This window comes from Stegastes partitus, unplaced genomic scaffold (genome assembly GCF_000690725.1).
Source record: "Stegastes partitus isolate 25-593 unplaced genomic scaffold, Stegastes_partitus-1.0.2 Scaffold523, whole genome shotgun sequence".
Taxonomy (NCBI): domain Eukaryota; kingdom Metazoa; phylum Chordata; class Actinopteri; family Pomacentridae; genus Stegastes; species Stegastes partitus.
This window is the reverse complement of record NW_007578254.1, coordinates 296,480-403,347: the sequence shown is the minus strand read 5'-3', so window position 1 is coordinate 403,347 and position 106,868 is coordinate 296,480. Positions and strand designations below refer to the sequence as shown.

The 106,868-nt window shown below is 40.6% G+C and overlaps 3 protein-coding genes across 5 annotated transcripts in view; 2 read left to right on the top strand and 1 right to left on the bottom strand.

Annotated features, from left to right (window-relative positions):
• Positions 1–6,188: 6,188 nt before the first annotated feature.
• On the bottom strand, positions 6,189–63,958 carry pdgfc (platelet derived growth factor c). Its single transcript, XM_008287830.1, has 7 exons — positions 63,820–63,958; positions 26,549–26,638; positions 24,123–24,315; positions 18,847–19,027; positions 8,586–8,793; positions 8,166–8,386; positions 6,189–7,373 (listed from the first exon to the last, which is right to left on the bottom strand). Exons 1-7 carry the CDS (start codon positions 63,956–63,958, stop codon positions 7,260–7,262), a joined length of 1,146 nt encoding a protein of 381 aa, XP_008286052.1. The 3' UTR covers positions 6,189–7,259.
• A 3,489-nt stretch (positions 63,959–67,447) lies between these two features.
• Positions 67,448–94,108, top strand: glrbb (glycine receptor, beta b). The gene is made up of 9 exons (XM_008287827.1): positions 67,448–67,569; positions 70,768–70,874; positions 75,525–75,592; positions 80,733–80,959; positions 82,262–82,344; positions 82,867–83,007; positions 86,887–87,039; positions 90,588–90,880; positions 93,812–94,108. Exons 1-9 carry the CDS (start codon positions 67,448–67,450, stop codon positions 94,106–94,108), a joined length of 1,491 nt encoding a protein of 496 aa, XP_008286049.1.
• A 9,697-nt stretch (positions 94,109–103,805) lies between these two features.
• The window catches only part of gria2b (glutamate receptor, ionotropic, AMPA 2b), a 49,789-nt gene continuing 46,726 nt past the window's right edge, over positions 103,806–106,868 (top strand). For all 3 annotated transcript variants that reach the window (XM_008287824.1, XM_008287826.1, XM_008287825.1), the window contains exons 1-2: positions 103,806–103,890; positions 104,029–104,169. In XM_008287824.1, coding sequence (XP_008286046.1) covers positions 103,806–103,890; positions 104,029–104,169 — 226 coding nt within the window. The remainder of the gene's footprint in view (positions 103,891–104,028; positions 104,170–106,868) is intronic.

The following is a 106,868-nucleotide window of genomic DNA, read 5'->3' as shown; positions in this document are numbered from 1 at the left end:
AATAGGGTCTTCGCACCCTTTTGGGTGCTCGGACCCTAATTATATGCTGTACACCAAATGTGAATAATCAGTAAGCATCTGAAGAAACTAAACATTGTCTGTGTTTAAAGTAAAGACTCTCCCTGACACTGTTGTGTGTATATGTATGAGGGAGAGTCTGAATGGATATCTGTTATTGTCAGAGGATCGTGAGGACCCACGTCCCCTGGGAGCCACATGAAGCTCCAACTGAATGATTACCCAAAGACTCCTGGGAGGTTACGTGACCTTTACCTTATAGGGCAACATGGTGTACACATCTGTCACCTTGTGTGACCACCACATATCGCTCACTTGCCAACTTAATGTGCATACTTGTTCTAATGTCAAAATGTCGTTTTTCTTGCAGCATGTGATGTTATGAACATGTGAAAACTGTACATCTCATGCATGTCATTGTTACAGATTCTGTTTCTGCAACATTGATTATTAGACATTATTCATATCATCTTAAGTTGAAGGAGCACAGTCCTGTCACTGATCACGTCCTCAGCGTGTAACCTGCGCTGGATGATTTTTCTCCGTCTTGATGAATTCTGTGTGACTGTTCTGGCTTTCGGGTCTGAGCATCTTTTGTTGTAGTCTTTCATTCCCTGGAAATCTATCTAATAGTTTTATTTTTGCTCTTCAGAATGTTAAAATAGCACACTGCAGACTAAAAAAAGAAAAGCCATGCCTTCCCATAAGTTTGAATTCATCATTAGAGACCCACAGAGCGTACCTCCAGGGTTAGCAAAACACGCTGCCAATTAACTGGATGACACAGGGATCGGTGACTTTTGACCTTGCTTTCTATTAAGGATGCAGTTCCCTTGTGGCCATCAGCAGCGTTGGCATGTTTGTGCATAATAGCGTCAGCTGTGAGCGGCTTGTCAGAGCACATCAGGGCCAGACTATCTGAACATCTACAACACTGCCACCATGTCTTGTGTGTGTACCGTGGGAGATATGCAATGACATGAATGTAGCTGGCCCAGAGGTGCTCAGGGATGAAGTGAGGCACTCAGTCAGTAGGCATTTGCTAAGCAATTTAAAAGAGACATGATACCATTGAGGAAGAAGAAGTGACAGCTTGGCTCAGTCAGATACAATTTACATATGATGACTATGGTTTAGTATTTAAAAATGGAGCCTTCTTGCAGTATATCCATGTACTGCACTACACTTAGCCAGCGGTTTCTCAGTCAGGTAAAATTGTTGTATATACTGTACGCGTAGCTTTTTGATTTATGGCAGGATGTTTAATGTATAGTGTATTATAGAGTTCAGGGTAAATGTAAAAACCTTTCATCTTGGTGTGGTAAGGTGGAGTGGTTAAATGTTGGACGTAATGAGGAGATGAAAGCTGAAATAGGAGACATCTGTCAAATGATTCAACCTACAGTATATTTAACATAGGGCTCTCTTGTGTTGTGCTGCTTCGTAAATGATTTCCTGACCCATGATTAATACTACATTCCCAGGAACAACAGCCAGTTCTCTGGAAACCGCCACTGCAGCACCCTATAATTATCAAAACATAACATGCACCCGTCAATTTGGCCTTTCCATCCATATACCGTGAACCAATTAGGGATGCTGGAGATGTCATCTGGACGGGGGCTGCCATATTTTCCCCATCAGTCAGTGCTCAAAGATCCAGCCCAGTTATAAACGGCCTCAAGCTGAGATCGATTCCCAGGCTGCATGTTGAAATTTATAGGCAGTTGCCAGTTACAAGAGAAGGATGGTTAGTAATGCGATGGGCCTGCAAGTGCTCCAGTGACTCCTTCTTGTAGACACAGCTAGAAGGAAAACAGCATAGGATTGTAATACTTCCATTTTTGGAATCTTTTTTTTTCTTTATGCAGCCTTTTGATGAAGTTTCAGACTGAATACATTACAAGGTTTTGCTTGTAGTGATACTTATTTCAAATACACTGTCATTGTTAATCTTTTCAAGAGCTATCTGTCATGCTTGGGAATAGACAAGCTTTTGTGTCTCTTTAATTTTGCTCCTAAAATAACTTGCTGACATCATTTGCATTCACGCACAGCGAACTGCGCTTGCAGCAAGGTGTGACCCATGCTTTTATTGGGGGGCGTGAAAACAGCACTTTCAAGCCACTCCAGGGAAGCCATGAAGAGCGGATACAAAAATATAAAAACGTCACCATGTCCTTTTATTGTCTGGCGAATTGGAATCAAAGTTTGTGACAGTGTAATCTAGGAACAGTTTGCGGCGATGGGAAACGACAGAGATAAGTGTAAAGTACAAGACCGCTGTTGTTGCTGCCATCGGCTAAAGTGTTGCTGGTTGCGATTTGAGACGATGTGAGACCGTTTTTGTTTTTTTAGGCTCTTGGGATGAGACAGCAGTGACAGATGGAGTTTATTCAGCAGATTCTGCACAGCAAGCAGAAAGAACCTGAAACCAACCTGTGCTTACATCTATTTGGCATTTTTCTATCTTAAACCGCTGAAGACAGATCAGTGCTTCCTGAGTCTTGCCATCAAAGTGAGATTGGCAGACAATTAGTGAGATTTCGGTCGCTGTTCGACATATGTCAAAGAAAGCTTTGTTTATCTGTTTGTGGTTTTTATGCAAAGGTATACTAATCTGTTGCATGTTGAATTAGCAGATACAGTATATAAAGAGTGCTACCAATTTTTTACTCTCATTATTTGCTACGAAGTGCATAAATGTATTCCCCCAAAAAGCCAACCAATTGCTTTAAATTAGCGAACTAAACAAACAAATTGGTAAGCAGTGATTACAAATTTTCCTTTCACCCTGTGTTATAACTAAACAGACTGAAAGGAGGGAGAAACTCTGACTACTGTGTCTTCTAACAAACCTCTTGAAGAACAGCTAATCCACTACCAATGCATATACACTGTAAATAATGATGAGGTGCAAGAATGTTCTATGCATCCACAATCCCTACCAATGATCATGCCTCTAAAAACTGATCTCTGCGTATTAAAAGGACCTTGAAATAACTCTACGCTGTCAATTCCTCTAGAACGTGCACATCTATGAAAACACACTGCAGCTGGAGCACACCAGCTCACCTATAACCCTGTTCAAACTGTGTGAAGCTACTCTACACAGTGGAAACTTGTAATATTTGGGTAATTCAGCTAAACATGTCAGAAACACAAACCAGTTATTAAAAAGACCAAAAAAAGACCCACCCGTCTAACTGACAGGATTTGTTCTTTGGGTTTGGAATGTACGAAACCGTGGAAGTCCAAATCAGTTTTTGAAGCTGTCATGTGTTTTACAACAACACGGTACAGTTGTCTCTTTGTGCGACACTAATTTATACTCTTTTTGAGCCATTCTGTCTTGATTCATTACGACCCCGAGTCTGCTGCACTTTCCATTGACAGAAGAATCTCAAGGATAAGTCTTACGTCTGTGGAGCTCGGCACAGAGGAATACATTCATCATCATCTTACAATTATTTGCTCGGGGATGTAGGTGGCTTAATATTTTCACCTATTCACAGAGAAAAGTTCAATCCTGCAATTCATTTAAAGTTAGTTCTGTGATTTCATCTGAAATGTTTGTTGGCAATGACGCTAGTGCGGCTGTGTTTTAATGTTCATTCATCAGCAGAAGGGGTAGAAAGCGAGCGTCATTGTGCCTCAGCCTTCGGTCAGAGAAAGTCCAAAAAGCCTCTGTGCAGTTCTTTGTTATTTGGTATCTGTGGCATGGGTTTAGCTCATGGGTACATTTCTGAACTTTTCTGCCCCTTATTCTACCTCGAGGGCTCTTACATCCTCAGAACAGCTGCTGTTTACTGTTAACCACAATAGAGGCTGGTGGGAAAAGGGGGATTGAGCCTCAGCAGCAGCAGCTCTAAAGCTTTGGGACAGCCTTCCTCTTTAAATAAAACGTTCCTCCTCAAATTGGTAGTTTCAAGAACCATCTCAAGATGTAGTGGTTTTCAATGGCACAATATTTCATATTTACTTTTTACACATTGATCCTACAAGTTGCTATCCTGTTCTGTCTGTTTTAATATTCTAACTGATTTTGTTTTTAATTTTTTTATTTTAACCCTGTCTTGAATTTTTGCACATAACTTTGTTGCTGTACAGCACTCAGGTTGTTTTTAACACGCTGCATAAATAAATTTGATTTGATTTGATTTGATTTGGTGCTATGAACCACTGATGTAATGTCTGCACTGCTATATGTGCACAGTGGCAGTGCAACACTTAGTAGTGCTATTATTTTTTTACACAAGCTCTAACAGTTTATTACTTTCAAAACATCTTAATTGGATGCAGGTTCAGATTTTTGGTTCCCTTCAGAGACAAAATGAATTAAAATGTAGTTACTTGAATTAAGTCCCGACACCTAAATTGCACCATGATGCTGCGGTCTAGTCTGACTCAGGCTGCTTGGGTTTCACTGAGCAGAAGGGCCTGTGGGTGAAGGGTGAAAGCGTCAAGTGCTGGATTGTCGCTGTGCACATTCGCACACGCTTGCACATACACAAACACATTAAAAGCCAGACCAACTGCCCATGCTGTGTCACATCTTGTGCCAGTGCAGTGAGGTTTTCCTCTGCAAAGAAACACTGCACTGACCAAGGAAGGCTGTCTGTTTAATATTATAAAAACCACTCTGGGAGCCGGCGGGTTTATGCAGTAGCATCTGGCGTCACCGCAGATGCCTGCCAGGGTGCACATTAGATCAGAATAATTGGCCAGGACAGCAGTGTGAGATGGACAAATGAGAACCTCCTCCTGGGTGACCTGATGGCCAAGAGGAGAGAATGAACAGCATTGCTCAGCGGCTGATAAGGAGCTTGTGGAATAAAGAAAAGAAAGATAAGTTTAAGAGAGACGTGCTAGCCCTTCGTTTTTTCAGGTAGTGCTTGTAATATTAGGTTGAAAAGTAGCACCCACATACACAACCCCAATTACACGGCGGCTAACATTGCGAGCGATGTTCTCTAAATCATTTGCTCTCATTCTTTATCTTTCTCACTCACACATGTAATTAAACTCACTGGCTTAGTCATTCATGCACAAAGCCAGCAGACACTTCGACGAGCCAAGTTGTAACTTCTTCACTATCGCACTGAACATGAAAACCCCCTGCAGCAAACTAAGGCTTTTCTGATTTTGTAATTTAGGCTTCCAGTTCCACTTACTGATTAATGAACTCAAGGTTTAAATGCCTTTGTTCATATGCCATTGCACAAAACCTTGGAGATGTGGTTAGATAATAGGTGTTAGGATAATGGCTAGGACAAATGTTTGCCCTGGCGTTCCACCAGTGGCACACATGGGCAAAACTAGTGGATTGTGAGTAGAATACTAAGTATGGAATCCCATCTGGTGATTCATTTTCACTCTAACATGTTTTTTTAGTGGATTGCTACCACTGGAATTAATATTCACACATTTGAGTCTCTTTGCAGATGATACCTTGTTGTATATGACCGTTGCACATGTCCCAAAACATGACTCTGTAGATACTAACTATCCATCCATCCATTATCTACACACTGCTTAATCCTCACTAGGGTCGCAGGCAAGCTGGAGCCTATCCCAGCTAGATATATAAATAACTAAAATAAAGGATGTACTAAACACCAATGATAATATGTTTTTACCTTTTGTCTTTGTTGTTTTCAGAGCAAGGTAACAAATTTTCTTTGCAACTTCACGTTTTACATGCGTTAGTTTATCTTTATCCGCTGAAGATTGATTGTAACTTGTATTCAAAGAAATTCTATACAGTGCAAAGTAACATTCAATTAAAATCTAAACTTAAATTGTCGTAATAAATAAAGGCGACATATCACTTTCAGATGACTTCCCCCCATTATTCACTTAATTACTACTTATGAGTTCAAGACTAATTATGTGATTCTGTTGTGCTGAGAGGTATGTGGTTTATTGGGCAGTTAGGTTCTTGAATCAAATCATTCCTGCTATGCTTTTCAACCTGTCAGAATTTTGCGTGTTGAATATGCTATACTTTTACATTTTATACATAGAAGCTCTCACCTGACTTTACTCAGCGTTTATCAGATGTTACACGATGGGATTGCTTTGATTCGTGACTCTGCTTTGGGAATGTATTTGCTATTGTTGGTAATGCTTTAGGCATCTTCTCCCTTCCCAGTTGCAAGCCAAGCACATTCAGTTAGAAATGGAAAATTTTTATTTTTGATGTTCAGTACTATGAAATACACAAACAGTTGTTGCAAAAGTAAAGATAAATAACTTTGGCATACAGAAAATGAAAAACATCCATGACAAAAAATTGCAATGTAAAAATGACTAACAATGAAAATGCAGGCTAATACTACTGTACAGCAACAAATGTAGCAAACAAAAGGCATCTTGGACCTAAATTCCCTTTCATTAAACAAATAAATATTTAATATGAACAATCTCAAATGTTGCAAAAATAAAAAATAAAAAATTGCTCGTAGCTAAGCATTCCTGAAGCAAACAAATTTGATATTGCTGAGATGGATCAGATGAAGACTTGTAGCAAACAACGCTGATTCTACATGTGCAACTCTTATCTTCTCCTTGAGAATCTTTGGTAGAAAAGGCACAATAGCACAGAAAGGAAAGATAAATGAAATATTTACACATAATGCAGTCTCATTAGTGATGCATTTCAGCTATATTGTGGCTGCATTTTGCCTCAGATTAAATTTGTGGTAAAACAAGACAGGAGCAAAAGAAGACTGCTCTTAAAAAGCACCTTTCTCTGCCTTGATGGTAATAATAGAGGAGCCGAGGGAGTAAGGCAGCTGGAGCCAGCTCACTTATAGACATAAAAAAGTATTTGAACAAAGAAGCTCCCATTTTCCATGACACTATCAGCCCACACCGACTGAACTGTAAAAAAGACCCCAGGAAGAAGAGACAAAAATGCCTCAATGTTCTTATCTTCGAGGAGCTGAAGAAAATAGTCTTCAGAGCACATAGGTAATAGTCCAGATCTGCTCCAGTGAATTTTTGTCCCTCTAAAATGCACGCAGGGCGCTCTATTGGTATTCCACAGCAGTCAAATCCATTCAGAAGATTTATTAGATTCCAGTCTGTTCTGCTTCATCCAATTAGTGAAAGGACAACAGGATAAAGGGAGAATCTTGTTAGCTCCCAGTGGAAGTGGATGAGATACAGAACAGTGGTAGAGGTTCATTTTTAGAGTCCTGTTTGCTTCCATTGGCAGCTATTACACATGTCTGAGGTCAGTCCCAGTCATCTTTACACACACAGGCACACTCTTCGTGATGCTCCAAGGGCACATCAGTCATGGACTTCTGCAGGCCTCTTCCACCACTCCGATGTTTCAGCAGTAGAACCTGTCGAAAGGGATTTGTGCTCAAGTTTACAGCTCAAAAACTTCAGTGAAAGCACGGTTAGTGAGTGGGCCGTTCAGGAAAAAAAAAAAAGATCTGATGGTTTAATTTTTGAAGACGCTAATTAGTTTTTTACCAAGTTTTAAAATTGCCTTCATGACTGATTGCACAGAAACATAATTTATCTGCCTCACTTTTATAATCACAGTGACTTGATCTCGTTGGACGCCTATGTTTCTCATTCTCTCGGTTTCCAAACTACACGAATGACAGGCATTACATTACATCAGAAACTAAGTACGACTACAAAATAAGGCTACCGTTGTGTTCTGTAATCTAATGTCACTATTGCTTTCCATAGAGCCTTCCTGCTGCAGTACATGTAGGGTAAAATGTCATATATGACCTGATTGTGGCACTGCACAATGACTCATGCATCACTGAGCTAAAGCACAGCGCACGGGGAAATGTCACGGCAATCCAACCAATCACATCATGCTATAACTTGTGCGTAATTGGAAACGTTCCTAAAAGGAAGGCATGGGAATCAAGAGGTACCTACAGCCATGTATGAGTTGGTTTTATGGTTGGACGTCTGGCAAAAGAGTTTCAGAATCCAGTGTGGACGTAAAAGTCATTTTGGCTAAAGCCACAAGTTTATCTCAGACTTGAACTTTGTTATATTCCCTTATAAAATAAAATTAATGGATTACACATAGTTAAATGTCTTGGATGTTTATTTTTTAGTTCAGATGACAAATTATCCAGCATGTGAATTCCCTGGTTGATATTTACCTCATGGTATTTCTTTGTGACCCTGGCAGGAACGCACTGGCAGTCGTAGCAGCGGTGAGAGCAGCAGGCGCAGTTTCCACCACAGCGCTTCACCAGGAGGCAACTGGGCCAGAAAATGGCATCTGTCCTTTTCAGCTCCTCACGCAAGGATACAGAGAAGTTGCGCGGAGTGCAGCTGTACAGTCGAACTTCTTCCCTCAGCAGATTGAGATCGGTTCCTCCTTAATGACACAGAAGATTGGAGTCAGTTCAGGCTGCAGTGTTTGCATTTCTCACAGCATAATTATCACCCGTAAGCAGTTGGAGTTAATATTCAGTCACTTGTTTACGACGATAAATGACTGTGCAGTACCTGACTTACATGTACATCATCATTTTGCGTTTCATTTAACTGTAACGTACAAGTTAAACGTGTCCTACCTTTGGCCTTCTTATTGTGGATGAAGGACTTCCCCAGCACGTGCCATGTGGGCTTGTACAGCTCCTCCATGTCCAGCTGCCATCGTTCTGGCTCCAGGTACTTCATGACCTCCTCCACGGTGCTCAGCCCTGCCACGGCCTCTGACAGCTCCTCAATACCCTGCAGGGATGGAGGCAGAACTGCAGGGACTTCAGGCTCCGATTCCCTCTGCAAGGAAAACCAACAAATGAGACGGAACAGAGGGGTCATTTATACAGCGAATGTAAGCTACAGCAGAAAAAAAAAAAAAAAGCATTTACATGAGGAGTCCTGCTTTCATAGATTTCAGCTCTTGATGGACTAAAAAAAAAAAAGTCCAGCTTTATAAAGTGTCTATGCACCATGTAAATCTCCTGTTAGAGACACAAATCTCTCTACAGCATAAAGGTTGCCATAGAGACTGTAAGGTAGTGTCCACTAGCTCACGATACTTACAACCCACTCACTTTCTGTGACATTTAAGGACTCGCAAGTTGACTCTAGATTATATAAAACAGGGGAATTACACAGGAGGAACAGCTCTGTCAGCAGTGACGACATCATTTCTACAATGTTCAGGTCTAAAACGAGGGGTGCTATCCTGTAGTGGTACATTTGATGTCACGGTAAAATATTACGTTTAAATTGGGTTAAGGCTCATTAAATGCAACAGTGGTTTGGGTTTGAGTTAAACAGAAACCATGACGGCCCAGGGCATGCTAGGGCCCAATTTAAGTTCTGTCTCTAAGATTATGTGTGGCTGAACAGTGACTGGAGTCTCTGAGGATCACAGACACAATTTTACATACAGGCAGTCTCACAGTGGACCTATTACTGTCAAAGCCTTTGCTTAAATTTCAAAGCTGATAGGAATTTAGAAAAAAAAAACTACTCCCTGGAAGCTGCATTAATATTTTAATTGAATATTTCAATGGGCAGAAGAGTTGTGTCCGCTGTGGGCAACACACAAAAATTTTGGATATGTCTTTGTCTCAATGAAAGTTCCTGTCAGTGAATTAGAAGTAATTATTAAAATTATGATTGTAATTAATTTTGTTGTAGAGATAATTCTGCAAACGATTTGGGATAGAAGAAAAGGGGAAACAAACAAATAAACAAAAACAGACAACACTAAATAATGAAGATTATATCTAAGCCAACAGAAAACACTGCAGCGTTTTCTACAGGCTGTAAAAGTATAGGTCATATTTTATATTTTATATATCTATCATACAAGTGATAACATGACATGACAGTTTTTATTTCTTTTTTATTTTTAGATTTGCTAAATATATTATAACTGAAAATTCTGCAGTGTTCTGATTAGCAGGGATTCTATAGATTTAACAAAAATTGGTAATTTCTACATGAGTCCTCAGACTTGTTTTTTACATACAGACTCCACATTCAAGCTCTGGTGGAGAAAAAACAAAAACTGGTTTCATCATAACTCCAGCTCCATGTCTACGATAATGAATATATTCAACATGACTCTACACTCTGAAATTGAGAGGAAAATGTGAATCAGCGACACACATTTTGTAATTTGTCTAAAGTGATCACATCTCTGTCACCTCCGTTGCCCACTTTGTATCCCAGACATTCGTCCCTGTAGCTTTGTCTGGCGATCGTATTATTTGTTTTAAGCTCTCGACTCTGCGGGCTATACAGCGAGCAGTCACAGAGAAGATTGATACCTGGGGTGTTGGTCTTCCCACGAGAGAAGAGGCTAATCTGTTAAACCTTTCAGTCTTGTGACGCTGCGTTTGTCCGACATGTCAGCTCGCTGGTCTCTCTAATCTTATGTGACTGACAGGTAGAAGGCAACATTGTGACACTTACAAAGAAAAAAGAAAAAGAAAAAAAAGCTTGTGGAGCATTGAAAACATCGGCTGCTGGCAGCTGAGTCTTTAAGCTTTTGGAGAGGCAGAAATGTTTGAAAAGAAGAAGAAAAAAAAAGATTCTGGGAATCTGTATCTTTCCTTTGATGACTTATAGGAGAGAATTAGAAAGGAATTCAGTGGCGGTTCGAGGAATGAAAATTTTCCTTGAGTCAGAGGCCATGGCTCTAGCACTGCAAGGATTTGTGGGTTGTTTCATATTTATTACCTTTTGTTTATGCTTAAAATCTATTTAAAGTAGTGGAACACCACACTCATGAAGTGGCAACTGTAGTGTTTTCCACAAGAATAAAGATATCACTGAGTATTTCCCTGGAGATACCATGAAAGTACTCGATGTACTCTATATCGAGTAACACAGTGACTACAGTGTACTTCATCTGACTGCCAGCAGAGGCACTAGACAACAAGGTGGGTCTCGTCCTTTCAGGTGGGCTAAATACAAAGGTAAGGCAAATACACTAAAACATATCCGCAAGTGTATTGACATGTTCACGCTGAAGAAAAGGTATAACGCAGGAAACATGAAGAAGATTTACTGTCTGCAAAAGTGCATGTAATATTGTCATAATCCAAGTCCCTTTGGCACAAGCTTTAAAATAAGATGCCAGTGGTTTGACATGGCTGCACCACAGGCTGCAAAAATGCAGCTGATGCACAGCTGTGTTCATGCCACAGATCTGAGTCACACTAACGAGGTTGCATTTATAACCGCTGAGCATATCTTCGGTCTATTAGACACCGACTGAGATAAACAGACACAAATGTGAGAGGAATATTTATGGGAAAAAGGACTGGACATATAGCCGCGTAAGTAAGAGTGAAACAGCCGCTTCGCTGAACAGAGCTGTACTTCCAGACAACAGAGGAACGCTGTGATTCTTATTAGTTGAGCCTTGGCAGTGGCTAGCAGCGTGGACTGGAAGCCATTAACAGCTTGTGAATGTCGATGGTGCAACACTCCCCCAATTAGCAGCGCTCTGCAAGCTCAGCTTCAGATAGAGAAGCCAAGCAATTCTTCAGAGACACATCAGGATGGTGTGAATAAAGCTATAAGTAGCAGATGAGAGCTTCCATTTAAGAAATTCAGGAACAAAGTACTTAAATGGACCACCGGGCATGAATTCAGAGCAGTGTCTGCGTGTCAAGTGTGACACATAAAGATTTGACGCACGAACAAACAAAATGGACCAAGGTCAACGAAACATTAACGACAAAAGAGCTCCAAAAAAAAGTAAATCCCCGAAAATGACTGGTTGTAGCAGTAGATTATGTATGATTGGTTGTGATTTATTGATGGTGCAACAGTTTCAAACAGCGTGTCTGAAAAAGTAGCCACAAGTTACTCACATGGTCTTTATCGGTTGCCGTTTTTTGCGTTAATAAGACAGTTTAAAAAGCACATCAGCAGAGTGAGTGAAAGGGCTTGGAGCAGATTCAGACGCACGATGCTGCTTTGACTTAACATGTTGGGACAGCAGATGTACGGAGACTCGCCGAGCCACCGGGTCAGTTCATGTACGGGAACATTTTACGCTCTTTGTTTCAGACAGTACAGAAACACAAAAGGCAACAAGCACGGGTGAAACTGCTTGTTTACTTGTGCTAAAAGCTGATCCTGACAAGACAACATGACTTTTAAAAATATGTCTTGGATCAAATTGCCCCCCTGCATAAATAAAAACCACAATGGAATTGCAGTGCTGTAAACGAGGGATGGAGGGTATCTTTGTGCCGTTCCAAATGTGGCTTTTTGTCCGTAAGTGCGCAACAGCACCACATGAAATTTAAAATGTATTTTTATGTCTGACTGTGATCTCCTTCTATGGGGTTATTTTTACATGGTCAGCATAGTACAAGACTCTGATGTATGTCTGTATGGGGGGACCAAAGCTTAGACGGCAGAGTGGATATAGGTTAAAAATTGCAGAGTGTGCAATTCTCTTCCACTCCAGAGCAACAAAATGCAACACTACCTGACTTAAGTGGGAATGTAGGGGGCAGTAATGTAAGTAAGGGCAGTGAAAAAAATGACCCTGTATGCATTTTGAACCTATTATGCTCTTGGTAAAAGGAGTCTCTTGTTATTTTGCTATTTACGAAAATGTTTGTTGTGGAAAAAAAAAAAAAAAAAGAAAATAGCTGAGCTGCATCCTAAGGCAAGTACAGTCATTGTAGAGTCTTCTGTCCTCAAACCAATCATCTCAAATATGTGCAATTCTAAATATTATCATAGAAGCTGATAGTGTGCAGAGAGCATTGTAGAATGACAGGGTAGCAGCGCATTGCTGTGGTAAAATGAATGTATGTTTTGAAAAGTGCACTTGCTTTTTTTTTAAAAGGTCTAATGTGTTTTTATTCCGACAAAATTTAAAGTGCAAACGCTCGTAATGTGCCTCTTATCACCACCAAACTCTCTGAACCCCCTGCCCCTCAAGAGTAAGAGCTTGTTTTCAAGCTGTGATTTTCTCGTTTCCAACTCTCTTTGTTCTTATAAAGCCCGACCACATGATCTTATTTCTGGTAACTGAAATGACAGGTTCAGCTAACTATGTTGAGATGACAATTCTGAAATAGCATCTTGGGAGAGCTCTGGAAAACAATATCTTCTCTTTCACATAGAACTGCAAAACCACTTCCTTGCACAAGAGGACTTTGAGTAAGCAACAAGGTTTTCTGTGCGTGAATAAAGTGTTTTTTTCTTTCGCTGTGCGCCACACACTGCAATTGAGGTCGGTGTAAAAACAGACCCCAGTTTCATCATGGCAACGGTAAGACTCCTGCGTGGCTTTGCCGGTCATTACCATCTACTTAACTAGGATTTTCATTACTTTAGCTGTCACATCAGCGTCTATTCAAGTCTTTCTATCCACAGTCAAATTGTAGTTTCTATGCGTTTAGTGCAGTTTCAATCCAGACAAACATGGAGTGAGTTACATCCCGAGTGTGTGAAACTCTCTTCAATCCATTAAAATGAAAGAATGATCTATCACGCCAAGGTGGCAGCGCAGTTTAATTCTGGAGTGAGACGTCACTGAGTCAATGATGTATGTTTTGTTTGCTCCTTAAACCCACAACGGCCACCACTCAACACCCCTCGTGCTCCATTCAACAGGCTCCTTCTCTTCTGTGTTTTAACAGCTCAGTTGCCTCAGCCCTTTCGCTTTTTTCTAAAATCTCTTCCTGTGAATTACAGACTGGGTCTTATTTTTTTTTTTTCTTCCCCCTTCCTTTCCATGGAAGTGGTGGGGAGGAATTATTGCTTGTTTAAATATAAACTAAAGTGCTGGCCCCTGCATGGCATGAGGTTCCAGTAGCTGCTGGTTGACCACAGAGGAAACAGAGTGCTGCTGTTCTAGCATGCTCCTCCTCTGTCAGAGGAAGGTTCAAAGGGAAGACAGCCTGAACATGCAGAGGCCAAAGCTTCCTTTTTCCCCCCCCTCATGGTTTCCGCACCTTCTAGAGTTGGAATATGAAAGAAAAACTCGGTCTCTTGTTTCATCAAACAGTTTGTGGCGAGGCATTCGAACACCACAGAAGAATAGCTTCATTCTGCTATTGAGGGATGGATGAAATTTAAGCTTGTAATTCCCAAATATCCACCGTTTTCATGTGGCGTTCGCACTTGAAACTAAACCATTCTACAAAATGTCACATCTTATAAAGTTATAGCATGCGGCATAAAGTTCTATAATGCGGTGGCCCTGTCAAGATCGTGTATCTCCGAAGCTTCAATTTTTCATGAGGTAAGAAAGACAGCTTTGTTCTCAGCTCGGTGAGAATGCATTTTAGCAGCGAATTGGGCTTTTTAATGGTTTATTTAAGAAGAAGGCACGTTTCTCTCGACCGCAGAGGGAACATTTAATCCTTCAGTTTTTCCAAATCCCCCGGTGATGTTTTTCATCTGGTCAATTCTAACCTTAACCCCCTCATCAAATTTCAGATATACATAAATGTTCAACAAGGCCGGGCGTCAAACCTCAGGATTTTTTCAGTGATAACTGAGACAACTGTCAAATACCGAAAGCTGACACTGACTGTTAGACATAGTTGTGGCTTCTTTACGTATTCTTTGATCACATTATTTTCAGAATTAGATCAACAAACATGCACATTTCAGAAAAATTGAATTAAGAAAGTAATAGTTAAAGACAACATTGAACTCTGCCTTCTTTTGCTGAAGCTAGTCTTCATAAATGTTAGTCGTTTATATATTTCATATTGTCATTTTGTTTCTAGTCTACCTTTATCACTGTCATTATAAAATCAAGGCAAAATCCTCCTCTGTTGCTTTTCTCGACACTTCTGCCTTCATTTTTCAGGTTCAACATGCTATTAGAGTGTTTTTTAATGCTCATTTCAGCTAAGGATAGAGGGTGTTGTATATTATACAACTTATACAGCCCTTTGGGCACATTTGTGATTATGGGCTGAACTTGGCTATAAAAAATAATGAAACAAGACCCAACCCTTCTGGCTCTCCTGCTCAAAAAAAAAAGAGTAAAATCAGGTATTAGACGACAGCTCCTACCACTATGAGGATTTTGGAATTAATTAATTCTCTGCAATAGTGTCTTTTCAATTATTTCATCTGTGTTAGATAAGCGATGACCTCCCCGAAGGCCCAAACATCACAACCTGATGTAGTGTATTGATGAAAATTTCAGTAGTTACAACATTTGCAGGCGCTATCATAGGAAGTACATGTAACGAGTGACTTTACACTTCAGCTTATCTGTGTTTTAAGAGACACGGCTTTGATTCTCAGCATGACACTCAGTAAGTTTTCAGAGTGTCAGTGAATTCTTTGTGAGTTCGTGCACCTATCAGCGACGTTGTTTCGGGTTTTAAAGATGATGAAAGATTGCAATAATAACGTGATGAAGAATAAAAGAATGAAAAAGCTTTTGAAGCACAAAAAGAAAAGTTACAGAGTGAATACAAAGCACCATCAGTAACCTCAGTTTCTTATTTGGGCTGCAGGCCATCAGGGATTAATAAGAAGGAGAGCTGTTTACTTAAAGCAAGTGAACAGAGCTGAAACACGACAGGTTAAAACATGGCAGTTGTCTCTTTAGTTTATCTCTGGGCTTTTGTCAGGGATGAAGCGGGGACGGAGGGATTCTGTGTGCATGTGTGTGGGCTGGAGATCGGCAAAGAAAAAAGGCGAGAAAGCGAAAGAGAATGAGGAATGGGAGGCGGATGAATAAAGACAAAGATGGCTGGATGTACAGAGGCACAGAAGTCTGTTCAAACATATTTTTTTCTCACATATTTGAATTTCACAGGAGTTACAGTATGCAAGCATGTTTTTGAAGCAGAGCTGCTCTGGAAGCACAATATAATTTCACTGGTTCAGTCAAAAGTCTTTAGAAAAGCTGTACTTTTTCTGGTAGGGGGATGTCCAGCTCGCTGGTCGCAGTCAACGTTACGCATTACTAACAAGCCACTACTGAAAAATCATGACAGGAAATTGGTCACAAAAATGGCAACAAGCATTGATTGGAATGACAAGTTATTGTAAATTTACTCAAAGTATTTCCAGACAGAAGAGATGCATAGAACATGAGTGTATGCAATTGGCAAGTTTGGAAATATTTTCCGTGGTTTCATATCTTTGTGACAGCAGCCTCCAGTGGATGTAGCAGCTGAGAGGTGTTGCATAGCCAGACCATTGTCTTGTGCTGAAACAGTGTAGAATGGTCTGCCTGCACCTCATCGTCATCCTGCTGTTGGAGGAAAAACGTGCTGCCATGTTTGTATTTCCATGACACAGTTGTCTTTGATGAGGATAGCAACATAATGCACCGGCAGTGTTTACTTTGAACAGTGACGGGTTGACGGGAAAGTACGGTGGCCCAGAAGTGTGACAACAAAACAAAAGCCACAACACAACACAATAAGCCACAACACAACCAAATTAACCACAACACTACAAAATAAGCCACAACACAACCAAATTAACCACAACACTACAAAATTAGCCGCAACACAACACAGTTAGCCGCAACACTACAAAATAAGCTGCAACACAACACAACGGCTGCAACGGAAGTTGTTTGCAACAGAAGTGTCCGCATTAACAAGTCAAACAAGCAATGACTCTATATTTGTAAATCAAAGTTCAGAACCGCTTGAATAGCGCATACCGAGATTAATGGACACTATTTGCCATCAGTATTTTACTTACTTTCGAGTTGTTTCCAACGATCTCCGGCTTCTGCCCACTTCGTGTGGTTGCGCACGTCACAGTATAACTTCCAGGTTAAAAAAAAACAACTTCCGTTGCAGCCGTTGTGTTGTGTTGCGGCTTATTATGTTGTGTTGTGGCTAATTTTGTAGTGTTGTGGTTAATTTGGTTGTGTTGTGGCTTATTGTGTTGTGGCTTTTGTTTTGTTGTGACACTTCTGGGCCACCGTAGGAAAGCACTAAAATGAATAATTCATCTAAAAAACAACAAAACAACAACCAAAAATAAAACTAGCAGGGCTGCTTTGTTGATTCAAACCTTTTAGCTGCTTGTGAGCTGTTGTTCTCGTAGTGAAGAAGATTATTAAAAAGGCAACACTTGTGAATGTGGTGGGGATTGGAAAGGGAGGAGAAAGTGGTGTGAAATGTACAGGCAACATCAAGCTTCCACCTGCAATCTACACTCAGTGAGTCAAACTACAGAGCTACAGAGAGGAGCTCGGGCTGGATGGATAGGTTGATAAAACACTGGATTTTAACACACATGCCAAATGGTTGTTTCCCATTTCAAACCAGTTGTAACTATTTATTTTACCCTTGATGGCCCCGTAACCTAAACCAAATGTTTATTGTAAGTTTGACATTAAAGTTCTTCTTTCCTGCTGTTTCCCCTAAATCAACCCAAGTTATTTTTTAACTCGCTGACTTTCGATTGCTCACATGTGTTTGCTTGCTTCATTCTTTCTCTATTGGTTCCTCTTTATACCTCTTTCCCCCCCTCTCACTTATTTTTGGCCAGTCAGTTAGATGACGTTTAACCATCGGTATCTCTGACTTTATTGTTTTCAGTGACTCCTCGTTTTCTTAAATCTCTACCACATTACCGGAGAGTGCAATGTTAGCCTGACCCGCTGAGTCACAACGGCCACATTAAAGGGAAATACATCAGGTCAGAATGAACCGGGCTAAACTTTTAACTCTAACCACTGGTACCTTTTTCACAGTATGCTGTCACACGTGATCAGTCAAGACATAAACCTGGCTACAGCTGTTGACTGACTCCTAGATCTGGAGTTTCAGCTTATGCATCCACCCTAAATTATACTGGATAAATGTCTGCCAAAAGTTTAAAAAGTGAATGGAAACAAAGATTAGGTAATGACGGAACTAGTGATTATAGTCTCTGTTGCAAACAAAGACGAGCGAAACAAGGAAGAACAGAAACAAAGAGTGACTGTGTTTTTGCCAGAAGTATATTTCAGGAGTAAGTACAGAGTAAAAGAACGTGTACTTTTGTGAAGTGGGATATTGTTAAAACACATAAAAAAGATACCACTTTTGATGTGTGTATGATGTAATAATGAGAACAGAGAAGCAGACGAGGCAGCGCAGAAAGCACTTCATCCCTACTTTCATTTCGGGGGGCTTGAGTGAATCTCCCCACGGGTCAGAGGACCACTTTGTGAATGTGAAGCCACTTATTTTGTCCATTTCAGTCTCATGCAACACCATCAGTGACATTGCAACACCTCATCTGTCAGACTCATCTGGCTGGATCTATAGATACAGTAAAGGTTCAGAGGCCATATACTTTTATATAGAACAGTAATATAGAACATATAAGTTTGATTATTTAAAATTGAAGCATTGCAACAACACAATTGGTTGCGTACTGTTTCACATATTGGAACTATATCGGGGTCCATTGCAGACAATTCTCATGTTATCTCTTGCAGAACAAACTCAGGTTGTGTAACTATACTTTAGTTTGGCAACTTAATTGTACTCTCTGCTGTCATTGCTGATATTGTGAACATTTTGTTTTTGTCTGTGCAGAAGCGTACGTGCCGCTTCGGCTTGTGTGCATCTTCATAACTAAAATAAATGACAGTACAGGTGCCAGATGTTCCAAAGCGCTTAAACATAATTTCTCCCCAACCATGCTTAAAACCTTGGGTACACATAAGCAGAAATGGATGATTGCAAATTAAGGCACCATGTTATGCAACAAGCAAATTATTCTAATTGTGCTTACATGGGGAGACATTGCCTACTGCCATGTGAATTCCCTGGTTGGAGATAGAAGCAGAGAAGCGCTTTGAGCTCAGTGTTCAGCTTCTCACAATGCACATTTTTCAACTCATGTACGTACCACAGGCAGAAGGGAGTAGCGGATGCAGAATCCCGGCTCAGAGGGGAAATACTCATCAGAGATGAAGCGGATGCTGATCTGGCTGCCTTTGGAAATGTGACTAGCTGGTACCGACTGTGACCCACACCAGCGACCCAGGAGAGTCTTCTCAGTTGGATCCTCTATTTCCACAAAGTCATACCTGGTAAAGAGAGAAAGAAAAAAAAGGCAGGAAAAGACTCCATTAGTCATTTGTCAATGGGGCCACTCCAGACCACAGGGTTTAGCTGTGACTGGCAATGTCTGAGCTCTGATATGTTAAATGTGAACTTAAAAACATGATGTTGGTTCATTTTAATGCATTTTTGCTTGTTATCTGTCTGTCATCACCATTAACGCTTGCACCATGCATGGTGCTCTCTCATTGGCACAAGCCATGCCCTTCTGAAGGTGAGATTGTTAATATCAATAAAGCCTCCGAGCGCAATAAAGCCTTGACCTCATTAAAGAAAGAAATAATAAATAAATATCTTGAACAGCAGGTTACAGTTTCTCAGCTGTGAGAGATGAGATGTGTCTCTGTTATTTACTGCCTGTATTAAATGAATAAAAATAAACTGGAAATTGCCAGTGGTTGACAGCGCAGCATAAGGAGCTGTTCTTGCCATCTAACAATTAATGGCCACTGATGCAGCCTTTTGGCAATACTATTACACCGGTGGTACTTGTCGCTATTGAAATATAGTTTTTAATTAAACTTTGGGCACATTAGATTGTATGTTGACTGTGCAAGAGAGCCGAACCTCTTGACTTAGACTCCCAAACATATTTGCAGAGGTAAGGTTGAAAACTCTCCTTGTAAATCGTTATAATTACGCCACTATGGCTGTATGCCACATAGAGGTCTATGTGAACAGAAAGTATGAATACACATCCATCCATTTTCTATACATCCTCTGTAGGGTCGCAGGGGGTCTGGAGCTTATCTCATCTGACTCAAGGCGAAGGCAGGGTTCACCAGTCTGTCACAGGGCCACATGGAGAGATAGACAACACAGTCACACTCACACCTACAGACAACTTAGAATCTCCAATTAACCTCAGCATGAAGCCGGAGCACCTGGTGAAAACCCACACTGCACAGGGAGAACATGCAAACTCCACACAGAAAGATCTCAGCACAAGATTTGAACTTAGGACCTTCTAGCTATGAGGTGACAGTGCTAACCACCACTCCACCGTATGAATGTAAGTATGAATATTCATCCATCCGTTATCTATGCACCGGTTAATCCTCACTGGGGTCAAGGGGGGCTGGAGTCTATCCCAGCTGACTTCGGGTGAAGGCAGGGGACAGGTCACCAGTCTATCACAGGGCTACACTTAGAGACAGACAACCAAGCACACTCACATTCACACCTATTATAATTAAAAATGATCAATTAACTTCAACATGTTTTTGAACTGTGGGGGAGGAAGCTGGAGAACCCGGAGAGAAACAGGGAGAACATGCAAACTCCACGCAAAAAGATCCCATATGAATATATTTATAGCAATATTTTGCAAAGTAGTTATGCAATTATATACATTGTGTTATTTGTTTAGCCCTTTATGAGTAAAGAGAATTCAATTTCAATTTTTTCTTTCATTGAGCAAAGAAATTATCCATGTGATGGGATTTTAACAGTTTACACCATAAAGTGTTTCATATTTTGGCTGTAAACATAAAAACTAATTGAAACTGCAGGAGCAACTGATGGTTTCAAAAATGTTACACATTTTAAAAATAATACTATGAAAATTATAATATAATATACAACGTATTAAGAGCAGTAAACAAACTCAACACAAATTATCGTGTAAATTTCAGTTTCAGTTTAGTTAAAAAATATAACTAAAAAAAAAAAAGACCAGAAGCCTCTCAACTGGCTATCCTGCCAATCCAAAATACCAGTAAACACTATGAAGTGCAGAAGCATATGGCTGTGTTCCAGGCTCCTTTGGTGTGCCAATGCTAACATTGACCAACCTCAGCACTTAAGACATGCAGTTCAGGAGTTCAGCCTTTATTATTTATACCTGTGTGCAACCAGTGGCTGCAGTGCATTCAATAAAGCCTTGTTTCACCGACTCTTCGCAGTCTGGGATTAATCACTTTGCCATTTGCGTCAACAGGCATGCTAACCTCTCATTCAGTGCTGCCAATTCGGATATTTGGATTTCAAGGACATTGTTTACATTTTGCACAGGCTTGACAGATTCAGTTCAAGCTGGTTTCAATAAAACAACATGGAGGGACATGAGCGACGCTAAAAATGGATTTTCTGTGATGTTAAATAAACTGAAGGGGTGGGGGGGTGTCAATAAATTTATTGACTCTGTTACTTTTGATTCGGAAATGCATACAGGAAGCTTGTTATCTGCACAAATAAACTTATTGGGAAAGGTAAAACCGAAACTGTCCTTTTGGAAAACCATATAGTCACAGCTTAAATATGCAAATGTTTGTCAGCTGCGTGAACTGTAAAGCATTTATTTAAACTGGAACCTTGAAATGGTTTTGGAAAAGGATAAATTATCAGTTTGGCTTCTTTCTGCCTGATCTCGATGGAGGTCAGTGAAGAGAGGAGCTCTAGTCTCTAAAAGTCATCCCTCAGACAGTTCCACAGCTTTGACAGATGGCTCATCAATAATGCAGGATGCCCTGATCATTACACATCGCCATGTGTTCAGAATCACCATGTTGAACAGCGGTTTCTCAGATTTACAAATGCACTGACATACATACCAAACTGTATGAACAGGCACAGTGAACAGGACGAGAACAACAAAGGAATCCTGTGTACGTTACAACACTACCAGAGAGGGGCACCTTTCAGCACACTGCGAGGAAATTGTGTTTTAATATTCACAAAGCTTTCTCCTACATAGTTTTCTCCTTGTACATTATTAATAGATACAATATCTGCCACGGAGCTGATGCAGATTAGCAACACAAACACTGTTTTTTTTTTTCTCCAGTCCTCTCCTTTCAGACTGAAGACAGAGAGCATAAATGCCTTTCTGAGAACAGTCCTGTCTGGGAGCCGTCAAGCACGACTCTGCTGCCATGCCAACCAGCAGCAAGACCAATCCCTCTCCAATATGCCTCTCCTCTAGTGGATTTGGTAAGAATGCTTTTCATCGTGCCACAGACAAACAGAATAGCAGATGAGCATCTCAACTATACAGCCTCCTTCTCATCTCAGCAAAGACTTCTCGCTTCGGGCTTACTACCAGAGCTGAACACGTCTCTCTCCACCGTTGTTGCATCCCCAGCCGTTGCCGCGAATCGCCGGACAGGACATTACAGTCGGGTTTATTTGCATCACATTGTGCAGTGACACAAGGATAAGAGCGATGTATCAATAGCATTGTGTATGAACAGTTTTTTTTGCTGTAACACCAGCAGAATAAAGGTCTAAGGGGAAATTTTGTGAATAAATTTTTAAACACACATGAAAGATAAAGTGGCAGACTAGGCCAGAGGCTTATGCATGCGAGTGAGTGTGTGTGTGTGTGTGGGACAGAAAGAGAGGGTACGTGTTAGAGAGGGAGAAAAAAGCAGAGAGGGTAAGAGAAAAGACAAGTAGATAGGCTTGTGAATATATGTCTCTGCTTGCGATTGCGTGCTGCATTCATCTGTCTGCCAACCCTGCCAAGAGTGTGTATCTTGGGATCTGATCAAAACCTGTTGGGCTTTGGTCAGGGGTTTGGGAAGGATTGGGAGGGGGGCGGGTGAAGAAAAAAAAATGCTCTAGCTGAAGCAATAGATGTGGTGATGACTCGTATGACCCTGGAAAAGGATGTTGTTATTGTCTTTTGCCCCTTTCTTTGAGGTCGCTGACGAGTGCAGTCTTGTGAAGGCAGGACGGCACAAAAGTTGTCAATCTGCACCCTGCCCCACTGTGCAACTTTCCCTCGCAGGGTTTTGACAGCAAACGCTAACCTCATTCGTCAACATGCTCCCGGCCCACCACAGGTGTGCTGGGGGGCTTAAATTACCTCTGCTCGCTTTTTTTTCTTCTTCCAGTTTTTCAGTCGACAGTGAATGAATCCAGGATGGCACATTACAACACTTTAGGCAACTGAATTAGCTCCAATCTATCTTTATCAAGACGCTGGGCCAAAATCAGAGCCAGGATCACAAACACCTCGTTGATCAATGAAATGGGATTTCCAGGAACTGTCACTGGTGCAGAGAAACATTCATTTATAGCCGCATATTAGTTTCATTTCCCAACATGTTCTGTTACAATCTCATAAGATGAAAGGTAATCGGGTGACATCATATCAAACGTCTACACAACTCTGTAGAAAAGTGCAGTTGTCATTCACCCTGTCATCCATTAGGGGGCTCTCCAGGAATGACTTGTGAGGTTACCCTCCCCCAGCTTTCCTCCACCTTTCCCTGATTGGGCTCCAATATGTTAACCACTCAGCTGTGATATATTGACAGCTAGGTACTGAGCATAATGCATGGAGGATAAATCGATTGTTGAGGTTCGAGATTCCCGTTTAAATTGAATGGCAAACTCTGGCACTAATTGAAAGTGGGCTCCTCTATAAAAGAGAGGATGTACTGTATGCAGATGTGTGTGTTTGTGTTTATGTGTTGCCATTCGGAGGGTGCGGAGCGTGTCTTTCGAACTGTTCCATAAGCAGCTAAAAATATCGACCAAGTCTAGTAAAATATGTTGGCCTGGATCACGTCATCATGGTGTCTTGGGTGAAACAAATCACTCTGCTGCGAGGTTTTCAATATTCACGAGCTGCCACAGCAGACCAAAGGCAATTTCACAAATGGCCACACTCTGACTTTAAATCTTTAAAGATGGACGACAAAGCAGACAGGACACGTCTTCACCTCAGACCAACATGTTTCTGGCATGCCAACTGGGGAACCCCTCATCTGATGCGAGCTGGTCAAGCAAGCAGAGGAAGATCCTTATGAAAGACTGTCCACGCTGCTGCCTCTAACTGCTGCAGAAGGTTATCCTTTTCATGAAGTGTTAATAGACGATGTAAAACAACTTTTCCTCATGTTCAGAGGTCAAATTCATAAACAGTAGCACTAAGGATGTTTTAGGAGGTTGGCATGTTTGTCAAATCAGCGTTAATTTTGCCCAATTCACAGACAAATAAAACTATACTGACAGATCTACGTCACATTTGCACACTTCTCTTGCAAAAACCACCACAAAGCACTGATCCTTTACAATGGAAAATATGTATATATTCCATGAGCACAGTCTTACTTGCATATCCCATCTTCTGGGTCCTCCAAACCAAATCTCTCATCAAAGGTGAGCTGGATCCTCATGTTGCTGGTTGCCACTAGTCTCCAGACTAACATGGTATTCCTGGGATAAGTGTGTGGGAAGTCTGGACTGTGGACCATTCCTTCTCCAGACACTGATATGACTTTCTCCTGATGGGAATCTTGCACTCCTAAAACAGAAAACAGAATGTTTAGTGTCGCCTGTTATGTATAGATTGCAACCAAATCAGTTCCATAACACAGATAAACACACATGTATCATTAAACTGGCAAGGGCTTGGTTTGGACAAGACATTCAGGATATGGTTTGAAACATAAACATGTCTAGCATTTTGAAAAGGGGAATTAACAGAATGAAATATTGACCAGGTGTCTAATATGAAAGGTGAGACTTACAAAAAAAAAAAAAAAAAACTTAGATTGACACTCCCTTATTATATTATTTACTCTTTATTCACCAGACAGCTTTGTTAGATGAAACCGCAAACCCTGGCTCCGACTCAAACATATTACCTTGTTCACCGATTGCATCATAGAAATCACAGGTAATAGACAAACACAGTCGCATGAAAGGAAACCTGAACCTGCAGCTGAACTGAAATGACAGAATGTAAAAGGCTGGAATGGGACAGTCTGTCAGCAACAATTCAAACAGGTTAAAAATAAGTAGATGCACATTAAAATGAGCCTCCCAGAAGAAACTTAACAAGACCAAAGTTTGTGATCTGCAACCATGAGCCTGATTATGGTGATATTGTTTGTATTTGCACTTGGTTTTGTGTTTAACTACATGTTGTTGTCCCGGTTCCATGAGTCAAAAACAGTAGCTGAGTGCAGAGTACTTTAAAGGGAGCACGGTCTGGTGGTTTTCACCAAGCTCCTCTCATAAACCCATTAATGCCCACTGGGAGCAGAGGCTGCAGGGTTTTAATCACATTGACAAAGCTTGTCACCGAGTCCCCCAGGGCTCCATCAGACCCCCGTCACCTTCAGATGAAAAAGTGCCAGGATGCCTCCACCTGAGCCTCACAATCGTTGCAATGACAACACCCTGAAGCCACGCTGATTGTAAGTCCCATTTTTAAATCATAGGGTCAGAGTAACAGATCAAGGTAAGTACACAAGGATGGAGAATTTAAACAATTTTTCAGCTTTAACCAGCAAAATCATTTGCAGCCGACTGAGGACACTTGTAGAATCAATTAATACATTTCAGAATAACTTGAAATGCCTTAGTATAATTATCATGAACATTTGTCTTGTTCATCATCGTTGGGACACAGCCTAAAATATTAGATAATTACAGCATAAGACAAGCAGGAACAAACAGCTAGTCTTGATTTAAAGTGGACAAAGTATGCCTTAAAGCAACTTATTTCGAGGTATGGTTATGGCTATTCATCAAGTGTCAGGTAGATATAAAAGTCAAATTATCAAAGGCTTCTACTTATGATGAAACTGTGCCAATTTGTGATCATTCTGTTGCAGCATGTTTGCATGCGAAGCGAGTGTTTGAAGCAGCTTTCGAGCGGGCGGAATGCACTTTTGGTGAAGCTCTATTAGCTGTTTTCCCCCTGACCTCCAGTCTTTGAGCTAAGCTTGGCTTAACCTGCCACGAAGCTATGCATTGAATGTAGAGCTGAAATCGATACGGTTCTTCTCGCATGACTCTCGGTATGACGGCAAATAAGGACATTTCACAAAATGTCAAAATCTTGCGGCTGTAATTGCGGCTGCAGCTTATCTTCCAGGTTGTCACATAAAAAAATAAAGCTGTGCTCCGGAGCGGTGGAAAGTGAAATGAGTTGAAATGCAATACAGAGGCCGAGAAAACCCTGCACAGATTTTTTTATATGATTACTCTTTAAAATTCTACATCAGCACTCATCAACACTAAAGTAGAGCTTGTCTCACATAACACAAAACGCCGGCAGAACAATATACTAATTTCCACACTGGCACAATATTAGTATCAACATGCTGTGTTGAATTTTTTGATGGGTTTCTTTGTCAGAGACTATTTTGATACATTCATTAGATCCTCAGTCTGTCCTCAATTTGTTTAAGTAGTATTTATTTTTTGCGCCACTGATGAACATTCAGTATTCATAAAGCAATCCAATACATCTCGCCGTCAGACGACCCAGCAGGGGTTTAATGTGCTCAGGAGAAGGAGCGTGCGGCTGGAGGTTTGTTAGTGCATTAAACGGATGAGTAAACATTTCCCCGGTGCAGTATGGGCAAATTTATGCTAGAAACACATTTTGAGCTTGATTACTCTTTATTTTGCCATAAATTTGATTTAAGGATGTGATTCATACCCAGTGGCCTGATTCATTCTGAGGTTATTGCTCGCAATAGAAACAAAAACACAGGCAGGTTAATTTTGTACCATGTGCTCACCCTGTGTAATGTCAAATAACAGCTCCACAGCAACTTGGAGTTTTCTCAGGATGGTTCCAAGCACAACAAATCTGTCTGAAGGAGTGGTCGCTGAAAATAAGTGGGGGAAAGCAACTTCAGCTGGGTTTCTTTTTAACTGGCAGTTCCACTTGTGATGATTTGAAGTCAGAAACAATCTGAAGAGAACTGACAGTTTACACCCCTTTTGCTTTTCTTGTCGAGCTTTCCGCATGACACATACGTGATTTATAACGATAACATTCGCAAATTTCCACTCAAAGTTCTGCTGAAACAACATGTCCTTGCTTTCAGAGGTCAAAAGTGGGCTGAAATGTCAACTGTTGCTGGCAGACTCCATCAGCTCATTTGCAAGCTAATTTAGCTAAAAATTGCAATGTTGTGCCGTAAAACTGAGGCCGAAGCTGCACGTCACAGGGCATCAGTGTCATTTGTTGATAATCCACGTAGAAGATATGGAAATAAGGTAACCGCATTGTTCTTGTGTTGCAAGTCCTGATTTCTGTCTCATTCCAACATAACCTTGTTTGGCGGCCGAGCTTTTTGACAAGCAATACAGATAAATACAGGGGAAAAGGCTTCTGGCAAGAGAACTAGCTTTTGTGTTTGGCAAACAAAGTCATGACGCATGCAGAATATAGTTCACTCTACAGAGTTATGCCCACAACTACAACACATGGAGAAATCCAAAGCCCAACAGGCCTGCTGCACCTCGTTACATGACTGGATAATCACTGCTCAGCTCAAAGGTTTAACAAAAGGTCATCTGTTACACAAATGCACATCATTTTTCAAATAAGTCAAATGTTATCAATTTTATACTTTTCAGAATTCATTCATCATTTTTATAACAGATCATCTATCAACACTAAACCTTGCTATGACATGAGTGGGACCTCTTTTTAGATTTTCTTTTACATTTTGTGGTTTTTTGTTTTTGCTAGTTAATTATCCAAGCTGTCCAATCCAAAACTTGATGTCATTCAGAATTTGTACCCTGGCAATCCCGCTGATGCTGTCTATCAAATTACAGTGAGGAGAAAAATAAATACATCTTAAAAACAATGACACGTAGGACAAAAAAAACCCCAAAAATGCACACACACAAAAAACAAGCAAACAAAAAAAACCCGATTACTTCACATCTTCACATTGCAGATATTGCTTTGATGTTTTCATTTGGGCTTGGTGGTGAGCCAGGTGGGAACAGACTGAATGACGATGTGCCAGATACCAAAGAAAAACAAAGCCCAGGCATGACTTCTTCAATGAACAGGCTCTTTCATAACCGTGCGAAGAGTTTGGCCTCAAGTACAAACTGTCTCACCAAATGAGGGCCACGTTCTTTGGGCAAATCAAATTCTTTGCAAAATCATGCATGCATTCCTTAAAGGCAGAAATAGATATTTTATGAAGCGCTGGATTAAGACGAAGCTGCATTTGGTGCTTTGGAACATTTTCGCGAGGTTAATAATAGCATTATACTATTCAGATAAATCTAAATAAATTTTTTTTTGTTCTGCAGTCAGTGTATCTTTGACGTCTTTATTGAAAAAAAAAAAAAAAAAACCGGCTTATTGCTCTTTTAAGCTGTGGTAGTGGCAACACACTAGGCTTGATTGACTGTTTTTATATCCATTTGCTGGCTCAGGAGGAAACAAGCTGATAGCTTTTCTCCTATTAAAGCTTGCCCCTCCATCACAATGACATGTTTTTAATTACATCCCCATTACTGTGGGCTCTAACATACAGGCTCATAAAGTACACCATGAATAATGTGGGAAAAAAAATGTGATTCTTTAATATATGATTCCAGGTGCATGTGTTATAGCACACACAGCATCACTAGAAGTGATCAAATATGTGCTTGTATCATTACAAATACAGCTATAATAAGATAATTACTTGGGAAAATCTATTAAATGTTGACTGGAATGTCTCTTTATTAAGACCGTAATTAAGGGGCAAAGGGAAATAAAAATCAGTTGCTGAAGAGAAAAGCGAAAAAAGAAGAAAAGAAAAAAAAAGGCCTTGTCATGAAAGCATTAGGTCCTGATGAAAAGATATTCCAGAGATCTTCATGGATGAAATCATACTTAATCCCAAAAGTCTGCTAATATCCTGCTTAATCCTTACACACTCATCACAAGTAATTGCAGTAGGTGGGGGGAACAATGTGTTTGCATTCCTCTCTGGTTCAGTTCTTTGTGCATGAAGCTCAAGAATGAACTATCCGAGTGTCTTCGTTGCGGATCTTTTGTTCGCTTGCATCAAAGCAGAAAGTCCGTAAGAGTGAGCTCCTTCAGAGTGCATCAGCTGAAACCAACATCTGATGAAAGTAGAATCCACAAGGTCACCAAAAAAAAAAAAGCCTCTTTCTTTTTTTTATGTAAACAATACTGTCTTTTCATGCTTCTTTCCTTTCAACCTTCCCATTGATACCCTCCCTCTCTGATTTATCCTCGGTGTACTGTAAAACGCACAGACACGCTACCAGTCGGGCCGGGTTCTGGGTGTAACGTTGACTCGAAAATGACCTCACTCTCAGGGTTAACCAATGTCATCTAATGATCAGAAACGCGGTCCCCTAGAGTGAATTACCTCAAACATGACTTTTCCTTGACCCACTTTTTTCCTCTGTGAGGAAAGTAGAGCCGACTATTAAGGGAGGAAGTGACTCTGAATAAATAGGAGCCTATACAGTGCAGCCATTGTGCTTTGTTCACACGTTAGTGGGTGAACCATTCATGCTGTTAAACATTAACCTTTCCCCTGCCAAAACAAAGCTGGAATGTGAATGCAGAGAACCGTGGACATGTGCACACTGTTGCATTCGTGCGCAGAAGCATTAAACCGCTGCTGCTGCTGCTACTACTTGTAGTAATGACGATAATAGCAAAAAATATTCATCTTAAAATATAAAGACAGCCTGACAATCATGCTGTACAGCTGATATAATACTCACACAGCTAAAAAGCCTGTGTGCACACATATACACCCAAACAGACAGACATACTTGCATGCATACCCAGATGCTTTATTAAATAGCTTTGAGCAAAGATTAACTAATGATAATAGCCCCTTTGTCCACACTGCTGCATGTTTCTTAGAAACAAGCAGAAGGAGGAATGAAAACCATTTATTCAGGCTTCATTTAGGCTCACTGAACTCATCTTTCTTCACATAATATAATTACAGTATCTTATTAAATTGATCCCTAGCTTTGGAGTTTATCTGGTTCATACTGCACGCAGCATATTAGCAGACCTCAGAACTGAAAAGGCAATAAATATTTCTGAATGCCTCCAATATGAGGTCATTCAAGGGTCTTTAAAAGGGGAACAGTCACTATTTAATCTTTTAATTGGTGATTGAGTGACAGAATAAAATTCCCCAAACAGTTTAAATTGGTATGGAGGATTGTATTGCAGAAAGTCGGCGACATTATTATTATTTTTGCGCATTACGTTTTAAAGATTGGTCAAGTATTACAGCGTGTTCTCCCTGCAGCCACATGCATCAAGGATAACCACTCATGACAGCTATTTCCGGTCCGGTAATCGACAGCCGGGTCACTGTGACACTAAATCCAAATTGTTTTTAATTCCGGCCCTGTTACCTGCTGATCAAAATGAATGAGAGCCCCTGAGCGACGGAGTTGAAGCAGCTTTGCTCAGGTGATGAAACTGTACCCAACAAAGAATTCCCTTCTTTCAGTGCATGTGTTTCGGCCTCCATGCAATCACTCCGGCATCTGTTGCTTATTAAGACGGTGCAGTGGTTACTACAGGTGCAGTAAATTCCCGACCCTGCTTTCAGGATATTTATTGCTTTGGGGTTTACAGTCAGTTTGGCAAAGAGGTGGCTGAAACACGCCATGGGAATCTTTTATACCATTAAAAAATAATTTGGCTGCGTGGGACCCTGCTGTAGCTGTACAATCTGCCAGCCGTATGCGCCTGTGTGTTGGGCTCAGAAGGAAGTGGAACAGGTCCGACACCCAAAATCCTGGCAGCCATTGAGATGGATAAAGGAAGGGGAGATAACAGGTGATACAAAAGCTAAATATGTATCAACAAATTCCTTTGGTTTCTTTCCAGTCATGGGACAATCCAAGTGTTTACTATGATGTACTGTATCACAGTCATGTACTGTGTCTGATAATGTGAGCTTGGTTACTGTGCATTATGTTTATCCACCACAGTGACAGCTCGTATTGATAACATCCCTGTTATAGTTGTACTGGGAGAAAGACCCAGGTGCACATGTTGACTGACAGCTTAAGTGAAACAAGTGAAGCTGCATAATTTCCACTCATGTCTGGTCCACAGATTAGAGACTGTCCCACAGCAGAAACTTCACAGCTAATATCGATCACTGTGTCGACCAACAGCTGCTAAAGAGTCCTTGAGAGAGACAACAGAGGACATTTTTGTCCACAAATTGAAAAAAAAAGAAGCTAATAATGATAAATGTACAAGTCATGATTTGCTGGCTTGATTAAAAGCCTCATTATGTCATCAGCTGACGTGACTGTTTCAGTGCATCCATGGTTAGCAAATAATTCCATCCATCATTTATATTTGGCTTCTTTTTTTTTTCTCTGGGTATTTTTAAGCCAGTAAATCTGTTTTTTTATTTTATTATTATTTGTTCATTTTTTTAAAAATAACATCCTTGTGTTTGATGTTATGCCAAACATTTCATGATATCTACAGTAACACAGCTTTCAGACATGCAGGTTGCAGTTGAGCCCCCAAACTCTAGAGGGCTCACAAATACTGACTGTGCTGTCACTCACAAGAGCAACAAAACCACAACTGCTCTGCATCCAAAAATGCAGCCAGAGTAGAAATACTACCCAATCAATAAATATGTCTTATGCTTGGAAATAAAAATCACAGTTCCAACCCTTGAATACGAGGATTTTCAGCAGTCAAGAAAAAAAAAAAAACAGGTTTGTATGACGAGAGTCTGTTATATAAGATATGAGATCAACAACAAAAACAATATCTTACATTCTGGTCTTGGAGGACTTAAGGGAATGGCAGTAAACTTACTGAGACTTGTGTAGATCCATCAAGTGAAACAGTAGCCAGGCTCTCATAAATGCTGTTTCCTCTTCATGTTTTTACACCGACAGAGAGGGGGAAAGAATCGCAAAACATCACACTAATCGTCTGGTTGTTTAACAGAGTTCAGTTCCACTCCGCCTCACTTTTCAAACCTCTTAAACGTCAAGTTCTGTCATCAAGAGCTGGACAATTATGACCCGTGAAAGCATTTTAAGTGAGGGGGGGGGTCAGAGGTCAGAAGAAAAGTAATCAGTCCCTGCACTGAAAGGACTGAACCCGTTGGTTTTTTTTTTTGCTGTGCAATAATATAATAATGTGTTACTTTATTGATCGCGTGCAATGAAAAGCTCCACTTTCATGACGCGCTACCTACAGGGGAGGCCGGAGCAGCAGCCCTGGAGGGGGGCCGCGGGGTTAATGACCTCCTCAGAAACACTTTGGCAGGGCAGATGATTTCCAACCGGGGCGCTGCACAGAGAGCTCATCTGACCGAATGGTGGTCCCCGTCCTCCCCCCTCTTAGCACAAGGTCAACCTGACCAAGTGGAGGGGAAGGACATCTGTTGACACCTGCTGCAGAGGCAAAGCAAAACATCTGCAGATCATATCAGATAGCCCAACCTGATACCACCAGCTTGCATGTGTGTGGGTGGGTATAAGTGTGTACACGAGTGTGTATGTATGTCATACTCTACAGCTGTCCCACACAAAGTCCAATTATATGGGATTAAATTAGATTTCCCCAGCCTAAACAGACAATAACAAGCAATTACGCAAAAGGATGTTCACCTTGTGTGATTCATGCAGCGTTATATAACAGTTTAGTCCATCAGCACATGCCTTGTGTCATTTTTGATAAACGATACAAGGCATGTGTTCATCTACACTATTTGTGTAGCAGTTGCTAAAAGAAGTACACTATAAAATATGGTGCTAACTTTATAGTGTTAGTGTGAAACTGGGACACAGCTCTACGTCTTTCGGGAGCACAGAACACATTAACTTTGTATTTACGGGTGCAAATTAAACTATCGCAGATCACAGTAGCGAGATAACAATTAGAATACAAAGCAGCATCCAGTTGATTCTTCCATAAAAATAACCTGTGCCATATAACAGTAAAGCAATAATAGTAAGGAGCCCTCGGGCCTGTGAAGGATTTAACTTCCATAATGGCTATGAAACACATCCTGAAAGCAACGCGCAAGGTGTTATCTGAGAAATGATTACGAATTGTGATAAGGTTTACGAAAGCCACAGCTGCAGGCTGTTAATGATAGTGAATGCTGAGTGGTGTGCCAGCGCATACGATGCTTGCACACTACTGGCAGACACACCAAAGCTAAACTGGAGTCTTTCAGCCCCTCAAGGCTTTGGGCCCATCCAGCACAGCGACTGAAACTCGTCACCTTCTGCCACAGCCTCTTCTCAGATTACAATGGTTTCTCGCCGCTCAATGATTTCTCAGAGCCTCTAATTAGTGCCCACACTTGTGTTTGGCATCCAGAAAAAGTGAGATTGAGTGTCACTCTTTTCACTACGGGCATCTATTTGCGTTGACCTCCTGGCATTCTGAGTCTGAGCCTCTCAGCCTGGATTAAGACACAATATCAGCACCAAAGTCAGCCATAAAGAGAAGAATAAATTAACCAAACCTCTCTTGGTATTCCTCTTGTTTACGAAAATACACAATTTAGTTTAAAATGATATAAAATGATACTTTTATAGATACCTGTTTGTTTTTTTAATCTGTTATTTAATTTATAAGGGCAGATTACTGGTGGATTGAGCATGGACTCATTTGGAATTGAAATAAAAAATAAGAAAAATTAGCAAAGGTGGTGCAATTACTGCCACAGATTAGAGAAAAGTGTTACACCAACAACAACAACAACAACAACAACAAAAACTATTTAAAGACATCACGATACTGCAGGCACTGACTGACAGGTGATCTGTAGCACAGCAACAACAAAAAAAGAACCAACACGTTTGCCAAAGCACTCAGCAAAAAGCAAGGTGTGTAATCAAGTATGAATTGCAAATTCCAATCAAGCCCTACATTAATGCAACCTGAATTTCCGTGTCAGCTGTCAAATATCAAATCAGCATCAACGTCAATTATTGTTAAGTGGATGGACTGGTAGTTTAAACCAAAAAAGGAAAGCAAAAAGGCTATGAAATGTTTCTCACAAACACTGGGAGACAGGACTAACCTCCCCTTCTGGCTGGAAACCAGGCGTTGACAGATGAACCACGTCTTTTTTAAACTTCTCTTCACAGCTGTGGACGGCAGCTCCGGGCTGCTTTGTAGTCACATCTGTGAGCTGGACAGCTGGATATTTGGAGAAAATTACAGTTTGATCTGTGGCAAGCCAGATTGGAAGACAGCTTTGCCGTACCAGATCCAGACACTGCAATTAAGACTGATCAAAGATCCCAGATTTTTTTTTTTTGCAATGAACGTATGAGAGGACTGATAGCTGATCACAATCCACTTTGTAACTCCCTGGCTCTGTGACAGAAACATTCAAACATTTTGCAATGAATGGCTTAGAGGAGGTCAATAATGTTTTCAACTAATGATTTTTAAATTGATCTGGGACCACACATGTCTGCTCTGGAATCTCAGTAAAGCTTAGGTTGCAACTTGGAGAGCAGCCAAAGTCACACACTGAGTTTGTCTTCACACATCTTCCTCTACTAGTCCCATTACTTTAATCTTATCTGAAATCACGAAACCCAAGAAGCACAGCCTTCCCAATGCTCACTGTTCAAAATGTCCTGGCTTTAGCTTTGCAGCCACTAAGTAATAGGCACCTAAACATAACAGCTGTCTAGAATTCTAAATAAAATCATACAACTTGCATAGTGCACATAACCTCTGAACAACCCTTTAAGAGGCTTGGAGCAATGCAAGAAAATCTGGGTAAAACCTTCAAAGGTCTAATGAGATTTTTGGCTACAGCAGATTGAATGATTAATCCAAAGCATTTAACAATCAGACGAGTGAAAATACGTTTTAATTTTAGCCGTTTCAAAAAGAAATTCTCTGCTCTGTTGCTCTGCTTCCAGATACAGATCGATTTCTTTAAGCAGGTTGCCCCGGTTCTCTAATTACTGACACCCAACCAAGCCTTCGTAACCTTTTGGTCCAGCTGTCTAGAGAAGAGGGGCTGCAGTTCTGAACCCAGGGTAATGAAAGTATACTCCTTTCAACCTCTATTTACCAAGGGAGGATTTGTTGAGCACAACTGCTCTTTTCCTGCAACATCCTGCTCTTGCTCTCGCAGACACAAAGCCGGTTGATACTCACTGCAGACGAAGTTGCGGAAAAGAAGTGAGGCGCTAAAGAATTCTCAAAGAATTCAAACCGATGACCCCCCAGGTCCAAAGGTTGCTTTACCAACAATCCCCCATCAATGCCATAACCAAATGCATGTCCTCCAAACTTGAGGGAACAATGTCTGCACATACATCTCAGCGTAACAACTTGCCGAGGGGCTGGATTTGCTAAACCAAGCAAGTTTGTACCTGGATCTTTGGAGTTGACATGAGTAGCAATTTGAGGATTAGAAAATGGGAAAATTGATGTTTCTGAAGGGAAACGTCTGCAGGCAAGGGCAGCGACTTAGAGTCTACAGGTTAATTCCCACACTCACGGGCCAGCTCTCTATAGATCCATTCATTCGAGGGTTTCCTAAGGATTTGTACTGCAATCACTATGGCAAGACTGTTCAAAGAAACACACTGCAGTGTAGTGTATACAGTTCTGGCAAACACAGTCACAGCTTGCATTAGTCTGGAAAACAACGCGTTTTGATGAATTGTCTTATTTTATTTCATTTGCATCACTTTATCAAGGAGGTCATAAACAGTTATTACATCAGTATAAAGGATTTGACACTATAATTTGTTGCTTAGTATTTTTGTGATCTGGATGAATTTAAACTGACTATTTAAGGCTAAAAACATATAAACACTCTGTAAAAGCTTCAAATGACACACAATTATAAAAACAAACACCGCAAAGTTTTAGAGTGCAGAATTTAGGGACATCTATATACAGAAATTAAATGTATTAAAAGTTATTGCAAAGTCTCACACACACACACACATTTAACTTTGCTTACAGTGAAAGGTTTTAAATGGAAACTTCTAGAGCAGCTTGTATGTTAAATTAAGCAGACAGGATGGACTTGATTGGTTTGGTAAAAAAACGTAACATGGGCGTGTCAGGCTGAATAAATCAAATTAAAGGAAATGGCAATCGAGTGTGAGAGCTATAGACTACTGTCGCCGGTAGAATTTAACTCCGTGATTCACTCGTTGAGTTGAAGATTGAAAGACGTTTCGTGCGTCACCAGTTGGATCAGTGACCCAGTCATTGGCTGACTGTGCTGTCTAATTGAGCGCAAATGATCAAGACAAACAATAATGACTCTTATTTGAAACAACTCCACTCCATATAAACACATCCATTGATTAAATTACCTGCAGCTGTGACTGCAACGTGATTATCATTCACTCGTATTGGAATTATTTAATCAGTTGCTCGCTACATGTTCATGTAAGTCATCAAACAATTACTTCTGTCGCACAGGGTGAACTTTATTAAGGCTCCTTCAGCACCTGAACTGTAAGTAACTCCGGTTTGACCTTCAATCATCTTTGCATCCAACAACACACACACACAGTGCTTCACAATGACTAACATCTGCCTGCTGTGATAACACTGGACTCAGTGGGTCTTATTTTTATGTGCTAGTTTAGGACGTGGTTTGAAAAATGACAAATGAATGAAAACTCTGAGCACTTAGCATCTAATTTGCCTGTTTAACAGTCTGCACGGGCCACTGAGTCTCTGACTGTCCACAGTTTGATGAAAGACTTCCCAGCAGTCTTCTCTGACTCTCTCTGACTGCTCATAAAAAAGCCTTTCAATCATCTGTGTCCGTTTGCCTCCAAACATAACCTCGCTGTTTGACGCAATCCTTATCACAGAAACATAAATAAGAAGTGAAAGTACACTGTCAGGTACTAAAATCCTTATTTTATCTTTGGAAACAATGAATATTAATGAAGCTGTGTTCAAGAAACAATAGCTGTGTAATTACCTCCTGAGATAAATGTCTACAAAACAGATGTCTTTGCCTCCACTGCAAGTGAATTTGCGCTTCTGGGTAAATGGATCTTAATAAAACAACTCCTGAAGTGAGCAAAAACTAGTTGTGGCCAAAGCAGCGACTGGTAACTAACATGCATATAAAGTACTGCAGATATAGTTTCTAATAAATGGCAAATATATATACCGATTATCTCACTGCTGGGTGACTCAAGTAAAAGAAAATAGTTGGTCTGTATTAGACCCTCAATAATGCACATTTATTCACACATTGTACACATGTTGTGATAAGTGATATTATCAAAAGCTTTTAATATTAAGGATAGATCAAATTACAATTTATATGTTGTTTCTAAAAACAGGAACCACCTGGGTTTGTTCACAGTTAGATGTTTTAGTGATGGTGAGGTTAGAATTTGGACAAAACGTCACAGAGCCATGCTATCTCTCAGTCCCTTCAGTCGGTCAGTACCTTAACCATTTATTTATCGCTTGTTGAATCACAGCGTCTTCTTTTTTGTCTATACACATGTTAAAGATATGATGTGTGGTTTTGCAGATTTGATAGAAAGCTACAATGTGTGTTAGTCTTTTGCACAACGAAACAATAAAAATACTGAATATGTAGCCTGTACCTTTACTCATCAGCGATCTCCTTTATTTGTATTTGTAGCTGTTGGATGACAACTTTGAGTCGTGAAATCTAAATGACTGAATAACCAACTACTGAACAAAACATTTTCTTTTTCTATGACCATCGAGTGGCCACTGGGATATCTGAGCAGCAGTGATTTATCCAACCTAATGAGGATTGATCAACTACAAACTAGCTGTGCACATTAATTGTAAGATCTTTTTCAAGCTGACTCATTTGTATTGCAAATACATGGCTATTCATATCACTCCTACACTACGCTGGATGGAATGCTTCTACAAGTGTATCATAGTGGCAGTCCTGAAGGGAGGATTCATAAAGTCACAGTCAGCTAATAATAACCCATATCTGGCCAGGAAACATCCTTTTATTTGTAAGTCAAAAGCAGCTGTACTGCCTATTAATTATGTCTTATTTATGTTTTTTATGAATCATCATTTGCACCATATCGCCTACCATAAATCATTTTTAGGGCCTTAAAATTGTAATTATGATTATTTCAATGATTGATTACAGAACTTCTCTTGTGAAAATTACATTTTAATCATTATTTTTTAAATTGTTAACATGGTCATGTGGTGTTTTTATATATTAGAACACATATGCTGAGCAAAATAGGCCGTCAGTGCCATAGCTGAGCATTTCTACATTTAAACTGTAGTGTATTGATAATTTTCTTTAAAATATGGATTTACACTTGTTGGGTTTCCATATGTAATAAACCTCAGGAACCAATCCTATCAACTTGCAGAATTTGGCTATCTGTATCATTAGTTTCTCAGTTTTGTAGCTTAATTACTCCAATATTGTGTAGTTCAGAGTAATTCACAGTTTATGAGCTGAGCCATTCCCAGCAATGATGTAAAGTTACATCTTGGCCCTTTTAAGGTAGGAGAGTATTGTTTTTATTTAAAATACTTCTCAATATGAACCTTTGATAGATGGTAATGAGTTTTTAATGGGTTAAACCAACAGCCAGAGAGGGATACTCAATCTTATAGCATTAACACAGTTCAATTAAAATCCATTTAAAACTGTGACATGACAATAATCGACATTTCCGACAAATACAGCGGTCACAATTTGCTTGTGTTTTGGAATTTATGTGCTTGAATGCTGTCTCTGGAGTACAATAGGATATCAAAAGATGTAGACACAAAACCAATGTGTGTTTTAACTGCGGTGTTTTCATCAGTATCTTTAAACAAAACCACTTTGTACGAGCGGAGTGATAACTGGCTCCATTCAGCATTAACACAAACACTGGCAGCAACGGAGTGGTGAAAAACATTTCATGTTCACAGCAGGCATGCAAACATGTCCATGATCTGCCTGAGAAAATCCATCAGCGCAAGCATCAGATGCTGCAAACTACGCCAAAAACAAGCCAGCTCAGTGACCCGCTTTAAATCCCAGCTAAAGCCTGTCAGCAGGTGTGAAGGGAGACAAAGTGTTGAACAAACTTTGGCTGTCAAGGCAGAAAATGAAAGATAGATTTTGACAAACGGAGTTGTGCATGAAAGATCTGCCTTGTCATTGGTGTCTCATTAGTTGGCGTGGTTCCGGGCCATTTTAATGCTGCCGTCTGTAAAAGTCCTAATTAGAGGCAGCTGAACAGATGTAAGATGGGAAGGGAAGAGGAGGAGGAGGAGGAGGAGGAGGAGGAGGAGGACGGAGAGGACGCTTAGCACCTTCTCTAACCGGTTGGTAACCTGTCATACTCTTCTTACAGAGACTCTCTTTCTCTCAGCATTATTCATTCAGAAGGTGTCCTTCAAGCTGTTATCACACAATCTTCCCTGTGAAGAAGAAAATGGAGTGTGAAAGTCTTGGAGAGATATGAGGAGTGAAAATGGTCAGTCTGTTCCGTGTGGCTTCAAAGTGTTACTCTGCAGAAGAACCTACATGTCTTTATGTTTTATTTATTTGATGTGAACAGCTATTGCACGTTGCTGCTGCACTTCTCACAGACTAAGTGTTAAATAATGGTAATCACGCTGTTTATCTTGATTGTGTTTTTATGTTTGTGGGTCTGTAAATGGTGCTCAAAAAGATTTGTGCATACATCAGCATAAATTCCACGTGTGCACTGGTGCATTAGTGCAACCTCAAGTGTTTAACATCTGATTGAAGCCCAGCTAATGTAGATAAATCTGGGAAAAACGAAACTCTGATGCACCACAATGCAAGACCATCAATTTTTTGTCATTTTTTATTTTATTTTTTTAACCATTATGTTTTTTAATCACTGCCTTCAAATGACATTTTCTTGATGTGGTTCAGTGTTTTTACTTTAATATCGCTGTAAGGCCAAAACAAAGCACACATGTTCGCTTTTCAGTGGATTAATATGGACTAATTCAAACACAACTGGGCAACACATTAAACCCAGCTTTTGTGTACACTGCTGTTTCATAACTGAGGCTTAACATCAACGTAACGATCACGTTAACGTACAACAAATGTGCCAAAGCCGGAAACGCAATAAAACATGAATCAATAGTGTTTTTCCTTCCCTAATACCCTTTAGTGACTTGAGTGGCAAACTGCCCAGTTTGTGTCGTGTTAATTACCACCTGCACCGAAACACAAACTCACTCTGTACTCAGTCCAGACCCACAACACTATCTTTAACTATATTTAAGATCGAAGGCTCTTAATGCACATAATTTGAGACATTTAAGACTTGTTGAGGATTTATACTCACTCTCTCTCTTTCTCTTGTCTCCATCTGTTGCGCTATGCTGTGTCACCAACAATACTTAACAGTTCTTTCTCACAGGGGATATTTTAACTTGTCAGTCAGGGATGTATCTACTGCACTAATGAAGGCTGCACTGCATTTAGTTGCTCTAGGAGGCTTGTGTTCAGGAAATTTGGCACAGTTTAATGACACACCTAAATGAAGTGCAGCTATAATTAAGGTTATTAGTTAAGCGTGTGCTTTTCCTGCTGCAACAAGTCAAAACGTCTGCTGGGAGAAATGCCACACCCTCCGGGATTGAACAGTGTGGTCAAAAGGTGCAGTACCTGTAGCAGTACAACACCACATGCCCACAACTTCCTACGAGACCAGTTGGCATATATCAGCTTACTTCCAGTTGCAAGATCGTTGACATCTTCCGATTACCGTCTAATCCCTGTGTGCAACTCCAGATCAGTTTTAAACCTCCCTGTATTTTCACCACTTGACTGAATTTGTCATATGTTGTATGCCTCAAGTGCTGTTGAGCCACGCAACATCTGGGCATTGAGCCCTTTTCTTTCTGCTCCTCTGCACCGACCGCCTAACCGCAACCAGAATCAAATTCCCCTTTTTAATCATCAAGTCCGTTCACAGGCGTTTAGCGTGGTGACGTGTGCGGAGAGCTACTCGTAGCAGAACGGCACATGACGCGAGGACGTAGAAAGACCGTCGCGACATCAGAGGTCCACTGGAGTCCAAGTAACAAAAGAAGCGAATGTGAGGAATAACTGGGCATCTATAACTGACTTACTGGAAGGGCGGCTGTTGAATGAATAAAGTGCACTCTTCCAGTAAGTCAGTCATTGTTGCCAAGCGATTTTTCACATTATACAAGGACAGCGGCTCTTCATGCTGCAGCAAAGTGACAGATTGCACATTGTGTTACATTCATCACAAGCTTCTTTGTTGTACAACTGTAAATGGAATGAAAAAATAAAGGCCAAGCCAAGCATCAGGATATGATGTATCCTGATATTGATGTAGCTTAGTGGGTTATGTATAATGCTCGAACAATTTTGTTGTTGAAAAATGAATTCAACAGGCAGACTCAATAAACACACCCATTTTCTGTGATATACAACAACATACTGCTAGTATGAAACACGTCTTCTATCTTCCTTGGTATCAGCTGTCCGTTTTTTTAGTGAGTGCTACATTAGAGAAACATTTCAGATTATCAGTAGTGGAAGCTGACAACTGACTAAGCTCTCCAAGACAAAACATTTTCCAGAACAATCCTGTACTACAGAGGAGTACGGTCATTCTTGTTTTAATAAATTGCTACAGATCCTCAGACAGCGACACACAAACACACACACACACACACAGTTGGCGAACTCATTCCAGTCAGTCATAAGACCTAATGTGCATTTTCATTCCAGTTGGGCTGTAGAAATGGATACCCTCTCATGGGGATCCAAGTGTAAGCAGGCTGTGGCAGAGTATATCCAACATGTACCGAAAACCTATTTGTGCTTTGGGAAAAGCCATACATTCTCAAAATAGTATATGTGATTGGGTTACCGGCTCTGTATGCCACTGGCATAGCGTCGTATATCACATCTCACCATGTGCTAGGTGACATAATCCAGGCAGCATGGGAAGGCGCTGCGCCGATGATTACTGGGACAGGTGTGTTTTTTATTTCACCCCCTAAATGCATTAGAGCTGGGATATTTCACATCTCCATTTAATAGCTTCTGGTTCTTTTCTCACTCTCCTCCAATGGCACATAAAGAAGACACAGCACCGGTTTGATTTCCGTTGGCATGCATGACTTATGAGTTAGTATTGTAAGTATTTTAGGTAATAGGAAGTGAAAACAAGAAAAATACCTCCCTATAAACATTGGAGAGATAAATATTTGAGTGATGTTGCGCCTCCAGGATGTGCCAGAGCAGCAACACGTGAAGAATAGGGATGATTCTGTTAAGATGTATATCAGTTCAGCTACGCATAAATTAGCTTTATCACACCAACCCAGCATCCCAGTAGTATCTCTGACCTGCAGTACATGAGGTTAGAATGCATAAAACTATTTAACAAGGAGCTTTCTTCAGCATTGCGTCTATAAGACTGTTTATATATCAAGCAAAAACAATTCTATCTGAGGCGTGACATTGGAGGTGTCCAGTCCTCTCTGGATTAACCTTTTCTCTCATTAGCACAGGTTGATTAGGCACAAAACCAAAAGACAAATCAGTACTGTCAGACAGACAAACAGAGTGGAAGTCTAGAAATTACAATCAGCTATGTAAAGAGCTGCTGAGGACGGTTTCAAAAACATTCACATACAACACAGTATTAATGAAAACTTCATTGGCTGCAGGTTAACATATAAACGGTTCATCTGCAAAAAAAACCAAAAAAACTGTTGTGCATGTTTGGACTGGTTTTCCCAAATCACAGTTTTTAGTCATGCACTCAAGAATATCAATTCAGCTGGTGATGCCTCTTGTTTTTTTGTTTTTTTTTCAGATTCATGCTTTTATTGTGACGTCAAAGGAATGTCATTCAAACTGGTCTTGTTTTTTAGGTTTTACAAATGGCTTTGATCTGTTTTTATCTCTTCAAATAAATATATAATACACCAACCTGCTACAACATTAAAGCCACTGGCAGGTGAAGTGAAAGACATTGATCATTTTTGCTGCAACGCAATGATCTGCTGGGAAATCTCCAGTCCTGGCAGTCATGTGCATGTTACTTTGACACGCACCACCCACCAAGCCATTGTTGCAGACCAAGCACAAGCCCAGTCCACAAAGGCCTCAAACCCAACCCACAGCACCCAAAGGACGTCAGTGTCAGCCGTCACAGAACAGCCCAAAGATCTTGTGTTCTCGCACTGACAGCTCAGATCTGTTTCGCACTCAAGAGGGACCAGCTCAGTATCAGGCAGGTGGTTTTTAATGCCGTGGCTGATTGGTGTGTACAGCCAGAAACTGTAAAGCTGCCTGTGCTGATAGCATAGAGCGTGCAATTCTAGATTCAAGTACAAACATAAAGAGTCGTAAAAGCGGGGAGAAAAATGTTAATACCATTCACGACACTGTAAATCTCTACTGTATCAGGATCTGATTGACCTCAGTGGTGGTGCTAATTATACAGACTTATCCGGGCCCACGTTCAAAGGAGCATTCAGTCTACCCGAATATATACTCTAATTACAGTACTCTCTTTTTATGTGTACAGTGTTTTCCGGTCAGTATGTTATCGACGTATCCTCTTTCTCATATTAACTGCTGAGACTACAGATACTGCACGGAGCTGTCCAATGTGTATACTGAACTGTATGAGGCTGTTCACACATCGGTAACTCTCATTGCTGCTTTCTAAAATTAGCACGCTTAATGATGGTGCTTGATAACCATGAAATGTCTCTGCTTCATCAGATGAACCTAGTGGCTCGGTTTCACACATGATGAACCTTTTCACGTTATAATGAGGAGGAAGGAGACATGGGAAAGGGAAACCAGCTGAGTGTTGTTTGTGCCACAGGGATGGGTCTTGCGTGCTTTGACCTCCGGAGGCCTTGTGGTTTCTGCTATCAGGCAATGCGGGTTCATTATTTACTGAGTGGAATTCAAGCAGAAAAAAACATCAAAAGAAATATAATTAGAATCAAAACTCAATACATTTCATGATTTCATTGATGAGTTTTCAGAAGGGGATGGTTTTTTTTTGTTTTTTGGCACATGCGCTTGCACAGTGTTGTCTAAGAATCTATCTTCAGAGAGAAGAAGAACAAGAAGTCCTGCAGCACATGGTACGGCCCCTTCAGATCCCTTATCTCAGTATCAACAAGTCAGTCTGAGATTACATAAGAAACAGAAGCAACAGGGACAGCCTAAAGCAACACAAGAACTGTGAAAAACTCTCCAAGATCCCTGAGACAAGCTACCTGCTAAGTGCCACAAAAAAATGTGTTCTTTCGAGAAATGGTGCTGTTTTATAAGCAAAATACTGATTTAATTTAGTTTTTTTTCTGCTTACTGCACCTTTTATGAAACTAACTAATACTTAAAAACTGCTAATGACATTTTTTTCAAATGTCATGAATAATTTTAGTTCCAAGAAATACTTCAGACACCCTAAATGTGGCTCCTAGTTTGTGTCTTTTGCCCAGTATGCCAGACAGATACACAACTACTATATGTCATGGTTACATGTTAGCAGGAAAGTCTAAATCTATCATGAAAGACACAGCTGTGGGATTCTTCAGCACTTGCTCTGGGTCAAGCTCCCTGTCAATCAACTACAAGGTGATGCCAGAGAAGCCTGGTGAATTGAAAAGTAGAGTCATCACAGGACACTTTGAAATACCTCTATGATAGGAGGTGATGACACCTGGCAAGTTATGCAGACCTGCCCTCCAGAGACAGTAACCAAGGTCAACTCATCTCACTTGCCAAGATTTTTTAGCCCAGCTGGAATTCCAGTTACCATGAGAAAACCAATACTCACAGGACATCTGAGGTCTGTGCAAAAACCCCGCCACACTGGCAAAGTCTCAGATCCTCGCAGCCTCAAGGCGAATCAAATATTTTATCAATGGAGGCTCCTGTTTTAGAGGCAATCTGCTTTGTTACAACAAGAATGATAATGATCCCTGGCAGCGTTTACAGTTGATCAAACAATCTTTCGGAGCTCCTCTGTTTTTTTTTTTTCATAATTTTTTCATAGTTTTTATATTACATTGCTTTGGAGATAAGTACATTTGCTTGCCCTGACACGTTCTGTTCTCAGTGCAAAATGCACCGAAATTAACACTCAAACTCTGATGCACTGCACTCCTTGATGAAGATTAATGAAGTCATTTAAGTATCCAAAATCCACAGAACCGTCTTATGCAGAATGTGTTCTTGAGGGATAGCTTGGGTGGGGGTCTGTACTGTCTAAACGCTCTGTTTTTAAATGGAAATGGCACGCCTCTAATGTTTGGAATAAAGTTTCCTGACCCCAAAGTCCTTCAGTTCCTCAGAGCTGCAAAAGACGTGAGGACAGCTTACTTATTTTTGACCCACAACAGTAATACGTCAGCGCCAGCAGTAAGTCAGGAAACAATCAACCCAGTAAGGAGAAACAAAGGGAGGTGAGCAATGGCTAACTCACAGTAAATGACAAGTATTTGCTCTGACAAGTAATTTTCACTTTAGGCAGATATACTCCACCCTTCATGCACTTGCCAGACACATCCCTCAGCCCATCAGAATCGATGTTAGCGCCGGACTATTTACAGTACCTTGTTTAGAAGTCGAAATTTACATGCTGTGTTTTTCTGCTCTGGGAGTCTCAGAGGCATGCACTTGACTCATAATTGCTAATTTTCCTTTCGCTTTGTTTTACTCGTCGGCCTGCTTCATGCGTAGCCGCTCTGCTCTGTGCCAGCGTGTCATGCTGTAGCTACTCGAATCATTGTGCCAAAGCAGCTGATAACATTCACCAAGTCCTTCCGCTAAGGAAGCTAAATTGCTTTTCGATTTGAGTAATTTCATTCCGCTGATAAGGGGCGAATAAAAAAAAAAGAAGAAAAAAAAAAACATGATAGAAAAGTTGTCTGTATTTATTTTGCTTGTGAGGGAGAATTGTAGTCTAATATTTTATCAATGAAATAGTGCATTTCAGAACAAATGTTTACAATGAAACACTGACAAAGCCTGAACATTTGAAGGGATGTTGCCAAGCTGATGGTGTAACCAACTCACAGTTCTTATCTGCACACTGGTAATAATGCAGAAACTGGGTTACAAGAGGGCAGCAGACTGAGGCAGGACTATGAGACCACTTCAGACACCGAACTGATAAGAAACTAAAGGAGTGCAGCGCAAATCAAAGATATTATTTAAACACAATATTTATCCAGGCAGTGTTTGTTCTTCACCAACACCTTGATTTATATTCAGGAGGTTTCAGACACACCTGGGAGATACAAATGCAACTACATCTACCATTTTTTAAGATCTGTGCGTACATCTGCTGCCATGCGCCCTAAAAAAATTTTTAGAATGGAGCAAAAAAAGTAGAGTTCAGAACTTTCTGCAAACAATCCCACCATGCAATGAGTCACATTTGATAGAAAAACCTCTTCCCTGCAGCTGTCAGCGATGATGGCAAATGATGATAGCAGTGAAGTAAGTGTCTGAAATCAGAATTTATTGCTCACTATTAAGTGAACTATTGAGTGTCTATTACATGAGGACTGGTAAGTAAGTGAGTGAGAGGGTGTTGGTGGACACAGCACATGCTAATATTTCTTTTATTTACGGTCCAAGTATCATTATTGTAACATTATCTGTGGTATTCTTAGGACAGTTGAGCTGTGGTTGTTGCTGCTAGACACAAATACATACTGCCTGTTTGAGGCTAATGAGTTGCTAATACAACATTATTGTTGGCTACTTTGCATCCTGTCTCCTAAAATGTACGTTTCTGAACAACTAAACCGCAGTATTTATTGCATTTTGAGGGAAACATTTTTTCCCCAGAATATCTTGTTTAATTTTTATCACAAATATGTTTCTAATCAATATATTTTTGCTACTTTAAAAAAAAATAAAATTGTGTCACTCATTCTTAGCCAATCAATCATACGAGGTGTGTCAGAAATGCCCAGGACTGGTGTCACAAAAGATATATTTCAAATCCAAACTACAAACTACAAGTTTTCCCCTTCTCAGTAATCCCCCTGAGTCTAACACTCTTTCCCAGCCTTCTCTGCCACGCCGCAGCTCCGTCATCACAGCCATCTTGATGTCATCCATGTCTTCAAAACAGGTCTCCTTGATGACCCCCTTGAGCTTGAGGAAGAGGAAAAAATCCCACGGAGCCAGGTGGGGTGAGTAGGGAGGTCGCTCCAGCACGGCGATGTTCTTCTCAGCCAGGAACTGTCGGATGCTCAGGGCGTTGTGAGCAGGCGTGTTGTCACGGTGAAGCAGCCATCACTTGTTCTGCCTCAACTCTCGCCTCTTCTCACGCTCTGAACGTCTCTTTGTAGACGTGCTGGTTTATCGTCTGAAGGGGAAAACTCGTAATTTGTAGTTTGGGGTTGAACTATATCTTTTGTGAGGCCAGTCCTGGAACTTTTCTGACACACCTCGTATATATAAATATGGACAAAACCTCGATGACGTCACTCATAGGTTTCTTGAAGGGTGGTTTTGAGAGTTAGTGTGGCAGTCATCATCTTAAACAGTGTCTGATTCCTCCTAACATCTGGCTCATCCAACAATGAGCAACAAGGTGGAGCATGAGTGGATCTAAGATGGACCATGAACTGTTCTATGACAGCACCCACCTGTCACTCAAAGCGAAGATGCCTGTAAATATGCACAACTATAAGCCTTAATAAAATGTAGACAGGCAAGTTAAATGAAAATTCATCAGCAGTACAACTGTCATGAATTGGGTAATTATCAACACATACCAAAACAATTATTTGCAGCAGGCTGTAGACACATTCATTTCTGCTATAAAGGTGGGCATTTCAACACAGGGTCTATGAGGATTGATTTGCCTTTAGAGCCAGAATCAAGTGGCCATTTGAGGATCTACAGTTTTTTTGGCATTTGCACATTGAGTTTATTTTTCAGCCTTGGAGGAAATTCGTCACTCTGGTACCCAAGAAAATGGGAGAGAAGCTTCAAACATATTATAAAAGGGCTGTAATTAAACCCATGCCGTGGTATTTTCCAAAGCCTAACTGGCTAGTTTTGGTGTCTAAATCTAACCAAAAGAGCATGTGAAAACCAAGTCTAAGAATAATGGTGCCACACAAAACCCCAGTCCTGTTGCACACAGCCCACTACTTCCTAACATAAATTTTATGGCTCTTTTAAAGAGGAAGTGCTTCTTACTAAATCATAGTCTTTCCTAGTCCTGCCACAGTCAATGAATACATTTCTGTCCAAACTTGAATGAGAATGTGCATGAATGTATTTTTTGTGAGGCGGGGTTGGTCTACTGGTTAAATTGATGTGTTTTACTTAATGTTGATTTATCAGTCGTGGCCATTGAGGCCTAAAACAGAACTTAAAGTGCTAATGGGATAAGGGACAGTGCAACAAATTTGATGGTTGGTAGTTTAATTTAATATCAATGACCTTCGCAAAGTACCTGTTTTTGGACAGCCTGCTTTGATTCACCATGTCCATTCAAATTTGTTCAATTATTGTTCCTATTGTTTCACAATAAAGCCCTCAAAGAACAACTTCAACCTTTGTTCTGAATGAGTTTTAGCTCACTGCATAGCTGTGACTCGACACACAGAGTAAGAGTGGAAGCGATTAGGTTTTGTAATTCTAGTTCTATGAGCCCAGGTGAAATCATCAATCGGGGTTGTATGAGTTTAACCTCTCAGTGATGCAAATCCACACTTGATTAATGAATCTATTCATTCAGCCTGTATTTACACTCAGGGTTGCTGTGCTAGGATGGGATTGGATAGAACTTATGGGTCGTATGGACAGGTTGTAAAAAATGGCACGCTAACCACAACACTCTTATACGAAGAATGAGCGGTAAAGTTTCTCAGACAATTTGATACGTTGTTCCACCACGACAACCTGTCATCACTGGAGTCTTATTATAGCTGATGTAAATCAACAGCTGCCAAACTTTTTACACTTTTCACGGAAGGACTGGTTCATGCTCAAAAGGCTTATTTCGGTTTCAGTACCACTTCAAAGTTGACCCAAACATGTTTTTATTGTAATGAGGGGCCAAATCCCCATGCATGAACCTAAAAGCTGCCATTTGCAGTGACGAGTGAACAGAAAATTATTATATCTGTGTCTTTCAACTCATTATTTTGGTTTTGCGGCTCACAGCTTGCATCAGTCTCTTTGGTTTGATCAGCCTCATTTTCCGAGAAAAACCAGCTTAGTATGGTGGAGCGTTTGATAGGTTTAGAGCCAGCTATTTCCCTCAGAGGTTGGTGGAGCCTAAAGCTGAGTTCAAAGGATATTGAATATTGTATTTACAATTATCAGGCTCCTCAAAACACACCACAGATGTTTCGGCTGGATGTGCTTGCTAAAATATTTGCTAGTTTATTAGGCATGGAATTAATAGGCCACTGCTTCGTTAATTGTCTGCTTTCTTGCCACCAAGTCACAACATATATGCTTGCAGGTGTAATGCATCATGTTTATCCACTTTTTGGAGATCAAGTAATTATTTTTATCTAGCATTAGACCGTCCTTGGCCAAAGCATTGTCTGCAAGCAAAAAAAACTCATTAAAAATTCAACAACAACAACAAAAAATTTGACAAATATTGATTTAGCCAGGTACAGACAGAGTGGTTGTCTGTGGAGACTGTTTTTTTTCCTCCGTAGAGCTTAGACCTGTGACCCAGATCCCTTGCAAACTCCCTGAGCTTCATGAGGTGGTGGGAGAGACTGTGTGTTGGCTGCCTGAAATGACAAACAGCAGGCAGGCGGTGGCATGCTTTGCTTGCCAAATACAGCACTCCAAATAGTGCTGACAGGGAAAACATAGACACTTTCATCCAGGGTCCCCCACTTGGGAGTGAGATGTTGAGGGGAAAAACTCCTCCTGCTTGGAGACATAGACCCGCCTGTATTCACTTCTTGCTGCTTCTATAGTGGAAAAATCACACGAGTGCAGATTTAGAGACTTTCTTTTTCATACTTGCAGCGAACGTTTACCAAGGAACTGATATTTTTAGTGACGTTCAAGTTCAACAAGGACAAGAAGTCCAAATTTCTTGTGTAAATTTCGAAAACACATTACATTAACTGAGAAAACACGACTCCTGACAAAACCTCTCCTTATATTTGTGGTTTTTCATGTGACAATAGCGATCTCCTCGGTGTAATTGTTGCCCTGTCTGCTCCCTGCGGGGTTCATTGGACATTCGAGCCATCCATTTTCTTTGATGGTTTTAATTCAGCCAAGCATACCGTCTGCTATTGCACTGCCCACTACAATGATTAACTGCATAGTGCTGCATTCATTCATTCAAGCATATCCATCAAAGTACAGATTCCTCTAAGTGGAAACAAGCTTTCCCAGGGAAGCAGGCTCAGGAAACATCTGACCTGTATTAAAGAATGAATGGAGATTCCAAGCCCGGCCAGTTTTGTTTCACCGGTTTAAGAGCTGTATCGTAATTTCAAATTAAAACACAGAGTTAAGCACTATGGAAACCACTTAAAACAACATTGTGGAAACGTGATTGCCAGCTGGCCACATTTGCAGCTGCCAGTAGAAGAGGCTTGAGCCTATTTAAATCACTGTGTTTGGTCTTATCAGGACACATTTGGTAACAGTTGGCTCAGAAGGAGCAATATTTTGATGCGTCTTAACTTTGCAAACTGTACAAGACAGTTTACAGTGACACAACAGTACCCACATTGGTTTGACAACTCAAAAAAGAGAAATGTATTCATACAATACTATTACTATCACCATGTTTAACACTTTGTTTAGTTCGGAAGATGCCTCTAAATACTACAATACAGACGCAAAGTCACTTCAGTTATAAATAAAGCCTGCACCGAGCTGGTAAATGCATCTAAAATCAACACAGTGACTGAAAAGTTTCTTATGGAAAACATTTAGACTCACGACAGCAAGAGATGATCTGCATTACTGTTCTTATTTTTGGTGTTTAAATGTGTCTATATGTTCTGTGTTGTACCACAAAATACCCATAAGGGGACACGTTTTCTAACTATTTACTTCCCATTACACCTGAAACAGTCATGATTCCTAACAGGGCCACCCAAGTCTCTTTCCTGCTTTTAAATCCCCACTGCAAATGTCTTGTTTGTCTACATCATAATCTAATGAATGCACAATGCACCTCTGTCCTCTATGTAGGTATACGTGGTGCACCACACATGTTCTCCATAGGCCTGTGACCCTTGTAACCCCAGTCCTCCCTCTAATCTCATAATCTTTAGCGGAACAGCAGCCTCTGTGATCATTGGCAGGTCTAGTGTGGTGCATACCTTCCTCCAGTGGCGCTCAGGGGGGGATATGTGGAGAATATCACAGGTAATCCACATCTCCTACAAATATCTGGAGCTGGATTTTTCTGATGAGATGTGGGTCTGCACTTATGGGTGGGCTAGCCAGGGATCAAAACATGGCCTTCCAAGGGAAAGTGAAGACAAACCACTTAACTCAGGGACATGATGAAGAGGCGTTCCCTGAGATGACCTGCGTGATTGGGAAACTGAGCTGCGTTTTCAGCTGGTTGTGCAATGTTGACAACTGGCGTCTCTGCCAGCAAATCACAGCCTAATGTCACTGTAAACACTATAGCGTTACCAAAAGCCATCCCAGCGTAATGAAACAAGCTTATATAGGCCATTAGGTAATCAGCTTGAAGACAGAGTGGAGTGTAACTTTATATAAAAGTCTATTTGCTTGGACGGGAAAACAACATTGAGCTTCCCTTAAAAATACCACACAGTGCCAGTGACTGTGAATCCTGCAGCTGTGTAACAAATCTCATTCCTGTCTCTTATAAAAATATATTTTATGAATATATGTAGTTTTCAAAAATGCCGGAGGATAAAACACAAAGTTGCCCAGATAAGATTCACTGATGTTATTTGTTCCAGTCCAGAATGGATAGACTTACAAAGCTGAGGACTTGCTTCACACATGATGTTTTATCTGAAGGTTTGAATGATGAATGTGCTTTTGGTTGAATATTGAACAAGTGAATGCATTTAGGTCAACACTGACTGCTTGAATATTTCACCCAGACTAAACCAAATGCCTTGAGTTCCCTTACTAAAACCAACAAATAAAAATAAACAAAAACAAGCAGCTTTAGTTTCTACAGGGATCAGACATGCACATGTTGACAATGACCTTTGTCTTCATTCAAAAAAAAACAAAACTGTCCTGGTGACTTTGTGATTCTTGTGAACATGTTTCTTCTCATTTTCATATTTTCTGTATATAGGTGTAATTTACAGGCAATGTCAGTCTAAAACAAGACAGGTAGACAAGTTTTTTTCCACAAAAACAAGAGTAACTTGTAGACATAAGCAGAGGCTGTGGTCAAGGTGGACGGCTACATGCATTTTGCTTTAACTCTACTTCGAGTCCAAAAAATGTACACAGCAGCTTTTAACGCACAACTGGAGATCTCATTCTTCGCAATGATTTTTCCTAATAACCATGAAACCTTATAGCCATGTGGCGAACACATGAAAATGGCATGTGCAATACTGTAACATAATTCTCAGCGGTAGAAGGAAGGAAATGTTCACGTTATTTATGACCACAACACACACAATTTAGATTTCAGAGTTCATGCCCATTTCTTTTTGGGCGGTTTTGTCCAAATCATTAATTGTGACAGATGGTTACTCTGCAGAGCACCAGGAGATGATCCCCTCTGATATCTTATGGAGTCATCAGCAGCTGCTTGCCAAGTTTAATACGACTAGGGACCATAACTCTCCAGGCAACTACTACTAAACATGCCAGACAGGTCTGGCTCTCTCCCCTCTGTCAGATCGATATCAAATTGTCTCTACAGAGCATCAGCAATCAAGCGCGGCAGAACGGTGAGCACTCAGACACTCCAGTCAAAGGTTAGAGCCGGACCGGCCAGCTTCACCCTCAGCCAATGTGTGACCGCCTTTTTAAAGAGTTCTTTGACAGTTTAACATCTTTCCCCCCAACACTTCCCCTCCTCCTTCATCCCTCTCCCTGCCCTCCCTCCTCCCTGTTGTTTTCCTTTCTCAGTCGTCCTGATTAAACCTAGAGATCCCGGCGGGAGGCTCTGATTTCCCAGCCCTGACTGTTACTGTAGTGAAGTCAGCACTGCATGTCCTCACACAAGGCCAGTCAAACCTGCTGGCTACAGAAGACTGAGTAATGAATGAAGTTTGGCCAGTGCAACATCTGCAGGATGCAGGCATGCTGCTACTTTGAACTGTGAGGTCTGTTTGTCTTCATGTGCTGTTGTTTAAAACTCTGTCCATGTGTTGCTTTGTAACATTTTACAGCTTTTTGCACTTGGTTTATTAATCATCAATAATAAGTATCATTTACTAAAGCTTTGGAGATATGAGCTACAAATAAGGACACTTTTTTGGCTGCCTGTTGTGGAAATCTCTCCTCTTGCACACCACTTGCTGTTCACCAGGAGACTCATGCAGTGATAAAGGCTGCAGGACATCTGGACCAAAATCAGCTTAACAAAGACTTATTAATACGACCTTAATAAGTGGCTGAATAGTTCATTTGAGATGAATTAAAAAGCGAAAAAGACAAAGCAAGTGTTACGGCTTATAGCTAATCTATGACACATTAGTAAGTGATTTATCAAGCATTAATTTAAAAAATCCCCATTAAAAAGTAGTTTCCACTTAACTGTGGAGTGAATGAATTATTTTATGCCTCCAGTAAGCATATTAATATTCAAAGCTCACATTTTATGGCTCCTGTCTCAGAGGCCCATATGCACTGAATTGGTGAAATGCCAACTAATGATGGGCCTTTAAAAATCTGTCCTTGTGGCCTACATTTCTCCTGGCTGGCTGTTGTTGTTTCCTAGCTGTTTTCTGCACTTATATGTAGGCATCATGAAGCTAATTTTAACGGGGAATGTCTCTAAGTAAGTGTCAGGCCTGGGAATTAAAAGCAGATAAACCAATTTCTAGCAGGATGAGAGAAAAAAAAGAATCGTGCACAAACTTAGTTATCTTTTAAAGATGTTGTTATGCTTCCACACTACAACCTACAACAACACAGTAGTTCATCCTCAAATCACCCATAACTGCAAACACCACTGGAAGGTAATTATTTACTGGTTACAGCATCAACATCAGCCTGGACACAACATTAAACACAGAAAATGCTGAATTTCTGCATTAGTGCATTTCAGTGCAGTCAGTTCAGAGGGTAAGCAAATTACATCGCCCGGAGCGACTGCTGCCGAATGAATGGAGCCTTTTTTATGATCACAAGGAAAACTTCTCCCGGGGGACGTGGAATTTCAGGAGGGTTTCCCCTCTTAAACAGACACGGGTACACTTTAAAGGTAAAAAGGTAATTTTGCACTTCCTATTCGGGATAATGCTGTTTGAACAGCATGAAATGCTCCCATTCATCGCAACTTTACAAAGATATTCTTTTTTTTTTTTTAAAGAATGGCTCTAAGCCCAGAAACAACGCGCATTTTGTGATGCGTGAGCAGAAAGTTCCAACTTTACGTGAAGTTTAACAACTGCATGAAACAAAAACGCGCATAAAACTCACCGTTTTGCTCCTTTACACTTGGAAGGTGAAATTTGCTGACATGACTTGTTTCAGCTTCCGAGCCATATTGTTGGAGAAGCGATGCAAGAAGGAATAATAATGGAAGGATCATTTGGATGAGTGGTGGTTGGCGATCACAAAGCGCTGTAGACGGGATGATTTGGATCACCACACACATGCGTCGGTTACAGGACACCAGTGCTGCTTTGGACACATTTGGAGAGGATAAACGCAGAGTAAAATCCACATAATCTCAATCATCAGTCCTTCTGAAGAAAGTGCAATTTCAACTCGATGAATCAAAGTAAAAAAAAAATCCTCTCCAGAGCCTCAAAACCTGCTGCTGCTGCGCAATGCAAGTGCGCACCTGTTGGTTCTGAGGAAAGTTGGACACTGATTTCAGCAAAGTTTGGTTTAAGTATTTATAATCCTGGCATCAGCTGCAAAATCGTCCATATGCACGCGATTCATCTACGGTGCGAGATCAGTAGAAATGCACAGATGCATGTTGGCCACAGCAGTGCGTCCACGGTGCGTTCTTCACTCCGTCTGATAAATCCCCGCAGATCTTTACGCATTACAGTAAAAGCTCACACACGGAGACGGCGAGGGAGTCCAGCAACCTGATACAGTCTGTACCCAGAAACCATTCGCAACACCGAGACGAGTTCTGTTGTCTGGCGCAGTCTCGAGTCATAACTTGGAGACTGAGATAAAATATCGCTGCGCGCCCGGGGTTGGGTTTTTGGAGACTGGCAACTGACGGCACAACAGGTGCTATACATAAAGTAAAACTTCCCAGCAGAGGAAACTCCCCAGGATGTTAACTATTCCGCTGCTGACTGCTCCAATGAGGTGTTTCACACACTTTCAGCTCCAGTTTTTTTGTTCCACTTGTTGCAAACAGTTTCACATGTTTCAAGTAGCTCTCAGTAAAAGGGAAGTGATGAATGAGACCGATGCATGGTTACTTTCAGAATAACTTTACAGGTTCTTTCCTCCACAAAAAACCCCTTTAGCACAGTAACATCAGACTGAATGACTGAAGTTGTTTTTTGGGTTTTTTTTCCCCCAGCAGCAGTAATTGAGTTATCTGCATCATTTTCAAAACAACAGCTGTTAAAACTAGTGAAGTTGAAAGAATAATATAAGATAAGAGAAAGAAATTTGAATGAAGTTCTCAACTTATTTGGGCAAAGAAACTTACAACACATTTTACATGCTACTGTGCGTACTGCAGTTGCTCCCATGGTGTTAGTGTTCATAAATATCCTTTCCCCACTCATTCTATTGGGATACAACATTGTGGCATTTTGTGGCATGGTTACATTTTCAGTCCAGTGTGTCATGGTCCATCAAATCTACAACATATACAACAGTGTAGTCCACAGCACATATTCACATCAGTGAAACTTTCCATAAGGGAAATATCCCTAAGTAAGCTAGTTTCAACCATGGATTCATTGTTTAAAACCCTGATTTACTTTCCCCTCAGAGACATAAAAGAATAATGTGTACTCAAACAAAACTTTTCTAACACACTGTTTTGCACTTTGCCTAAATGTTTCTGTGGAAGGAAATGTTTAAGGGCTTCTCAATTTGTCATATCAAAGCAGAGACACCGCTTGGAACAATATTCCCTCCTGTTCCCAATTTCCTTTCTCCCCGGCACAATGTTGTACCTCATCAATTGCGTTTCATGTGGTTCCTCCCATCCCATTGTTGGCAAAACCCACCAGTGTATCCCCCTGCTTTATGGCGAGCCTGCTGCAGCACAGACACAACAATCAAAGGCGAGCTGGAGACATATTGAACCCATTGAGCCAGACACATGATGCAATGCTGCAGCAATTTACCCCCAGTCTCACATAGCTCAGAAACTACCACCTCAAAGAGAGTGCAGAGCAGCCATCTCTGCAGCATCAAGGTATGAAGGGAGGGTTTTGTGGTTTTAATCAAAGTTAATGACTGAGGAAAGAAAGCATGGGGCATTGATACAGTCATTTCATACTTGTGTTGCCCCTGTGGAGAGGGGCATATAGAGGTCTTCATGTGTCTGCTGCAAGGGCCGAGGCCCTTTGTGTAAAGGAGAGTATCACATTCCAGCCCTGCAAGGGCCTGCAGCAGATGTCAGCACTTCACATTGTGGAATCCCTCTCTCTTTTACACATACACACACACTCATTCACCCCATGAGGTTTTGTCTGTAAAAGCTGGGTATTTTGTCTCGTTGTCCACATTTGATTGCCGCTTCCACGGTGGTCTTGTGAAACGCGGAGGCTTTGATACAAAGAAATATAATAAACAGAGGAAATTAGAAACAAGGTGGACCTTTTGGGTCACGGCTAACATGCGGAGACATGCCAGCCAGGAAAGCTCTGTGTCCACCAAGCAGACTGGAGATGGAAATGTATACAATAGAGAATTCACAGCCATCGGCTCCCGGCTAAATCCCATTAGACTTGCTTTCCTTTTTGGGACACATACTGTCAAACAAACAAATGCCCTCTCCCAATCAATCTGTATTACACAACGCATCTGTCATGGGCTCTGTGAAACACCAGTTTTGCTCCAAGCGAAACGAAGGGGAAACACGAGGGAGTGGACATGTTTCTTAAATCCAAATCACGGCTCATTATTGCACCTTGAAGAAAAGGCCTTTGAGATTATTTCATTTATATGGTAAAACCTTGTGTAGTGGCAGCAGGAAGTTTCACTGTGTGGCCCTGCGCTGAGTTATCTGTGGTTTTCATTGAAACTGGAAAATTTACAAAGAAAAAAAAACAAAACTTTTTTTTAATTTTTTTAAATAAAAAATTTGTGTCTTTCATTTTCATTGTTATGCCTCCTGACTTATAGTTAAAAACACAGATTTTCAGATCATGATAATAATTATGCTCTAAAGGTCCTTCAATATGTGGCCACACTTTTATACCAAGGAGATCCTGAAGTTTTGAGGAGTTTAAGGTCTTATGCTTATGACTGACACGTGGAAAGCATGGCATCATGGTGATTAATTGCCCCTGGCTGCACTTGGCTTTGAAACCAGAGCCCCCTGGTGGTGCCCCTCAGGGCTACAGGCAGCTCTTTGCCCCGAGAGCTTGCTGCAAGTGCAGTGGAAACTTTCTCGGTTCTGTTCAAAACAACACTTGTTTTGATTCCAGTCTGGGAAGCATATTTCATCCTGTGATTCAAATCATTTCCAGGTTAAAACATTACCCTGCTGTCTTCTAATGGAACCATCCATCCATCCAACCATTTTCTAATCTGCTTATCCGGCTCAGGGTCACAAGGAGGTCGGAGCCTTCGTCTTCGAGCATATTTGACTTCCATCTCTAAATCCACCCATCATTACAGTAAAGACAGGTATACGGTTGTTTTTCTCTGCCTGTTTTGTTCTTGTCATTCACAGTTTATGACTCACAGTGAGCCCAGAGTGAAACTGAAGGGGTTCACGCTGATTAAGCAAATAATCTGAGTGTTTTGTTGTTGTTGTTTTTTGTTTGTTTGTTTGTTTGTTTTGGTTGATGAGGATCTGGCAGTTTAGATTTTTCTGGCTGTTGCCCTCTTAATTTTTTTATTCTTAGGAAACCTTTTTTTTTTCTTAATCATTGTACAAATGTCAATATTATGTTGGTACAAACTATAATCCTGTAACTGAGATGGTCAAAACAAACATCCGCTTCTAGATTTTACTTCACTTAGTTAATCTTATCAAGCTCATTTAGTTAAAGATTAAAGTGCATTGTAATGGATGTTATCTAAGGCACTGTGTACTGTAGGTCATGTAAAACAGTCCTGAGGCACTTGACGTCAGCCTGCTTACAGCACAGACTGAAATATCTAATGTTGTACATATTAATTGCATATTAAACCCAGATACACTTGTAGATATTTTACCTATTTTACCTTGTATTGTTCAAGTACCTGAACTGACTTCTATTTAAACTCAGCTGTTGCTCTTGTGGTGCCGTCAGACTTCATTTCTTTTCTCTCTGCCGCTTACTCTGAAAAGGAGACAGGACTAAGTTTGCAGTGTGGTAGAACAAGTTGGGATAAAAATAAGATACCTTACTTGAACTTAGGAGTTTTATTGTGTAGAAATAATATATAAACTATCAACAACGGCCAAAAAAAACCCCATCTCAAGTGATGTAAATGTGGCAAGAAATCATCTGATCACATTAATACAGCAGCTATTACTTTGCAAACAAAACATTGTTTGCTATAAATCTCAGTTCCTCAATCTTTTTTCATTCTGTGTAACCTTTTAAAAATGTTGGATGTCTCCTTTTGGAAAGAACTTCTCGTCCTTGAGGATTTCCCTTCTTACGCCAAGAGGTCCAGAACTATTGGGAAGGAGTTCTCCTTCTCAGCAGATTTCTGGCTCAGCGCCTCCGTCATAATTTTGGTCAGTGTTGCACTTACTAAACATTTGCTGACAGGGAAGACTCAATTTCCATTACGGCAATCTGATTATTTAATGATCCAAGGGTCAGATCTGCTCCACTGCCAAACTTCATCAATGCATTTTTGTGCTGGAACCCATGCAGCACTGTGCAATGATCGATTTTATGAGTTCTGCGAGCCTGTAACTCTGTGCACGCCTGTCCTTACGACTGCACTTCTTAAGAATTAATGCTGCACAGCACACAGTTGTTTGGTAATTAGATAGTGTGCGCTGCTTTGTGTTGTTTAATGGTGTTGATTGGATCACATGTATTGTGTGTTTAATTCCTTGATCAGCAGTGAGAGGACTCTGTAACTGGAAGAGGCCTTGAAAATGTTTATGATTCATAAAACTGTATTTTTTTTGGTCTTTTTTAAAATGTATTTGTACATAACAAAACAGAAAATGGCAAGAATCTTTTTGACAGGTTAAAATCTCTTAACATAATGCAATTCTATTCATGAAACTGAAAGTCTGCATTAGTCCAACAGGAGCAAAATTCAGATAAAACAGCAACCAAGCAAAAACAAACAAACAAAAACATGAATAAATCCACTCAAAATGTATGCAAATTTATTTCAGTATCACTCTAATGCTGAAAAAGCGGCCAACAAGTTAATTGCGTAACCATTAGAGATCCTACCTCCAATGTAAGTGCTGTTTACAAACGACAGTCACTGTAATTCTGTATTTGTCTTCATTTTTTTACCCTCAAAAATACATCATGTTGCCATTCTGTAAGAAACATGAGATTTATGCATAAATCTACTGTATTTGCAATCAATTCAGGACTATTTCTAAATATTAGATTAGAAATAACGCAGTGCTTTGGAAATACCATTAGTCTCGCTGCTCTTTGTTTAATGTTCATCCTTCATGATTTACATTATTTCTGACAGCTCCCATGACATGTGCTTCTTCCTCTTCCAAGCAATTTATCTTGTGACTGTCATCTAAAGTTACGTTCTCGAAGCTTCTCTGGGTTCAGTTAAGTAGCGACCCATAACTTCTGAAATGAAAACAAACGTGTTACTTAGCAGCAAATAGTGAAACAGCTCTTGCGTTTCTTCGGGTCTGTCAAAGTGCTTTTTTCCCCCCATTTGAGTTAGAATGTGACAACACGTACTAACTCTTCTGAGCTGCAGTATAGTAGCAGAAATGTGGTTTTTATGCCAGGTATTATTATTATACCACGGTAGATTGTTTCAATCCAGTCTGACACATTTCTGGAATGGCACGGGATTGTCCATCACAGCCGTGGCTCGTAGCCAGCCAGCCAACATTTTTCTAAACAACACAAAAGGACCCTTGTGCTCCATTGCTTGCCTCTTGATTGTAACCCCAGAACCACGCTCTGTGACATAAATCATTAATCTCTATGCATATGGTGCCGATTAATTTGTGTATGCAAATGGAATGCCATGTCAGTCAAGATTATACTATGGGAATCAACGTGGAAAGGCCTCCCAAGTTGTTTGACATAAAATGATGAATGAGATATGGATCAAAATTGTGGGGAAAATCAGCTCAGTCGTGCTCTGCCATGGATTTTTATTTTCACTCAAGGAACAAAAGATCAGGGCTTCCTGCTCGCTTCTTCGAATGTGTTCCAACCAAACTCGCAAAATGAATGAGAAATGACACAAACAGCTCCGGGATGTTTATAAAAGGATCTTTAAGTAGAAAAGTTAGAACCACAACCAAATCCAGACACATGTTGTGGTTCATAGAAATATATTCCAAATCTGTTCAGGGAATTCTTTCTGTAATGCATGAAAAGCATATAAAGAGTAATTTCTATCATCGCCCACATAATCATTTCTACTTGTGACCTATTTTTAAAGACTGGATCGTATTTCATTACAACACTCCACAATATATGAACCATTCGGACATCCGGAGTTAAAACCGAGAAGTTATGATCAGAGTAATAAAAACACAGAATAAATGTCTGCTGCTGGTTTTTCACATCCAAAAGCTCATTATATGGTTTGTTTACAGGATGTGAGTCCTCTAAATTTAATATTACCATGTTGCATTAAAACCTATTACCTGTAAATGAACCTACTTAAGGTGTTTTAGCAGGCAGGTAACCCGTGCAAACAAGCTTTATAAAGATTTTATCTAAAGTACATACTTGTTCTCTTTCATTTTAGTAGTTGATGACATTATATCCAAACAAATCTAAGCCTAACACACACACACATGTACACCTAAATGTTTACCGTTTAGCTCAGCTTCCATCCCCATGAACATTTTTAGATGAAGCTCACCACCGACAGAAAGCTCAGCTCTGTTCAGAGCGGTTTGCAGTGTAAAGGGACATCAATCATATGCCACATAAAACTGCTATATATGATCCATAAAACGACTTTATACACAATGCTTTTAGACCGGATATAAAAATCAATGGAGTGATTGTATCAAGTTATAATATTTGATGAGCGTATAACAGGTTGGGCTTCAGCCAAGGCGTGCCAGTTTGAAAAATTATTAAACCAAGTCGTTCATCAGTTCAGTCACGTCATTCATCTGTTCCCCAATTCATTCATTCAGGTGTAATCCATCCAGTGATGTAATCAGGGGCCACTCCAACACACACACACACACACACACACAAAGATCCAACACTGCATCCGTCTATAACTCCCGAATGTGTAACAGGCTGAATGCACAGAGTTAACAACTAAATCTACTGAACTCAGAAACAGCAGTTCAGAAAACTGTGTCACCAGAAGGTCCATTAGGTCGCTGTTCTGGAGATTTAAGTTACTGTAGAGTTTATCACATCTTCACCAGCCAACAGGGTTTGTCCAGTTGTCATGGAGATAGATTCCTGTTTTCCAAGCACTTCATGAAACCTCAAAACAAACAAACAACAAAACAACAGTAAAAACTCTTCTGGGGCACAAAAACAACAAGAATATAATTTAAAATCAATCATTTAAAATAATTATTAAATTTTTTTACACTCATTAAATGTAAAATGAAGTATTGTAATAAGGCTTTTTTTTTTTGGTTTTAATATCGATGATTGTGGCTTAGCTCATGAAAATGAGCTCAGAATATTATTTTGTATTTACTACAACCACAATCCTGGAAGAAGACTAATGACTTGAAAGCTGTCCAGAAGACCATCATCCTCCACAAGGAGTTTAGGCCACAGAGGGTCGTTGCTGAAAAGGCTGGTTGTTGGCAGAATGCTGTATCGAAGCATATCATTAGAAAGTTGACTGGACTGGAGATGAATGCAGCTCGAGGATGATTTTCAAGAAAATTGGATTCAAAAACTTGGGAGAGCTTCACAAGGAGATGACTGAGGCTGGTTTCAGTGCATCAGGAGCCACAAGGAAAGGAGCTGCAACTGTCATATTTCTATTATCAAGCCACTTCTGACCCAGAGACAATGTCAGTTCTTATCTTGGCTGAGGAGAAAGGGAACTGAACTGTTGCTCAGTGGTCCAAAGACTTCTTCTCAGATCAAGGTCAATTTTGCATTTTATTTGCAAATCAAGGTCCTAGAGTCTGGAGGATGAGTCAAGAGGTGCTTGAATTCCAGTGTGGAGTTTCCACAGTCTGTGAAGATTTTAGGTGCCATGTTGTCTGCTGGTGTTGGACCACTGTGTTTTAGTAAATCCAAAGTCAACGCTTTTTAACAGGAGATTGTAGAGAACTTCATGCTTCAATCTGTTGACTAGCTTTACAGAGATGCTGGTGTCCTCTTCTAGTTGGACTTAACACCTGCCCACAGAGCCAAAAGTACTAACAAAGGGTTTGATGACCATGATATTACTGTTCTTGATTGGTCAGCCAACTCACCTGACCCTATGTAGGGTATGTTCAAGATAAAGATTAGAAACACCTGAATCAAAAATAGCTGAAGGCTGCTATCAAAGCAGCTCTCAGTAACACCTCAGCAGTGCCACAGGATGATCACCACCATGCAACAGCATGCTGATGGAGTGATTCTTGCTAAAGGAGGCCCAACCAAAGTATTGAGTATTTATTTTTGGATTGATTTCAGGAAATATTCTAATAATTTGAGATACTGGATTTCTGAAACTATAAGGCATAATCATTAAAACAAAATGACTCAAAAATATTTCACTTTCCCAAATAAGTAATGGAAAAATATTAAACTTTTTCAAATATTTTAAATTGTAAAAGTCTTACAAAATAATAAAGAAAATGCAGGTTACTGTGTTTATACACTAATGTTTGTTTTTGTAAAGTAATTGATATTTTTAGTTATGAAAAAATACAAAAGAAAAAATAAAATAAAAAAATGATAAATTTTTATATTTTGTTTTATTTATTTTTTTAAAAATAGGAATGAAAATTTCAAAACAGTTTTATTTATTTATTTATTTATTTATTATTACAGTGTGCAGATGAAGATAGCCTGATATTTAAAAAAAAAAAAAAACAACTCCAGAAAAACAAAACAAATAAACACAGTGACCCAATTTGAACCTGCTTTCAGCAAAAATATTAATTGCTTGTTTGATTTTTAATGACATTACTGGATTATTTTAATCAGATATTTAAACACAGCGCTGAATATCACTGGATTAGCTCTTACTGGCTCTGATCATTTGTACCTGACATACAGAAAACGCAGATCAGCCCTTTAATTGTAATTCCCTCCCTACTCACTCATTCACTCTATTAAATTCCCATTTAGCTCTAAATCAACATCTCGGATCTTTTACATAAATGAGTCTATGCAAATCCAGACCTGCTCCTTCTCTTGCAATTCACCAGAATATTACATAACTCACATTAACACCACTGAAGCATCTCCTGAGCCTGAGCTATATTGCATCCATCACTTGCCCACTGTCGCTGCTTTATGGTCTATACAGTCCATCTGCCGCTAAACAGCACGCAGACACCGCCATAAATAGTGAGGCGTTTGGCTCCATCACGTGAACGTGGAGCGCCTCGCCTCTCTCTCCTCCTCCTCCCGCCGCCGCCGCCGCCACGTCTCCAGCAGGCGGCCGTGGACGCGGAGGAGGCGGGGAGCGGCTGTCCGTGGTGCTGATGGGAGTGATGCTCTCCAGCTCCGTGCAGCCGCTACTGCGCATGTTGCATGACAGGTACACGCAAAGCCTCCATCTTGGGCATCCCGAGCTGAGGCGAAAGGGCAGCAGCCATATACACACTGACTCCAAAAATAACAACAACAAGAAGGAGCAGAAGCGCGCTGGGGGGACACGACCAAAGCAAAATATTGGCAATTTGCCGAGATGTAACTTTTTCTTTCTCTTAAAAAAAAGAAAGAAAAGAAAAATTGGAACAAAAATCGCTCCAGTGGAAGAAGAACAGCATGGAAAAGAAAGACAGCGGCTGGTCTGGACGCCTCTGGTAACCACCACTCTCACAGATCTAGTTTTCTGAGGATTTGACAGGTGATTAAAGCCAACACGGTGAGTGGGGCTGTCCTTTCTTTTTTATTTATTCATTTTTTTGAATTTCTGTTTTTATGATGGACGACTTTCGCGTTATCCGCCGTGTGTTGAGGAACGTGCGCTCCCGTGTGAAGTGGAGGAGAGGCGCGTTCACATGTACTGGCATCCTCCCTGCATCCCCCCATCGTCATGGTGGTCGCTGTGTGTTTTTCTTCTTCCTCGTGTTGTTCTCTCCACAGTCTCCTTTCATTGCTCAGGCTTCGGGCGAGTGTCAGCCTCTGTTACTTACTTTACTCTTGTTCCGAGCAGACGTGCAAGCCACAGGTTGTGAGAGCTCCTTTGCTTTATTTTTAGTTTTTGCGTCGGTTGCATATGAGCGTTTTGGTGGAGCGCAGCCAAGGCCCCTGTCCTCGGCAGGTTAATGCGTTTAGCAGTTAGATGAGGACAGAAAACAGTCAACTGAAGTGTGCAGCTCGTGCAGAATTAAGTGAAGAAAATCATGAATGATGCATTTTATTTCCCACCTCATCACAAACCTGCATTGCTGACCATCAATATTAATAGCTTTGAAATAATAATCACCCATTAACCTGATTATTTTCTCTTCTTTACAGGGTTTATCTTTCACAGAATTTGCATATTTATGGTGCGGACTGTAAAAAAATACACAGCTTGTGGAGGTCATGTGCTCATACTGACCCATGGGGCACACCATGGAAGGCTGCTTGAGTCACTGTCAGTCACCAAATGACAAAGCCTGTGTTGTTGTCATGGCCGGTAGTGAGAGACAGCAAGGGTGATGTTCTTCAGTGGTGGCGCACAGTTGACTCAGACAGGGCCAAGGTCGCGTTCCGGTCTCGGCTGAGCTCACTTTTCTGTTTTGCTTAGCATTAATGATGACCTGGTTTGTGCTTAATTTTGTTTGAATATGTTTGAAGTGGACACACACAGTGTATGTATGAGCTCTCATACAAGGTAAACAAGTCCCTAACGCACCAATCAAAGCCAAATAAATGAGACTATTGGGAAATAAAGATACTTTGCTGATGTCACAAATCCACTGATGCAACGTTTTTGCCGCTTGGGGTTTGGGCTCTAAAAGGATCTCAAAATAGATCTATTCAAGGGGCTGTGAAATAATTCACAAGACTGGAAAGATGAAGAATATATACTTAAAAGACTTTTCCTCCATTCTTTTTTTGAGTTTTACCTTTTCATCCATCCATTATCTATACACCGCTTAATCCTCACTAGGGTCATGGGGGGCTGGAGTCTATCCCAGCTGACTCAGGGTGAAGACAGGGGACACCCTGGACAGGTCGCCAGTCTATCACAGGGCTACACTTAGAGACAGACAACCAAGCACACTCACATTCACACCTACGGACAATTTAGAATCACTAATTAACCTCAACATGTTTTTGGACTGTGAGGGAGGAAGCTGGAGAACCCACGCTGCACGGGGAGAACATGCAAACTCCACGCAGAAAGATCCCGGGTGTCCTCATCGGCGACCTGCTAGCTGCGAGGCAACAGTGCTAACCACTGATCCACCTTGCAGCCCAGTTTTACGACTAAAAAACAAAAAAAGACTCCGCTGCTCTGCTGCTGTGTTGTAAAATAAATCTTAAGGGTTGTGAGATGATTCACATCAGAAATGTTCTCACAAAGTTGCAGAGTGAGACATGCTTGGCTGTGTAGGGTTCACTTCCCAAAAACAGGTTCTGAACCAGAACCATAATGCGTCAGAGGGCAGATCAAGGTTTTTAGATGTGTCTTATTTTACAATAAAACCCACTTCTTCTCGACAGTGGGCTGCACATTAGCTGTGGATGTTTGTAGACGTCCTTGTCAGGAACACTGTACTAAAGAGTCCGAGATGGGAGTTGTCATGTTGAGAAATGCCAAAGGGAAGATAGTATAGAGAATTTATAGGTCACACAAGAAACGGCTTCTAAGCTATGTGGATGGGCTGCCAAGTCAAACATTTGACACCGCTCCAGCTATTGCCATCCGATACGTGCGGGTTAGTCTTGACGAATGTTGGCCACTGGAACGCCACCCAGTTTTCCGTTTCTCAGGAGTTTTCCCTGATCGATAAAGTCGTGCTGACTTGCTTTAGACAGGACAAGGTGTTTGCATGAAGGCAAAAGGCCCCGAACAGAGCTGTGGAAAGGATTTCTGCTGGAGAAGATGATGATCAATGTGCAGGCGAGGAGCAGACAGGGATTTGCTGGGCCAAGGCAGTGAGAAAGAGAGAGAGTGTCTCTGTCTAGACAATAAACTGCCTCAGTTAATATACAGACTTGCTGGCAGGGTGTGTGTGTGGTAGTAGGGGGGGGTGTTGGTCTCAGTGTCCCTGTGCAATGAAAGGGCAGCGCTTTCCTGGATGGGGAATGAATCACACAGGTACTATGGTTGCTGGCTGATTAATGGGCCCTATCAAGAAATGCAAAAATGCATTCTGTGCGTGTTTATTTGTATATGTATAGTTTTGTGACTGTAAACACATGGGGCCGCATTATCTGTTACCTGCCTACATTTTAGCATTGTGGCGCGTGAAAGGATCGGAAAGTAACACCACGGTCATCATAAATCACATCAACTGTTATGGATTTTAAACACGATAAAGCAAATGTACAGCCGCATGCAGAAAACGGCCTTATTAAGGCTTTTCTAGACTGAAGTCGGGGGTGTAATATTTATTTCAGCCTCCTTTTAAAGGTCACATTCAAGCTGCCGAGTCCTGAATGACCATCGTTATTCAGGTGCATTACTCCAATGATTGAATTTAGGCTTTGAACTTGCTCCACTTTATTAAACCTTGTCAGATTGATTCATTTAAGTTTTAGACATTTACTGTGTGTGACATGCATCCAGAGTAAACGAGAATACATCATGTCACGAAAGTAAGGGGGCAAAGTTACAGGCTCCAGGAAATAGACAAAGTGCTCTGAAGCTCTGTACTCCCACCAAGGGCAAAGCGTAATTAACCACTGTCTGCTGTCACATGCAAATGGATGGTGAGATTTGTTCAATGTGAAACGAAAACGATTGGGTTATTAAACTGCACACCTTCAAGCCTGAGTAATTTAAATTCTATTTCTCCTTTTTTGCTGTATTTAAACGGTTTCGCTTTCCTCCACAGGCTTACCTCACACCAGAATGGGCATGAGGAAGTTCGCCATATTTCTCTTGGTCCTCTCTCTTTGTGTCGACGGAGGATCTGCCAAAGAAAAAGGAACAAAGAAGGGGAAGAAGAAAGGGAAGCAGGTTTACTGTCCATCGTAAGTATGGGATTGCTCGGCCGTATTGTGTAACAGACAACACACATGTTGTACTGCATGTAGCTTTTTTTTTGCAAATACTAAGCGCAGCAATGACATGAGTTTCAGAGGGATTTAAAACTAATCTGTGATGGATTTTCTCAAACTATCATTTGCATTGCATAACTTAAGAGTGGTCACAATTGCAGGACAGGCAGAGAAACTCTGACTTAGAAACTAACCAGGCTGATCAAATCCTAAGATGGGTTGAGCTCCAAAGATGCTGGAACCTACAATTCCCATAATGCAGCTGACCACATTTTCTTGCGAGACCCTTACTGCAAGAGTCTTTCAAGACACATGACTAACTTTCTGTTTTAAAGTTTGATGACCCTGATTAGGACAGTGTACTATTTCAGGATCGACACTGCAATGTGTGCAAAAGTCGCGTCACAGGAGGTGCGACACCCTTAGTTTTCTCTTTCATTACTTTATCCACAAGCCAAAGGGTGCGTTCCCATATCCATACTATCATACGTATAATTGAGCATAGTATGCCAAAAATGATTTTATATCCTAGCCCATCCCATCTGATTTTGCAGCATGTTTTTCTTACCCTTCTGACCCATGATCCTCATGTCCTGTACGTCATACATGTCTCATGTGAGTATACGCAAGTGTGGGCCGCCTAGAGCAAGAACACAAGACCACAACGGTCGATTTTAAGGCAGATTATTTTGACAAAGTAGTCCGTCCCAGTATGTACTTAAAGTAAACAGAGAAAGTATGGACTCTGTCGACATGCAGGCTCCACATGTGTGCAGCAAAATGAGTGAGGAACAAGAGAGAAGCACTGAAAGGGAAGATTGGTTGTAGAAAGCAACAGTGTGGAAATAGTTTGGCTACAGAAAAGATGACCAAAAACAAGGTACCTCTTCGTCTGTGTCTTGCTATACACGAGGCAACACAACTAGTTTGTCTGACTGCTTAAATCATCACCACAAAGCTCTGTTTGATGAGTGCGAGGCAATATCTGAATGCCATCCAAAGTAAAAACAGTATTTTAGAGGGCTTTGCCAGTGTCACACAGTTCCAGACTTTTGTACTTTTTGACGTAAACAACAAAATCACCCTCATCATCCCAGAATGATTAATTCTTTCCAAAAAGCACTATTTATTTCAGTCATTTGGGGGATTTTTTTTGTGCTTAAAAACAAAAGTAACAAAACTAAATATCGCAGTGTCAATATTTTCCAGTAATATGCAGCCCGAAGTCTGATTACATCACCGGTGTTGTTTTGCCAGACTTGACTAAAGCTCCTGCAGAGACACGGAGGACATTATACAACTGTTTGCATTGGCTGAGTGGTCCTCTTAATGACTAATAAACCTCTTGACCTGTACGTGTGAAACTGGTAGAGTTCACTTTTGAGGTGCCTTAAATGTTGGCAGTCAAGCAGGAGTCTATTTTGCATATGCTGGATCTTACTTTTCAGTTTTTACCCACCGTTTACATGCAAACAGATAGGTTTTGAAAGGATCAACTTTTGAGGAATTTATGCAAAACCCACCATACACAAGGGATGTTTAAACCCCTGGTAAAATAAAGAGTTATGTTATCAAGGCTTGATTAAACTGAAGAAGTAAATACTGTACTGTACTCATAACAGAATGAACCTCAGTACATGCCTGACATGCCTTTGGAGGGTCCATTATCTTTCTGGATTACAGAACTGCACCCTCTGCTTCCTTAAATGGTAACAAATGGCCTCACAATGAAGCTTCTAGAAATGAGGGATAAACTGTTTGATGTAGTCCCAGTATTGGCAAGTGTAAGCTGTATGACATGTTTCGTGTTTAATGCTGCAGATGTCTTTGTGGATCAAGGAAACCACTTGGTTCCAGTTTAGCTCTTGTGCTTGAGGTTGTCAGAAAGGTCTGTTAAAAGAGAAGGGGGAAAGAAAAAAAAAAAAAGGGTTTAGTGGGTGGGAATTGTGTGTTTCACTTTGATCAGGGGAACCGCAGAACATATACACACTGCGCAGCATTTCTGTGGAGCACTTTAACTCATCCTCGGTGCATGATAAGGTTTACATAATGATATGTAAAGTGCTTTGAGAAGGGGAAATTCTTTGGCAGGAGAATTCATTGCCACCCAAGAGGAGGATTTCTGTTTCTCCTTTCTCTCCTGCCAGATCCCGTCCTCCCCTTTCCCTCTGTCTGTCCCATTGTTTTTTTTCATTAGTCAAGCTCCGAGAACAAATGATGTTTGACTGTGTGTCTTTGAAATCCACCACTTTGTGTTTTGGTGGTAATTTTCAGTGGACAGCTGTTTTTGCTATTTTGTGGACGGCTCAGGAAGAAAATTAGGTGTTGGTTTCGATAAAAAGTGGAAATACTTTGCGAAATAAAAGTATGCTGCTTGTCATGAGGAATTATTTATCCTCATTGTCACCCACATGACACACTGATTTACACAGAGGTAAAACCTTATCTAGAGGTTTACTTAGCAACTTGTTTTTAAGAATAAAGTGCAGACAGTAGAGTAGAATTACCCCTGCGTTGATTGAGTTTTGGAATTCTGTAGCTTTAACTTTTTAAAAATGCTAAAAACATTTTTTGCCACATTTCTCCACTTTTTAACATGTCCAATTGAGCTGTTTATGGCCAAACACTTGCAAATCAATGATAGTACGACTACAGGTGGCATGTATTTTGTCGTAGTTTACAAAATGACACCATGGTAAGATGATGAACATAAACTTTGCACAGTCACTTTGAGCATATTAAAGATTATTTTTACTATTAAGGTTATTCTATGAACAGTTAAACAGACTTTATAGCATGGCTATACACTTAGTTAATGACTAATTTAGTTGAAGGGTGTTTCCAAAAGACATACTTTATTGTCTTAGACGGTTAAAAACAACGTCTACTATTGGTCTCAGAGATCATACCAACTTCCACAGTCATGATCTGGACGCTTCTCAGAAAAGCCTCACAACTCATTTCTAAACATCGCTTCACTCTAACATTGCCTGGGTGGTCCAAATCCTAAAAGCCAACCTAATCCCAAACTGGTAGCTCTTTTAGGTTACAGTTTAGTCAGAGAGCGTACAGAAGTGAGTGCACTGCGCATCTGCACTGCTCATCTGCCAGGAATTTGACCTGCTAATGTAATTGTGGCTAAAGTTCCCTCTCTGTCTCCTTTGTTTGCAGACAGCTGTCATCTGAGGATCTGGCTCGAGTCCCTGCCAATTCAACCAGCAACATCTTGAACAGGTTACTGATCACCTATGATCCCAGAATAAGGCCCAACTTCAAAGGCAAGTCTCTTTATCTGCCTCTGTCTCTTTTCGATTTACATTTTAGCTGAAGTGCCGTCACGCTAATTAAAGAAACACGTTTACTATGAATATGTACCTCCACATTTCTTCTCAGCATTTGGTGCTGGAACGAGCATCTGCAGACTGTAAATGTGGAGACATTAATCAAAATGCATCCCCTGTTCTGCATCCTCTTGCATATGCAACATATGCTGCAAAACAGTTACAGAGTCGAATACTCCTTAATGAACCCCCAGCAGGGACAGACTGACACATTCTCGCTGTTAAACGAATTTAACATTATAATTTAAGACATTCTGTGGATTATATTTGAGTTGTTGTTATAGGAAACCATTTGTGCTATTACTTCAATTCTAAATTCTACTTAACAATAAAAAAAAGAAGCTTGTAAGTCTGTCTAAGTAGGGATTCAATAGAATTTAATCAAATCTGAATCCAGTATTTAATCTACTTACCAAATCCAAATCCTTTTGAATCCCTTATCGAATCTTATTAAGTTTAGCTCTCAGAATTGCACATGAATAAAGTTATAAATAACTAGAAATCAAAGCTTCAGTTTGGTCTGTGATCAGCTGTTGTGAGAAGAAAGCCAGAAATACTGAAGTTTTTAGTGGTAGCTTTTAAACTGTTTAATGTTAATGAAGCCAGATAACAGAAATAACAGCTGGGACATACTAACTTTAAAAATTCACTATTTACAAACTACTTGTGCCATAAAAAGGAGGTCTTGATTAACTACAGAGAAGTCCAAATCATGATTTAATACCTTAAAATTAGGGGGGAACTTTTGTGTATTTAATGTGTCACAATCAGATGCTCATTTCTCTGCTGAATGAAAACAACACATTGTTTAGAGGCCTTGCATTGATCATTTGAAATGACGTATCTTTTTGCTCACAAACGTTATTCGGCTGCAGCTCAGGGGCTTAAAGAAACACATTTAGAGAGACACACACATTACCAACAGACTAAAGTTTCAGGAACAGTTACCCGATACAGAATTAACCTTAATTTTCCAGTTAGGAAGCCTGCTAATGTTACCTGTGTGTTTCCAGCATTTTGTAATTGTAGCTCCCACCGAAATCTATGATTTCTTACTCTAAATTACTCAGAATTAAACAGTAAGCAGATCAGTCTGCTTCCAGCAGTGTCACCGTCTTATGGATGGGCCTCTCAAGGTGGACAGGTTTGGAGACATGCCTTCCCTTTTCATCAAGGTTGGAGTCACAGATGAGCAACTTCAGTCTTCTCACTCTTCCATCCTTTCCTGGGTACACGTTGATGACTCTTGGTAACTTCCATTGGTTGCGTGGTGTGATATCATCTTGGAGGAGAACAGCATCATTGACCTTCGCGTCTCTGCAGTTCTTGATCCACTTCTGCCTTTGTTGGAGATTCAGGAGGTACTCCTTCTTCCACCGTGTCCAGAAGAGGTTGGCCAAGAGTTGAACACGACGCCATCTCCTACGGAGGTAGAGATCTTCATCGACAAACCTTCCAGGAGGTGGAGCGAAGATCATCGACTTCATTGTCAAAATGTGGTTTGGTGTCAGGGGCTCTGGGCTGGATGAGTCATTCAGACAATCAGTGGTCAGAGGTCTGCTGTTGACAACTGCCATGACTTCGTACAGGAACGTTCGTAGAGAGGAGCAGTCAAGTTGTCTGGCTGACTGTTCCAGGATCGATGTCAAGACACTTCTGATGGTGTGAATTTGTCTTTCCCAGACTCCACCCATATGACTTGAGGCTGGGGTGTTCACATCCAAATTCTTTGAGCTCTTCCTGATCCACCTCTTTCAGTGCTTCAGCGAACTTGCGCCTTGCTCCGACAAAGTTTATCTCTTGATCGCATCTTAGCTGGCGTACTGTTCCACAAATGGCAATGAACGAACGCAGAGCATTAATGAAGGCATCTGTGGTCAGGTCATCAAGCATCTCAATGTGCACAGCTCTGGAACACATACAGGTAAGTAACAGCCTATAACTCTTTAGCTCTTTTCTTCCCTCTTTAATGTAGAAAGGTCCAAAACAGTCCATCCCGCAGTATGTGAATGGAGGGGTGGTTTCTATCTGGTCTTCTGGGAGGTCTGCCATCTGCCATCCTTTGCTGTTCTGGGCTTCTTCTGAATTTCCTGCACATAGTGCACTTGTAGATATGGGATGATACTGCTTTGCTGCAGCCTAAGATCCATATGCCATTGGATTGAAGTGCATTCATGGTCCTTCCCCGTCCCTGATGGAGAACTCTCTCATGATAGTGCTTGACAAGTAATGCTGACACATGACTATCTTTTGGAAGGACCGCTGAATGCTTAACATGCGGATGTAGAGCAGCATGGGTTAAGCGTCCTCCCACTCTGAGGATACCTTGGTCATCAAGGAATGGACTTAATTGGTGTAACTTGTTAGCCTTGACTTTAATTTGTGTCTCCTTGTGACTCTGGAGGAACTGTATCTCCTTTGAGAAGGTTGCTTCTTGAACCATCTTGATTATGGTCAGTTCTGCTTCTCTCCTTTCCTCTAAACTGGTGGCTTCACGGGACCTTGGTTGGAGACCCTTTATTTCCTTTACACAGCGCTTTGGTGTGGCGATAGCTTTCACCATTCTGGAGCAGGCGGGGAACTTGTGCAGTCAGCCTAACAATGGCTTTGTCTCCTTTGCCTGGATGTCATGGACCTGGACTTTCTTCAGTTCTGGATCACTACTTGAAACTTCTCCCACCTTAACTTCTCCTGTTGGCAGCTCTTTCTGCCACAGGAACACTGGGCCTGTGAACCAGTTAGAGGATGCAAGCTGCTCTGCTGTAAGACCCCTTGAGGTATGGTCTGCTGGATTTTCTTCGGAATCCACATACTTCCTTTATGTGGATTCTGTGCTTTGCTTGATATGTTCCACGTGGTTTGCTACAAACACGTGAAATCTTCTGGCTTCATTCTTGATGTACCCAAGGAGCATCATCGAATCAGCCCAGAAGAATTCTTGTAGGCACTCTACTTCCAGTTCTTTCTTGAGCATGTCACTGGTATGGATGGCTACCACTGCTGCTGACAGCTCAAGTCTTGGTATGGTTGTGACCTTGGTAGGGGCAACTCTTGCTTTCCCCACAACCAAGGAACAGTGGACTTCACCTGATTCACTGACTGCTCTGAGGTACGAGCATGCACCATAACCTGACACACTGGCATCAGAGAAATGGTGAAGCTCATAATGCTGTATCTTGAAGCTTGATGGAACGTAGCATCTTGGGATCTTAACATTAGCCAGATTATGTAGGTCTTGGAGCCAACATTCCCACTGAGGTTGCAGGTCGTCAGGTAAAGAATCATCCCAGTTCAGCTTATCACGACACATCTGCTGTAGGATCTGCTTTCCAACTAGGATGAAAGGTGCCACGAATCCGAGTGGATCATATACTGAAGCAACTGTGGACAAAGCTCCTCTTCGGGTAAGTGGATTCTCTTTGACGACCACTCTAAACTGGAACTCATCAGAAGCCACGCACCACTGCACACCGAGTGCTCTTTCCATCTTAGGCCAGTAAAGAATGACACTGGGAGATACAAGATTTCCTAACTCTTAATGGAACTGGACCCATAATGAACTCCCAAATTCCTAAATCTGTTTTCATTCTTCACTGCCTACCAAGTATCTATCTTTAGTGTTTATAGTGTTCATGTCACACTGACACGAGTGTCATGCTTCAGTCTCACAGAAACAACTATTAAAAAACAACAAAGAGGTGACTGGTGGCCTCCCTGTCTTACTGATGGGCTTACCAGTCTTCAGGTGGATCCTCAGATAGTTTCCATCCTCTGCCACTTGGCAGCAGAAGCTGTATCTGGGACTCAGTGTTTGATGTGCAGTGAGCAGACGCATTCCCTCCCCGACTGCCTATGACTGGTCCAGCAGCCAAACATCTGCTCTTGATTTCGGGCGGGCTGAAAGCTCCCTGTCCATTAAGATCCATGCTATAATCTCCCAAATTAACATCTAAACTGAGCCTTGTGCATTACTTTACCCAGGCCTGGAAAACGGTTAGCTGCTTTTATAGACCCTATAGAAAATGTTAAGGTAACACCGAAAGTGTTTCCTGAATATTAATTCGTTTACTCGGTTGCATTAATGCAAAGACGATTCGAGCTCGGTGCCACCTCAATATTATGTGCATTAATTTTGCAAATTGCACGGTAGAGTTTATCCTGTGAAACTCCCAAACCTCCAGTAAACACCTCAAAGGAAATAATTTATTCAAAGCAGGGTGAGCAGTCTGCATTCATCAAGGATATTATTAGTTTATGCAAAAGGATGAGTGGAGAGAGATGCCAGTACAAATGTTTACAGTGTTAGCTTGGCAAAGCGACGGGAAGCTCTTGAGAAGGGATTTTTATTACTTTGCACATCCTCATCAGTAAAATAATCAATTTAATCACCAGGTACAATATGTATTGGTGTAGAGCTATACATATACATGGTGAGGTATATATAGAGATTTAAGATATTTACAGAATATATTCACAATTCTGTAAACAACAAGCACAGCAGCACCTCAGCCTCAATGCAAGGTTGATGTGAAGCAGTAGACACAATGCTCAATACTACAATCTTTTCTTTCCCTTTTCTAAATTCAGGAATTCCTGTGGAGGACAGAGTGAACATTTTCATCAACAGCTTTGGCTCGATCCAAGAAACGACCATGGTAAGAATTCACTTCAGTGCCACTGCAGCCTGGCAGTATTGGTAATCAATACTTCTGTCAATCAGAAGCAGTGGATCAGAGCTGAAAACTGCTTTATCCCGCAAGTTTTGCCAAGAATGCTTGAGCATGTTTTCTAGACGGTATCAGAGCATTTAGCAGTGAATCATTATGAAGACTGGGGTTTTCATGCCTCATTTATCTGATGGCTTAATTGCTGATAAAGAAGTGCAGTTTGAATACTAATAACCAGATTAAACTCAAGGACGGCGCTGGGTCGACTCTTGTTCACTTAGGAAACAATAACGGGAACTTTACTGATTCTAATAAGGTTGGTTTTCCTGCGTGTGTGCGTGTGTGTGTTTTTTTTATTTTGTTAATTTAAAGCTGCTGGAAGGAAGCCAGTAAACATGGAGAGATGTATTCAATCATGCAACCCAGCGACGTAATTAATGGACTCGATGCTGTCTCGTGCATCTCATGCAGCGCATTTGACGAGCTGTAAACTGAAGCCCTTCATTACAAAAGAAGACACTTATCCTCACAGAATAATTGAACCCAGAGTAATCAAAGGATGGTTCTGGGACCTATGAATAATGAGGTGAATTACTGAGCCAACTGTTAAAAAAACATCAACATTTTAAATTTCTGAATACATCTGAATACTACCAAAATTGCAATTCTATTTTGACAGTCAAATTGTATATATATGTGCAGCCAATGTGCAATTCAGTGTCCCCCTTTTTCTCCTGACATGACATTTTCTCCTCATGAATAATCCAGTTTTAGTCACAGAACATACTGCCAACCTAAGTCTGTGCAGGAACAGACAGAATGTCCAAGAAGTGGTCAGTGTTTATCAATGTTCAGTGTTCACTCTTATCCGGTTTCATGCGTCGTGGCACTCTGAACAAAGTTTTGGATCTCGTATCCCGGAATATGAGCTGCATGAAAAATTGGCTGCAGATCAGTGGAGTGTATTTACTTAGAAAACCTTCCAGTGGAGAGTTTCACACCAAGACCAATTATAGACCAATTAGGTTGCTACATGCTAATTGAAAGTGGAAAATCTTTACAACTCGATGTATAGAAGCGGTGTGCACGGATGGAAAGAGAGAGGGAAAAAAAAAAGAAAATCAAACGGAGGAAACAAGAGGGAGAGAAATAAAGAATAATGGGAAGAAAGAAAGATGGAAGAGCACTATGAAGGATGACGAGACAGAAAGAATTAAGGTGACGGAGAGGTGAGAAAAACAACAGAAGACAGTAAGCAAAAAGTCAAAGCCGGTGACAGAAAGTGAGAAAGATAGCCAAGATGTTAGAGAGACGGGGGGTGGGGCAAAGAGTAAAGGCAAGAGAAATAGGATGAGAAAGACGAAGGTAAAGTGAAGTGGACCGGAGAGGGGAGATGAAACCAGACAGTAAAAGGAAAGAAAATGGGAGATCGGGATGAAAAGACTGAGAAATGAAGAAAAATAAGACAGAAGGGGGAGAGCAAAGAAAGGCGGAAGGAGTAAAGCGTGAAAAAACAAAGAAAAATAAAGACAGCAAGAGAGGAAAGAATGTAAAGAAAGAGAGATTAGGGGAAGAACAGAGGAAAAGGAATCGAGAAAGGGAGCCAAGAAAGAGTCAGTCAAAGAGAAAGAGGCATGCACACCTCCCAGACTGCAGCTTCTGTCTTCCTTCTTCCCCCTGGACAAAAAAAAAAAAAAACAGAAAGAGAATGAAAGTGACGAAGGTTCAAATGAATCCAGGAGGAGGAAGGAGAAGAAGACAGCTGGTCACCTCTCCCCCTCAATTTTTCACTCTGTGGGGTATCTGATGGCAGGAAACCCTCTCTCATCATTTGCACCTCTCTCAGCCAAACCCCACCTCACGTCCACTGCAGTTAACACGTCTATTTTCACTTGATGATCGTGGTCCTCAGAAGAGAACGACTAATTTGATGTTGTGAGATGGAATAAATTGTGGCTACGTGTTTTTTTTTTTTTTTTTTTTATTGCTTCTCAGCTTGAGTTTTTCTTGTTCATTACAGCGGGCCGTTGTGTTAAATCTCTCCGGAATCGAATGCTGTAGTGGCAGCTTGATAGCGAGCCAGAAGGAAGATATATTTCCTTGTCTGGTTTTCAGAAAAGCAAAAAGGTGTGGGAATTGGCCCGGGTCTCTGTCAGACAGAGAAAAAGCCAGCAGAAGCTTTTTGTGCTGTCGCTGGAGGACTTGTTGGACGTTGTCTGAAATTGCTTTGTATAAAAATGACAGCTTGCTTTCCAAAATGAGATATCAACAATTTGACCACAGGTTTCCCTCCCAAGAATGGTCCCTGGCAGCGGGATAAAGCACTGTCTGGTTTACTGCTGAATTTATAAACTATCCTGAGATGTCTGTGTATGAAACAGTGTCAGATGAATTTTTGAAATAGTTCCTGTCTATTCATATTGCATTTCCAACAGTCAGGAGGGAAAGCTTCAGTTAGTTTCTCCTCATAGACATCCAACATTACGTGAATCATTCAAACACTGGATCTTTTCTGTATATTTATATGGAAATTTTAGACACATATACAGTGTGATGTTTACTGCTAAATGAGACACTCTGCACTACTTGCACAATGCTGGGTCTTATGAGTCTCATGAACTCAATGACGATACACCAGGATATGACTGATGAAGGGTAAACATGCCCCTCAGTTCAGAATTTGCATTTGGGTATATAAAAAGGCACAAACATCTGTTTAAAAATACACTGTGTTGTTTTTGTCCCGAGGAAGCGTTTTAGTGTGAAAAATGTCCTTCTAGAAAGGTAGAAGAACAAAAGTCTATCTTGTTTTATTCCAGTTCTGTTGTTTGGATTGTGTCAGTTCATCACAGAGGATGCCTTTGTGTATGGCAGCTGTGATATCGGCAGTGGTTGGCTTTATGACTGTTTTTCTTGCCGCCTATGCTAATGCAGTGCCTAAAAAAAGATGGAGGGTTTAGGAATAGTGTAGGGAAATAACGTAGAGCAATCAGAAGCAGTCTGCAAATGAACTGCACCTTGGGAGAAGATTTGTTTTTCGCCCGACAATCAACCGAAGCACACAGCCAAAGCTGAAATGGTTGAAAGTCAACAAGGTGGACGCTTTGGAGGGGCCGAGTCCAAGCCCAGACCTTAATCCAATTGAGAATTTTTGGCTGAACTTGAAAAAGGGGCTGCTGACTCACGATCCCTGTGCAACCTGACAGACCTTGAGTAGTTTTTGCAAAGAAAAACAGGGTAAAATTGCTGATTGTGGTCAAAGCATCAACTGCGGCCCCATTGACATGGAGCCAAAACGGTGATATTTCAATGCCTTTGGTTTACACGTAAACAAAGCTACAAGTCACCGAAAACGATCATATTAGAAAACTCAAAGTGAAGATTTGGAAAAACTCCGTCTTTACATTTGCATGTAGACAGAGTTTGACGTCACAGTATTCCACATCAGCGCCATGTGTGGGCGACCCATGTTTACAGTTTGGCTACTGTGTTAGAAATGGATGCTGTTAAAGCAGTGCTTGTTTTCATGTTTGTGCAAATGCTTTTGGCCTGTTTGCATTTACATTCAGAAATGAAATTTTACTTGTTTCGTACTCTAACACCACATTTATGAGTAGCTCCACATCTCTGTCTGTCCAAACAAACGACCCTCGCATCATTATCGTTGAAGTAACAGGAAGTAATTTGTGCTATTTGTTGTTGTGTTTTTTCCAGGATTCTGATTGGCTAGCATGGCTTTATGCTTCTCGTTACACTGCCCCCTATAGGTTTGGAATGCTCATAGCAGCTCTTAACGATGTGTTTATGCAGACATGTGTAAAGGAGGATTTTTTTTTTAAACGATCTGGTGTAAACAATGTTATTTTTGAAAATGTAGATCCGTTGTTGTAAATACCCGGCTATGTGTAAACATGGCCTAAATACTGACATGAATTGAATACCTGCACAATCACCTATCTTACATTTGACATTTTTTAATTAACTGATATGACTTTGTAGAAATCTGTTTTCACTTTGTCATGAATGGATTTATTTATTTTTTTCTTTTTCTTTTTTTTTTTATTAATTCTTGTCCAAAATATATTTAAAAATCAGTCCATGTCTTAATGTTTAAAAGCAACTAAAGGGGAACATTTCCAAAGGGGGTAAATACATTTTAGAAGCAATGACGACACTTAAGAGTTGAACATTTAAATGGTAGCATTGTCTATTGTTGGTTGTGCTGCTAATTTTACTGTGTTATCGTTTACACGCCACTGCCTTCAACAGTATGTACAAAAAAATAGACATTTTTATTAAAAGCAGATCACGACGGAATGACAGATGTTGATCGTAAGCAAAAAAAAAAATTAAGCAAGTTACTACAAATAAACACATCAATAAAAATAAAATAGGAGACCAATATAAAAAAATGTGTGAAAAGTGAAGGAGTGGAAGGTGGAAGTGTATTTCTCACACACAAAGCTGGTACTTTGGCAGCTTTATTTGACATATCATCCATCTTCAACCTCGGCAATAACAGTCCACCTGGTCACGGAGCAGCTTGAGGCGCACCGTCAAAATGGGCACAAAAAAACACCCTTAGGTCTCGAGTTGTATTTTCCCACCAGCAAGAATGCAGACATTTAACTAATAAGCTCACTAATGGCCTATTTGCAGTTGCTGTATTGATAACATCTGACCTCTGGACTGTGCAGTTTCTGCTGCAGCTGGAAAATGTCACTCTGCGCTTAAGTGTTTGCTTTGAGAACATTTGCATGTGACTGAAAACCTAAAATGAAGATGGAGAAAAAAGAAAAGCTTGCGAAAGGATAGAAATGCTTCATCTTGACAAAGCGGCAGCTGTATTGAATTCGAAAGTATTCAAAATGTAATTAGCAGAGTTAAAGAGTTGCTTTTACTTCTCTTTTAAGGAATCTGTTGCGTTGTGACAGAGAACACAGTTGTGAGCTCCTTCATAACAAATGTTCATGGAAAACAAGTGGATAATGTGTTTTTTTCCTCCCAAGTCAAAGAGTTTGCCTTTTGGTCATCAATCACTTTGAAAGCAGCCAGCTTGTATCCAATAGCAATAACATGGAACTCAATATTAACAATGTTTGTATTTGTCCGCCGTTGAACCTAACAGGATTACAGAGTCAACATCTTCCTGCGGCAGCGCTGGAACGACCCCAGGCTGAAGCTGCCACAAGACTTCAAGTCTGATTCCCTCACTGTTGATCCCAAGATGTTCAAATGTCTCTGGAAACCCGACCTGTTCTTCGCTAACGAGAAGAGCGCTAACTTTCACGACGTTACTCAGGAAAACATTCTCCTCTTCATCTTCCGGAACGGAGATGTCCTCATCAGCATGAGGTAATGAATGTACTTTTTTTTTTTTTTTTTTTTTTAATTGTCAGTAATTAAGGTACTTGCAAATGGTTAAACATGCTCCAATAAAAGTTATCACCTAATCAGTGATTTAATTATTCCAGGAAAATGTCATCACCTTTAGAGTGGCAATTTTGACTCGCACCAAACATCTCACAGAGAACCAGCACACAAAGATCAGATACAGAGATCACTCCACCTCAACAAAATGATTCATAAGATTTACTTGTGTCACATTCAAGAATTTCAGAACGTCTTAGAATCAAACTTCCCATTTTCACATATTCGCTCTATTGTGAGGCCAAAGAATGTGCATCACTCCAAACCTTCGAATTGGGTTCAAGTGATTCAGTCAGCAAATAAGCCCGGTAGAATCGATGGTCTGGGACTGATTCCATTATTTACCCCAGTGAGAGGAACAATTGACAAATCAAAGCTGAGTTGTCAGCATCAAGAATGCCATCCTCTTATGTAGCTAACTATGATCAGTGACACGACTGCTCCTCGCAGCTGAAGCTTTCATGTCAGCTGAAAGAGATCAATGGAAACACCTATTGCTGCTGATGGTTAGGCTAAAACAGCGCCCTTACCAAACAAACAACAAAAAGAAACGTAATAACATGAACGTCTTGTCAGGTTGAATTATTGTTGCACCAAATAAAACAAAATGGCCATTTAGTCCTCGAATTATTTGGCTCCATAAAAGTGCAAAAAATGTCTTATATCAATATCAACAAAACTGAATGCATCATAGGATTCAGACGTGGTTACACGGGACTGTCAGCTGAAGTGTTAGTGCATGTAATCAAAGAAAATGTGTGCTCCTTTTGTAATGAAAAACTGTAACTACTGTTTTAATCTTGTGTGCTTTAGATTTCTATGATTAATGTCTGGGTTTATTTTATATGTACACACACACACATATATATATAAAGAAGAAATAAATAAAAAATGATCAAGTCTGCAGGCTGTAAAACTGAAATCTCTACAGATAATTAGACTGCCGAAATGCATAACAATTGGTAAAATGTTTTATCTATCAAAGGGCTCAGTGGAAACTACACAGGACTGTGTTAAGTTACAGTCGTCTCCAGGGGTGACATGTGTCTGTAATTTTGAGCGTATTTTGTTTTTTCAGTGCAAATGTATCACTCGAAACAAGAGTTATTAGATGTTACACAAACAAGGACTGTGTGTATGTGAAAGTGTTCAGGTATATTGAGCAGGAACACTAAAGCAAAGCATGAATGAAATAGTAAAACTTTCCCTCCCGTCATCCTCCTCCAGGTTGTCCGTCACTCTCTCCTGTCCACTTGATCTGACCTTGTTCCCCATGGACACACAGAGATGTAAAATGCAACTCGAAAGCTGTGAGTTTTCCCGAATCAACGCCACTTTAAAGCACCTCAACGGTTTACATATTTGCTTGTTGTTATTTGGAATATACAGTATTTATGAGCTGGGAATATATTTGTTGTTTTTGTAAAGTAGTGGTTCTGGGGTAAACGAGAGCCTTTTGCTTGTGTTTAGAAGCCAATTTCAGCCGCAAACACTTAGAGAAGTAGAATAAATCATCATATTTTAGGGTTGTTGTGAGTCTCGCAGTTAATTGAGCTTGACTCTGGCTATTGCTTCTTGTTTACAAAGCAGTTTAGACTTAAATAAGCAAAATAACTTAAAGCCATTACTGTAATGCTGAGATGCATGGCTTTCTGCATGTCTTTACATGCATTTATGGTCAACATTTATTCCTACTGGGATGTTTCTCTCAAGTGTGATTAACATGCAACATGTACTGTGGGCATAAACAGTATGTTTATATGTACAATGTATGTATATTTATGTCAAGAGTATTTGATTGTTTTTTGTGCCTGTGTACTTTCATTTTCCAGTTGGGTATACGACAGACGACCTGCAGTTCATGTGGCAGACAGGAGATCCTGTGCAGATGGATGCTATCGCTCTGCCACAGTTTGATATCAGACAGGAAGATATTGATTATGGAAACTGCACCAAATACTACGCAGGAACAGGTACTGTCCTCGTCATACGTCTATGTTTCCCCCTTGAAATATAATTTTTTTTAAAAGAAGAAAAAGAAGTCATGTTAGAACAGCAAATCCTTCAAAACTCTAGCACGAGCCAAGTATTTTGAACCACTTAACTTATTGTGATACTTTGGTATCAGCAATAATATCAGTGTTGTTCATCTTTGCACTCGGCTTTAATCAGTTCATTAATTATTCTATCTGAGTTGAAGCTATCTCGTTCTGCTCAGATGTTTAGTGTTTTTATTAGATGATGAAACCAAAAGCACGTTCAGATGGGTTTTACTGTAGATCAAATAACAATTGGACATTTTGTTTAAGGCTGCAGCAGTTGCATAATAAAAATCCTGGAATATCAGAAGCTGGAAAACAGCAAGCAATTTTCAGTTGCATGTTCCTAACTGACCGAAGGTATGTCTAAGGTTCTATCTTTGTTTCATGTAAATTTTTCTGTTTTCATTTTTTAACACTTTTTTCGCAACGTAGAAGTTTCCTGAACAGAGATGTGATTTTATTACATGATCACACAGCAACCTGAGAGCACGGACACATCAGGAGACATAAGTCACTCTGGAAATATTGCAACTTTATGCAATCATGCCAGGAATGTTTTTTTATCTTCTCCTCTCCACTTAACCTGGTACTTGCTAGAACGAAAAAATCACAGTACATGCAAGTTTAGAGGTATAGACCTTTGTCATGGTAGACTTGCAATTGAGCTGTCAAAGCAGGAAGCTCAGGTGTAATCATGCTATTATTCATTTAGTTTCTATTCGGTTCAGGTGTGTCAGTGAAGCAGCATGTACAACCAGAACTGAGAAAAGTCTGTTTTGTGCATTTCTTTGCGTTTGCTAAACACTTTGTTCCTGGAAAAGTGAAAGATGACTGAGATGTGTAGCAAGTTGAGGTTCGTTTACTGAAGATCTCAGTCACCGTGGCAATGCCAGAAACAATCTTCTTGTGAAACTAAAAATAGATACAGAAAAATGTCCGTAAAAAGGTGTTATAAATGAGTGACTACGTTACATACAAGAAAAATACGAATTTTAGCATTAACTTATAAATCTTGCCAAATATGAAATAAACCATCACAACATTCGAAAAATATGAATTATACAAATATGATGTATAATATAAACTTACAAACAAAGCTTCTCCAAGGCTCAACAGCGACACATGCAATGGATTGTAAGGCATAGGCACATTGTCACCCAGAAAGAGACAAGCTGGCTGCCCTGATCTGAGAACGTAATCACATGACTGTGATAACCAATAAAAAACAAGGACTTTCAAAATAAAAGCGCACCTTATAAAAGGCAGGAGGTACTCTAGAGCAACATCACGCCCGTCAAACATTTACAAAATCATAGTTTTAACCATTTTATCAGTCTAGACATCTGTTGCTTACATCCATGTATAGCAGGCATTTGTCTTTCAGTCTGTGCACAGATTTTGTCAGCCTGATGGTGTCATGGCTGTACAACACACCGACATGAAACTACTACAGTTGTGTAGCAAAATGAAGGCAAAGTTCGTAGATTGGTTTGATACCATTGCAAAATGGTCCCTCGTTATTTGCCTGCAGTTGTTTTCTTGCCTTTGTCTGTGCATTACTACATGTATTTGAGGGGTTCAGTGCCAAAGTGGGCCAAACCACAAACAATCCAAAGTTCAGTTTAATGTTTTTTTGATAAGTGTTTATGATCTACTAGTTTGTGGTAAAGTGGTCCAACCAACAGCCCACTAGTAACGTCACAATGCGACTTTGAAGTTTGGCCCATAATGGTTTTGGCATAAATATTTAGTAGCAAACTGGGCCAAGGCACAGGAATCACTGACCATTATATTGTCGAAGGTAGTTCCACTTGTTTGCGATTCAAGATGGCGGACAGCGCGACATCAAGCCCCATGAAAACTCAACTTGTAGGTATGATATGGTAAAATAACATCTTAACTAACCACAACAGAGCATCTATTTCTATCCCATGGTCCTCAAAAGTATCTTTAGTTACTTATGATGACCCATGGAACATCTTCAGTGCTGTTTAGCAAGACAAACCTTGAATCAATTTTTTTCTCAAAAAGTAGAAAAATGTGGTATGGCCCACTTTGGCACTCAGCACAAAGAAAGGCAAAATTAAAATTGAAATAAGTCTTCACATAGTAGTTGTTTCTGTCTCTGAACAGTGCTGAAACATCTTTGGATGCATATCATGACTCCTCCAACAACCAGGAGTGTTTTTGGCGACACAAAATTTTGACCCCATTTTTCTCTAAAACTAGTAAAAGTGGTTTGGCCCACTTTGGCACTAACCCCCTCATGTGTTACCAGCACTAAATGTCCATGAGTGGAATATAATGACAACAGCATTAATGTATCGTGCACGTCTGCTCACCTGTGTGCAAGTATGTCTTTCTGTCATACAACAATGATACAAACAGAACTAGACCTTCTCGTAAAGACATTGCTTGCTCCTGGGTTGTCAGGATGCATGCATCACTCTTTGCACTGGACATCTGATTTCCATTATAAAGGTTTTTTGTTATGTGGCCATGTAGAAGCTTTCCAGGTAGCTAGGATGTACTGAACATACTCAGACCAAAGCACAGCTCGTCACCCTTTTCATATTCCCACCTACCACAGCTAAAAATACTACTCCTCTAATAAATAGAGAAAAAATTACAAAAAAAGAGGTTCTGGTACTGTGCCATGCACATACTCACACGAATGTGAAATGAAAATGACATTCGCAATGAAATGGAAAAACTCTATCAGCCAACAGAGCTGGTATGACCTCAGTGCTCTCGCACTTGGGAGGCACACTGTTGGCGATGAGTCAGGCTTTTAACTGGTTGCCATGACTACCTGGCCAGACACAAAGATCACCTCTGTGTACGACTGGTTCGAGCCTGCTTTGGCGACACAGGCAGCCCTTATATGCAGCATAAAAGCTCCAGAGATCCCTGGGCTAGTTAAATATTACTTCAGCCCATCCACTCTACCATCCCATTGGACCGACCAACAAGCCTCAATGAGCTGAAACACAGCACTTCTGGAACGAGGTCTCGAATTTATGGATGCTTATTGCATTCTGGTTACTAATGAAGACTGCATTTCCAGAAGAAATGAATGATCAAAACAAAATACAATGTACAAGTAGAGCTGTTTGCTAGTTTGGTCTGTTAAATCAAACATATAAACTGTAAAATAGAAGGTTCTTATCTACAAACATAATAGTTTCTGGTAAGGGACCAGTCCAGGTCACGCACACATTTGGGACATTATTAAGTGGAAGCAGTGTTTTTTAAGGTGCTGCCCTGAGTGCTGAAACAGGTCTTAGCTTTAACAGAGTTAGGTGAAACGATGTTAAAGTCCTTATGCCCACTGACCTTTTTCTTCTCTGTTGTTTTCTCCATTACTAATGGTGCACACAGCTGTGCTCTGCTTTGTGCCTTGGCACAGGGAGGCAGATCAGATAGAGGACTTAACCTGGCTCCCACCTTTCCTCATAATGGCTAATGTGGCTTTAATAGAGCAAGTCAGTAAAGGGCCAGTTCTCTCACCTGCTCTGTTTCAGTTCTGGGGCAGGATGTTCCTAAGTTCCCATTTCTGCACTAAAAATGTCATAATGGGCCAACGTATTTTTACAAGACATCTCGGAACTGCCTTTAGATTTTATTAGAGTGTCTCATGTAGGAAAGGGTCACAGCTTCAGGTCTTTTTTTTTTGAGGTGGATAGTCATGTATAATGCCGCTGTCCACTCTCCACTTTCTTTGTTTGTTGTTTTTTTCTTTTAAAAATTTCAAGACTGTGTTTCAGTGAAGTCATTTTGTAATATTTGTCTCCTTCCTCACCCACCCAGGGTACTACACTTGTGTGGAGGTTATCTTCACCCTAAGGCGACAAGTTGGCTTCTACATGATGGGTGTTTACGCCCCCACGCTGCTCATCGTTGTCCTCTCCTGGCTGTCCTTCTGGATCAACCCTGATGCGAGTGCCGCCAGGGTGCCTTTGGGTATGTACGATTTCATCAATGCCGCCATCTTGCACTGATGTTCACCAAATCTGTAGATGTTTCTTGCGCTGTGTCAAGTGTATGATTGGACATTAGTTCACAAGTAGGGGCAGGTAAGAGTGTATGAGTTATTGAGGTAATTAGGCGTTAAAACTCCCGTCTAAAAGGATTTCTGTTGTAAAAAAAAAAAAAAAGACAGCCATGGGTAAAATTTGTAGGTACAGAATGGGAACCAATCGAAAGGATCTGGATGTCTTTAGGGATCACTGACATTGTAGCCCCAATCATCTCTATTATGACATAATCAATCACTTTGACACCATGAAGGACTTTATCTATCAAGCATGTTGCCGTGTCCACTGCTTCCGTGTATGTGATAAATCACTGAATATAGCTGTAATTGACAGATGGGACCAACTGCAGTGGTGCAAGAAGAACTTAAACCCATGTTTCAGCGCAATAACTGCATTTATTTGCAGGTTGTACCATGTAAACGTTTTTGAATTAGATTTAACAGATAGGTAATTGGTCTGATTTCTACTGCTGTTACTGAAATTAAGGGGCCATTTTTCCCATTACACTGTGATGTGACGTCTGTTCAGATTTCCATTGCCATACCAATATAACATTTTGGTAATTTTTGGCTGCTTACTGTTGGAATCAAGTGCAGGCTCTTCTGTTTCTACTAAACCCTTAATTACTGTGGGCAACAAGGTGTTGAAGAGACATTGGGTGCTCAGAAGATATTCGGCTGGTCAACAAGGCACACCTGATCCCCATTAGCCCAAGTAATAAAGGGATGTGCTGAAGCGCATGAAGAGCAGTGCAGTTTCTCCAAACCAGAAAAGCACACAATGTGTCTTGCCCGAAAAAGGTCTCGAAAAAAAAACTAGCCTGAGTCCCAAGGGGGATATAATACTGGCCTGGTTGTGCTTCAGCTGAGTTGTGTCTCTGTTGATGCACCGAATCAATCACAGGTAAGAACCAGATGAGCAAACTCGGAGCTGGTTGTTAGCACAGCCCCAGTTTCAGCTCTTTGAAAAGTGGACAAAACTCTTAAACTAGGTTTATACACTTTGTTTGGACCACAATGGGGAAAAAAAACAACCTTTATTAAGCAATGACCTCACGGCCAGTTCGCCAAACACGGTAAAGGCTGGAGCTAATGTTACACAAGACAAACTGTTTCACACATTCATTTCCACCTTTCTTCTATTTTTAGTCATTGAAATATAAAGAGAAGCCACCAACTACCAAATATTACTTCTAATTCACCTCTTTGGCTTCTTGGGGTTTAAGTACTGTGCACTTCTCTAAGCATACAGACAAAACCACCAAGTACGTCAGAGCCTTCAGTATGTAATTGACGACTGTATTGTTTAGAAAATTGCCCTGTGGGATATAATATTTCATGAAGAAATAGTGGCCATGACACCTTAATATTATTGTTTTTCCTTTATACATATTCATATATTACCTATATGGAGGCTCATCTTGTGCTTGCTAGAAAAATGTCCATTTGTTTCCACATTGTTTTTCCTCCTCCTCCTCCTCCTCCTCCATAATTCAACCCATGTGTAATATGTCAGTGTCAGCCACATACAGTATCACACTGGAACTTGTGTGTATGTGTGCACAGGGCTGCATGGATAAGATAATTCATTGTTATCCCACTTCAGTCTTCCATCCTCCCTCCAGTTCCCTATCACCACTTCCATTCCATCACCACTCCAACTCCTGGGATCCTCCTCTGACTTCTCTCTAAATGGGATCAGTCCAGGTCAGTCGGCACCCAGGTGTGAGACCACTTGCATTTATTTTGCTACGCTCTGTGTGTGTGTGTGTGTGTGTGTGCCTAACATTCATGCGTGTTTGCGTGTCAGTGTGCATGTGCAGCTGCCCATCCATGTGTTCATTTAACTGAGAATGTGTATGTGTATGTATGCTCAGTATTTTCCCACTCAGATCTAGACATACGTGTAACACGAACAGTAAAACAGTGAAAAAATAGTTTACCATGACATAGTAGAAACACAGGATGCTCATGCTTTATGTCTGCTATAAAGCCTTACTTTGTACGAGCAGCTGATTTCATCAAAGCTAACCAAAGGAAGACAAAGCTTCTTTTTATTATTGTTATTATATATATATATATATATATATTTTTTTTTTTTTAATATTGCCACCTTTCACGTCTGTATCTGTTCTTGTATAATATGTGGACTTCCAGTATTCTCTCATTAAGGTTCATTCTTGGGAGGAAGGAGCGATTTGATTAGAACTCCTGAACGCTCTATGACCCCCTCCTTGATGAGTGGCTGTAATGAGACCTGGAAGCAAAACCCATTGGTCTTTTCTACGCGTTTATTGTCTCTCTGAAGCAGCATTACTGCAAGAAAAAGAGTGTGAAGCCCTTCATTGGTTGTTAGAATAGCCTCCTAAGAGCTGCTGTAATTATTTCTGCTGTAGCCTGACAGAGCTGCTGCTGTGGAGGGGAAATCTCTAACCTGTAATCCTGTTGGCTATCTGAGATAAAAACAATTTAAAATTACTCTCTCATTAGAGGCTGTCTGAGCTCACGGAGATGTCCTTATAAAAGAGCTAAATGAAGAGTCATGAAGCCTAATTGCAGTCATGTTCTCAGAAAGCCTTTGTAGACGTGTGCATTTTGTTACAGCTTTTTTTTTTTTCAGATTGGCAGATTAATTTATTCAAATTATTATTATTATTTTTATTTTTTTTGCATTGACCTAAACGCATCAGTTTTGTTTGTCTCAGCAGTGAGTTGATTAAATGCATTTAAGTGGAAACAAACATCTAGACTACACAAGAAGGACTATTTCATGCTTGCACTTAAATAATCCTCAAATCTTTTTTGGCACCAACCAAATTGTTTCCATAGCACCAAGTATAATAAACTGTGTAGTACTAAAAGCTGACATGACCGGTCTCATCATATTTGTTTTGCTTTGTGCATTCTTTGATCAGATACAGTTTTTATAAAGTTAAACTTGTTTAATTTGGGTTGGGATGACTGCTTGTGTTAAGGGAAAAGAACTGCATTTGATAAAATTAGTTTATTTTGTGCCTAAAGGTCTTCACTACTAAAATATGACTTATTTTATTAAAAATAATACAAGAAAATAATAAAACAAAAGAACTGCATTACTATCAAAATATGACTTAGGTTGTACTATCCAATAGCGAATTCTAGAACTAGGACCATTTTGCCGTTTTGTTGTTGTTGCCTGCTGTTGCTCTCTAATGTGATGCTGTTGCTGCAGAGTACATACTTCCGCTTATGCAAAGACAACGTCAGCTGATTAGTCCTTCAGTGTGACCCAGGACACATTAGCATACACGCTGCTAAAAGGATGTGGCCGCCTGCAGGCCAGACCTCCTCCCAATGTGGCGTGATCGATCGAGACCTCAGTGCGTCTTGGGTGCATTCACACTCCACTTGTGGATCAACTAAGACAAATGTCAGCGGCTGGTCTTTCCCTCATTTCGATGACTGACAAGGTTACTTGTGCTCTGTCTCCACACAGGCATCCTCTCGGTGCTCTCTCTGTCTTCCGAGTGCACCTCCTTGGCGTCGGAGCTGCCAAAAGTGTCCTACGTCAAGGCCATCGACATCTGGCTCATTGCTTGCCTGCTGTTTGGTTTCGCCTCGCTGGTGGAGTACGCTGTGGTTCAAGTGATGCTCAACAGCCCAAAGCGCATAGAGGCAGAGAAGGCCAAGATGGCATCTAAGGAGAAAGCTGCGGGAAAGAGCCCCGCCGCCAAGAACAACACGGTCAACGGGACCGGAGGGACGCCGCTTCATGTCAGCACCTTGCATGTCAGTGAATCTGGTTTTATGCCTTTAATGAGCGTTTATGTTTGCCACCATTACTGCACTGCATGAATTAACGTACATCTTGATGAAATCAAACCAGAATGTGGAGACACAAGATTATCAGCAGTTTTTCTATTTTGTATCCTCCGTTCATTTCCAGTCACGGATCTTTGTTGTCCTACAGATTTCCCACAAAATGCCAAAAATCTAATTTATCAAAACAAAATGAAGCTTTATCTTCTACATCAGGTCTTCCTCCTTATTGTTTCCTTAACTGCAGCTAAAGCAGCATGACTTAGTGCAACAAGCAAACAGTGGGCATGTGGTGTAGCCAACAGCTCTCTGACCCCATGAAACCTGGGAGTGTTCATGCTGTAGGGTTTAATAACTGCATCAGCCATCGGGATAAGATCAAGGATAGTTTATGCCATGTGTGACTCAACTTCAGATGCATTCCGCCTGGAAGCAGATCTTGTGTGATCGATAACGATCATATCCATAGCAAAATCCTAAATGTGTTCCCCTTGGATACTGATTCTCCAATAAATCACCAAAACATTTTAAAGATGGCCCATTTTTGTTGATTTGAGTGGGTGCTGAATGCCTGTGTAGCTATGTGTGATTCTGTATAACCAGATATCCACAGCAACACAGGAGGATGCCAGAATACAAACTCCAGATCCGACGTCCCCTGGTAGTTTTGTAACTCTGAGGCACCGAGATCCAATCTACATGCAAAACAGGGACATCCAGTCATTAAAAATTGGCATTGTCTTTGACACGCAAATACACACAGCTCAGTCAGGGCTCAAGTCTAACACTCACATGCATGCCATCAGGCAAACAGGATGTTGCACGGGCCCTTCCAATTGTATGCCTAATTGAAATTAATTTACCTCTGAATCTATGTTAGTCCGAACCACATTTGGTTTGCGAGGATTACATTATTCCATTGAGGTTTAATGGGTTTTCTTGTCAAAACCAAATCAAAATAATGAAGCTTTAATGAGCTTAATGACTTCAGTGAGTAAGCATCCATAGACTGATTAGATCCTGTTCACCCCGCGGGCCTTCAGGGAAGTCGATGAAAGGGATTTTTTGGATGACATTAAACCAAATCCGTCTGCAGATTGTTTCATATAAGCACAGGTTGGGATAGCATGTAGAGGGTGTAGATGGGGTTACAAGACCCCAGATGAGAGAACAACCATATTAGGCAACATTGTGGAGTACAAAGTAAATCTAATTTTGGCTCCAAAGCTTTTTTTTTTTCCTCTTAAAATAGCAGTAGTTTTGATTTATCAGCAGAGTTCTGTCCAAGCTTCGGGATCAAACAAACCTTTACTGTGTCTTCAAAGTGTAGTCTGTTTTCAATTGAATCCAACCATATTAAACATCCTCATTTGAATGTTGCTTTCAGCTGAGACAAAACTTACATGTAGTGTGGATGTAACATCACAGTTATAGTATATGTGTTTTATGTGTCAGAATAAATGGAGCGTTCAGTTATATTTTTGCTAATGCAACATAGTTGGAGTCAGATCTGTTTAATGAAGATTTGTGCAGTTAATTCACCTATAATAAGAACATGGATGTTAACCAGCAACTACATTTTGTAATAGAAGAAGCGTCTACACCTTTTCTCTGCAGCCATCGTCTGTTGAAATACAATTTACCTTGTCAGAGCACCTAATCTGTGTGTGTGTTTTCAAGAAAATGCTCAGTCAGCAGCGCCTGTCGGTGCCATCTGTTGTGTTCTTATGTGCACATTGACGCATTTAGGTGTCTGTACATGCATGCAGTGGATTTACCTGTTGAAGAGACTGAGAGGTAGAATGAGGGGACAAAAATAAATGGATATGATGCGAATTCTACAAAGGAATGACGACATCTCTGCTCTAAGATGGAGGATGGGGAAACAGTGAACAGGGCTTTACTTCGTTTAACAATGCAGCGCTCGTGTCTCTGAATTTGCATGCGTTAAGTGGAACGGTTGATTGATTGATTTTCCATTGTTTGTGTCATGTAATGTTTCTAGACAGGAGAAATTAGAGGGAATAGACCGAGGTTTACACTCTTGTATTGCCCTGATGACAAGCTTGTGGTTGAAAATGCATTCAAAGGATGTTTACTTAGTCGGGTTTCTGAGCCAAAGTCGCAAACAAGTAGTAAATCAGCAAAGGCTAACGCAAACAAACATGAAAAAGGCAGGTGTGAAACAGGAAGGCAGGAACTGCTCCAAGATCTGGAAAGCGAAGGCTTCCAAGCACAATCATGAGAGGGAGAGAAAAGGGGGCGACTACTGGGTGAAAGATAAAGGAATGAGAGGCAGGTGTGCATGTGGATATGGGGCTCAGGTGACAGGAGGTGATTGGAAAACACTGATGGCAGCTACTGAACAAGTGGAGAGTGACAGATTGGGCAATAAGAACTGAGCTTGGTGACAACCAGGCATGAGAACAGAATGTGCAAAATGAGTTAATCGAAGGTCGCAGATGTGTTCTGTCTGCTCTGTCCAACTTTACCTGAGTCCAAATCTCACGAGTGTCGGTAAAATGCGTCACTTCTTCTATTGTTTGAAATCTGCACCCACCTTTGTTTAATTTATACCGTCGTCCTGTAGAGTGCTGCATGAGGAGTAGAGACACTTTTAACTGGAGTGTGATGTGCAGGATTGAATAATCTTTCTATTACCTGTAGAGTAATGTAAGCCTCTATGGACTGCAAAGTCTGTCTGTTGCTCAGTCAACCAGTTTTATACCACTTTGGTTCGGCTACTCTGCCTCAAGGGCTGCCAGCAGCACTTTCAGAGTATTCCTAGAATCTCATCTTACCTCATGTGTTTCACATAAATAAATGCACTTTGGAATGAAATAATGCAGAATGTATTAATCAGCCTGCTCTGTCTCCTCCGTGACTGTCTCTTGCACCCAGGTGGCCGAGACCCGCTGCAAGAAGGTGTGCACTTCTAAGTCGGACCTGCGGACCAATGACTTCAGCATTGTGGGCTCGCTCCCACGGGACTTTGAACTGTCAAACTTTGACTGCTATGGGAAGCCCATCGACACTGGCTCGGGTCATGGCAAATCCCAGGCTAAGAACAACAAGAAACCTCCTCCTCCCAAACCAGTCATCCCCTCTGCTGCCAAAAGAGTTGACCTTTACGCCAGAGCCCTGTTCCCTTTCTCCTTCCTCTTCTTTAATGTGATTTACTGGTCCATATACTTGTGATTATCTTGAAATTATCTCGTATTATTAACCCCCTCACTCTCATGAATCTGTTATTGATCAGATCACATTCCAAGCCTCCAAAGTGAATATTACAAATGTGATTTCACACAAAACGACTGCTGAGAAAAACAAAGAACTACCATGTGTTGTTATTAGTATTATCATATTTCTCTTCACATAAAAAAGACAACACTCGTTATTTGAGTATTAACAAATGATTACAAATCAATATTTCTTATCTTTCCTACAATCGATATATATATAGCATCTTGTTTTCAAATACTTAATTTATTAATAGTGGTACTTGAAAGGCGAATACAGGATAGCAGATATAACTGTACTAATTGGTGTGTAAACATATCCACAAAGACCGATTGCGTATGAACGGAGCTGAAAAGATCTATAGAAGAGCATTTGTAAATAGGTATTTGATTTCTCGCCCCTCGCCCAGTGGGAGTGTGCTCACAAGTTCAATGAGTTAAAGCGTTTTATTCAAGCTTCAATGCAAAGTGTAACATTGTAATTACCTCGCATGTTAAAAAAAAATGCTGCATGTATATGAAGATAAAGCATAAATATATATATATATAAAAAAAAGTATTTATTAAATTTATTATATTTATTATTTGCTCTCGAGAAGATATGTGGATACGTGAAACACTCCTGTTCCTGTCCAGATGGTCATGTGACACTGCCACTCCTCCACCAAATGTAACGTTTGACACTTTTCACCTGTAGCGTGCGTAAATGGGTCACCAGTGAACTGTGGCCATGTGTTTGTGAAATTTACAACAAACGATCAAATGATGTTTCACCATTTGATGTGATTAAAAGTAAAGTCAAAGCTTTGAATTTAACAGTGTGCATCATTTGTGTTGCTCTACAGGAAACAGTAAGAAAGCAGCGATAAGGTTTCGGTTTTTCGCTCTTTTGTTGATTCACACCCAGCTTGGTCGCCTCTATTGGAACTGACTTACAATGGGACAAAAACAGTGTATTTGCAGCATCTTCCCCTTTGCTCCGTCCATGTGCATCCTGCACATCACACAACAGCTGTTTCTTCCACAGAGGCTTGACCTCTCCTAATCTGCCAAACCAGCCATCAATTATTCATACAAACCTGCTTAGAAAATGACCCCTGACTATCATTGTGAGACTCCTCATATGAAATCTGTCTGCGGCTTAATGAAGCAAGATAGATGCCGACCTCATGGCATGACAATAGGGTCATATTAATGAAGTTTGAAGCCGTTTGGGCCAGAATTGCTCATGCAAAGGAGAACGAAATTGTCATTGCTGTGACTCTTTTTTTTCTTTTTCTTTCTGGTTAGCACAAAATGAGAAAACAAGACTTTTTTTTTTTTTTCCTCTCTTTCTCTGTGGCTGCCATGGTTACAGACACGGGAAAGAATTTTTGTCTGTCACTACAAAATCCCAGCGTGTGACACAGAATGGAAGTCAGACAGAGACTAGAATCAGGTGGAAACAACCTCTTACTTTGCAGATGAGACTTGAGTCATCAAGAGAAGTACATGTGTTACACATCAATGAAAATATTTGCGTTTGTGGTTAATCTCCACAGATCTGAGCGCTCATTTCAGCTCCCACTGAATCTCAACAGAGGGAGATTTTGCATTGCAGTGCCCCCCAATGGCCACTTCCATATTTGTTTAGTGTAATGAGGAGATAAAACGCCCTCCTGGGAGAAAAACAGATGTAATGCCAGGTCCTGTGGACAGGATGGTGGTGGCACTGCCAGGATAAGGAGGCAGATTTTTGCTATAATACAGGTATATGCACTCGACATTTCCTCTTGCTTTCTACAGAAACCATGATTTTAAGTTGATTTATAGTGATGATAGTACATTAAACTAAAAATATCAAAAACTTTTTGAGGCTCTGACATGATGTTAAACATATTGTTCGTAATTTTTTTTGTAAATTTTGCACATTTTACATCTCAGGCTATTAACTGAGTCTGCTATCTGCACTAAATTATACAAAACCTTACAATAAGCATCCTATAATAGGTCACCAGTGATGAAAGGCAACGATGTTAAAGCATTTCATGATTATATTCATCGCATCAGGACAGTAGATGTATCAAATGCAGGTGTGGCTCATGTGTTTCTTTGATTATGTGGTGTGTGTGTGTGTGTGTGTGTGTGTGTGTGTGTGTGTGTTGTGTACATGTGTGTGCACGCTCCACCCCCGCACCCCAGCACCCTGCTACTAGCACAGTGCTGTAACCTATATCACACAGGGTGCTTTCTAATCCAACATGACCTCTCACCAGGCACCCACCCAAGCCACCAAGACAACCACCATGACAGTCAGGCAATGATTAGTGGAGAAACAGTAGGGGAGGAGAGGCCACGAGGCTTATTGGAAGCTCGTTTACTGCGAATAAGGCTTTCACACATCAGTGTCGGGTGTTTACAACTGTCTCCAAGGCCTAAGATAAAAGAAATGCATTGTAAATAATGATTTTCTTGTTAGGAAAATAGCATCTCTGCCACCATCTATTGTCATGATCAGCATTAAAATCATAATCTATAAAATTGGCATGTCATAGAATCATATCCAGAGTTAAATGGTAAAGTGATTAAAGTGAAGAACAGTAGGCACACGCTTTATATACATCCCCTGTGTACATGTTTTCTGGTTGTTTGTTTACTTATTTCTTTTTTTTCGTTTTTAGCTATTTTTCGGCTGAAACCTGAAACATAGCTTGTTTTTTTTTTTTTCTCCAGATGCCACAGCAAATTTTCAGGTCAGCTACAATTTTCCAGAACCCTCACAGGCACCGTGGCCGTGTGGCGGAAGATTTTTTGGCAGGCCTGTAAATGCGGAAGCCTAGAAAGTGTGGAGGATGCCATTTGCTGTCGGGGGTCAAAGTGGCGAAAAGCTTAGTTCCAGCCAGACTGAACCAATCTGTAAAACGGCCATGACCGTGGGTCCTGTCATTAACGTTAGTTCTGCGCAAACCAGAGAAAAGAGAGAGTGAAGAGGGACGGGGATGGAATGGTGAAGGTGAAATACTATCAAATCAGAGAAGCCTGATAGTGGAGGAAATAGAGAGGAGGGAATGGAAGAAAAAATAAATAAAGAATAGAAGTTAAATGAGCATAAAATAAGCTAGACTACATATTGAAGATGCAGGTTCCTTAATTATAATCCAATTTTCAATTCTACACCACTTGATTATTTTCAAGCATCCATTGTTGCTTTTTGCATTTGCATATTGGTTTTGAAATTGATATTTTAAATTGATGTGTATCATAAAACAATCGCTGTTCAGATGGAAACATGGAAACACTCAAGCAGCAAGAATTTCAAGAGGATTCATCATTAGTAAGGGACAGGAGGAAACAGAATCCAAGACGTAAAATACTCAGTTCAGACTGTTGGAAACATCATCCATGTATCTCATTTGTCCTGGAACCAAATGCTTTGCTTTCAAGTGTGTAGAATGTAATAAATTTGCCATTTTTAAAATTGAATAGGCCAATAAGGTAATAACTGGCCAACGATGTAATAAAAGTCCTGAACCCACAACCTAATAACTTATTACGTTATTGGCTGGTTATTACATTTGCAAAGATTTTTTTTTTTTTTTTTACCGGGCAAATAACATAATAACTAATTATGTTATTAGTCAAAAGATATTACATTATTGGTTAAAGACCTTTATTACGTTACTGGCCTATTACATTTTAAAAAGTGCAAGTTTATTACGTTATCGGCCACATCACATCATTGACTGTTATTATATTATTGGCTCTACAAAGTGTCGTGTCTTTTCTCTAACTTTTTTTTGTTATTTCTTTTTTGACAGGAACAATGCACTCAGAAAAGATCTCTCTATGTGCAACAGTACAAGCCAAAAGGCAAACGTCTAACAGTTGTCTTTTAGTCAGATCAATGAATTTGTTATTTATCTATGAATCAATCCTCTTCCTGAACGCCTAACAGCCTAACACCTCTTCATGTTGCACTTTCACACCAGGGAGCCTCGTTTGAGCACAAAAATCCAACCAAATGTAGCAACGCTATGCTATTTTTTATTTACTTATTTATTTATTTATTTATTTTAAAGGAAATGTGACTCATGACTTAAATATAAACCTTTGATTATTTCCCCTTGATAACACCCTTTAAAGCCATCGCTTTGATACAGACTACACACGGACAGAGTGGGTTTTAGGTTATTACTTTGGAACCTCTCATATGATCCGAGGCTGAAGCAGTGTTCTAGAGGTCAGATATAAAAGCAGCTCAGTGCACAACCGTATGGATTGAAAGCTATTGACGCAAGCTGATGCAGCCAAAGTGTCCAGTCTCAGCACTCTTTGCGACCTTGGGACCAATCCCTGCAGGTTTAACTCCCCAAAACTGTTCTAATGGCAGGATATGCTTGGCTTAGCAACTTCTGTGCGTCTAAAGGCCTTGTTCTGTATTCGCATCGCCTCTCTACTGTAGGCTCAAACGGCCCTCCAGTCGTGGAGACGCTGCTGTTTTCCATTTTCTGTTCAAATGGCAGAGAATCGCTCAAGTGTTGCCAAAAAAAGAATGAAATAATTAGTTGTTGTTGGTTTTCATGCTACATTTGTTCTATTTTTTGTTTTTTAAATGTCAGTCACAGCTTCTAAGTGCAATTCTTAGAGTTAGTCGCAAGTAAGGGAATACTGTGAAATGCTTTTTTTTGTACAAATAAAAATAAATCCTGTAAACATGGCTGATGATGATGTTTGACAGGCGTTCTCGATGTTCCTCATCTCTGTTCTGCTGGTCTGTAGTTGACGTAATCTGCTATTCTAAATGCATTCTGTGTGTAGCTCAGCTGATTAATAGCATGGTGCACTTGGCATCTGTGTTTCCACTCGATGATAAAAAAAATCCACACATAGCGAAGTTTTGTAGATGTTCACTTTGATCAAGTTGCCACACAAGTGTACAATAGATCAAAATGAACATTGCACGAAGAAATTACTATTTTCTTTTTGATTGCTCAGACATTGCACGCACTCTTTCCAGTGATATATTTACTATCTTACAGCGTGTTGTCTAGTTGTGGTCTTGGAACACTTCCTCTGTCTGTTAGTGTTTAATTTTTCACACTGCACAAGGTAGCCTGGGGGCGGCATGCTGGCTTGGTGGTGGAGACTGTCGCCTCACCATTTTAAACCCAGGTCTTCTCAATAGAAATGTGGTTGAGCTGGATGGGAAGCTCTCTCTCATATTTATGAATCCGACAGCACTGTGTTTAAGTGCAGCCATGTCTGAACTGTCTCCCTCGCTTCTCGCTTAGCTGCAACAGTCCGCAGCCATCCGGAAGAAAATTAGGAGAAACTAGTGGAACACAGCTGCACATTCATAGAAATCATTTCTAAGTTATGAGATAGAACGTAAGAATTCATGTTGCTCTGTGGAGTCTTTGGGCCTTTTATTATCTATTTACCCAAGCGGATTCACCCAATTTCTATTTAGTATTTGGTTAAAAATGTAGGGTTGCAAATCTCTTGAGGTTCTCTACAAACCCATTTTTAAAGGTCAGCCTAACCGTGGAAGATAATTTAAAAATGTGGAATAAAACAGAAAAAAATACAGCCAGATAATTGATAGCGGAGACAACACCTACATATTGTTGAAGGAAGCTATAGAAAATAATAAAAAAATAAATATTCTGTTACTGAAAGGTCATGTGTCAGATCCCAGCCAGTGTTTGTCCATCACGAGCTAAGTTTCTAGCTGAAGTGACCATGAGTGAGATATTAAAATGCTAGCCATTGTAAGCCTCTCCAGATAAGAGCACCAACTAAATGCCAGAAATGTAAATACTCGAGCAGCATTTCTGGGACACATAAACCTGAGTGGTTAAACGTTTCCCTAAAGGTCATTGACTTTTGTTTTTGCTCTTTTTTTTACAACCAGCTTTTCACTCTACGGGCCACGTGGTGTTGAATTTGTTGAATTTCGTTTCATTAGCATGCATAAAATTTCCACCTCACTCTTGTGGTTTAACTGACACAAAGGTAAACATTCTTACACAGCCGGCGGGGTCATGATTTGATTATGAGCTACTCTCATTCCAGCCTTAAAAACTCATTAGGACTCTTTGCAGCCGTGTCACAGTTAAATTATCTCACAGGCTGCAAATTTAGTACATTGCGAAATGTGCTGTAAGATAATCAAACTGAAATTGCATTTCAGCCGAGCTGCAGCAGCGTGAATTCATGCATGGCAGAACCTCCAGACAAGGTCAAACTGATGAACATATGTGAGCCTGTGAAACACAAGTAGTTGAGTGCGCTATTTATTTTGCCGGAAAGAGGATTTCTATATAACATGAGAAAGCAAAGTAGTTTATTTTGTGTAGTTCCCATGGGTAGATATCCAGTAATTACCCATCAATGATATAAATAAATGTTTAGATTATTACTCTGTGGGTCATACATACCCTGTAACAAGTGAATAACTACTTATTCCATAACCTTACATCTTGTTTCCCAGTATCTACATGCATGTATCAGTAAATATTGTCATGGTACACCATCACTTGCAGCACAACATAATGATGCAGTATGTTGTGGTCTGTAATCAAAAGAACTTAAAATCATAGGTGACATTGTTTTACTGTGGTCTACAAACTATCCATCCATCCATTATCTATACACCCCTTAATCCTCACTAGGGTCGCGGGGGGGCTGGAGTCTATCCCAGCTGACTTAGGGTGAAGACAGGAGACACCCTGGACAGGTCACCAGTCTATAACAGGGCTACACTTAGAGACAGACAACCAAGCACACTCACATTCACACCTACGGACAATTTAGAATCACCAAATAACCTCAACATGTTTTTGGACAGTGTGGGAGGAAGCCGGCGAACCTGGAGAGAACCCACACTGCACGGGGAGAACATGTAAACTCCACCGGGACGCGAACCAGCGACCTTCTGGCTGCGAGGCAACAGTGCTACCCAACTGCGCCACCTTGCAGCCCACTACAACCTATATAACTTGCTATTAAATACATGCAAAAAAGATGCAACACTCAGTTATCACTTAATTAATTCATGCCAACTAGCTTCTTGTGAAACATACAGTCGTCTAGTTTGTGAACAGCCGGCTTAACATTTGTTAACTCTACTGTAAAGTTTCAGACAATGAATATATGTTAAATGTATATTTTCTCCAGCAGTCTTTCTTAGATCCAGATTTAGGGGTTAAAAGGGTCCGAACACATTTTGTCAGTCAGGTTTTTGCTTTTAATAAAGAGGTCAAATATTTTACATGTCTGGTTTTGAAATTCCAATTGAAAAAAGAGCAACAATTTAATTAAAATGTCAGTTTTAATTGGTAAAACTGACTGGCTACTGTTAGGATGACTTAACTGTTGTACTTGTGAGGCTTTGGCTTGTAATCAGTGCCAAGTAAAATAGTTATTTCTAAGTAAACATCCTGAGATTATTATTGAAGAATGCAAAATTCTAAATTACAACCCAGATTTCAACCTCACTTCCAGCCCAGGATGCTTCTTGTAGACACTTCAGGTACTTTCAATTGTTGTATTTTATCTTAAAGTGGTTGGAGAAAAGCTGGCTGACCCTTTGAAGACCTTCCTGAGGATGTGTCTACTCATATTTATGGCTCTATCATACCTTACAAGCCCTGCTCCCAGATTTTAGAAGTCACTTCAGTGAATCATCATAATCGATTGAAACGATGGGTAAAATGAAGAAAACAAGATCTAAGGTGTAACATTTTGGATCTGTTCTTGCCTTATGTGCTCTCATGGAGCTACAGCGTGATCTCCACAGGAGCCGGTGTTAAATGCGATGTGCTGTCCGTGGTGCTGAAATCTGACAAACTGTTGCTTCTAGCTGCCACCACCCTCCGCTCCCACTCACTCTCAGCCTCATTAGTTTGCTCCCAGACTGCTATCTCACACCGCCGATGATTAATATACATCTGTCGGTGCAGGCTGAGATATGCATATCATAAAATCAGGGGACAGGATTGCCACTTATTTCCTGCTGGCTGTGAGGCAAGCTCTCCTCCATTTAACCCTATTCATAATGGCAGCCAGGACCAGGCATATATTTGCATTGCATTTGTATGCAGAGGGTGGAAATAAGCACTAGATCAAAGTTAAAGAGGAGATTCATTTGATGGTTTTTCCTGGAGGGCATGAGTGATGGTCTCCAGCTGATGCACTTGATGAGTTTTCTCAATAAGAAGTGTTGGCCTTTCACATGGTTTAGAGGAGGCTTGCCTTCCAAGCCACCAAAAACATTAAAGGGTCTCAGTCTGTACATGTAGGAGATGTTGTGTGTCTGATATTTGTCAGTTATCCAAACACTCTTAATGAAATAATTACATTAAAATGAATTGCAGACTCTTAAATAACTCTTTATATTGCTCTTGATGAATTAAGATTAAAGCATACATTTTTCTGTGTCACTATACAAAATAAACTTTTGAACTTATTAAATGTGGAATACATTGTTGTTTTTATGCTGCTGCTACAGCTGTGGTGCTCTGATGAAGGCACACTAAGGACACATGTACACTGTTTTAAGGTCAAAGGTCTAATCCATGCAGGAGCTACTCTTGGTTCCAAAATCCATCTGAGCTCTTGAATGAGTCTTGAGAGAATGTTTGCCTCCCTGATCACTCAGAACTAAACACAGATAGACTAAAAGTCAATCAACAGTTTTGATCATCAATTTATCGGTTCATGCATTTTTCATGCAAACATGACACAAACACTTTGGTCAAGCTTCTCCATTTGCTGCATTGAAAACTTAATACCTATTAAGCTGTTCCATGTTGTTTGAGTGCATCAAATCAAACTTTGTACGGGGCATCAGTCAAATGTCTGAGATCCGAAGTAATCAGATTACATACAGTCAGGGATTGAGGACACTGTGAAAGTGTGCTCCTGGGTTGCTGAGGTGCAAACACATATGAAATTCTCAAAATGGTTCTAGAATCTGCTCCTTGTTGGTCGTTGTATTGGAACATTGACTCCAATAAGGAAGTAATGTCCAGTTCACTTAACAAAAGTTGAGTGCGGAAGGCGATTTTCTAAAATATTACTTTTTTTCCTCTGACAAACACCTTTGATAAATGGTTCTCCAAAAAGAAAGCTTCGAATAAAGACACTAGGATGTGTTGAATTAACAACACTCGAGGATTTCATGCTTTCATGCTGCAGACTGAAGCTTGTAAAACAAAGCACAGACTCTTTTAGGCTACAGCATCCGTGGTCATATATTCAAAGCGCAGGGCGCACTCTTGTCACCAAGTGGATGACTCTCGGCTCTTTTCGTCTCTGTCCGCCTTCTCATTAACATTCCTCACTTGTGGGTGTGATGCTGAGAAGATCTCCGGCGCGCCGAGCGGAGACGCGCAGTGTCCCTGTGCGTTTAGAGGAGGTATCAGCTGCCGGCTGGAGAGGAGCGACGAGGAGGAGCGGAGGAAGAAACAGCAGACCTACATTGCAAGCGACCATTCCTTCACTGCTCGTGTCCTTTCACTGCTACAGCCACCTGCAGAAAACGGTCCTTTATGCAGTTTCATTTTTTCTCTCAGCAAGATTGAAGGTCTCCAATATGTGTCGGATCTAACATCTCTGGAGAGAAAGAGGAATAACAGACTCCCCTGGTGGATGTGGACACCTAAACTGTGGACATGGAAAAGATAGTGAATTTATCCGTTTCAGTTCTCCTGGTTTTATGGGGATGCGCACTTGGAGGCTCACCCAGTGTTCAGATTGGTAAGTAGCTGTTAGTTTAAAGGAAAAGGCGAATTAGCTGAAAACACTTCTGTGCGTAAAATCCTGAAAATTTGCTTGAAAATGTGTATTACCATTTAGATTTTTGCAAGTGTAATTGATATTTTGCGTTGATTTCAGGGGGACTTTTTCCAAGGGGCGCGGATCAAGAGTACAGCGCATTTCGGATAGGAATGGTTCAGTTTGGCACCTCGGAATTCAGACTGACGCCTCACATTGACAATCTGGAAGTGGCGAACAGCTTTGCCGTTACCAATTGCTGTAAGTCACAAATATATTTCCAGTCTTTAAAAAAAATAAACTGAACATAGCTTTTCTGCAATCTTTCATTGATGGTAGCTTTTCCCCTCGTTTTGCTTTGTTGACCACACGAGTTTGGGTAAATGTTATCAGCTGTTAGGATGGAAACGATCGGGGCTGTCTAATCTACATTCTGTCAGCAAACACATCGAGACAGTGAGCTGCTAGTTGAGGATGAACGTGTAGGCAGGGGAAAGTTGGTTTCCACAGTAACAGTCAGTCACATCCATCCCATTTTCATTCCTTCAGATTCAGAGATCAAACAGACTACACTGCAAAATATCGATCCTGCTAGTTCTTTTCATGCAGCTGTCTTTTAAACCCAATGATTTTTTCTTTTCTCTAAAGTAACTGGAAAAGCGAGTGCATTCAGATCATTGTACTTGACTCCAGCAAACATCTGCCAGTTTTCTTGAATTAAATGTCATTTCTATAGGCCACCATTCAACCCTTTTCGCCACATTTCCTGAGACACTCGACTTGCTGAGACTGAAATCTTTTTTCAGTGTGTGGGCTACCGATGTCACGTCTTTTCTCAGCTCTGAAGGAGCGGTGCTCATCCATTGTTGGCTCCTGCAGGACAGATCAGGATCCTCGCATTCTGACTGATCGTCACGCACACGCGCGTTAACACGGCTATTGAGGATTAATATGATAGTGACTTAAAAAGCATTGACAGCTGCGTGTGAAAAGCTTTTTTTTTTTTTTTTTTTTAAATCTGAATCACGACGCTCCAGTCCAACGAGTCTGTCACACGTCTGACTCCAACATCATCCAAACCAGACGGCTGCGAGAATCGGTTTTAATCGCGCGTTTTTTTCTCTTCACACCAGCCCAGCGTCTTTGGAAATAGCCGCATCATGGGGCAGAGAGGTTTCTAAGGTCGCTATTTTTAATAGCCACGGCTCGTACATTTCATTAGGCGGTTGCCAAGCGACTGCTCCCCTCAACAGTCCCTTAAACATAAATCAAACGCTCCTGATTGGTGCGCGCATCGCTCCAATCGAATTCATTACCATATAAAAGCTTCCTGCTTTGGAGATCCTCACTGCCTCCGATGGATCACAGAGACATGTTGATGCTCACATTATTAAGAGTTTACAATCTGCTCTGGAAAATTGTCCACATATTTGCTGATGGCAACAGTTCTAATCTGTGTGCGTCTGCTCCACATGTATCAGCTGTCTGACCATTTGTTTTACATGATCTCACAAATTCATCTGAACCATACCCTAAACACACCAAAGTAGGATGTTTTTTGCACACACTCTACACCTGTGTGGATATGTGGTGTTACATAAACAGGCTGATGATTTCATTGCAACCTGAAAAATCTTTGTAAAAACAAAAAGTTCTGAGTTAACTGAGTGGACCTCCTGTTTGATGGCTTGTGCTAAGCAGTTGACTCTTCAGACTGACGGGGTAACAAGCGGTGAACTTGCTTCGCCTTCACGTCAGCAGCTTCGGCTCTGTTATTGTTGGTCTAACATTCAAGCAGCAAATCACCAAGACCTGCACACAGTTACCAGTGACCCTGAATGGTGAATGAGTGGGAACAGAAAGCCAACAAATGAGTGGATGGCTGCAGATTATGTGATGCAAAATAAATGACTGTCACGCTAAATATTGAAAAAAGGGCCGTTAATAGCCAGTAGGAGGATTTTTTATTTGTTTTTTTTTGTTCCTTACACAGCCTCCGGGCTGAATGTGTGCTTATGCATACATCTGGTGATTCCAGAATGTGCGTGCATGAACTCTGTCTACCTCCAGTATAATTGCCTTCTTGAGTGGGAGTTAGGAAGGGTGAGATTGACTGGGGTGAGGTGAGGTGGGTGAGGGGGGGGGACACTTTATAAGCCAGTAGATGGCAGTCTGCCTCACAATCCACCTTCATCTGTAATTACAGCACATTAACAGCAGCACTTTGTCTTTTGTTAAAATGCACTTTGTGAAACAGCATGCAGGGGAGACTAAAGGGAGAAATATTGAAGCTGACGTGCCGCACTGAAAGCTAAAATATAACCACAGGTTGTTATATGCTTTCTGTGGCACTCCGGGACTAATCACACACTTCCAATTTGGAACAGAAAGGCACATTAGTCTTAAATAAAGGGACAGAAATAAAGGAAAATGAGAAACTAAATAGAGTTTGATTATAGTGGACTACTGGACTCGAGAGACAGATTTTCCTTCACACTACTGCTTCCTAAAATAGGTAATATCATTACCAGCTACAAAAAAAAAGGGCACCAAACTTTAAATGGCACAGAATGCAATTTTGCTTGTTTTTTTTCATTTTTTCATGAGACATTTGCTAACTTATATTCATATTTTATTTAGTTGCATTGCTCTGAAAAAAACAAAACAAAAAAAGCATCGTCTTTTGTTTCCTTGCAAGACATGGAAGTCACAACATATGGCCTGGAACCTCCCAGACGTATCACACTGGCTGTACTCGGCCTGTGCAGCAGCAGCATACTTCATCAATGCAGTGTGTCAGAGACAGTGGGAGGGAGGATGATACATCCCTCCATCAATAACAGTTCATCTGGACAGGTCTGCATCTGCTGTCAAGACCAGGGGAGTCGTTGTGAGTGTGCATTTGTGTGTGTGTGTGTGTGTGTGTGTGTGTGTGTGTGTGTGTGTGTGTGTGTGTGTGT

Excerpts from the sequence above, each read along its gene's own strand:
- glrbb (XM_008287827.1), top strand. The coding sequence starts at position 67,448 with ATGGGCATGAGGAAGTTCGCCATATTTCTCTTGGTCCTCTCTCTTTGT. Across the intron at positions 67,570-70,767 it reads AAGCAGGTTTACTGTCCATC|ACAGCTGTCATCTGAGGATC; the intron begins GTAAGTATGGGA and ends CTTTGTTTGCAG. Across the intron at positions 83,008-86,886 it reads CAAATACTACGCAGGAACAG|GGTACTACACTTGTGTGGAG; the intron begins GTACTGTCCTCG and ends TCACCCACCCAG.
- pdgfc (XM_008287830.1), bottom strand. The coding sequence starts at position 63,958 with ATGCGCAGTAGCGGCTGCACGGAGCTGGAGAGCATCACTCCCATCAGC. Across the intron at positions 8,794-18,846 it reads GCTACTCCCTTCTGCCTGTG|AGGGAATCGGAGCCTGAAGT; the intron begins GTACGTACATGA and ends TTTTCCTTGCAG. Across the intron at positions 7,374-8,165 it reads TCACAAAGAAATACCATGAG|GTTCTACTGCTGAAACATCG; the intron begins GTAAATATCAAC and ends CCCTTTCGACAG.